Source organism: Nicotiana sylvestris, chromosome 8, assembly GCF_000393655.2.
Source record: "Nicotiana sylvestris chromosome 8, ASM39365v2, whole genome shotgun sequence".
NCBI lineage: Eukaryota > Viridiplantae > Streptophyta > Magnoliopsida > Solanales > Solanaceae > Nicotiana > Nicotiana sylvestris.
Genome location: NC_091064.1, coordinates 219,317,806 through 219,461,984, shown reverse-complemented (window position 1 = coordinate 219,461,984; position 144,179 = coordinate 219,317,806). Strand labels below are relative to the sequence as shown.

Sequence of the window (144,179 nt, the reverse complement as noted above, 5' to 3'; positions counted from 1 at the left end):
TTTAAAATTTATGCATACCCTAAATACAGGCGAATTCTTGGATATAATTTACAAGATTCATTTGATCTCCTTTCATGCCAAGCTTCATAAGGAGTTCTGTTCATAACAGCCCTTGTTGGTGACAGATTCAGCAAGTAAACAGATGTTGCCACAGCTTCTGCAGAACTCATTTGTGAGTCCTTTTGCTTGTAGCATACTTCTTGTCATTTCTACAATGGTACGGTTCTTTCGCTCAGCGACATCATTCTGCTCTGGAGTATAAGGAGTTGTTAACTCCCTATAGATGCCATTTTCTTCACAAAATAAATTAAATTCATTGGACATGAACTCTCCTCCTCTATATGTGCGAAGAACTTTAATACTGTAGCTACTTTGATTCTCCACCAAAGCCTTAAATTTTTGAAACTTCTCAAATGTTTCTAACTTGTTTTTCAGAAAGTACACCCAACTCATGCGACTATAATCGTCAGTAAAGAACAAGAAATAACGACTCGCACCTAAAGACTTAATTTGCATAGGGCCACATAAGTCAGCACGTATTAATTCTAAGCATTTAGAAGCTCTCCATGATTTTCCGATGGGAAAAGATTTCCTGGTTTGTTTTCCATAAATACATCCTTCACATAAATCAAGAAAGCCAATTTTTGGTAGTCCAAGAACCATACTTTTATCACTTAGCAGTTTCAGACCTTTGATATTGAGATGCCCATACCTCAAATGCCATAGCTTTGAGTCGTTCTCCACACTTGCTGCGAGAGCAAAATTTTTCCATGTTAGAAATATCCAACGGAAACATCTTGTTCGGAGTCATGTTGATATAAACCTTTTTGCCTGACATTTTATTTGTAATAACACAAGCACCATCATCAAATAAAAGAGAATATTCACTAGTCATTAGTTGTCCAACGCTCAACAAATTGTATCCTAAATCAGGTACAAATTTAACATTATCCAACTTTTTTACTTTGCCATGGCTAGCGTCAACTTCTATTGTGCCTTTTCCCTCAACTTGCATCTCCCCTTTGTTGCCAAGCTGCACCTTTATCTTTTTTGTCTCGTCAAGCTCATTGAACAAGGATTTGGTACTAGTCATGTGATTCGAACAACCGCTGTCCACAAACCATAAGTCGTTTGGCCTATGGTCGGTATCAATACAAGCCATAAAAAGATAATTGTCTTCCTCATTTTCTGTTACTGCAAAATTCATTTTCTGGTCTTTATACCAACAATCAGCCTTTATATGCCCGTATCGCTTGCAATGATGACATTGAATGCCATTCTTTGTGTTACCTTGTTTATTGGACTGCCTGTACCCATCATTCCTTCCTCTGCCTCTTCCATAACCGTGACCACGACCTCGACCACCGCGAAATCCTCCTCTTCCTCGACCTCTGCTTGTTAGACAATCATTTTCTCCATATTTGGTGGTTGTGTCTTTTACTTGGAATGCCTTATCTTCATTCTTCTCTATCGATCGATGGATTCTCACCTCATGAGCTTGAAGAGATCTCATCAATTCATCAACAGAAAGAACTAATAGATCTTTTGCTTCCTCTATGGCAGCAACAACATGATCAAATTTTGATGTCAAACTTCTCAAAATTTTAGCAACGATTGTTTCGTTTGAAATCTGCTCACCATAGGAACGCATTTGACCGACTATTGCTAATTCAGGACAAAAAATCAGCAACTGATTCACCATTCTTCATCATCAAGGTTTCAAAGTTACGCCTTAGTGATTGCAACTTCACTGCCATGACCTTTGAATCACCTTGAATTTTTTTTTGTAAGATTGACCATGCCTCTTTCGATGTGGTTGCTGCTGCAATCCATGAGAAAATAGTCTCATGGACTGCTTGTTGAAGAATAAACAACACCTTGGCATCTTTCTTCTTGATTTCTTTCAGATTCTCCTCCTCTTTTTCGTTGGGTTCAAATATTTCTATGAACCCATACTCCACCAAGTCCCATAGCTCCTACGATTTGAGCAATGTCTTCACCTTGATGCTCCATGTTGCTCCCAAATGCACACGCAAGTATACGTGGTCGACAAGTAATATAGGATTGTAAATCCAGATATCGTACCCACAAGGACTTGTGATTAACTATCAACTAAATTAAACCCAACAATTAATCTATTCAAGCAAATCCTAAAGTATGAATATTTTACTAAAATTAATCGAAAGTAACAAATTAAGAGATCAAAGAAAACAACGACAAGCTTAACGACGAATTCAATGTGGGTGAATATTCTAGAGTTATGGGTTAGCTAACAATCCCATTGAGTTTTCCACTTAAATCATCTACTTAATTTATCTGGTTTATTGGTTGACAGGGTTAATATTGCTCGTAGACTTCTCTCGAAGTACAACTCGCTTATTCAAGCTAACCTAACGCCTATATTCCTATGGAATTAGAATTAACAAGAACGCATTAATAATTCCTGTATAGTAACCAAGCAAGGCGATTAGGTATATTCCTATCCTAACTGCAAATCCGCCCTCCCTAAGAGTTAAGATCTTGCTCTACCCAATCTTATATGCAATCTAGAATTCCCTCTCCCGAGTTCAATCCTAGATTCGTAGATAGTATTCAATTGGTGATCAAGAAATTAAATAATTAAGCGCAAGATTGAATAAATAAACCAATATGATAAAATAATAGGAACAATCTAAGCTTCAAACTACAACGTTCATGTAACACCCAAAACTCTAGAACTAATAAACTATGAAATTAAAGGAAGAGAAGAGAAGAAAAATTGGGAAGCCTCCTCCAAGCGTGGTTTGTCTTCCTCCACGTCTAAAGTGTGTCCCTAGGTCTAAGATCTGTCAAAAGTCTGTTAGATATCTTCAAAGTAACGTTTTTCCATGTATATATACCAAGTAGGGTCGGGCCCAAACGAAAACACCTTCTCCTGCACGAAATAGGACTCTGGCTCTATAAATTTTGTACAACCGCGTCGCACCATGCGGCACGCTAATGGAAATTATCAGCAGCCTCAACTTTTCGCATCAGGCAGCATTTTACACTGCTACGTCGCACCCTGCGGCGTCCCATGTGGCGCGGCAGTGTAATTTTCTCAGAGTGAACTTATTTCGTCCTCTTTTAACATCCGGACTTGGTACACGACCTCCGAACACGATCCCGGCTTAATGTATTGGGCTTTTACTCATACTTCAAAGCTCCAAATCACTTGAATTCATTTCATAATGCCTACATAGATCAGAAGCACTCCTACAAAGCATAAAACACATATTTAATGCAAAACACTAGCGATTAAAGCTCAAACTCAATTAAAGTACAGTAAATTAGAGTGTAATAAGCGACTAAAATACGCAGTTATAGCCTATCATCACTCCACCACACATATTTCTCACCATTAAAAATGGGTATAAGTGGTTGAGTAGAAGAAAATCTAGCTAGTGCTGCCATTGTTATATAGTTTTTTTTTCTTTTAAAAGCCAAAGTAACTTTGTACCTCTGTTTCTCTAGTGTTTCCCTGAAAGACCCAAAAAAGAAAAAAAAATATCACTCAATACCCAATGAACCCAAGTTGTTCGCTCAAATGCCCACAATACCACAATGACTCTGATACCAAATTTGTTGGGCAAAGAGTAGAAAATTAGCAGAAACAGAGAAGAAAGGAACTTAAAGTTGTCAACTTTGTTTTTAATATTGTTTGACTTGAATAGATAACAACATATGCCCACATATATATAGGCTGAAAGAAACAAAACAGACCTAATATCTGGGACATGTAACCTACTACTGTACTTTATTAGCAAAGCTAACTTGATTTGAGTAAATAAAGGAAACTACTTAACAGAAACCAAAAGACTAGTTCAACCAAACTATCCATTCCCAATTTACTACACAGTAAAGTTTTGAATCACTCTTCAATATAAATTTCATAGGCGGTCATTCAATTTTGTGTTCATTACCTAAAAGTCATTTTTCTTTCTTTTGTTATGTAAAAGTCATTCAACTTTGTGTTTGAATCACTCTTCAACATAAATTTCATAGGCGGTCATTCAACTTTGTGTTCATTACCCAAAAGTCACTTTTCTTTTTTTTGTTACCCAAAACTCATTTAACTTTGTGTTCATTACCCAAAAGCTTGTGTGGAAGAACTCTCGCTCAACGGATCAAAGGTACGCCGTGGATAACAGGCTGATGACTCCCATATAGTTCCCGTCGAAGGGTAAATGATTCATTTAAAACAGATCTGATACCAAGTGAATGAAGAGAAATGGCTCTATTCTCGTGTAGTCTTTATGGATCTGGAACACAAGCTTTACCAACCAATCTGATGAGCCATTCCCATCCCAAGCGGTGCCCCAAAGAATCTCTTTCTAGTAGTTCTATAGCACAATTAGAAAATTCTATAAGAGGTTTTGTTTCTGGCGGCAATATATTTGGTCCCGCTTATGGGGTCAAATCAAAACGTTAAGATTTTAGGACCCCTAATTCTAACATCAATCTTGGAGAAAGGTAAAAACTAACAAATATTGAGGTCTTTTGCAATCATTAATGTGTAATTAGTTTGTTCTCTTGATATTTAACTCCCATCGCATTCTGCCTGGAAGGTGACAGTGGAATTAGGTGCTTCTTAGATTTTGTTTTATTTGTTATTAATGGTAATATTCATCGTTGTTATCCAAAATACAAGAAAAGTGATTGATATTTTAAAATTTATGCATACCCTAAATACATGCGAATTCTTGGATATAATTTACAAGATTCATTGATCTACATGATATAAAATTGTATGTTCTAATCTTATCTATTACAGAAACCAAGGTAGTTAGTTATTATCCAATTAGAGAAGAAATAGTGTATATTTGAACCATTACATACTACTACAAATTAAAATAAAATACCAAATATCCTTTACGGGATGAAAATCCTTTCTACAACACATATAGTAGTACACGCATATATACATTGACAATATAATTTTTTAATATTATCAGTGTAACTTAATATGTTATAACAGATGCTTTAAAAAATATCATAGTAGATTGCCAATTTATTTTCTAGTTAAACGAAAAATTATTTTTTCAGTGGCCTGATAGGATAAGAATTCTTTCACAAGTGTTTAGAAGTTAAATAGAATTCGAATAGATAATATGAAGTCTTTTTGAATTAGATTTAGTTTTATCCGATCACACATCAACATTAATCACTCCTATAAATATATGAGATCCTTCTTCGTTCTCTTAATTAATTCGCCTTTATACTACTCAGAAAAAACCATGACAAAAATAGCCACATTCTTTATTTTGCTTTTCTCTTTTGCAACTTTGTGTCATTCTTTTCCTCTATCAACAAGCTCTAGATGGATAATAGATGACGAAACTGGCCAAAGAGTGAAATTAGTATGTGGAAATTGGGCTGCCCATTTACAAACTATGTTACCTGAAGGCCTTGATCAGCAGCCCGTTAGCCACATTGCTAGGCATATATCGTTAATGGGCTTTAATTGTGTCCGTTTAACATGGGCTACTTATATGTTTACTCGTCATTCAAATCTTACTGTGGCCCAATCTTTTATTAATAATGGGCTTAATGATGCTATGTCTGGATTGGGTCAGAATAATCCACAACTTTTGGGTCTCACTGTTGTTGAGGCCCAAAAGGCTGTGATTGAAGAATTGGGCCGACATGGTGTTATGTCTGTGCTTGATAATCAAGTTGGTGAGCCCATGTGGTGTTGTGGGAGTGATGATGGAAATGGTTTTTGGGGAGATAAGTATTTTGAGCCTAAAGAATGGTTAAAAGGCTTGGATATTGTTGCTAGGACATACAAGGATATTCCATTGGTATGTATAACTCATATTTTTTTTTTCATATTCATTATTATTCGGGATCTTTACACAAATAGCTGGTCATATTCATTGTTTACTTTTTCTAGCCATATACATAAATTATACATTGATTATACACAAGTATACACATATAATACATAATTAGGCGCATATATATAGCCGTCCATATTCATTATTTACTTTTTCTAGCTACATTGATTATACATTGATTATACACAACTATACACATATAATACATAAATTATGCATATCTTATACCTCCACTGGCTATTTTTGGTTTAAGCAATTGGGTAGGCAGCTATTTGGGTTAATTTTTCTTATTATTTTAAAAACTTTAAAATAAATTACGCAAGAAATAAAAAATACAAAGAATTGAAGGCATATCCTAGAAATAAACTATTGTTCAATTTGTTTGCTGTGCTCCTTTATAGAAACTATTATTTGCATTATTCCTTAAAACTGTTATTGATTTTTATTTAATATTTTCATATAGGTTATTGGCATCAGTCTACGTAACGAGCTACGTGGTCCTCTACAAAACCAAAGTGTATGGTACGAGTATGTTCAAAAGGGTGCAAAAACAATTCATAGGGCTAACCCTAATCTTCTATTAATTATCTCAGGATTAGATTATGATCTTGATTTTACCTTCTTAAAGGAAAAGCCCTTGAACTTAAACATGAGAAATAAGATTGTATTTGAGACTCATAGGTATTCATTTACTGAGGGACAATCAAATTGGTATTTAACTCAACCATTAAACAAAGTTTGTGATACTATTAAAGAAGAAATTATGAATAAATCAGGGTTTTTAATTAAGGGAAAAAATGCAGCTCCTTTATTTGTTAGTGAATTTGGTATTGACCAAAGGGGAACGAACCAGGCCGACAATTTGTTTTTGGGCTGTTTTCTTTCATTTTTAGCAGAATTGGATTTGGATTGGGCCGTTTGGGCTTTACAAGGTAATTATTATACAAGAGAAGGTCAACAAGGAATGGAGGAAATGTATGGAATGTTCAATTCTACATGGAAAACTCTTAGAAATCCTGAATATCATGCAAAGTTACAACTTATTCAACAAACACTCCAAGGTAAAATTATTCTATCTTTTTCTTTTTTCCATCCCGGTGGTTATTGTTGTGTTCACACTTCTCTTTCACTTTTCATAGTGCCGAGCTTTTCTTACGTGCTATTGTTATGTTTTTCATCTATCTTCTGGTACTTTTGATTCTGTTATTATTTCTTTGCATTGATATAATGTCTTTTTCGTCTGCTTGAGCTGAGGGTATATAAGAAACAACCACTCTATCCCTTGGGGTAGGGGTAAGGTATGCGTTCACTCTGCTCTCCCTAGACCCCACTTGTGAGATTTTACTGGGTTGTTGTTGTTGTTCTTTTTTCCCCTCTTTTTGGTATGAGATAATTGTTTGGAATTGAATTCTATCAAGGTGTTTGCTAATAGATTTGGCGATTTATACTGTCAGTGTATTTTAACTTGTTGAAACATTTAATCTTGTCTTATTACATGGGATTTAACTTGTTTTTATTGATTTAACATGTTTATATTGGTGTGAGATAATTGCTTGAAATTGAAATCTAACAAGGCTGCAAATGGATTTGACAATAGTGTAATAAATTTTGTATTGTCACAGTTTTTTTAACTTGATATAACAGCTAATATGTCTTATTTTACGGAGTTTAACTTGTTTATACTAACTTATCTTCTATACAATTGATAGTTTATAGAATTTGTATACTACATACACTCATAATCTGAAGAAAATTATACTATTTGTTTATTTAATTTGTTATAGTAGGTAATCTGCCTTACTTTTTAGTATTTAACTTTTATATATTGTTAGTTAAAAAGAATTTTAATAGTATTAGTCAAAAAGATACATACAAGTAACCATCCATTAAAAATGAGATTAGTAACATAAAAAATAAGAAAAGCTGCATGCTACGACACGTTAAAGATAGATTCAATTTTAAAGTTTATTATTTGTTACTATTCTTATGCATGTGATCTGATAGCATAAAAATTCTTTTACATTTATAGAAGTTTATATATTTACTCGAGTGCATTGTTATTTTCATTATGTTAACTTATAGTATTTTTGAATGCTATAGATCCAAAATCAAAACAACCAATGTACCACTTATTATTCCATCCACAAAGTGGCAAATGCTTGCATGCTGCAGACAACAATGTAGTATATGCAAGTGATTGCATCGGAGCAAGCCGGTGGAGCTACGACGGCGACGACACGCCGATCCGATTGACCGGAACTTCTCTCTGTCTAACAACATCAAGAGAAGGTTTGCCTGTAGCTCTTTCAACAGATTGCAGTGAACAAAGTACATGGAAATTTGCTTCAAATTATCAACTTTCAAATCATGATGAAAATGGCAGCGAGTTGTGTTTGGATTTTGATACTTATTATTCTTCATCTAAAGTTTTGGTTAGGAAATGTATTGGCTTAGATGAGAAGAGTATTGATAATCCTCAAAATCAATGGTTCAAGTTTGTTTCAGCCAATGTTTAGTAGAGTTCTTAGTATTTTAATGTTTAACATATATTTTAGGTTTATTTTAGTTTATGTCTTTGTTTGACTCTTAATTTCAATTTTTTGTTTGGAATATTTTGGGTAAATTTTATATCTTTGAGTAGCCCCATTTGAAAACTATTGGTTGCTGAAAAAATTAACTACTGACATTCCTTATTTCTATTCAACATGTTAATTAATATATTGTTGCGTTTTTATTTTTCATCGAATAGAAATAAATGGGAGAAAATGGATTTACGTTAGCATAGTTTGATACATTATCAAAGAGTAATTCAGAACCTTTGAATATACTAATATTTTTCTTTTTTTTTTCTTTCTTTTGCTGTATCATCATATTTTCTTAATATGCATTTTAAACATGGCCTGCTAGCCGCAGTCCTTTGAATATGTAAAAGATTTACAAAGCAAGAAAAGGAGAAAAAGAAGACAGATAATGATGGAATAATTTGGCAAAAAGCAAGTACCTTGAGGTTTTCCTCGTCATTTTCTTCATGTGGAGCTCTTAAAACTTTTCAAAGTCTCCCCCCCCCCCCCAAACCCCCATAAAATTCTTGTTTTTTGGGTTAGTTGTGTATTATTTTTTTTCAATTTCATCAATACCACATAATATCATAATTAAAGAAAAAATAATACCATAGCTGCTCTCAAAAAAACAATCGAATATATATTATGGACTAAAAGTGATATTTGCCCGTAATTAAATGAATGTCAAATGGTCGTAGAAGTCCTCTCCTTGTTTTCAGGTCAAGATCGCTTATCACTAGTGAAGTTTGTGGTTATAAAACTAAATTTAAAGTAAGTTTTGTGTCAACAGCTTCTTGTTAAAGTAAATATTATACTAATATGAAATACAGAATCTTTGATTATACAAAAGAAGGAATTAAGGACCCCATCATAGATCTTTACAGAATGAGACAACAAATAAAGCTACTTTAATACCTAAATGGTGTCTTATCCATAATCAACCATTAAGCAGCAGAACAAACGATAGTATAACTTTTCAAAGAAACATAATGCTCATTTAAGTGATATTATCAGTTTTTATTTTGTAACATCTTTAGAAAGACATTTAAAAATGTTAATTATAAGAATATTCGTCTAATTAGACTCAAACTTTGGCAAGTGTGATGTTTAAGACCTTTTTGACTATGCTTTTGCACAAAGACTCCCAAAGCTCTGTCCTCATTAGTTGCAAAGTGTTATATTAGTTAGTGTTTTGATAGAAGTATTTGATAAGGGGTTGCTTTGTCCCTTATTGGAAAAAGAAAGAAAGAAAGAAAGAATGTTTAAAAGCACTTCTTTGACTTATTGTATGCGGCGAAATCAGGGGATCTAATTTCTTGCTATCAAGTCACTTCAGAAGAATGTCTCGAGACCCCAAGGACGCGGAGTTGCGGCCGAGTTCCCTCTCTCGGGGCTCGTCGAGGCCCGACTCAAAGAAGACGAAGATCGAGGCTAGAGCAAATTGGGGAATTCCCAAGGCACACGGCTAAGTCTCACAGAGCAGGCCTACCCAGAGCCTGTATCGAGGCGACGCGTCTAGCCGTCCCATCTCCATGCTTTTACAACTAATGTACGGATTCCCCTCCTATATAAAGGTAATCCTCACTACTTTGTAAAGGGTTGCTGTTGCTCCAACCATTCTACACAAGAGCAATAACAATTCTCTCTCTCTTTTCTCTCTAAGTTACTCGCTCGAGGCGACTCTTTCTATTTATTGCTTCCATACTTGTTCTTCTTTTATTGCTTGATATTGGACATAAAGAACCTTGCTAATTATATCCAAATTGTTATTCCCTTACGGATTATCCCCGATAGCTCGAGCTCAAGCCCAGGCATCGAGCTCAAGCCCAGGCATCGACCTCGAGGCCTTTCATCGATCAGTCCGAGGCCCGGGTAGCAAGCCCCTCAGTTTGATTACTGCCCCGTTTTAGCTTGTATTTCATCGATTAAACTTCATATATCTGGCATCCACTGCTCTAACAACTGGCATAAAATAGATCACGTATTTTTAGAGTCCCATTTACAAATTTAATTGTTATTACCATTTTTACGGTAAACGGTTTGGCGCCCACAGTAGGGCTAAAAATAATAGTGATTATTTTCTTGCTGGTTTCATTACACAACGCAAGTTATCTTTCACGCTTTTCTTGCCCAAGTTTTTTTGATTTCAGGACAAAATGTTCGGCTCAGCAAACAGAGTCGAGAACGACAACCTCGAAAACCACGGGGAAAACGGTGTGGTTGTTCCAGTTGTCGGTGCGCCACTGCAGAATCCCGATAACGTGCCCGGACCGATTTCAGCGGACGCGAATTCGCAGGACACACAACAGGTCGACGAAACCTCACACACCGACAAGAGCATGCGGCATGACGACCATTAGGAAGCCCAAAAAATCCCAGTCCGAGAAGAACATGAAGTTAGTCTTCATATTATTTTTGAAATGTTGCAGGCACAATAGTTGGCTATCACTCAGTTGCAAAACCAACCGAAGACTCCCAGCATAGTAGCACCGGAAACAGTCCCCCCAGCCGAATAGGTACTGTGAGCACGTGATTTTTGTTTTACGCGACAATCACTCCAAAAGAAACAAAAATAATAGCAATCGGTCTTGCTGTACAATTTTTGGATTTTTACGTGGTATGTTGTTAATTATTTATGATTTTTGCCCATTTTATTTTTATTAAAAACAAAATACAAAAAATGTGTCGTGTGTAGTTGAACCGTAATTGGTTTTAAAAGGAAAATCGTAAAAAATATGCGTCTTTTATTCTATTTTTTGTTGTCATTAAGTGATTTTATTTTAATTAAATGTCAATGTGAGTGATAATTGTTGTTTTGAGTATTAATTAATATTGGTATGATTTTATTAGGAATTTTATTTTTTAAGTTGTAAGAAGGAAAATATTGGATTTGGGCCATAATTTCAAATGAAATCAGGCCCAAACTCATACAAATGACCCACTCCAACCAGGCTTTCTGCGAGATGCCCCAAACGACGCCGTATAGGCGTCATCCTTTTGAGCCGTTGATTGATTCAGGGGAACGGCCCAGATTAGACCAATCCTTTACCCAAACGACGTCGTATAAGGCCGTCTAATCTCAGTCATTCAAGCCGGGCTGATCTAACAGCCCTCGTTCCATCTCCTTTACCCGTTATCAGTCCCGACCCAATGAAACCCAGCCTAATCCACCCCAGTATGAAAGCAAACGACATCGTTTCACTTAAACCTCCAGATCCAGGCCGTTGATCTCGATTGATCTAACGGCTGAGATCAGGCCATCCACCCCATATATAAGCTTTCCACCCGTACCCCACCCCCTATCCAAATACCCCTCCTTCGTCCTCATCCCTTCCAACATACCCAACCCCGGAACCCTAGAGCCGCCCCCCTTTCCCCTCACCAAAAACCCGGCGGCATGGACGCCGGTGACCCCCACCTTAACACCCTAGGACCACCTTGACACCCTGAACATAGATCTGCAAACCATTGATCTCGAACCTTCCCCCATCGTTTCGAATCTTCATTTGAAGATTCGAGCAGAACCTCGACTTACACCGATGTACCCCAGCTTCACACCAGACAGTCCCCGAACCTCCCTCGTGACCAAACCATGCTTGGTTTGGTCCGAATCTAACCATGGAAACCCAAATCCCAAATCTACCATCTATGAACCCTAGAAACCCCAAGCCTGGTCTGTGTCCGTTTGAGCTAAAGTGATTAGGGTCTAATGGACCTTAATCGAAGTGTTCTCAGCTGAGAACACTTCGATTAAAGTCCGTTCAACCCTAAGAAGGGTCTGTTCAAACACGAGCTGATTTTTCTGATTTTTTCTTTCAAAGATTTTAAGGTAAGTTTGTTTTCTTTTCTTTATTTCAGTTCGTGTGTTTGTTAAAGGTCTGTTCGTATGGCCAAACGTCTTGTTTAATTTGTGTTTTGAATTTTACCAACTGTTTTTACACACCTTGCCTGGACCTCTGTATTTGGTCAAATGTTTCCTCATTCACCGATAATGTGCGTGTATGTAAACTGCATAATCGACTGAATTGAAATTGTTTGAGTAATCAATCCCCAAGTTAATCTCTGTTTTGACAGTGCAATGTGAACCCTTGGTGCAATACTGTTTGATTCCAATCCTTGGCTTTGATTGTATATGTTGTAATTAGTATAGTCGATTCGATACGTGTCGTCAAATAGTTCAGCTGTTTGAATGATAACAATTTGATCTGTTTCACTACTGAAGTCCTACTTAAATCAAATTAGGAATTGAGTATAACTACTAATAGTTGTTGTATTTGAATCAGAAATTTAAGGGTCTGGTCTGTAACTGCAGTCTGAATTGGAGGGCATGTGCACTTGTGCACAACATGTGCATAAAGGCCTTTGTTAAGATTAAAATAGTTTGACAGCATATGCTATCAGATTATATTCTGCTGCCCATATCCTGCTTTAGTTTAGAAATAATAAACCTCACTTAAAAGGTAAGTCTGCCAGGGGAATATCATGGGAGTTTGTTTATATTTAAATAGTAAGTGGAAACTGAAAGAGGACAGACCACATGTGAGGGGTTTCTGGTTGTTTAACAAGCTGTGAATAGCTTGAATTTAGGATATAAAAAGGGAGAAGAACTTCTATTAGGAAGGGGACTGGATTTTTGAGCAACTCAGAGAGATTTTGGAGACTGAAAATTGACACTGGATTTTAAAAGGAGAGGAAAACATCTTTGAGGAAAAACAGAGAGGCATATACAGACACATATACAAGAGAGAAAAACATACAAAAAAAATCAGAAACTGTTTCTTCCTACTGTTTGTTTGGTCCTCGGTTTGTTCCACCTGTTCAATCAATTCTGTTTTCTTTCAAGTATCAGCTAAGTTTATTGGTTGGTTTGCATTGGTTGTTTCTCCTGGATTTGGTCTGTCTTGGAGCTTTGTTTCTACTGCATTGTTTGCTGCTGTCATTTTGCCATTTTTCCATCGGCTATAGTTGTATCTCGCACTGGGATTTGTCCTTGTTTGTTACCTGCTGTTACTGCTGCTGTTTGGTATTGCTCCTATTGCTACTGACTTCCCTGCTTCTTCTATTACATTCAACATCCAGGTACACATTCGAACTCCGCATTGATGTAACAATGAAAGCATGAAATAAAAGATACGCGGGAGTTTAATTGTTCGTTGTTGCATTTACAGTTTGATAAACATTATTAGATTTGTGTAACCTGTTTAGTTTGCAACTTATTGAAGAATACATAGGTTAGCCTGTACTTAATTGAAGTTTAGTGTGTTTAAAATTGTGATTTCAGTTATCTAGTTGGTTGTATGATAAAGAATGTGTGAGTGGTTGGCATACGGATAATTAGATTTCCTTCAGCTATATTTTGTATATATAGGGCAGAACGTTTTAAACCCTGCAGAATACAATGTAGCTTTAATCTTTTAAGTTCTAACTTTATCAGATCTCGTTAGGCAGTTTACATGACCACGTTCGAACCCTATTAGTAGTAGTTTCCGATAGTCAACTCTATTGACTTAGCTTAAATAAGTTAGTTTAAATTCAGATTTGAAGAACGTTTTAACGTAGGTTTTGGCAGTTTTATTAATCTTGTATATTAATATCCTCTAGTAAATTAAAAGGCATGTTCATCCATGAAATAAGGCACGGAACAATTCACGTCTCATAAACAACTAATCAGATAATCAAATAAGAGTCCGAAGCTAGTCAAGCATGTAATTTAATTAGCGTGTACTTTTCCTTCTTTCATTTTTCTCAAAGATAAACAATAAATGTAGTCGCCATTAGGTTTATCCTTTCATAAAATGAGACGAGCCTCGCCAAACAAAAAATGTAAATTGCGGGGCCCTCAATAATTAACCATAATAAATACTTAAAATTCGGGATGGACTGTTTAGTGAATTTCACTGCCTTCCCCAAAGATAATAACACGTTAGACTCTTTAGGCACGACTCAATTGAAATTACATTCTTAATTTCGGGTGCGCATTTATGTGACCCAAAATTCAAATCTCAACGGAGTCGAAATGTATTAATAACCACGGGTGCATTGATTGTGACGTGGTTCGAGATGCATTTTCACAACGTTGCAATTCTATAAAAATAAACGATAATAACAAAGCGATTTAAACTTAATAAAAGCACGTAAGTTGTAACATGTATTTAAATCAGATATTTAGCCATTGTAACAATTTAAGCGACCGTGCTAGAACCACGGGATTCGAGGGTGCCTAACACCTTCCCTCGGGTCAACATAATTCCTTACTTAGAATTTCTGGTTCGTAGACTTCATTTGGAAAAGTCGAAAATTTCCTCGATTTGGGATTCGAGATAGACCGATGACTTGGGACAACAAAAGCCAAACCTTTCCCAAGTGGCGACTCTGAATTAAATAAATAATCCCATTTCGAATATTGTCACTTAAATTGGAAAAACTCCCCTCGCGCACTTAACCCTTCGGGGCGGGGCGCGCAAAAAGGAGGTGTGACAGCTCTGGCGACTCTGTTGGGGAGATACCCAGAACCATTGGTTCAGGGTTCAAGAATTCGAGCTTAGAATAATTGTTATATTTGGCTTTATTATCTGATCTTTATTACATGTTTTTGCATAACGTGCTAAATGTTGTCTTTTACCGCTTTGATATTATCTGAACTGTATATAAACTGTGCCGAAACCCTTCTTTTCTTACCTCCGGGGAGAAGCTCGCTGGTCGAGACTCCCTATTCTGTTAGTGTCGATACCTGAAATAAGAAAGAGGTCGGACAAGTTACAAAGCCGGACGATCTCGCGGGTCCCCGGTACGTAGCCCCCTCTTCGACTCGAGTTGTCCGCTCGGGTACATAGTCTAGAACAAATACCCAGATTATAAACCTAGTATAACGAAACTTCATGCCGGATCCCTAGTAGGAACGCTTATTTGCATCATGTTGCATTTGACTTAGGGGGCTCAACACAGGGGTTGGGTCCGTCTAGGACAGACAACCTGAAATGAAAAGACCATCCTGCTGCATCCTATTTGTTTTGCGCATTTATTTGCTTCAGTTCCGCATGCTGACCGGTTTCTAAAAAGGAAAAAATAGCAGCGTAGGGAGATAATTACTTATTTTTGAAAAAATAAAACCAATGTCCAAGTGGTGTCAAAACCTCGCCGGAATTTTTCTAAAAAAAAAAAAGAATAAAAACGAAATTTGTCTTCTAGTTTGATTTATTAAAAAAAACACATAAAATTTTTCTTTTTAATCACTTTCAAAATCAGAAAAGGGTATTTATTTAAAAGTAAGAAGAAAAAAAAATGGAAAATTCATAATTCAAAAAAAATGTTGTTTCTTTCGTAGTACCTCTTTTATAAATTCAGACTAATAGTCCAAATATTTCCTTAAAAAAAATAAAAAAAATAAAAATAAAAAAATATTTTCTTTATATATATATATATATATATATATATTCTTTAGTCTTTATCTCTTTTCAAAAGAAAATAAAATAAAAAAAATCATATTCTTGCTTTCTGGGTTTAATTGATTTTCTCTATTCACGATGTACCGAACTACGCCGGTTTGATTCTCACCGGATGTGAGATACGTAAGCAACCCCCATCGGGTTCAACCCCGCTTTTGCTAAGATAGCCAAAACCAAAAAAAAATGATGTGTCAAAATAAGTCGGGTGGTGCTGTTTTATCATAAATAGCCGAATGTTCCCAAAGGGACGCCGGAAGGCTGACTTTGCATAAACAGCCACCTTTTAGGTCATGTTTAGGATTTTGTCCAATTGACCCACACAGCCTTAAAATCTTCACCCCCGAAGTGCTGAAAGGCCGTGTTCGAAAACTTGATCCTCCTTGTAAAAAATTTTGAGTCAAGTTATTCTGTTAAAATCACCTTAATAAATGTGCAGGATGAGCACGATGCAAAATGAACATTTTTCAATAATGACCAAAATCCCTGTCAAGTTACGGCTATGGTGGAATGATTTAGGTGCTGAGGGGCAAGACGAGGTCAAGAAATATCTGAAAGGTCTCACGGGTTTACTGGAAATCCTGCCTCGAGGGGATATCATAAGAGCTTTGGTCACCTACTGGGACCCGGCGCACAATGTTTTCCACTTCTCCGATTTTGAACTCACCCCGACTCTGGAAGAAATGGCAGGGTACATCTGAAATGCTGAACTTCCATTAAAGCAAAAATACCTGGTCGCCCCAAGGGTCGTCACGGTGCATCGGTTCTTAGATTCACTAAAGATACCCAGGACGGTCCACAACCCGGATCTGGCTGCCGGTTTTTGTACTCCATGCTTCATATATGACAGGTACGGTCATGAATGAGGATTCAACAATCCGATCAACAAACTGTGTAGCAAAGGTATTCGTCAGAAGTGGGACAAGCACAGACGGGTAGCTTTCATGATGATGTTTTTGGGCCTTCTGATATTTCCGAGGAAAGACGGGAATATTGATCTGAAAATATCTGGGGTAGTCAGTACTTTGCTCACTCAAAACAATAGCGCTCTCGCGCCTATGATAGTATCTGATATCTTTCGAGCTCTCACAGCCTTCAAAGCCGGGGGGAATTTCTTCGAAGGTTGTAACTTGCTGCTACAAATGTGGATGACTGAACATCTTTGCCATCGTTCCGAGCTCTTGAGCCATGGTTCCTCGGAGAAAACTTGCATAGAAGAATTTTACATGAGAACCAAAGAGATCAGTCTGCCTAAAGGAGTTATGGCATGGACCTCATTCCTTTAAGCTCTTACTGCCAGTCAAATACGGTGGACACTGGGATGGTTGCCTGTTGACGAAGTCATATATATACCAGCAACTAGAACTCATTTCTTACTAATGGGGCCTAAGAGCATTCAACCTTACGCGCCCTGCCGAGTTTTGAGACAGCTCGGAAGATGCCAGACAGTACCGCATGAGGAAGATCTTAGCGCTCAAACAATTGAGATAAGTCCTGACGGACAGTTTCCAGAAGCGAAAATTCGCCAAATCTGGAGTGAGTGTCAATATTTGAAATCAGATACTTGCGTGCGGGATCAAGCCAAAGGTGAGACGGCGCCAGGTTACCTTGCATGGTATAGAAGGGAACTTGAGCATGAAAGGCCGGCTAAGAGACCCCACATCCTGAATTTCGCCGAATCGTCGCGAAGGCAGTGGGGTTGGTTAGCAAAAGAAAGAGGCTATTGCGCCGAAATCAGCAGGTTAAAGCAACAAGTGGAAGGCCTGAAATATGAGCACAATGTGCAAGTTGCTACCGATCTGGGAGAGCGGAACAGGTTGATTCAGGAAAACGAATGCTCAGAGACCAGATCAAACAGATAAGGATGGATGCGGATAAACAGCCAAGGCGTCGATCAGACGAGGAGTTGATAAAAAGGCTAAAAAGTGAAGTCAGGGAATGGCAAGAGGGTTTAGAGGAATCTAAAAACGTCATAGCAGAGCTCAGGGCACAGTGGGTTACAAGAGCAGATAAGCATCGCCGATACTTGAATCAATTGAAAGGCGACCACGAGAAAACTGTTGCTAAAATGAAGAGAGAGATGGCTACACTTGAAATCAAAGCAGCTAATCAGGCCAAGGATTTCCAAATTAAGAGCAGATACTGTTACGACATGTTAAGCCAGATGAAACTAGAAGTGCGGCGACTAAAGAATCAGCATATACAGGATTCTCAGATATTCAAGACGTGCAGTGATCAGATAAGATGCCTACTCATAGAGAAGAAACAAACCAGAGATAGGATCAGGGCCATTGCACATGCCATCATCAGACGGTGTTTACGGTGTGAGAACATGACCAGCATTACCGTTCTCTCAGCAGTGATGGGTTATGTCAAGCAGACCATGCACGAGTTGGAGCAACTTGAAAGGGATCTCACCCCTAGGACCGCGGCGAGGCCGAATGATGCCCCGCGGCCACCAATGTTCAAAACCATAATGTACTCATAAGTCAAGCATCTTGTGCCTGTTTTTTTTTTCCATCAGTTTGTTTTAGTCTATTTGAGTCTAGGTTTATTTTCAAAGTTTGCTTTTTCTTTTGCAAAATGTAGTTTGTAATAGACCATTTCAACAATAAAAAGGTTTCTTCTTTACGCTCATTTGTGTTTTTGAACTACGTAATGATCTGATTCACGTGGCATCGTGATACGTAGGCAATCCTCATCAGATCCGGTCGCATTTTTACCGCAAAATAAGAACATAAAAAAAGAAAGAAAGAAGAAAGTGATAAAAAGGGAGAAGCCTAAAAAGAATGCCGGAATGACGCATGCTTTCGTCGCAAACATATAGGAATCCACTTAACTGTATAGGTGCATCATGCCCAACGTGAGATCGCCTATCAGCATTAGGGTTTTAAACCCTAAACTGAACTTTTCCTGTAGTCAGCATTAGGGTTTTAAACCCTAAACTGAACTCTTTTCCATTCAGTCAGCATTAGGGTTTTAAACCCTAAATTGAACTTTTCCATTCAGTCAGCATTAGGGTTTTAAACCCTAAACTGAACTTTTCCATTTAGTCAGCATTAGGGTTTTAAACCCTAAACTGAACTCTTTTCCATTTAGTCAGCATTAGGGTTTTAAACCCTAAACTGAACTTTTCCATTTAGTCAGCATTAGGGTTTTAAACCCTAAACTAAACTCTTTTCCATTCAGTCAGCATTAGGGTTTTAAACCCTAAACTGAACTTTTTCCTTTAGTCAGCATTAGGGTTTTAAACCCTAAACTGAACTTTTTCCTGTAGTCAGAGTCAGCATTAGGGTTTTAAACCCTAAACTGAACTTTTCCATTTAGTCAGCATTAGGGTTTTAAACCCTAAACTGAACTCTTTTCCATTTAGTCAGCATTAGGGTTTTAAACCCTAAACTGAACTCTTTTCCATTCAGTCAGCATTAGGGTTTTAAACCCTAAACTGAACTTTTTCCTGTAGTCAGAGTCAACATTAGGGTTTTAAACCCTAAACTGAACTTTTCCATTTAGTCAGGATTAGGGTTTTAAACCCTAAACTAAACTTTTCCATTTAGTCAGCATTAGAGTTTTAAACCCTAAACTGAACTCTTTTCCATTTAGTCAACATTAAGGTTTTAAACCCTAAACTGAAATCTTTCCTGTAGTCAGCATTAGGGTTTTAAACCCTAAACTGAACTTTTTTCCATTCAGTCAGCATTAGGGTTTTAAACCCTAAACTGAACTTTTTCCTGTAGTCAGAGTCAGCATTAGGGTTTTAAACCCTAAACTGAACTTTTCCATTTAGTCAGCATTAGGGTTTTAAACCCTAAACTGAACTCTTTTCCATTCAGTCAGCATTAGGGTTTTAAACCCTAAACTGAACTCTTTCCTTTAGTCAGCATTAGGGTTTTAAACCCTAAACTGAACTTTCCCTTTAGTCAGCATTAGAGTTTTAAACCCTAAACTGAACTCTTTCCTTTAGTCAGCATTAGGGTTTTAAACCCTAAACTGAACTTTCCCTTTAGTCAGCATTAGGGTTTTAAACCCTAAACTGAACTTTTTCCCATTCAGTCAGTATTAGGGTTTTAAACCCTAAACTGAACTTTTTCCATTCAGTCAACATTAGGGTTTTAAACCCTAAACTGAACTTTCCCTTTAGTCAGCATTAGGGTTTTAAACCCTAAACTGAACTCTTTCCTTTAATCAACATTAGGATTTTAAATCCTAAACTGAACTTTCCCTTTAGTCAGCATTAAGGTTTTAAACCCTAAACTGAACTTTTTCCATTCAGTCAGCATTAGGGTTTTAAACCCTAAACTGAACTCTTTCCTTTAGTCAGCATTAGGGTTTTAAACCCTAAACTGAACTTTTTCCATTCAGTCAGCATTAGGGTTTTAAACCCTAAACTGAACTCTTTCCAGCCAGTCAGTATTAGGGTTTTAAACCCTAAACTGAACTTTCCCTTTAGTCAGCATTAGGGTTTTAAACCCTAAACTGAACTCTTTCCAGCCAGTCAGTATTAGGGTTTTAAACCCTAAACTGAACTTTCCCTTTAGTCAGCATTAGGGTTTTAAACCCTAAACTGAACTCTTTCCTTTAGTCAGCATTAGGGTTTTAAACCCTAAACTGAACTCTTTCCTTCAGTCAGCATTAGGGTTTTAAACCCTAAACTGAACTTTTCCATTCAGTCAGCATTAGGGTTTTAAACCCTAAACTGAACTCTTTCCTTTAGTCAGCATTAGGGTTTTAAACCCTAAACTGAACTTTTTCCATTCAGTCAGCATTAGGGTTTTAAACCCTAAACTGAACTCTTTCCTTTAGTCAGCATTAGGGTTTTAAACCCTAAACTGAACTTTTTCCATTTAGTCAGCATTAGGGTTTTAAACCCTAAACTGAACTTTTTCCATTCAGTCAGCATTAGGGTTTTAAACCCTAAACTGAACTTTTCCATTTAGTCAGCATTAGGGTTTTAAACCCTAAACTGAACTTTTCTAGTTAGTCAGCATTAGGGTTTTAAACCCTAAACTGAACTTTTTCCAGTCGGTCAGTATTAGGGTTTTAAACCCAAAACTGAACTTTTCCATTCAGTCAGTATTAGGGCCCCAACCCTAAACTGAACTTTTCCCCAGTTAGTCAGTATTAGGGTTTCAACTCTAAACTGAACTTCTCCCCAGCTAGTCAGTATTAGGGCTCCAACCCTGAACTGAGCATTTTTACCTTATGGCAATATTAGGGATCCAATCCCGAAGTTGCATTTTGTGGTCCAATCCCTTCATCAACTTTGTAAACTTCCCGACAACTAACTCACAAAATTTTCCTAGTAGAACTGGGGAAGAAAATTTCGTTCGTTTGTTTTTCCCCGCAGGTCTGACCTCGAGACACATGGATGGAGACGACCCACAAGATGAGTCTCAACTCAGAATAAAAGAAGAAAAAGACAAAAAGAAGATGTGCCGAGATATTCGGAAAGGCGAAGGGCGGATCGTTCAAAGGTTTGATCAAGGTCCCGAATTCTACCAACCCCGTCTTACTCAGTGTCGCAGAAATAAATAGGCGCCTACAACTTGCAAGCATCAAGATTCAGATCGGAGTCTACAAGCAGAATCAGCTAAGACCCAAGATCAAGTCGCCAAAGGATTATAGATAGGAATCTTGTAACTAGCGGTTGACATGCATACGTAGTTAGTACAGTTTCAATTTTCCTTTGTTTGTAATAAGGGAGTCGGTAAGCAGCAACAGCAGCGGCAACAGCAGTAACGGCAAGAATTGCAGTCCCATGGTAGTCCCAGCTACCAAAGCTTCCCGAACTACATTGACCTGATTCCTGTTTAGCCCAGGATATGTAGGAAATCTTTGAAGCAAAGATTCGGTCAGATCTTTCAAAACATGCTTCACACGGAGTAGTCCAATAGGCAAAAATCGCTCATATCCGCTCACTTTATCTTTGCACGAAAACTCTTCGTGTTTCCGAACAAAGAGGGGCAACTGTGAGCACGTGATTTTTGTTTTACGTGAATCACTCCAAAAGAAACAAAAATAATAGCAATCGGTCTTGCTGTACAATTTTTGGATTTTTACGTGGTATGTTGTTAATTATTTATGATTTTTGCCCATTTTATTTTTATTAAAAACAAAATACAAAAAATGTTTCGTGTGTAGTTGAACCGTAATTGGTTTTAAAAGGAAAATCGTAAAGAATATGCGTCTTTTATTCTATTTTTTGTTGTCATTAAGTGATTTTATTTTAATTAAATGTCAATGTGAGTGATAATTGTTGTTTTGAGTATTAATTAATATTGGTATGATTTTATTAGGAATTTTATTTTTTAAGTTGTAAGAAGGAAAACATTGGATTTGGGCCATAATTTCAAATGAAATCAGGCCCAAACTCATACAAATGACCCAGTCCAACCAGGCTTTCTGCGAGATGCCCCAAACGACGCCGTATAGGCGTCATCCTTTTGAGTCGTTGATTGATTCAGGGGAACGGCCCAGATCAGACCAATCCTTTACCCAAACAACGCCGTATAAGGCCGTCTAATCTCAGCTGTTCAAGCCGGGCTGATCTAACAGCCCTTGTTCCATCTCCTTTACCCGTTATCAGACCCGACCCAATGAAACCCAGCCTAATCCACCCCAGTATGAAAGCAAACGACATCGTTTCACTTAAACTTCCAGATCCAGGCTGTTGATCTCGATTGATCTAACGGCTGAGATCAGGCCATCCACCCCATATATAAGCTTTCCACCCGTACCCCACCCCATATCCAAATACCCCTTCTTCGTCCTCATCCTTTCCAACAGACCCAACCGCGGAACCCTAGAGCCGCCCCCCTTTCCCCTCACCAAAGACCCGGCGGCATGGACGCCGGTGACCCCCACCTTAACACCCTAGGACCACCTTGACATCCTGAACATAGATCTGCAAACCATTGATCTCGAACCTTCCCCCATCGTCTCGAATCTTCATTTGAAGATTCGAGCAGAACCTCGACTTACACCGATGTACCCCAGCTTCACACCAGACAGTCCCCGAACCTCCCTCGTGACCAAACCATGCTTGGTTTGGTCCGAATCTAACCATGGAAACCCAAATCCCAAATCTACCATCTATGAACCCTAGAAACCCCAAGCCTGGTCTGTGTCCGTTTGAGCTAAAGTGATTAGGGTCTAATGGACCTTAATCGAAGTGTTCTCAGCTGAGAACACTTCGATTAAAGTCCGTTCAACCCTAAGAAGGGTCTGTTCAAACACGAGCTGATTTTTCTGATTTTTTCTTTCAAAGATTTTAAGGTAAGTTTGTTTTCTTTTCTTTATTTCAGTTCGTGTGTTTGTTAAAGGTCTGTTCGTATGACCAAATGTCTTGTTTAATTTGTGTTTTGAATTTTACCAACTGTTTTTGCACACCTTGCCTGGACCTCTGTATTTGGTCAAATGTTTCCTCATTCACCGATAATGTGTATGTATGTAAACTGTATAATCGACTGAATTGAAATTGTTTGAGTAATCAATCCCCAAGTTAATCTCTGTTTTGACAGTGCAATCTGAACCCTTGGTGCAATACTGTTTGATTCCAATCCTTGGCTTTGATTGTATATGTTGTAATTAGTATAGTCGATTCGATATGTGTCGTCAAATAGTTCAGCTGTTTGAATGATAACAATTTGATCTGTTTCACTGCTGAAGTCCTACTTAAATCAAATTAGGAATTGAGTATAACTACTAATAGTTGTTGTATTTGAATCAGAAATTTAAGGGTCTGGTCTGTAACTGCAGTCTGAATTGGAGGGCATGTGCACTTGTGCACAACATGTGCATAAAGGCCTTTGTTAAGATTAAAATAGTTTGACAGCATATGCTGTCAGATTATATTCTGCTGCCCATATCCTGCTTTAGTTTAGAAATAATAAACCTCACTTAAAAGGTAAGTCTGCCAGGGGAATATCATGGGAGTTTGTTTATATTTAAATAGTAAGTGGAAACTGAAAGAGGACAGACCACATGTGAGGGGTTTCTGGTTGTTTAACAAGCTGTGAATAGCTTGAATTTAGGATATAAAAAGGGAGAAGAACTTCCATTAGGAAGGGGACTGGATTTTTGAGCAACTCAGAGAGATTTTGGAGACTGAAAATTGACACTGGATTTTAAAAGGAGTGGAAAACATCTTTGAGGAAAAACAGAGAGGCATATACAGACACATATACAAGAGAGAAAAACATACAAAAAAAATCAGAAACTGTTTCTTCCTACTGTTTGTTTGGTCCTCGGTTTGTTCCACCTGTTCAATCAATTCTGTTTTCTTTCAAGTATCAGCTAAGTTTATTGGTTGGTTTGCATTGGTTGTTTCTCCTGGATTTGGTCTGTCTTGGAGCTTTGTTTCTACTGCATTGTTTGCTGCTGTCATTTTGCCATTTTTCCATCGGCTATAGTTGTATCTCGCACTGGGATTTGTCCTTGTTTGTTACCTGCTGTTACTGCTGCTGTTTGGTATTGCTCCTATTGCTACTGACTTCCCTGCTTCTTCTATTACATTCAACATCCAGGTACACATTCGAACTCCGCATTGATGTAACAATGAAAGCATGAAATAAAAGATACGCGGGAGTTTAATTGTTCGTTGTTGCATTTACAGTTTGATAAACATTATTAGATTTGTGTAACCTGTTTAGTTTGCAACTTATTGAAGAATACATAGGTTAGCCTGTACTTAATTGAAGTTTAGTGTGTTTAAAATTGTGATTTCAGTTATCTAGTTGGTTGTATGATAAAGAATGTGTGAGTGGTTGGCATACGGATAATTAGATTTCCTTCAGCTATATTTTGTATATATAGGGCAGAACGTTTTAAACCCTGCAGAATACAATGTAGCTTTAATCTTTTAAGTTCTAACTTTATCAGATCTCGTTAGGCAGTTTACATGACCACGTTCGAACCCTATTAGTAGTAGTTTCCGATAGTCAACTCTATTGACTTAGCTTAAATAAGTTAGTTTAAATTCAGATTTGAAGAACGTTTTAACGTAGGTTTTGGCAGTTTTATTAATCTTGTATATTAATATCCTCTAGTAAATTAAAAGGCATGTTCATCCATGAAATAAGGCACGGAACAATTCACGTCTCATAAACAACTAATCAGATAATCAAATAAGAGTCCGAAGCTAGTCAAGCATGTAATTTAATTAGCGTGTACTTTTCCTTCTTTCATTTTTCTCAAAGATAAACAATAAATGTAGTCGCCATTAGGTTTATCCTTTCATAAAATGAGACGAGCCTCGCCAAACAAAAAATGTAAATTGCGGGGCCCTCAATAATTAACCATAATAAATACTTAAAATTCGGGATGGACTGTTTAGTGAATTTCACTGCCTTCCCCAAAGATAATAACACGTTAGACTCTTTAGGCACGACTCAATTGAAATTACATTCTTAATTTCGGGTGCGCATTTATGTGACCCAAAATTCAAATCTCAACGGAGTCGAAATGTATTAATAACCACGGGTGCATTGATTGTGACGTGGTTCGAGATGCATTTTCACAACGTTGCAATTCTATAAAAATAAACGATAATAACAAAGCGATTTAAACTTAATAAAAGCACGTAAGTTGTAACATGTATTTAAATCAGATATTTAGCCATTGTAACAATTTAAGCGACCGTGCTAGAACCACGGGATTCGAGGGTGCCTAACACCTTCCCTCGGGTCAACAGAATTCCTTACTTAGAATTTCTGGTTCGCAGACTTCATTTGGAAAAGTCGAAAATTTCCTCGATTTGGGATTCGAGATAAACCGGTGACTTGGGACACCAAAAGCCAAACCTTTCCCAAGTGGCGACTCTAAATTAAATAAATAATCTCATTTTGAATATTATCACTTAAATTGGAAAAACTCCCCTCGCGCACTTAACCCTTCGGGGCGGGGCGCGCAAAAAGGAGGTGTGACAGGTACCAGGGAGATTGAGCAATAACTGATCGATAACCGATCCTGCCATAGTAAAAATGCTTGAGGATCTCACCAAAAGAATCGAATCGGGCGAGAAATTGATAGTAGCAAACGACAAGAAGGTCGAGACCTATAACACTAGGGTTGACTAGATACCGGGTGCACCTTCGGTCCTCAAAGGCGTGGATTCGAAGAAGTTCATACAAAGGCCGTTCCCCGAGGAAGCGGCCCCGAAACCCATTCCAAAGAAGTCCATAATGATAGAACTTCCAAAGTACAACGGGACCTCATATCACAACGAACACATCACTGCCTATACGTGTGCTGTGAAAGATAATAACATAAAAGACGATGAGATCGAGTTCGTCTTATTGAAGAGGTTCGGAGAAACGCTCTCGAAGGGGGCCATGATGTGGTATCATAGCCTAGCTCCCAACCCCATAAACTCACTTACCATACTGGCGGATTCCTTCATAAATGCACACACCGGTGCCATTGAAGCAACGACGAGAAAACCCGACGCATCCAAGATTAAGCAAAGGGAGAATGAAATGCTGCAAGAATTCGCATCTCGTTCCCAGATGGAACGAACGGAACTATCCCTGGTCTTAGATGACTGGGCGGTGCAGGGCTTCACTCAAAGCCTAAACGAGCAATGCCCGGTGGTTTCAAGGCAGTTGAAATAGAACTTGATCGGGTATCCAGCCAAGACCTGGCCGGACACCCACATCCAACGCCAGTCGCAAATTAGGGTCATGGATGACCAGCCAGGAGCCCCCTCGGGCTTAGTATACCCAAGCAGGCTCCTGTAAAAGAAATCGATGCCAAACAAAGAAAGATACCGCCCATACGCTGCGGATATGAGGAATGCCCCGAGGCGCAACCTACCTCGCAACGATCGGAGAATGGATCGAGGAAAATATCCTCGAGGAATCATTAACATAACCAGATTCGACGGGGACACGAGGCCAACAAGGGCGCCTCGCCCATCACGATACAATTTCAACATCGTTGTATCAGACATCGTGTTCACTGTTAGCGAAACCATGGACGCCAAATGGCCCAAGACTATTCAGTCGAATCCCTCTCATAGGTATTACAACTTGGTGTGTGAACTATATAATACGCATGGCCACGGTGCCAAAGATGGCCACCAGCTCCGAAGTAAAATAGACAAGCTACTCAATAAAAATCACCATCGAGAATTGTCGAGAAATCGGGCTCAAGTTCAATTCCGAGTAAGGAAGGCGGCCAAGAAGAATGAAGTAAATGGGCCGCGACATATTACCATGATAGTAGAGGAGCAACGACAGTCTCCAGGAACTCATAAAGAGGAGGGTAAAAATACCTGTCACCGGAGAAAAGCAGATCTGAGGATATATTTCCGAGGACGCCCTCACATTCAGCAAAGAGGACACCGAGACCTTGTCTCAACCTCACACTGACACACTGGTAACCTTCTTCCTCATTCGATCCATTTCAAATAAAACATATGCTTATGAATTCAGGTGGCTCGATCAATATTGTCAGGCCGAAGATGATAGGGCAGCTTGGACCGCCGGACCAAATCACGCCCGCCTCTCAAATCTTTGGCAGATTCCATGCGGCGATTGAGACGACGAGAAGAAAGACCATTCTCTTAGTCAGCACGGCTGGCGTAAACTGGAACGCCAAGTTCCATATCATCAAAGGAGGCGCAAGGCATGATTATTCAGACGACCACGGACGGACTGCGTGAAGGCAATGTCGTCCCCTCTTCGCCAAAGGATGAAATCCCCCGCAAGGGACGGTATAAAACCGTCGGCAGGGAGCGATACGCGGCAAGGGGAGTGTTCGCGACACATAACGTAGCGCCGACACCAATATCTCCACTCTCAAAAGAGTCAAAGGGTAATTAAACTATGTCTTCGGCCAAGCCCGATTAAACATAGCAAAAGGTTGTACAGAGTCCTCGATCCAAAATAGCAGGAACATATCGGGCCTCGGGACATCGCCTGCGCACCCTGCGATAAGGTAAGACCACCTCCCTCCTTTGTTATTTTACACTAACCCGTATGCAGACACCTGACCAGGGCGTTCGGAAGTGTTAACCCTACCTGAAGATCCCAAAGCCTTAATAGCACTCGTCGCACTCTTCCCCCTTGGCCGAGCTTTCGTCACGAAAAGGGTCTCGCCGGCAAGGTTCTTAATGGTGTGACCCGCCGCCTAAGGAGGATCCGACAAAGCTTGTAGGGCTTCTTTTGCAATCAACCCCGAACGATGAAAGGCACCCCCCTTTAAGACGTCGTCCGCTCAGAAGGACCGGGGAACGACAGACCTTCCAATAGGAAATAATCTACCCGGCAAAATGGTCAAAAGAGTCGTGCCCGTGCAGGCCGAGATCACGGCAATGAAACAACATGTATTTTCGCCAAACAATCAAAGAATATCTTTCGCCAAAAGCATCTCGTACTCCAAAAGAAAATTTAGCATGCTCACGGCAAGGATCCCTCCATCGAGTACGTCCCAAAATACTCGGAGACTTAGCGTCAACAATTTGGCACCCACACGACCTCAGGGTCAGACTCCATGCTTATAAGCCCCACTAAGGCAATTTCGTGCTCACGAGTAACGGGCTTCGAACTTAAGCAAACTCGATGACGCGGATATTGTCATCAATCGCCATTCACTGAAAAACTCGAGGCCATAAGACCCCGAGCGGGCAAACTCGGTCTAGCCAGATCTATTTTACATAACAACAAAAAATTGTAAGACCTTCACATGTGTGAAAAAACTGTAAGACCTCAACAGGCATGAAAATTTCGTAAGACCTTACTACAGGCATAAAACTCAATCCCGAAGTTTAGGCTATATGTCGCATTTGTAAGTCTCCCGAAAGAGCATACCCTCGATGTAGACGCCTAAACTACTGCACTCGGGATAAAAAATGGCTCCGGCCGAACATATATGACTACGGTCAAGACGGCTGCACCGGCCAAATTAACACGACTCGGGGATGCCCGACCGTCGAAAACAAAATCATAGGACATTACATCGAATCTACTTTGAAAAGAACCAGTTAAAACATGCTACCCTCAATAGGCAAATAAGCTTCGACCATGTCAGCTCCGAATCACAAGGCTTCGAGCTACTCAGCCTACGAGCTAAACCTTCCGAGGTGCTCGAACATCGCCGCTAATAACTTGAAGTCGAGGTTCTCCCTGAACCGACGACGGATCAGGCAAAATCATTTCAAAAGGTCCTTAATGAGAGGAAAACAAAGCCTACATATGCCCACGGGCAAAAGCGTAAGAGCCATTGTCGCTAGCCAAATGAGCCTCAAGCCTACACACTAAAAGGTCGTAACGACCAAAAGCGTAAGAGCCATTGTCGCCAGCTTAAAATTTGAAAACTTGAGGATTAAAATGAGCTCGAGTCGTAACCTGATTCAGAGACCGGATCCAAATAGTTAACTATACATGCCTAAGGGCATAGCGTAAGAGCCATCGTCGCCAGCTTCACAAGCCTCAGGGCCACATACATAAGAGGTCGCTTCGACCCAAGGCGTAAGACCATTGTCACCTGCCCTAAAAAAACTTGAGGGCCAATTAAGCTCGAGTCGCAACCCGACTCGGAGACTAAACCCAAAATAGTTAAAGTAAAAATTCCCAAGGGCAAGGTGTAAGAGCCATTGTCGATCTCCCATGCAGATGCAAAAGCTTGAGGGTCGAATAGGCTCGAGTTAAAACCCGACTCGTAGACTAAACCCAAATCAGTTGAACAAAGCATAAGAGCTCTAACGCTAGCTTGCGCTAAAGACCGCATCAACCAAGTGTGTAAAAGCCTCCGGGCCTGCCTGATGAGCTTCAGAACCGTATTATTAATCTAAGTATTCTCTCCAACTCCGAAACCAGCCCTCCTGGTCAAAAGCAAAGCAGAAAGGGATACATAAGAGATAAAGCTTCAGGTTTTCTTTTATTTACATACGCAAAAAGGTGTGTTCTCCATCTACAAACATGCTCTATGAGTATCACATAAAAAATGGCAAAGTCTACGCTCTACTTCAGAAGGCTACGACCTACCAGCCTCATCTTCACGCTCCGTGGAGTCGACAAGAAGTGACCGAGCATCACGATCATCTACCCTCGCTCAAGCTAGCTCTTTTAGGAGAACAAAACCCCTGGCGTCGACCTCTTCACGTACCTCTCTTCGGGATCTATAACAAACATATTCCTCGATCCTCTTTTCACGATCGAGGGCCCTCTTCAACTCGGCTTGGGCATCAGTAGCATCCTTCAAATGAATCGCCGTCTCCTAATCAGCCCTAGTCCGACTCAATGCTGCTTCAGCCCGAGCATCAACAATTTCAGCCTTGACCTTCGAAAGTTCAGACTCGAGCTTCGCGATTATATTTGCTTGAATTGAAGCATTGTCATGAGCCAAGCGGAGTTGGGCCTCGAAGGTGGGAACTTTAGCTAAGGCATCCTTCTCCTCTGAAGCTTGATCGTGCACCTGAGCTTTTAGTTTGCCACAGTCATTCCTAACTCAGTCGGCTCCACCCCTAAGGTGCTCCAGAGCCTCCGCCTTTCTCTGCAACTGAGATAGGCAAAAAGATTAACCTTAAAGGTTAAAAAGCGAAACACGTACTACGAGAGGTTACCTGCTTCATCAAATATCTCTCGGAATTCGAGCTCCGATACTCCTCACATCGCCAGTGCATCAACTCAACCTTCTTATCCTCGTAGAGGAGCCTGAGGGACCTACCCTCATCTAGAGATTTCCAAAGCCTAACCCCATGATAGAGCAGCTCAGACCTGAGCCTATGAAAGGCCTGCAGAAGAAAAACTTGATAAGGAAGGGAAGACACGAGATGTGGAAGGACTATACCGAAACTCACCGCAAAGTGAAGCCGGCGGACTTCCTCGAAGGCCGAGCACTCTACTGTTGGTCCATCCCCCTCAGCCCTGGAAGAACCAACCTCGGTCGAAGCATGATCACTCGGAGGAACCACCGTTCCGGAACCGAAGACTTCAGGAACAGCAGGCTCGAGCGATGTTTTCTCCTCGAAGACATGGACCCGTTTGGGCCCGCTAAAAGCTTCATCGCACTGCGAGCGGACATCCTGTTTATCACCATCGTCCCTTGGCTCGAAATTCGACAACTCCTCCCTCTCTCCAAAGGAGCACAGCCTCTCCCCTGGGGACCTTCCGATACCTACGGCGGCAAGACCAATACAAAAGAAAGAGGAAAGGGTAATCTCAAACATACGATCACCAAGGTAAAAGCAGCGGACGCACATACCTTGGTATTTCGCTTCCTATCTGCCCCGGGACACAGCTCGCCACCTACGCTCGTCGCAAGTCGAATGGGTTGCCAACCTCTGGACCCAGCCGGGCAAATCGGGAACTTCGCCCGGCGCCCACGAAATTGCTGTAAAAAGGAGGAAACACAATTACTAAACTGGTTTTCGCTATAAACAAATCTTAGAAAGCACGAGACACTCCACTCACGTGTATAATTCCATTCCTCAGGAAATGGCATGAGTTCCATGGGGATAATGTTAGTCGTCCGGACCCAAACGAATTGACTGACCCACTCTCGATCCCCATCTTCCTCATTATCAACAACAAAGGGCGTGGACGAATGGCACCGCAAGGTTAGCAGGCCTCGATGATGAAAGGGCCGGTACAACCTGACAATGTGACTGAGCTTGAATTCAAGCCCAACCTTCTCTGCAAAGAATCTCATCATCAGCACTACTCGCCAAAACGACGGATATATCTGTGCCAAAGTAACCCAATACTTCAGGCAGAAATCAAGCACGACCCTATTAAGCGGGCCTAGTGCGAAAGGTTATAAGTATACGTTCAGGAATCCATCAGCGGGGTCCGTAATACCCTCTGTAACCACGTGATTTTTGCCCTATGAGAGAATTTCTCCCAAAAAATCCAAAATAAAACAATTTTCCTTTGTGTGCAATTTTAGAATTTTTGTGGCATTTTTGATAATTATTTGTATTTCTGTCTGTACGTGTTTATTGGTTAAATTAATAAAAAATTACAAAAATATGTCGCAATTGCATTTAGTATTTATTTAAGTTTGTTTTACAAAATCATAAAAATAATGTACGTTGCATTTTTAGCATTTAACGTCTAAATTGTGTGATTTTTATAGTTAATTGCTATTTAAATGTGCGATAATTGTTATTTGGACAGATTTTTGAAGTTATAACAGATTTTGAATCAGGGCAGTAACAGTAGTTTTAGGGGTAATACGAGAATTAACCAATTGCAGATTATTTAATTATGGTGGGGGACAAGACGTAATGATAAAAGCAAAAAGGAAAAGGTGGATAATGATGTTTTCTTTTCAAAAAGAGGGAACAAGGGGGCCCACTTTGACTACTTTTCAAAAAGAAGGAACATGGGGGCCCACTTTGACTACTTTTCAAAAAGAGGGAACACGGGGGCCCACGTTGACTACTTTTACTAAAGTAAAAATGTGGGTAATAATAAAAGTTAAAGGGGAAAGAAGTAAAAGGGGGTCTTGCTTTTTTATATAAGGGGGGATGAGGGGATTGAATTTGGGGGGAGGAGACTTGGAAGAATTTTTAGGGATAATTTTTAGAAGGAGATTATTAGGAGGATTATTTTCTAGAGAGATTTTTTGGGGAGAACATTTTGAGAGAGAAAGACATTCTGAAAATCTGAAGAGAGTGTGATAGAGTTTTAAAAAGAGAAAACAAAATTAAAGTGAGAAACAAGTTTAGTTTCGGGTTTTAATACACGCGTGGTTTGTTGCTGTTTAGTTTGTTTATATATTTTTGGGTTTGTTCTATCGAGCTTGCTTGATTTTCTTCAAAGTTTTCTGGGTCTTGAATCTGGTTCGGATTGCTGCTGTGGGGTTGCTGTTGCGTTGCTGTGTTATTACTGCTGCTGACTCCTCCTTCTTTTCTTCTTGTACTGCTATTTCCAGGTACACATTTGTACACTCTCGGCCCGAAGCGAAGAATGAAATATTAATCAGGCTTTGTTCCTGTTGAATTCCTTTTGTTTAGATTTGTGTTTGAATAGAATTTTCCTTTCTTTGTATAAAATGTAGTTGACTGATTAATGAGTAATGGGGTTGCACATGTATAACTTCTTCATCTAACAATGCTAGTTTAAATTAATCAAAGAGTAATTAATTTATTTTGATATTATTGTATGTCTATCTCATGTTCTAGTGTTAGTAAATGATAGAATATGGAATAAAAGCAATCCTTCTTGGTACAAACCCGATTGAAAATTTCCATTTGCATTAACCGTAAACTAATAACTAATAAGTTACGTTCTTTTAGCATGTAATTAATCGGGAGATTTTCTCTAATTTTAGAGACGAACTTAATAGAAAAATGTAGTCACTGTAGGTTTATCCTTTAAAATAAAAATGAGACGAGCCTCGCCAAATGAAACGCATAGATTGCGGGGCCCTCACAAAAATGTATGTGTTAATTACTTAAAACTCGGGACAGGCCGCTTAGCGAACTCCACGGCCTTACCCAAAAAATAATAATACGCTAATCGCTTTAGGCGCGTATTTTAATAAATCTTACATTCTTAAACTCGGGTTCACATTTATGTGACCCAAATCCAAATCTCAGCGGAGTCGAAATGTGTCTCTAATCACGGGTACATTGATTGTGACGTGGTTCGAGATGCGTGTCCATGACGTTGCAAATTCCTTTTAAAATAAGAATGAGACGAGCCTCGCCGAATAAAAATACAAAATTGCGGGGCCCTCAGTAAATATTTGCTTTTAAATTTCTTAGACTTCGGGATGGACCATTTAGCAAAATTCTACGGCCCTACCCAAAGTAAATGATACGCTAGTCACTTTAGGCGTGCCTTTAATAATTTGATTTTTCTTAAATTCGGGTGCACATTTATGTGACCCAAATCCAAATCTCAACAGAGTTAAAATATGCCAACAACCACGGGTGCATTGATGTGACGTGGTTCGAGATGTGTTTCCACGATGTTGCAATTCTTGATAAAAATAATAATAATGACAAAAGCGGTTAAAAGTTAAAATTCGCACATAGGTTCAATATGTATTAAATCAGATAATCAAGCCGAATATGACAGTTGAGCGACCGTGCTAGAACCACGGAACTCGGGAATGCCTAACACCTTCTCCCGGGTTAACAGAATTCCTTATCCAGATTTCTGGTACGCAGACTGTAATATGGAGTCATTCTTTTCCTCGATTCGGGATTAAAATTGGTGACTTGGGACACCCTAAATCTCCCAAGTGGCGACTCTGAAATAAACAAACAAATCCCATTTCGATTGTCCTTTAATTGGAAAAAACTCCTTGTACCCTCGCGGGGGCGGAAAAAGGAGGTGTGACAGCTCTGGCGACTCTGCTGGGGATATTAACCTAGAACCACTGGTTCAGGGTTAGAAATTCGAGCTTAGATAAATTGTTATATTTTGCTTTATCTGATTTTTACATGTTTGAGCCTAATGTGCTAAATGCTGCTTTTACCGTTTTGATATTATTTGACTGTATATATAAACTGTGTCGAACCCTTCTCTCTTCACCTCCGGGGATGTGCTTACTGGTTGAGACTCCCTATTTTGTTAGTGTCATACCCTGAAATAAAAAGAGGCTCGGACAAGTTACGAAGCCGGATGGCCTTTTGGTTCCCGGTAAGTTGCCCCCTCCTCGACTTGAGTTGTCCGCTCGGGTACACAGTCTAGAACACCGACTCAGATTTTGAACATAGAATAACATGACTTCATGTCGGATCCCTAGTAGGAACGATTATTTGCATCATGTTGCATTTGGCTTAGGGGACTCAACACAGGGGTTGGGTCCGTCTAGGACTAGCAACCTGAAGTGAAAAAGACCATCTTGATGCATCTTATGTGATACATGTTGCATTCCTTCAAGGGTAAAAGGGTCATTTGGTGGACCAATGATAATTGAGAGTGAATGAAAAGGAAAAAAGAAAAAAGAGAGGGTGAAGTGCGAAGATAAAGCAAATAGGGCCCGGTTATGTTTTGTTACATTTTTATTTTAAAAAAAATGAATTCAAAAAAAAAAAACTTTGCACTTTTTATCATTTTTGAAAAATCAAAAAAAAAAGGGAAAAAGAAAATCCAAAAGATTTTACATGTTTTATCACCTTTTAAGAAAAAGCAAAAGAAAAAAAAAGATATGTTTTCTCTAAATTAGTTATTTTTTATTCTCACCCGTATCCAATCTGCCCGAACTACGCGGGTTTGATTCTCACCGGATGTGAGATACGTAGGCAACCCTCATCGGGTCCAACCCCACATTTTTGCTAAAATAGCCAAAAATCAATAAATAAATAGAAACGTGTCAAAGTTTTAAACTTTGCCATAAATAAGTCGGGTGGTGTCCAACCCACCTTTTTGCTAAAATAGCCAAAAATATATGTCAAATTTTAAATCTGGCATAAAGAAGTCGGGTGACGCTGTTTTGTCAAAACATAACCGAATGTTCCCGAAAGGGACGCCGGAAGGCTGACCTTGCATAAACAGCCACTTTTGGGTCATGTTTAAGATTTGGTCCAGTTGACCCACACAACCTTAAAAATCTTCGTCCCCGAGGCGTTGAAAGGCCGTGTTTGCAATATTGAGTTTTCTAATTTGAAAAACGATAAAAAGAGTCATAAATAAGTCAGGTGATGCTGTTTTGTCATAAATAGCCGAATGTTCCCGAAAGGGACGCCGGAGGGCTGACTTTGCATAAACAACCACCTTTGGGTCTTGTTTAGTATTTTTTGTCCAGTTGACCCACACAGCCTTAAAAATCTTCGCCCCCGAGGCACTGAAGGGCCATGTTTGCAACACCAGGTTTTCAATGTAATTTGAAAAAAAAAGAGTCAGTGGTTAGGTGAATACCGTTTGGATTTTTGTCACAATAAGTCAAGCCAGCTTCGGCCGCGTCTTAAACCGTTCTTGCCGAAATAGCCTTAGAGTATCTTTCAGTTGTCGAAAGGCTATTTTCGTAAAAGAATGGACAAGTTTGTAAAGTGTCATAAAATAATCCTCTCCGGCCTCAAAATTCATGTGAAATTTGGAAGGGGCCACGTTTGCAAAAATAACCGTTCAGTTGCATTCGTCAAACGGAGAAAGGAAGCTGGCCATTTGTTTTGGAGTTTGTAAATCTTTTGATTAAGATATGTGGGTTGTTTGATTTTTCAGTTTGTAGGTCATCTTCAAACCTTTGAAATCCAGTTTGGTTTTAATATGAAAAAATGTTTAGTATTGTTTATCTTTTATTGGTCCGAACTACGCAAGGTCTGATTCATGCGGGGTCATGATACGTAGGCAATCTCCATAAGATTCGACCACAACAAAAAAATGAAAAAGAGAAAAATGAAAAAAAGAGAAAAATGAAAAAAAGAGAAAAAAACAAAATCGAAAAAAAAAAGAAAAAAAAAGGAAAGATGTTGTTAGTAATGGGGACCGACTGAGTCCATTTTAACCTGGTTCGTTTTGAATCACAAAGAAAGAAGGTGGTTGGTTTGTGGTAAGCTGGACAATGACACCCAGAATATCGCACAGAATCCTTTACCTGCACATCATGATGCACACTTTGCGGGGATGAGGCCTGACGACAGAAGCACTCGAATCCTATTGGGAACTTGTTGACGGAGGTTGATGATATTGAAGCTGGTAATAGTCTTGGCAGAATTGATGCGAAGCTCAGTGGCTAAGATGCCAGTTTTGATAAAGTGGGAGGACGCTATGTTCCTTGGTTAGCAAGAGAGAAGCTTGTGGTGGCTTATTTTGTTGTCATTTCTATTGACCGGATTATTCTTAGGGTTGTAGTCCGGATATTGTCTTGTATCAAACTTTCTTTTCTTTCCATTTGTCAAAGCGGTTTGTTTAAGTTCTGTCCAGTTTGTTTTAGGATTTTATTCTGGTTTGTTTTGTTTGTCTTGTTATTCAAACCATTCCACCGGTAGTCTAAAGCAAATCCGGTCTTTTATTATTTTCAGTCATCTTTTGTTTAGTCTGTTTATCATTTTTGTTCAATGCCGATTCTAGTGGCATGACATGCGCACACAGTTCGGGCCTAATCTTACAAATTAATCATAAAACCCTGGAGAGGTGATCAGAACATTTAAAGAAAACAAGGACGGTTTGAGATTATTCAGAGCTCGAGTCATATGGAACTGGGGCAAGCAAAACATAAAGAAAACCGTTAAAAGCAAGATTCACCTTTCATGATAATGAGAGTTAGAGTGTCGCCCAACGGTGCGTTAGAAGTGACGAATGAACAAACAGATGTTGAATATAATTGTCAAGTCCAGCACCATGAGAAGAGACTACAAATTTAAATTGTGTTGTTTGCACTTGGCATGTTTTGAAGACTGGAATGACGAAGGTATTTTGTTCTTCTATCTAAACACTTTATCCTTCGTTACCCCTTTTGAGCCTTATTGTTTTTCTTTCGTACCCCTCGTTCGGAATTAGTAGCAACGAATAGAAAACGCAAGCGCGACAAGTAAACAAAAGAAAAGAAAAAAAGAGAAGAAAGAAAAGAAAAAAGATAACAAAAAAAAAAGTCCGAAGAAAAAGAGGAATTGGGAACTACGTTTGACCTGATTCCTCAAACAGGATACGTAGGCGCTTCACGGCTCGGTCATAGTTTTGAAAATGAAAAAAAATCAATCAATTAAGATATCCCAAGCAAGAAACTGGGGCAGAGGTTGCGTTTGTTGTAAATAAATCTAGTTTCGAAGGTTGTAATTAATAACCCAAAATCGATGCATTTTTGAGCCTTTAATACCCTTTCTTTCTAGCCCTATCCAAAAACCCATATTACGGTCCAAAGAAAGACCTTCTGATCAGTCTTCAAAAGATGCCAAGTCAGACAAATAAAGAGTCTTACCAGCGAACATAACATTCTGTTCCACAGCAGAAAGGACTCTAATCTCCAACAGAAAGAGTCATACCGGCAACACTCCAAATCCCCAGCTGGAAAGTGATACAAATGAGAGAGTCTTATCGGTGAAAACCTTCACAGGCACCATAAGGCGATGAAAGCTGAGAGAAAAACCAAAAATAAGAGAGACTTGATAGTGAAAACCCTTCGGGCACTACAAGTCGAATAGGATTGAGAATCAGATGGGGAATTGCCAATTGAAGATCTTGAAAGACGATTGACAACGGAGGATAGGCCACATGTGCATGTCATGACCATTAGAGTCGTTATCTGCGTTTGATAGGTTTTTATTTATAGTTTCTTTTGTTAAAGAGTCATCTTTTCCTTTGTCTTTTTATTCTGTTCCCTTTTATCTTTTTTCCTTTCATAGAAAAATCCCCAATAGAGTCTGTTTGGTCAGAACAAGTGAGAATTGACTTCAAAATATGCCATCAGCTTTCCAATTATACAAAATGAGATCTGACTAGTACATCCAAATGGTATAGTCAGCAAGGAACAAGCGCGAGGCCAGTGTCAAAAATATATATCCCCAGCAAAAGGCCCGTGAACAAAGCAAGGAAAGCAGTGAGCAGGATTTGGGAAATTCATACTAGACTAAAAGGTCGGGGAAATGCCAGTTTCCGAGCTATGCCACAAAAGAGGAGGGATATCCCCAGCAGGAAGGGATTATCCCCAACAAATAATACCATCCCCAACAAGTTGTTGAACGCAGAGCAAGGAAGGAGAAAGGGAAAAGCCATCCCAGTAGGAGTATCACAACCAACCACTATGTTTTAAACTAACAAATTTTGTTTGATTTGAAACAGGTAAAGGAAATGGCGTTGATGCCAGAAATGCATGCACAAGGGATATTATCAAACTGGGGCAGAAAATTTTCCTTCCATTTAGAAAATTTTCTGGAAGTCAGGTACCCATTCGGATAAAAATAAAGATAACGCCAGTCTCGAAGGAAGTGGTCTTTGAATCAGTGTTACCCCCAACATAATAAGTTTCAATGGAGGAAGTTGTTTCCCCAGCAAAGGGATGAAACTTGAGCTCAGAAAAAGCAAGAGGCCAGCATCATTCCCAACAGCCTTCCGAAGAGTGAAGTGCTAATTCTGAAGGAATCAAAATCCCCCAGCAGTGTTATCCTCCACAGCGTTATCCCCACCTGATAACATTTTACCCCCCTAACAGGTAAGTAAATAATTCCCCAACCGTGTTATCCCAACAGTTTCGAGGAGTCCAACACAAGTTTGGTGAAAATCAGTATCCTCAGCGGTTCCTTTCGGGGAAAGGTAAAACGAGTCTTAAGGGAGTTAGAAGCTATGCAAAAAAAAAAAAGAAGGGGGAAGCAGTTTGCAGAGGAATGAAACATCCCACTCAAAAGGAAGTAGTTCTGGAAGGAGTAAGATAACATATTTACTCAACAGAGTTATCTTCATCAGTGTTATCCCCAGCGAATCATCAAGATGTAGAAGCATCTTCGACCTATTTTCGACCAAGTTTCAAGAGGGTCATAATGGGGAAGGAAGAAAAGGAAAATTCATCCCCAGCAAAATAATTCCCAGCAAGTTTTCGAGGTAAGACATTTTCAAGTTTTAAAGATATGTTGGGTTCATCCGCCCTCGAATAGGATATTTTAGGTTCATCCGCCCTCGAATAGGATATGTCGGGTTCATCCGCCCTCAAATAGGATATGTCGGGTTCATCCGCCCTCAAATAGGATATGTTGGGTTCATCCGCCCTCGAATAGGATATGTCGGGTTCATCCGCCCTCGAATAGGATATGTCGGGTTCATCCGCCCTCGAATAGGATATGTCGGGTTCATCCGCCCTCGAATAGGATATGTCGGGTTCATCCGCCCTCGAATAGGATATGTCGGGTTCATCCGCCCTCGAATAGGATATGTCGGGTTCATCCGCCCTCGAATAGGATATGTCGGGTTCATCCGCCCTCGAATAGGATACGTCGGGTTCATCCGCCCTCGAATAGGATACGTCGGGTTCATCCGCCCTCAAATAGGATACGTCGGGTTCATCCGCCCTCAAATAGGATATGTCGGGTTCATCCGCCCTCGAACAGGATACGTTGGGTTCATCCGCCCTGGAATAGGATATGTCGGGTTCATCCGCCCTCGAATAGGATATGTCGAGTTCATCCGCCCTTGAATAGGATAGCTCGGGTTCATCCGCCCTCAAACAAGATAGGTCGGGTTCATCCGCCCTCGAATAGGATATGTCGGGTTCATCCGCCCTCGAATAGGATATGTCGGGTTCATCCACCCTCCAATAGGATATGTCGGGTTCATCCGCCCTCGAATAGGATATGTCGGGTTCATCCTCCCTCGAATAGGATATGTCGGGTTCATCTTCCCTCGAATAGGATATGTAGGGTTCATCCGCCCTCGAATAGGATATGTCGGGTTCATCCGCCCTCGAATAGGATATGTCGTGTTCATCCGCCCTCGAATAGGATATGTCGTATTCATCCGCCCTCGAATAGGATATGTCGGGTTCATCCTCCCTCGAATAGGATATGTCGGGTTCATCAGCCCTCGAATAGGATATGTCCGGTTCATCCTCCCTCGAATAGGATATGTCGGGTTCATCCGCCCTCGAATAGGATATGTTGGGTTCATCCGCCCTCGAATAGGATATTTCGGGTTCATCCGCCCTCGAATAGGATACGTTGGGTTCATCCGCCCTCGAATAGGATATGTTGGGTTCATCCGCCATCGAATAGGATATGTCGGGTTCATTCGCCCTCGAATAGGATATGTCGGGTTCATCCGCCCTCGAATAGGATATGTAGGGTTCATCCGCCCTCGAATAGGATATGTCGAGTTCATCCGCCCTCGAATAGGATATGTCGGGTTCATCCGCCCTCGAATAGGATACGTTGGGTTCATCCGCCCTCGAATAGGATATGTAGGGTTCATCCGCCCTCGAATAGGATACGTTGGGTTCATCCGCCCTCGAATAGGATATGTAGGGTTCATCCGCCCTCGAATAGGATATGTCGGGTTCATCCGCCCTCGAATAGGATATGTAGGGTTCATCCGCCCTCGAATAGGATATGTCGGGTTCATCCGCCCTCGAATAGGATATGTCGGGTTCATCCGCCCTCGAATAGGATATGTCGGGTTCATCCGCCCTCGAATAGGATATGCCGGGTTCATCCGCCCTCGAATAGGATATGTCGGGTTCATCCGCCCTCGAATAGGATATATCGGGTTCATCCACCCTCGAATAGGATATTTCGGGTTCATCCGCCCTCGAATAGGATACGTTGGGTTCATCTGCCCTCGAATAGGATATGTAGGGTTCATCCGCTCTCGAATAGGATATGTTGGGTTCATCCGCCCTCGAATAGGATATGTAGGGTTCATCCGCCCTCGAATAGGATATGTCGGGTTCATCCGCCCTCGAATAGGATATGTCGGGTTCATCCGCCCTCGAATAGGATATGTCGGGTTCATCCGCCCTTGAATAGGATATGCCGGGTTCATCCGCCCTCGAATAGGATATGTCGGGTTCATCCGCCCTCGAATAGGATATGTCGGGTTCATCCACCCTCGAATAGGATATTTCGGGTTCATCCGCCCTCGAATAGGATACGTTGGGTTCATCCGCCCTCGAATAGGATATGTTGGATTCATCCGCCCTCAAATATGATATGTTGGGTTCATCCGCCCTCAAATAAGATTTTATTTTTCAAAGTTATGGTTGAAGACAGGCGCCCACCTGTATAACGAGAGGAATACTTTTTTGTTTTTCATTTCTGTTCTAGGTCGCCCACCAGTATAATGCGGGAATACATTTCTGTTCTAGGTCGCCCACCAGTATAATGCAGGAATACATTTCTGTTTTTTCATTTCATGTCCTCGGTCGCCCACCAGTACAATGCGGGCATACCTTTCAGTTTTTCATTTCCTGTTCTAGGCGCCCACCAGTATAATGCAGGAATACATTTCTGTCTTTTCATTTCTAGGTCGCCCACCAGTATAATATGGGAATACATTTCTGTCTTTTCATTTCTAGGTCGCCCACCAGTATAATGCGGGAATACATTTCTATCTTTGCATTTCATGTCCTCGGTCGCCCACCAGTATAATGCGGGCATACCTTTCAATTTTTTATTTCCTGTTCTAGGCGCCCACCAGTATAATGCGGGAATACATTTCTGACTTTTCATTTCATGTCCTCGGTCGCCCACCAGTAAAATGCGGGCATACCTTTCAGTTTTTCATTTCCTGTTCTAGGCGCCCACTAGTATAATGCGGGAATACATTTCTGTCTTTTCATTTCATGTCCTCGGTCGCCCACCAGTATAATGCGGGCATACCTTTCAATTTTTCATTTCCTGTTCTAGGCGCCCACCAGTATAATGCGGGAATACATTTCTGACTTTTCATTTCATGTCCTCGGTCGCCCACCAGTAAAATGCGGGCATACCTTTCAGTTTTTCATTTCCTGTTCTAGGCGCCCACCAGTATAATGCGGGAATACATTTCTGTCTTTTCATTTCATGTCCTCGGTCGCCCACCAGTATAATGCGGGCATACCTTTCAGTTTTTCATTTCCTGTTCTAGGCGCCCACCAGTATAATGCGGGAATACATTTCTGTCTTTTCATTTCACGTCCTCGGTCGCCCACCAGTATAATGCGGGCATACCTTTCAGTTTTTCATTTCCTGTTCTAGGCGCCCACCAGTATAATGCGGGAATACATTTCTATCTTTTTCATTTCATGTCCTCGGTCGCCCACCAGTATAATGCGGGCATACATTTAAGTTTTTCATTTCCATGTCCTAGGCGCCCACCAGTATAATGCGGGAATACATTTCTGTCTTTTCATTTCATGTCCTCGGTCGCCCACCAGTATAATGTGGGCATACATTTTTGTTTTCATTTCATCGGTCGCCCACCAGTATAATGCGGGCATACATTTCAGTTTTTCATTTCCATGTCCTAGGCTCCCACCAGTATAATGCAGGCATACCTTTTAGTTTTTCATTTCATGTCCTAGGCGCCCACCAGTATAATGCGGGCATACATTTCATATTTTTCACTCAGGCACCCACCTCTATAACGAGAGGAATACTTTTCAGTCTTATATTGCAGATCTTGAAATCAGCAACCCACCCCAGGCAGAAGGTAACAGCAGGAATCCCCAGCAGGACACAATAAAAATCCCCAGCACCGGGAAGCAGAAGGTTGCAACAAGAGGTCCCAGCACAAACTCAAGTGCATGTGTCAAAAGGAAGAAAAGACGCATTTTGAAAGAAGTGGCATGTGAACATTAAATCATGCCCAGCATAACAAATCTGATGAAGAGAGTTGTATCCCTAGGGGAACAGCCGAAAAGCTTAATGAAGAAAGCCATGTCCCCAGCGGACCGAACAAAATGATGAAAACTGGTATTCAGAAAAGCAAAAGGCCAGAAGTCTCGGAAGAAAAGCACCGAAAGAAATGCAAGCGGACAAGAAAGCAAGGCAACAAGAACAAGTTGCAGTCTAGCCTAGCTTCTTGTTTTCTTTTAAGCACGGTGTAACAAGGAGATCGGTAAGCAGTGGTAATAGCATGCAACAGCAGTAACATTGCAGTCCCATGGTAGTCACAGCTACCAAAACTTCCCGAACTACATTAACCTGATTCCCCTTTAGCCAGGGATATGTAGGAAACCTTTGAAGCAAAGGTTCGGTTAAATCTTTTTCAAAAAATGCTTTACACGGAGTACTCGGATGGGCAAAAATCGCTCACTTTATCTTTGCACGAAAACCCTTCGTGTCTTCGGGCAAAGAGGGCAGCTGTAAGCACGTGATTTTTGCCCTATGAGAGAATTTCTCCCAAAAAATCCAAAATAAAACAATTTTCCTTTGTGTGCAATTTTAGAATTTTTGTGGCATTTTTTATAATTATTTGTATTTCTGTCTGTATGTGTTTATTGGTTAAATTAATAAAAAATTACAAAAATATGTCGCATTTGCATTTAGTATTTATTTAAGTTTGTTTTACAAAATCATAAAAATAATGTACGTTGCATTTTTAGCATTTAACGTCTAAATTGTGTGATTTTTATAGTTAGTTGCTATTTAAATGTGCGATAATTGTCATTTGGACAGATTTTTGAAGTTATAACAGATTTTGAATCAGGGCAGTAACAGTAGTTTTAGGGGTAATACGAGAATTAACCAATTGTAGATTATTTAATTATGGTGGGGGACAAGACGTAATGATAAAAGCAAAAAGGAAAAGGTGGATAATGATGTCTTCTTTTCAAAAAGAGGGAACAAGGGGCCCACTTTGACTACTTTTCAAAAAGAAGGAACATGGGGGCCCACTTTGACTACTTTTCAAAAAGAGGGAACACGGGGGCCCACGTTGACTACTTTTACTAAAGTAAAAGTGTGGGTAATAATAAAAGTTAAAGGGGAAAGAGGTAAAAGGGGGTCTTGCTTTGTATATAAGGGGGGATGAGGGGATTGAATTTGGGGGGAGGAGATATGGAAGAATTTTTAGGGAGAATTTTTAGAAGGAGATTATTTGGAGGATTATTTTCTAGAGAGATTTTTTGGGGAGAACATTTTGAGAGAGAAAGATATTCTGAAAATCTGAAGAGAGTGTGATAGAGTTTTAAAAAGAGAAAACAAAAACAAAGTGAGAAACAAGTTTAGTTTCGGGTTTTAATACACGCGTGATTTGTTGCTGTTTAGTTTGTTTATATACTTTTGGGTTTGTTCTATCGAGCCTGCTTGATTTTCTTCAAAGTTTTCTGGGTCTTAAATCTGGTTTGGATTGTTGTTGTGGGGTTGCTGTTGCGTTGTTGTGTTATTCCTGCTGCTGACTCCTCCTTTTCTTCTTGTACTGCTATTTCCAGGTACACATTTGTACACTCTCGGCTCGAAGCGAAGAATGAAATATTAATCAGGCTTTGTTCCTGTTGAATTCCTTTTGTTTAGATTTGTGTTTGAATAGAATTTTCCTTTCTTTGTATAAAATGTAGTTGACTGATTAATGAGTAATGGGGTTGCACATGTATAACTTCTTCATCTAACAATGCTAGTTTAAATTAATCAAAGAGTAATTAATTTATTTTGATATTATTGTATGTCTATCTCATGTTCTAGTGTTAGTAAATGATAGAATATGGAATAAAAGCAATCCTTCTTGGTACAAACCCGATTGAAAATTTCCATTTGCATTAACCGTAAACTAATAACTAATAAGTTACGTTCTTTTAGCATGTAATTAATCGGGATATTTTCTCTGATTTTAGAGACGAACTTAATAGAAAAATGTAGTCACTGTAGGTTTATCCTTTAAAATAAAAATGAGACTAGCCTCGCCAAATGAAACGCATAGATTGTGGGGCCCTCACAAAAATGTATGTGTTAATTACTTAAAACTCGGGACAGGCCGCTTAGCGAACTCCACGGCCTTACCCAAAAAATAATAATACGCTAATCGCTTTAGGCGCGCATTTTAATAAATCTTACCTTCTTAAACTCGGGTGCACATTTATGTGACCCAAATCCAAATCTCAGCGGAGTCGAAATGTGTCTCTAATCACGGGTACATTGATTGTGACGTGGTTCGAGATGCGTGTCCATGACGTTGCAAATTCCTTTTAAAATAAGAATGAGACGAGCCTCGCCGAATAAAAATACAAAATTGCGGGGCCCTCAGTAAATATTTGCTTTTAAATTTCTTAGACTTCGGGATGGACCATTTAGCAAAATTCCACGGCCCTACCCAAAGTAAATGATACGCTAGTCACTTTAGGCGTGCCTTTAATAATTTGATTTTTCTTAAACTCGGGTGCACATTTATGTGACCCAAATCCAAATCTCAACAGAGTTGAAATATGCCAACAACCACGGGTGCATTGATGTGACATGGTTCGAGATGTGTTTCCACGATGTTGCAATTCTTGATAAAAATAATAATAATGACAAAAGCGGTTAAAAGTTAAAATTCGCACATAGGTTCAATATGTATTAAATCAGATAATCAAGCCGAATATGACAGTTGAGCGACCGTGCTAGAACCACGGAACTCGGGAATGCCTAACACCTTCTCCCGGGTTAACAGAATTCCTTATCCAGATTTCTGGTACGCAGACTGTAATATGGAGTCATTCTTTTCCTCGATTCAAGATTAAAATTGGTGACTTGGGACACCCTAAATCTCCCAAGTGGCGACTCTGAAATAAACAAACAAATCCCATTTCGATTGTCCTTTAATTGGAAAAAACTCCTTGTACCCTCGCGGGGGCGGAAAAAGGAGGTGTGACACCCTCATCCGGGGAAAGCGCCTGCAACGCTACCCCCTCACCCCATCCACATTCTCTCCTCACTATCTCCAGATGTTCCTCTCTTACCGAAAACATAGTCTTTAGAGTAAACTCCCGTGGATCCTAAGCACTAGGAGTGGAACTCTCCCCTCCCTGCCGGGCAGGCCCTAAAGTAGCGGTCATGACTATGGTAGAATTGGCAAACTTAAGCACGGACCTACACCAACACTTTTGTGCTTAAGGTGACGAAGGACTCGATGCCAAGGCGGAAGGATAGCTATCTAAAATAATGGGATCTTCCAAAGAAGCAAGAGTCACCCCATGTATATATGGGAAACAACAATGATTCGCCTACCCAGGATAAGACCCGAGAGCCCAACGGCCTAGGTACGGATCCCGAGGTGGTACCCGACCTCGAAGTTTTCCCTCAAGAAGAAAATAAGCACCTCGAGCCCCGTCCATGAGGGCTCGACCTCAGGAAGTCGCCTAAGTATGAATAGCCCATCTTCAGAAGCATGCCTACAACACCTTAAAAGGTTATCTACGTCAAGCTCAAAGTAAAAGCTTCAAGTACCCGAAGTTGACTTTCACTTTGGTGCTCTATCTCCATGAGGCTCGAGGACCTCGATGATCCAAGTTTACCGGACCGCTTCATGCTTGATCCCGGGAACAATGATGAGCTCGAAAAGGAGCCATTTCTGTCGACCAAAGGCTGGAAAAAATATTGGCAATCGTCAACAGAGGCATACATTGAAAATCTCCGCAAACGCACAAGAGTATACAAGAACATGGCAAAAATCAAAAGCAGAGGTAAAGAAGATGTCTTCATTTTTCATAAATATTGGCTTACAATGACCCTCGGGGGGTCCTTACATACAATTACAAAAGCCCAGAAGGGGTCCTTACGCAGAAACAAAGAAACAAAGGGGTATACACCTGTAGTGAAAACCTAAGAACCTAGTCCATCCTCGAAGGTCCATCTCCAGTATCAGCATCCTCGAGCGTCGCCTCCTCAAGCTCGCATCCTCGAAGGCAATTCCTTCGACCACCATCTCCTCTAGGTTCCCAGCTCAATCCCGCAAGAAATCCTCACCGAGGGAAAAGATGAAGAGGAGGAAAAGGAGGGGATGCAGAGGAGGTAGAGAAAAGAGTCATAGCCCTCCGAAACCAAAGGTTGAAGATTCGGTGGGCCCCAGCCTCAACGACCGGTGGTGCCATTTTATCCCTCGGGAAAGAAAAAACCCAAGGGATGAAGTGCCACACCAGGACAGGGTAAGAGAGTGAGCAGCGGTGCATAGTCCGAATGACTTTCTAAAAAAGGGGAGAATTGGTTCCCCATATGTCGTCATCTCAAGCCAATAGGGATAGCGGTAACACTAAGACATAGTCGTGCTCAGCAAAGAGGAGCTCAGGCAAAGGGCCACGACACAGCCTATCGGAATGAAGCCAAATGACCTTGAGGTCGTAGAATCCAAACATGGTGATCAACAATAGAAGAAGATGGTAAGGAGAAAAGGGTGAATGAGCTGATGAAGGCACTTGGATAGAAAAACAACGCCAGAATGCCCCCGTTCATAGGAGATAACGACGCGGTCATCGAGGCCTTTGGAAGACTGACCCGCGGACGCAATTACTACATTCTTGAAGAACCGAATCGACGACGGTACTTTTACCTTGGAGAACGGGAACCGACAGTGCATTGAATGATGTCGAAAACCCAAGTTCATGGGATGTCCCGGTTATCGCAAAAACTCGTGCCATAAGTTGTGTCATCGGTATGACGTCATCACGAGAAGCCCGAGTAGTCGGGTGTCAGAATCGTTTCCTATCGCTTCGTTCTGAGAAATGCGGAGACTATCTGTATGCGGCAAAATCAGAGGTCCTAATTTTTTGCTATCAAGTCACTTCAGAAGAATGTCTCGAGATCCCGAGAAATGCAAAGTTGCGACCGAGTTCCCACCCTCGGGGCTCGTCGAGGCCCGACTCAAAGAAGACAAAGATTGAGGCTAGAGAAAAATGGAGAATTCCCAAGGCACAAGGCTAAGTCTGACAGAGCCGGCCTACCCAGAGCCTGTATCGAGGCGTCGCGTCTAGCCGTACCATCTCCATACTTTTACAACTAATGTACGTTGTAGTATAACAGGATTTCCCTCCTATATAAAGGGAATCCTCACCACTTTGTAAAAGGTTGTTATTGTTCCAACCATTCTACATAAGATCAATAACAACTTTCTCTCTCTTTTCTCTCTAACTTACTCGCTCGAGACGACTCTTTCCTTTTATTGCTTTCATACTTGTTCTTCTTTTATTGCTTAATATTGGCCATAAAGAGCCTTGTTAATTATATCCTAAATGTTATTACCTTCCCGGTTATCCCCGATATCTCATGCTCGAGCCCAGGCATCGACCTCGAGGCTTTTCATCGATCAGTCTGAGGCCCGGATAGCAAGCCCCTCGGTTTGATTACTGCCCCATTTTAGCTTGTATTTCGTCGACTAAACTTCACATATCTAGCATCCACTACTCTAACAACTGGCATAAAAATAGATCATGTATTTTTAGAGTCCCATTACAAATTTAATTGTTATTACCATTTTCATGGTAAACATTTATATAGTTTGAATATTTTGAGGGTGTTTTGGAGGGAAATTGGAATTTGACTATATTATTAATAGTCAAGATTGGGCACTTGGGCTTTGGGCTTTGGGCCAATTAAGTAGCCCGAATTAATATTTTAGTCACCCATTATTTAATTAATTAAAAACGTTTTTGCCTTTTAATTTCAAAAAATATTTTTAACATTTTTCTTTTAAATTCAAAAGAAGGTGACTATTGGTTTTAAAAGGTGCATGTTATGAAGAGCTGAGTTAACAGACTCCTAGAGGAATTATAAATACCTATATCATCTCCAAAACGATATCATCTGAAACTTTCATCTCTTTCTCTTCTACTTATTTTCTACAACTCACAACTATTCTGTTCTTGTGGGAAATTTGAGTTAATTGCTGAAACTCAAATTTCAAAGGCTTTGTAGAATCCTGAAGGAATTCTGGCATAATCCCTGCAGCAACAAAATTGGGAGGCTTAAATTCCTTAAGGACAGTGACTACACTCTCAAGGCCTAATTTATTTCGTCCCTATATTCTGTTATTTCTCTAACACAAAGTCTGCCTTACCCATTCCTACACAAAGATCTTCTTTTCAAAAAGTTAAACTCTCTACCATAATGGAGAATTCAAATTTAAGAAAGTTTAATTAACTCATTAAAACATACTCTCTTAAAAAATTATATTTTCGACTGCCTAAACTTGAAAAAGAATAAAATACTATGACTCCAGCATTAACTTTTCTTACATAGTCTATATGCGATTGGGGGAATCAATGAGAATGACTTAGTGGTTAGCGTCTTCTGTTAAATACATAATGAACTAGATGAAGCGTGATTTCTTCAATACATTAAGCTTTTAGATAAGATGATTACATATGTTAACATAATAGTCGACTAGGAAGTTATGTTACTTTTTTTTTCATTTTTTTTAGAGAAAAAAAGGGAGTAAAGAATGTATATATCAATTTTGGAGATATAAGAAATGAGCAGAGCTCGAGATGAGCTCCAATGGTAGAGATGGAGACTTTGAGAGAAGCCCCAATCTAGGGGCATATGTGAGAATCGATGAAATGAACTTTGGAAATGGAAGTCTCAATTGTATTAACTTTGTAATATTGTACATATACAGTTGCAACTACTGACAAACTAATGGAACTAACCGGCTCATTTCTAACAGACTAACTGAATGGTATTGTTGAATTTGGCAAAGTCCCACATCGGTGGGTTAGCCATTTGGTTGGGAAATTTTTCCTATAAAAGAAGGTCTAATGTTTAGGATTTAAACACACCTCTCATTTGCCTTCTCATCTGTTTAAGGCATTTGTATCTTCTTTTTAGTATTATTTCACTTGTATTTTTGGAGTGGAATAAAATATTGGTTGTGTCCGAGGAGTAGGCAAAATTAGCCGAACCTCGTAAATTCTGGTGTTCCCTTTATTATTGCTTTATTGTCTTATTTATTATTTGGTGGCTGTCATAATTTTTGGTATAGTAGTTGTGACTTATTCACACTATATACATTTGGCTTCCGCAACAATTGGTATCAGAGCCAAGGTACTATCTAAGTATGCTCTGTGGTTGCAGCATAGTCTGATCTTCCACATCAGAAAAGATTTATCTTGGTAACTGAGTCAAGGTTCTGTCTTAGTATGCTCTGTGGTTGCAGCTTAGTCTGATCTTCCACACCAGAAAGGAAATAATCTTGATTTGTGTCGTCAGCTATTAAATAATATTTGTGTCAAAGATGGGAGACAATAAACAAGAAGAATCTACATCAAGTGTCAACAATACGTCATCATTGGCATCTTCGCTTATGACAAGAATTGTGTCAAATGCGAAATTTGCGGTAGAAATATTTGACGGGTCCGGACATTTTGGGATGTGGCAAGGCGAGGTTCTAGATGTCCTTTTTCAACAAGGGCTAGATCTGGCCATTGAAGAAAAGAAACCAGATGTTATTGGAGAAGAAGATTGGAGAATTATCAACCGTGTTGCTTGCGGTACCATTCGATCCTACCTTGCTAGAGAGCAGAAATATCCATACACAAAGGAAACTTCTGCAAGTAAATTATGGAAAGCACTGGAGGATAAATTTTTGAAGAAAAACAGTCAAAATAAATTGTACATGAAGAAGAGACTGTTTCACTTCACCTATGTTCCTGGTACCACGATGAATGAACATATCACCAGTTTCAATAAGTTGGTTACAGATTTGCAAAATATGGATACAACTTATGATGATGGTGACTTGGCCTTGATGTTGTTGGCGTCACTTCCTGATGAGTACGAGCACCTTGAAACTACTCTACTCCATGGAAATGACGAAGTTTCTCTCAGAGAAGTTTGTTCGGCTTTGTACAGCTATGAACAAAGAAAGCGAGAAAAACAGAAGGGCGGAGAAGGAGAAGCACTATTTGTGAGGGGTCGTCCTCAAAGTCAAATGAGGACAAAGAAGGGAAGATCCAAGTCAAGATCCAGACCCAGCAAAGATGAATGTGCCTTTTGTCGAGAAAAAGGGCACTGGAAGAAAGACTGTCCGAAGCTGAAGAATAAGGCCAAACATAACAATGGAAAGGCCATTATGGATTCAAATGTAGCTGATTGTGATGATTCAGACTTCTCATTAGTTACAACAGAGTCATTAACATCATCAGACATATGGTTGATGGACTCGGCTTGTAGCCATCATATGTGTCCCAACAGGGACTGGTTTGTGGAATTTCAAGAAGGAGAATATGGAGTCATCCACACAGCGGATAACAGCCCTCTTACCTCATATGGCATTGGTTCAATACGATTAAGGAACCATGATGGAATGATCAGAACATTAACAGATGTTCGATATGTACCGGATTTGAAGAAGAATCTCATCTCTGTGGGAGCCCTGGAATCAAAAGGGTTTAAAATCATTGCAGAAAATGGAGTGATGAGAGTATGTTCCGGTGCACTAGTGGTAATGAAGGCTAATCGGAAGAATAATAATATGTACCGCTATTGTGGCAGTACAGTTATTGGGACAGCGACAGTGACATCCAGTGACGACAAAGAGGCAGAAGCAACCAAGCTATGGCACATGCGCTTGGGACATGCTGGAGGAAAATCCTTGAAAACTCTATCAGATCAAGGATTGTTAAAAGGAGTCAAGGCTTGCAACTTGGAGTTTTGTGAGCATTGTGTCAAAGGGAAACAGACAAGGGTTAAATTTGGTACAGCGATCCATAATACTAAAGGCATTTTGGATTATGTACACTCTGATGTTTGGGGTCCTTCCAAAACACCTTCATTGGGTGGGAAGCACTATTTTGTAACCTTTGTTGATGATTTTTCTCGAAGAGTGTGGGTGTATACAATGAAAAACAAAGATGAAGTGCTGAGAATTTTTCTCAAATGGAAGACGATGGTGGAGAATCAAACAGGCAGGAGGATCAAGTGTATTCGCACAGACAATGGAGGTGAATACAAAAATGATCATTTCAGTAAGGTCTGTGAAAATGATGGCATCGTCCGACACTTCACTGTTAGACATACACCACAACAGAATGGAGTGGCAGAACGTATAAACCGGACCTTGCTGGAGAAGGTACGGTGTATGTTGTCCAATGCTGGCTTGGGCAAAGAATTTTGGGCTGAGGCAATTACATATGCATGCCACCTCATTAATCGTCTACCATCTGCTGCTATTGATGGCAAGACACCATTTGAAAAATGGTATGGAAAACCTGCTGTAGATTATAACTCTTTGCACGTGTTTGGCTCAACTGCATATTATCATGTGACGGAGTCAAAATTGGATCCAAGGGCAAAGAAGGCTATTTTTATGGGAATTACTTCTGGAGTCAAAGGATATCGCTTATGGTGTCCTATGACAAAGAAAGTAATATTCAGCAGGGATGTTACCTTTGATGAATCTGCTATGGTAAATAAGGTAACAGAAGATACCAAACAAAATAAAGGTGCTTCTAAGCAGGTGGAGTTTGAGGGAAAATTTATTTTTCCTACACAAGAAGCAGAGGAGGAAACAAATGAAGATTACCCTCTGGAAGGAGAGCCAGTAGAGGAGATTCCAACTCAGGAACCTCAACAACAACTTGAATCAATAGCAACCAGCAGGCCAAAAAGAACAATAACGAAACTTGTTCGTCTCATAGAGACGGTTGCTTGTGCAACCTCAATTGTAGCTGATGATGTTCCTACTACTTATAAAGACGCTGTCCAAAGTTCAGAAGAAGATAAGTGGAGGATTGCCATGAATGATGAAATACAGTCCCTTCATCAGAATCATACATGGAGATTGGCCAATCTCCCGAAGGGAAAGAAAGCAATTGGGTGCAAATGGGTATTTGCAAAGAAGGAAGGATTTCCTAACCAAGTAGATGTTCGCTACAAAGCAAGATTGGTGGCCAAAGGATATGCTCAAAAGGAGGGAATTGATTACAATGAAGTGTTTTCTCCAGTTGTAAAACATTCCTCCATTAGAATTATGTTGGCTTTGGTAGCACAATTGGATTTGGAACTAGTTCAAATGGAAACTTAGAGGAGGAAATCTATATGACTCAGCCAGAAGGATTCAAAGTTGCTGGAAAAGAAAATATGGTGTGCAAACTTGAAAAATCATTGTACAGATTGAAACAATCTTCTAGACAATGGTACAAGCGATTTGACGAGTTTATGTTGCGGCAAGGGTACAAGAGAAGCAAATACGATCATTGTGTGTATTTGCGCAAGCTTAAAGATGGTTCCTTTGTATATCTTCTCCTATATGTTGATGATATGTTGATAGCTTCCAAGAATTCGGAAGAAATTGATAAGTTGAAGATTCAACTGAAGAAGGAGTTCGAGATGAAGGATTTGGGTGAGGCAAAGAAAATTCTTGGCATGGAGATAATTAGAGATAGACGTTCAAAGAAACTCTGTTTATCTCAAAAGGAATATTTGAAGAGAGTACTTCAACGTTTTGGCATAGATGACAAGACTAAGCCAGTTAGTACTCCACTTGCTTCCCATTTTAAGCTAAGTACTACTATGTCGCCAATGGATGAAGTTGAACGAGAGTATATGTCAAAGGTACCATACGCAAATGTTGTTGGTAGCTTGATGTATGCAATGGTCTGTACGAGACCTGACATTTCACAAGCTGTTGGAGTTATTAGCAGATATATGCATAATCCAGGAAAGGAGCATTGGCAAGCTGTGAAGTGGATTCTACGGTATATTCATAATACTGTAGATGTTGGGTTAGTTTTTGAGCAGGAAGATAATCAGTCTGTAATTGGATATTGTGACTCAGATTTTGCGGGTGATCTGGACAAACGAAGATCAACTACTGGTTATGTGTTTACTTTTGCAAAGGCACCAGTTAGTTGGAAGTCTACTTTGCAGTCAACAGTTGCTTTGTCTACAACAGAGGCAGAGTATATGGCTATTACAGAGGCTGTGAAGGAGGCAATTTGGCTTCAAGGATTGCTAAAGGAGCTTGGTGTTGAACAAAAAGGTATCACAATTTTTTGTGATAGTCAAAGTGCTATTCAATTAGCGAAGAACCAAGTTTATCATGCAAGGACGAAGCACATTGATGTTCGGTATCATTTTGTACGAGAAATCATAGAAGAAGGTGGAGTCACGATGAAGAAAATTCATACTACAGAGAATCCTGCTGATATGCTGACAAAAGTGGTGACTGCGGTCAAGTTTCAACATTGTTTGGATTTGATCAACATTGTTGAACACTGAAGATTGAAGATGAAGACACAACCAAAATTTGTTATTGAGAGAAGATTGAAGATGTGGAATTTTGCCAAGGTGGAGATTTGTTGAATTTGGCAAAGTCCCACATCGGTGGGTTAGCCATTTGGTTGGGAAATTTTTCCTATAAAAGAAGGCCTAATGTTTAGGATTTAAACACACCTCTCATTTTCCTTCTCATCTGTTTAAGGCATTTGTATCTTCGTTTTTAGTATTATTTCACTTGTATTTTTGGAGTGGAATAAAATATTGGTTGTGTCCGAGGAGTAGGCAAAATTAGCCGAACCTCGTAAATTCTGGTGTTCCCTTTATTATTACTTTATTGTCTTATTTATTATTTGGTGGCTATCATAATTTTTTGGTATACTAGTTGTGACTTATTCACACTATATACATTTGGCTTCCGCAACAGGTATAACTAACTAAGCTATAAGTACAATCTCTTGATTTAAATAATGTAATACATCTCAATACCACTCCCCCCACCCCACTTTGGAAGTGAGGGTATCACTGTTAACCTACCAAGAGTGCTGGAATGCTTAATGCCTATGAGAGCTTTAGTGAGGATATCTGCAAGCTGTTGAGTGGTCCCAATATGATGTAAACAAATGAGGCACTCTTGAAGTTTATTTCTAACAAAGTGACAATCGACTTCAATGTTTTTTGTTCTTTCGTGGAACACTGAGTTCTTTGCTATATGAAGTGATGATTGCCTATCACAAAACACTGCAATAAAACTGGAGAATGGGATTGTTAACTCCTTAAGTAACCTTTGCAACCTTACTAACTCCCTAACCACTTTCCTTATGGATCTATATTTTTCTTCTATTGATGACAAGGAAATGATTTCCTACTTTTTTGACTTCCAACTGATGGGTTGTTACGTAGCAAGACAATATAGCCAATGATTGACTTTCTAGAATCCGGGCAGGATGCCTAGTCAGAGTCACAGTATGCCTTCATCATGTAGTCATCATCTTTGTAAAAAAACTTCTCAGGCTAGGATCAGTCTTTAAGTATCTTAACAAGTGAAGGCTTCCTTTAAGTGTGGCTCCCTTGGGTATTGCATGAACTAGATTAGATGCTGGACACCAAATGCTATATCTAATCTTGTGTTGACGAGAAAAATTCAATTTCCAACTAATTTTCTGTAGCAGCTGGAGTCTGATAAAGGTGCTCCTTCTTTTGCTTTGAGTTTCACATTTAGATCAAGAGGTGAAGACAATGGGGGTAAAACTGAGACAGTCATACTTTTTCAGCAAATCAATGACAAACTTTCTCTAGGAAACTATGACTCTATCATTCTTATAAAGGATTTCCAATCCAAGGAAGTAGTGTAATCTTCCTATATCCTTAATCTTGAAACTGTTATGTAGGAACCTCTTCAAAAGGTCTATTTCTTTTAAATCTGTTCCAATGAGAATCACATCATCAACATACATTGCTACATATACCAACGATGTCCCATTTTTCTTAGAGAACAATGGATAATCATGCATAGAGTGCTCACAACCTCTAAAGAAAAGTGTCTCTGTTAACTTGGCATACCATTATCTATTGGCTTGTTTTAGTCCATATAGGGACTTGTTTAGTTTACAAGTCCTGGTTCTGACACTATTAGTCCAGGTGGGGTCTCCATAAACACTTCCTTATTCAAATCTCCATGGAGGAAAGTATTGTTGATATCCAATTAAAATATGTCCCACCCTCTTTTCCGCTCTACTACTATAAGTCCTCTCACAGTGGTCATCTTTACCACTAGTGAGAATATTTCTATGTAGTCTATTCTTTTACCACCAAACGAGCTTTAAAATACTTTCACCAGCTTTATGTTTTACCTTGTATACCCACTTACAACCAGTGTCTTTCTTCCCTGTTGGTAATGGGACCAAGTCCCAGGTGTTATTAGCATGTAAAGCCTCAAATTCCTATGTCATGGCTGCTTGCCAAGAAGGATTAATAGCAGCTTCTTCATATGAAGAAAGTTCACTATCGTGATAGACACCTTGCATCAAATACTAACTGTCATGGATTAAAGTTTCAGCAAAAACAAATTGATATTTGGAAAGTAATGCATTCAGAGATGGTATACAACTATTGGAACGCAGTTTGGGTACAACATGAATGTAGTCATTTAGAAATGCATGTGTTTTAATTTCTCTTTGTGTTCTTCTAAGTGTAGGGGTGTTGTGAGTTTGAGGTGAGTGGTCATTGAAATCTGGTAGTGAATGGTTATTGGATGTAGATGCTGAAGGTGATGCTGGAGGTGAACTTGTTATTGGACTACCATTAGGTGACATACGTGAGGTAGTTACAGATGACATCTCATTGTTCATGGGACCTGCACCGCCTAGATTGTTTTCGTTATTGACTTGGGTGTTATTATTAACATCATTGACAAAATCAATAAAGGAAACACATTTTAGTATAGAAGAAAAAAAAATATCTAGAGTAATTAAAAAGGGGAATACATTCTCGTGAAATGATACATCTCTTGAAACATGTATTTTCTTAGCAATAAGACTCAACACCTTATACCCTTTGGTCCCAAAGGGATAGCCTATAAAGACATGTTGGGTAGCTCTAGGTTCAAATTTGTACCCATGCACAAGCATACAAAACTTTTCATTTGGGAATAAACTGATTTTATTTTGTGTAGGAGTTCAAAAGGGAACTTGTTCTTGAGATATATGGTAGGCAATCTATTTATAATGTAGGTTACTGTCAATACACACTCCCCCCCCCCACAATATCTCATTGGCAATTTGATTGAAAAAGGATTGCCCTGGCTGTTTCAAGCAAATATTTATATTTTTTCTACCACACTGTTCTGTTTTGGTGTATAGGCGAAAGATATTTGATGAATAATGTCTTTTGACTGGAAAAATGAGCTTGCTTCTATGTTGGTGAACTCCAGGCCATTGTCTGATCTTGTGGTCTTTGTGGTAGTTTTAAACTAATTTTCTATCATTAGAATGAAGGCTTTGACACTTTTAATTGCATTGCTTTTGCAGGTTAGAAGATGAGTTCATGTGGTTCTACTAATGTCGTCAGCCATTATAATGAAATATTTATTGTATCATGGGTGGCAACATGATAAGTCCCCCAAAGGTCAACATGCAGTTACTCAAAGATACTGCTTGAGGTGCTAGTTCTCTGGGGAAAGGATGTTCTAGTTTGTCTGGACATTAGACAAATTGAGCAGATAGAGAAGGTGACGGGTATGGGTGTTATTCCTTTCATTTTCACAAAGGGCACATGCCCAAGTCTATTGTTCCACAAGAGATCATTTCGATGAGATGTACAAGAATCCAAAAAAACACAATCTTTGATTTTATTCATAGATGGAACATTCATGATGGGATAGTAACTAGAAGAATAAGCATACACGAATGCAATTTTATTCAAGAGTGAGCTATTTACAAATGGATAGCAAATATTATGCATATCACATGGATGAGCATACAAGTAAGGAATAAAATTGACTATTGTAGAAGAAGAATTGATACTCTTTTGTTTTAGACATTGAGAGCACAGGAAGTAAAGCCCATCTTTGATTCTACCAATCTCCAACGGGCTCTTCAGTGAAGGGGCCTGCAATATACAAGCATTATAAATGAAGAATGCAATACCTCGAAGGTTTAGAGTCAACAGATGAATAGAAATGAGGTTATACTTGAAAGAAGGGACGCGAAGAATTTTGTGCAACACAATCCTAGGTGCAAGCCTCACAATTCCAATCTTTGTTACCTTAACTTTGTATCAATTTGGTAGTATGAATAATAGGGGATAGGGCAAAACAATGATATCACACATTGAGGATCTATTAAAGATCATATGAAATCTAATATTCATGTATAAATCTTAGATTTAAAGCATCTCCAAGACAGCTTACCAAAGTCAATGGAAAAAGTACAAACCGCAATACCTGCAAAGTTTGCATCTCCAATGTTCAGGTTTGTGTTGTTGGGATTCTCTCCCCCACTGTTAGTCTGGAATTGTTGCAGCAGGTTCATGAGTTATCCATATTACTCTTTGGTGAAATTCATTCCCTGATTCTCATCATAATATTTACCTTCATCTCTTTTGGCAGTCATCATGTCAGTTGAAGGACCATGAACATTTGACATTGTTCTCTTCCCTTTGTTGAACCTAAAACCTTGATTTGGTCCTTGAAAATTTGGGTTGGTCCCTTAAAACTTATGATTGGGGTTCTGAAAAGATTGGTTTGAGTTTTGGAAGGTCTAAAAAGACCGGTTTGAGTTTTGGAAATTCTGAGGATACTATGGAGCTTATAGCTTTTATCTTTGGCATGTCCTGGCTTTTTGCAATACTCACATACTGGACGATAGCTATTATTAGGAGGGTAATTGTTGCCTAGGTTATCATTGGTTCTAAAACTAGTCTGTCTTGAGGTATTAAAATTCAATGAGGCAGACTCAAATATTAGTTGATTATTAGGTTTGATTTCCCTTTGTTTCTCATCTTGGATCAGTAGGAAAAAGGCTTGGGGCAATGATGGCAAGGGCTTCATCATGAGGATGCTTCCCCTCACAACAATGTATACTTCATTCAGTCCCATAAGAAACTGAATAAGTCGTCTGTCCTGTTCTGCCTTATACATATTCTATTTAGCTCCACATGTGCACTGGCAACTGCACTAAGTTTTTGCACTTAAGGTACTGAATTCTTCCCACAATTTCTTTATTTTGGTGTAGTAACTAGTGATGTCTAGTGCACCTTGTGACAAGTCATTTATTTCTTTTTGGATTTGGTACAACTTTGCACCATTCGTCTGATCATAACGATCCTCTAGCTCTCTCCTCAACTCAACAGAATCATTTACATATTCCACACCATTAGCAATCTCCTTTCCCAAGGAGTTTAAAATCCATGAGGTGACCATGTCATCGTACCTCTCCCATAATCTATATTTTGGAGACTCAGGATCTGGCTTCTTACAATCTATATTAATAAACCCTAGTTTGTTTTGGACAGACAATGCACAAAGTACACTTCGTCTCCAGGACCTGTATCCAATTTCATTAAAAGTAACTAGTACCAATATCGTGACAGGATTGTCCGATGGACGCATATAGAAGGGACTACTTGAGTCAATGACGGACTCTTTGCTCTAGTCCAGAGTAGTTTGTTAAGTTTCTTTATCAGTAGCCATGAGAGTAGCTTAATCAACAGGATTTGAGGAAAAATGAGTTAGAGAACAAAAATCGACTTACGATTAACCATAATTTTGCAAAATGAAAACAACTTCCAATTGCAGGTGCAAATCGAGCAATTGACGATCTACTCGAACTCTGTATGTGTAAAACTACTAGATCGAATCAGCCTCGCTCTAATACCATATCAATTTTGAAGACGTAAGAAATGAGCAGAGCTCGAGATGAGTTCTAATGGTAGAGATAGAGACTTTGAGAAGGAGCCCCAATCTGGGAGTATGTGTGAGAATAGAAGAAATGAACTTTGGAAATGAAAGTCTCAATTGTATTAGCTCGGTAATGTTGTATATATACAACTACTAACTAACAAACCAATGGAACTAACCGATCATTTCTAACAGAATGGTACAACTGACTAAGCTATAAGTACAACCTCTCAGTTTAAATAATATAATACATCTCATTCGTCTATCTGAATGACAATTGCCGTAAAACTAATAGGGCAAGACAAGGTTAACAAACCCAGGATAATATTTTCACCTTCTATATGAGACAGATAATCTCAAGATTTTGGTATAAACTTTATTACAGTTTAACTAATACGCACAACCAAACGCTGAACATAAATTTAATTTCAAATTATATACTGAAAATCTAGAATAATCTCTTAATCATGGTAACCAAACGACCCCTTAAAATTTAAATTCGTAATATTGTGATTCAAATGGTGACATTTGAAAAAACTGAACTGGTTAGAGAAAAACATTTCTGGTCAATAAATGATGAATGAAGACCTTTGATCATCAAATAGGAAAGGTAGTTGGAGCTTTGATCAATACCTCAATCAATTCAAAGACACACTATGGTAGGTCCTTTGAAAGTGGTAGTAAATTAAGATGTGCCAAAACTATACGAAATAAATCGCCTGAACGACGTACGTGAGCATTCACAATGACATTCATGACTCTAGCAACGTAAATTTTACTTTTAACACTTTTAAGTAAACTACTAAATTGAACTAGGTATTTTGGGAACTAGGGTTGTACAAACCGAATCGAAAAACTCTACCACACCGAAAAGTCAAACCAAACGGATTAAAAACCGACTAGATTTAGTTTGATTTGATTTGGTATATTTTGGACAAAAAAATCCGAACCAAACTGACATATAAATATATAATTTTATACATATTTTTAAGATTTTTCTTTAAAAACGTCCAAAAATATTTGGGATTCTCTTACGGGATATAATATTTAATAAAATATGAAGTGCACCATATTTATTAACCTTAAATAATAGGTAGTATGATCACTTTCTTATCGAGTGTTACTGAAATGCATCAATCTCTTTGTTCTTCCATATTCATATGTCAAGATCTATTAAATTCTTACATCTTTTTTCGAATTTGAAGTGGTTATTATTATTTAGGTATCATATTGATTTTTATGTTTAATTACTAAATTCGGTTAACGTTAAAAGTGTACATCAACGAAAAACAATTGTCAGGCGACTAAAAAAATAACTATCATGTGTTACTAAGTAAATTCCCCCATAAGAATATTTAATATTTTTAAATTTGTACTAAAATATTATTTCAATTTTGCTTTGTTAAATTTTTTATAAGTAAATATATGTTAAGTAACAAAAACCCCGAAAAACCCACCAAAATCGAACCAATCCATACCGATATAGTTGGTTTGATTTGGTGTTGATAAAAATCGAACCAACCCGGTCCATGTACACCTCTAGAACTATATCAAAAGATCAAAAATGACTCTCAATTAGTATGGGATTATCACAACTAAGTCAGATTAAAGGCGATACTTTATTTGTTTAGGTTAAAATTGCTTCGATTTATCTCAAAGTGTGTAATTTCTTCCCTAATGTGAACTAAAACGTAACGAATTAAAGACTCCATTTTTTCGGCTATTGATTGATATTCTAGCAACCTCTATTATAGCCGAGGTTTTGTACATTTCTAGCAAATCTTAAAATTCTATTGGGTCGGATCCACCCGTAAGAGGTACTAGATGACCCACGATTCATTACTTATTTCTCCACATTAAGTTCCAGAGCTAGTCTATATTAACACCACCATAGTGGTTTAACATGTGACTTTTCAAGATAATAGAACATTTAAGGACCCGTTTGGTTATAGATTTTCTCAAATTTTACCCAACTTTTTTTTTGTTTGCAAATACATATTTGTTCAAAAAATTTATTCATGTTTTGAAAAATTTCCAAATCCCAAAACCCAATTCCAAAAATAGCTCAAGACTTGGTTTTGGCCCAAAATTTTATTATTATATTTTTTAAAAATTTAAAATTGCCCGAAACTTTTGTATTTTATTAAAGAGCCCACCATTTATTATTTTGTAACAATGCTGCTTCATATTCTCGATCATCTAATAATGTATTATGTAGTTCATTACAAAAATGATAATTTTGTACCAAATTTATTTATGTTCAGGAATATAGTTTGTGATAATGATAATGAATGTTATTGATGAAGGTATTGTTAGGTATTTATGATAGTTTTTAGAACTTGTAGGTATAAGTCATGTCTCATATTTTTTCAGAAAAAAAAAAGTGAAACATGTTTTGAAAACTTATGTCCAAGCATATTTTCAACTTCAAACCAAATTTCACCCAAATCAAATTTTTCAAAATAAATTTGAGAATTTACGGCCAAACACTAGCTAAAATTTGAGGGAGTTCTCTGCATCGATAAGATTTTAGGTTGTGGTTAAAGGGACGGGATTCATCAACTTCGCGAGAATTTCCGACAATTAGTGATACAAGTCATGGTTGTTGCAGATCCACCTCCGCACAAGGAGGTACTAATAAATCTCCTAAGCTAGTTTTTTTAGAGTTAAATACTAGCGGAAAAGAAACAACTCAAGGATGTACAATTATTAAAGTAAATAGGAATAATTTTAAAAAAAGGATGAATAATTATCTCCTTTTCTTTTTATATTATCGTCTATGACAATGTAGATAAAGATAAATTCATGAAAAAAGTACCTAAAGTATAGTAATTTAAATAGTGATTCTGGGTTTCATTCACGAACAGACCCCACATTTTCTTTGCAGTAATGAGACAAAAGTTCATCAGTTCAACTCCACGGATTGAACTTTACACTTTTGAGAATTGGAACAGAGTAAATATTAAGCTAGTCGTTTGATCATAGATTCTTAATTTTTTTTTGAAAAATTTAATTTTGGTGAAGTTTGATTTGAAGATAAAAATATGTTTCGATATCATTTTTCAAAACATATTTCACTTTTGTTTTGAAAAAACATCAAACATGAATTATACCCACAAATAGGGGTATACAAACCGAACCGAAAAGTCAAACCAAACCGATTAAAAAACCTGATTAGATTTGGTTTGATTTGATTTGGTAATGAGTAAAAAAACTCGAACCAAACCGATATATGATTTTTATATATACTTTTAAGATTTTATATAGACTTTTCTTTAAAAATATCTAGAAATATTTGGGATTATTGCAGGATATAATATTTAATAGTATATGAAATGCTCCATATTTGGGGTTGTATGATTACTTTCTCATCAAGTGTTAATGAAATGCATCAATCTATTTGTTCTTCCATATTCATATCATATGTTAAGATCTATCAAATTCTTATATCTTTTTCGAATGTGAAGTGATTGTTATTATTTAGGTATCATATTGATTTTGATGTTTAATTACTAAACTCGGTTCACCTTGAAAGTGTACAAGAACGAAATATGTTATACGACTAAGAAAATTACTATTACGTGTTGCTAAGAAAATTCTCCCATAACAATATTTTAATAGATAATATGTTTGTTAATTTTTTATAGTTTTACTAAATATATAATTACTTATCAAAAATTTGACAAAGCAAGATTGAAATAATATTTAAGTAACAAAAAACCAGAAAAACCCGACAAAACCGAACCAATTCAAACCGATATAATTGGTTTGGTTTGGTTTTGATAAAAATCCAACCAATTCAATCCATGTATATCCCTACCCACAATTACTAAAAACAATCACAAATACTCAACAATACCTTCATCAATAGCATTGATTATATTATCACAAACCATAATCTTGAACATAAATAAATTTGGTACAAAATTATTATTTTTATAATGAACTACATAATATACTATTAGATGACCGAGAAGATAAAGCAGCATTGTTGCAAAATAATAAATGATGAGCTCCTTTATAAAATACAAAAAGGTTCGGGACCATTTTTAAAAAGATAATAGTAATATTTTGGGCTTAAGCTGGTTTTGGGAATTTTTTAAAATATGAATAAAATTTATGAACAGATATATATTTACCAAAAAAACCCAAATAAATTTTGACAAAATTTATGGCCTAACGGTGCTTAGCATTTGTAACTGAAGGTCAAAAACTTTATCTTCAAGTGACTTTTGTTGGGAATGCAAGTGGGTAAAAACAGTAACAAAAACGAAATGAAATAAATGTTGAGTTGGTAACTATAGTAAAAGGTCCCCCACCTGGTACTTCCGTGCATGTCTGCCACGTGACTTTTCTTACCCAAAATTATGTTAAAAAAGAAGAGTATATGGATGTTGCAGTAACTCCTTCTCACCCCCCCCCCCCCAATCATTCACTGTGGCAGAACTAATGTGTTCCCCCCTTCTGCCTTTCACTCTCATTTTACCCCTATTCCTACACTAGCATAGGTGAATTAGAATTTTTTTTGGTGTATCCTGTACGGTTAATTCAGATTCTTGCTTCGTAAGTTAGGAGGCGTGAACGGCTGGTCTTGACGGATGTGAGAAAAAGTGGAGAGCGGCCAAAGAAATATTGAGGGGAGGCGATCAGGCGGGACTTTGTCCGACTTTAGATTTCTGAGGACATGACCCTTGATAAAAAGTTGTGGAGGACGAGCATTAAGATTGTAGGCTAGGAAGTAGGAGACTAATGTGTGTTTGTCTTAGGTTGCTAGTGGCTTTGATTGTGTCCATATTACTTCTTTAGGACTGCCGGTTAGGCCGTAGGAGACTAGTCCGATAATGTAGTGTCTTAGGGTGTTAGTTACTTTTGTTGTATCTATATTACTCTGTTGTATCTATAGTATTGTACTATTGTTACTGCTTATTATTACTTTATTTTCTTGTTATTATGTTGCTGATGTTATCTCTCTTTCTTTCTTGCTTACACTGATATTACTGTGCCACTGTTTCTTTTCATCTTTTTTAACCGAGGGTTTATCGGAAACAGTCTCCCTACTTCTTCGGAGTAGGGATAAGGTCTGCATACACACTACCCTCCCCAGACTTCACTTATGAGGTTTCACTGAATTGTTGTTGCTTCGTAAGTTTTGTTACAGATAATTTTTTTTTCTATGGGATATGTTGTAACCTAAAAATATTTTCGAACCGAAACCTCTTATCAAAAGGTGATATGATGTAGCGTAGAAATCTTTTCCAGCTTACACTTCTATTTGTAAAGTCTCCTCGTAATTGATTATACATGCTGCTAATAGAATATGTTTCAACCATCAACATCTCTTCTTCTCCTGCAAGTACTCGACAAAAATATGGAGTAAGGTACTAACATGGCTGGGAATAACAAGACAAGTGTATAGATGTAACTGGGAAGGGAGCTAAAGCAGAATTGTACGAGTTGAGCATGGCTGGTGTAATATATAATGTATGGATTGAAAAGAACTGCAGAATTTTTCAACAAATAAAGAAAGGAAGTGGGGATATCACAAGGCAGATTATACGTGAAGTCCATTGTCGAGGAAGTATACATAGCAGATTGAAGAAAGAGCATAGAAATTTTTACCCATAGCTTAGTTGAAAATAGGTGTTTAGAAATAATGTACTAAGTTTGGGGCATATGTCCAAACTTAGGGTTTGCTTCTGATTATACATATAAATATTTGCAAGTGGTAATAAAAAGTTTCTTAATTACCAAAAAAAAAAATGGTTTCATTAGAATCCAATAAATTTACCTCAAAACTTAATTATATATGTTGAAAAACACACCAAAAAACATATGTAATTGATTTTGAACCTATAAAATCAATAAGTTTGAAATCATAGCGTACTTTCTCTTTGGAAGTAAGGTTAATTAAAGGTGAACAGACGCTTTATTATCGATTTTTTTGGTTTATAGAAGTCGATTCCAAAACGTTTAATTAAGGATGGAAGAATTTTATTGGTGGAGTCTAACTACTTTTGAAATTCTGTTGCAACAATGAATGTGTATATTAATATAATAATATATGTTTTTTTCTTATATTTTAACTTATCCATATTGTGACATAAGACGAATTTGATGTGCCTAAGTTACAACTATCAATGTGTGTATCTTTATCAAGTAATTTTTTTTAATAGTTTATAAGTGTGAAATTTAAAAAATCTACCGAAATATTTTATAGAAATATCCTTAAACTATTCGAAATAGCTCAAAAATATCCTCCGTTTGTTTTTTGTGCCAAAAATATCTCTGCCGTCTATATTTTGGCCCAAAAATATCCCTCAACCGTTAGTGTTGACATTAAAACTGACATGGCAGTCCAACTGAGTTAGAATTGCTTACATGGTCGTCTACCTAAGCAATCCATATGTGAAAATTATTTTTTTCAGATATTTTTAATAAAATATAAAATCAACATTTATTCTGAAAAAAGTAAAAAAAAATAGAAAAAAATATTTATTTCAGAATTTTTTAATTAAAATATAAAATCAACACTTATTCCGAAAAAGTAAAAAAAATTACGAAAAAATTATTCTTGATTGGGATTTATGATTTGATTAAAAAACTTCATTGTTCTCTTTTGTGAATTTATGATTATAGATATCGAGAATTCATATAACCGACCCCAACTTGTTTAGGATTAAGAAACCGACGTCTTTCTTGTTGTACAAATAAAGTTTAATTTTTTTTCTTGTAAACATTGTGTGTTAATTTTTTTTTTGGAGCTAAAGAATGGGGTTGAAATTATACAGGGATAATGTTCCAAGACATAACTACACTATTACTGGATCCAAAAGCATTCAAAGACATAACTCCGAAATTCATAAAAGAGAACAATAGAGTTTTTTTAATCAAATCATAAACCCCAATCAAGAATAATTTTTTCGTAAATTTTTACTTTTTTTGGAAGATGTGTTGATTTTGTATTTTAATTAAAAAAATTCTGAAATAAATATCTTTTTCGAAATTTTTGACTTTTTTCAGAATAAATGTTGATTTTATATTTTATTAAAAAATTCTCGAAAAATAAAATTTTCGAAAAAATAATTTTCACATATGGATTGCTTAGGTGGACGATCATGTAAGCAATTCTAACAGAGTTGGACTGCCATGTCAGTTTTAATGTCAAAACTAACGGTTGAGGGACATTTTTGGGCCAAAACATAGACGTCGGGGATATTTTTGGCACCAAAAATAAACGGAGGATATTTTTAAGTTATTTCGAATAGTTCAAGGATATTTTGGACCTTTTCTGTTCGTTTAATGCAATAGGGCTGACACAAATGCTACACTTCTTCGCATGATATACAGTACTCCATCCATTTCAATTTAGATGAGGTAGTTTGACTCGGTACAAAATTTAAGAAAAAAAAAGTTTTTAAAAGTTGTGGTATTAAAAGCTTAAAGGTTAAAAGTTTTGTGGGGTCATGACATTTGTATGGTTATAAAAGTTTTTCATTAACGATAAAATGAATAAAATAAAGAGTTTAAAGTTAAATTATTTCTAAATTTAGAAATACGTCATTTATTTTGCAACAGACCAAAAGAAAAATACATCATCTAATTTGAAATAGGGGGAATATATGCCTGACACCACAACTACTATAAAGTAACGCATTCTTCTCCGTTTCGCCTTGTCCTCTTCCTTGTTTCATATTTTACGTATTACAAAGATTATTTAAATTGTCAAGTTATTTAAAAATAACTGCAGATAATTATTACAATGTATTACAACAAGTTAAACTTTATTAATTGTGTGAAAACCCTCACATTGTAACTTTTCTCCTTCCAAATACTTGAGCTTTTTCTCTTATTTCACGTCGTTTTTTAATATTAAAAAAACAGATGAAGGAGTTATTACAATTGCGATAAACATCCCGTAATAACTTTAAAAGAGTTTTAGGAGCTGATTTGCAAAAAAAAGGCTAAACAAATTCGTCAATAAAAATAGTTTTAGAAAGAGTAGAGACAAGAGTAAGTTTCAATTTAGGACCCGTTGGGATAGATTTCCAAATATTTTTTGAAAAAGTTGAATTGGGTGAAGTTTGATGCGAAATTGGAAACGTGTTTGGACATAAATTTTGGGATAAGTTTTGACATGTTAAATTTTTTTTTTTTTTTTTCCAGCTAAAAACTTTCAAATGGTCATGATTTGGCCAAAAAGAGATCTTAAGCTGTGGAGTATTTGGGATTTGAAGTTTTGATTTTTAAAATATCGCAATAATTAAATTAATTCTATAAACAAACACGTATTTGATTATTTATTTTTTATTTTTTTTAAAAAAACTTCCAAAACATATGGCTAAACCCTACTTAATATTTTGAGATTTATAAGTTTATAGGTAGAAGATTCAATTTTCAAAACCTTAGGGGAGGAAGAGGTTTCCTCTACAACTGCAAGCCATTGGACCCATTTTCTATTTTACCCCTAACCTCATACTCTTTCCTACCACTATTAACTCTTGTGACCCATTTTCATTCTTTTGTCAAAAATGTAGTTTTGGTCCCATATTTATCTATTAATCCACAGTTGACCTTTTAATATGCTGGACTTTAAATTTTGGTTCAATGATAAACGGGACTATTTGATCATCAAGTCCGTTGAACTTGGATAGGAGTACCAAACGGGCGGGGCGAGGCGGATATGGCTCAGGTCGAAAATGGAATGAAAAACAGATATATTATCTGACCCGACCCATATTTAATACGAATAAAAAATGGGTTAATCGACAGATAATATGAGTAATCATATTTTCCACGACTTCTTGCATATGATCATTTTTGGAAGAATTCTTAGTCTCCCTAACTTAAGGAACCCCCAATTTGAGGCTTTACAAATGTAAAAGTTAGATCCATTGATTATCCATTTTCTAAATGGATGATATGGTTCTTATCCATAATTGATCCGTTTTTAAATAGCTCATTATTCAATCCATTTTTAATGAATAATATATGTGATTAACTGTTTTCTTTTAACCATTTTGCCACCCCTATACTCGGAGAAAAGCCTACTCAAAATAAGATGAGAAAGAGGTTAGTGTGATATCTTTTTGGTAACAGATCAAAATATGTTCGAGTCCAACAAATTAAGATTACATTATATAAATAATATCTCATATAAATTTTATAGATATTTTTTCATTTAGTGTTCGGTATATGCTTTAGGACCGATTAATTAGAATTTGTATAAAAAAAATGTCATAGTAAGGATAAAATGCTCCCTAGTTGAACGGGTAAATGTTAATGAGAGAAGGTATAGTCAAAGTGTGTTAGAAAAAGTCAAAAAGGTAAGAAAATAGTGAAATTTAAAAGGTAAAAACAATGGAAAATGTAAAAAATAAATATACAGCAGTATAAAGAGGTAAAAAAACAGAAAAGCTTTTACCTATCCAAAGTTCTGCTACTGTTCTTACTCTGTATACACACCATACTATCCTCTTCCCCCTCATAAACACACTCTTTTTTCCATCACTTTATTAGTACCTTTTCTTCATACTATAATATAATAGAACCTGTTGTTATACTATACTGGCTTTACCAAGTATGGAAGCTTTCAGTTTACTCAAGTACTGGCGTGGTGGTGGCGCCACCGGTGTTTTCTCCACCGATTCCGCCGGTGCTAATCCTCGCACCACCGGTTCTACAACCATCGTCACCGCCGTCAGTTCTAACTCGTCAGACTCTGATTCCGACGACGAAGGAGACGACGGACCGTTTTTTGACCTTGAGTTCACTTCGGTTCCTGAAGATGAAGCCGAAGAAGAAGTGAAAGTTGAAAATGAAAGGTGTAAAATTAGTTCAGAGTTGGATGAGTCGTCGGAAAATGAGATTAATGAAGGAGAACTGAAATTCACGCTTTCCACGTCGTCCGGTTCGAGTATTGACGACGGTACGGATCCGAACGTAGCACTCTCACCGTCTGATGATCTTTTCTTCAAAGGTAGTTTGGTACCAATTGAGCCGTCGTCGCTGTTGCTAACCGCCTCGGAAACAAATTCGAAATTTACTTCCTCACTGTTAAAGTCAGCAACTAAATTCAGAGTGTTAATGCTGAAGCTGAAGAAGCCAAAATTTACAGCGCCAAGTAAAATTGAAAAATCTGAAGGTGATGGTGACGGATTTGTCTCAGCTACTACTCCAAAGCTACGGCGGAAGAGAGTATCAGACAGTGAAAAAGAGGAGCCTCCTAATCTAACACAGAATAAGTTTTTCACTGTAAAGTTTAAGGTTGAAGAAGTTCCTATTAAGTCGTTGTTTACTAGAGATAACAGCTCAAAAGACAAAGTTAACAGCGGCAAAACAGAGAAGCGAAATCCAGAAGAAGCTTGTTCAACTAATAATGCAGCAAATTCCGCTTCAGATGAGAAGAAATTTACTACAGATGTAATGCAAAAGTACTTGAAAAAAGTGAAGCCTCTATATATTCGCGTCTCGAAACGTTACGGCGAGAAGCTTAAGTTCTCAGGACAGTTAAGTTTACCCGGAAATGCTGCAACAAATAAGGCCGGTCGTTCGCCGCCTCCTTCAGCGGAGGCGAAGGCGGACATGGTGACGGACACGGCACCGGCGGCGGAGAAGAACCAAAAGCATGGGAATATCCCGTCGGGGCTGCGAATAGTCCGGAAACATTTGGGGAAAAGCAGATCGGCGTCGTCGGCGGTTGTTGCGGCGGCGCCGGTTGCATCAAACCGGCGAGACGACTCACTATTGCAGCAACAAGATGCTATTCAAGGTGCCATTTTACATTGCAAGAGGTCCTTCAATTCATCTAGAGGTAAGTTTATCTAACGTTTCAGAAATTTAACTTATAAATATAAAAATTACTCTACAATGGAGTAATATTTTCTCAACACATTTTCCTTTTTTTTTTCTTTGAATTTATTTTAGATTCAGAGTCATCCATTTTATCACGTTCAGCAAGTGATGCATCACACGAAAAATCAACGAGCTTGACTACAGATTCATCTACATTAGAGGAGGCCAAAGCGGTGAGAAATTAGGAATTCGTTAATTGAAATCATTAAAATTAAGATAATTATGTTTACAATCATTAATTATTAGTACTAAGTTTTAGTTTGGGTAGGTTATGGCTATTTTCAAGGGCTTTTCCTCGATTACTGAGATTTCAACGGTCGTGGTAAAACAATGAGTGAAATGAGTGGTCAATTATCAGTTTTTACTCGTGCTTTGCTCTTTGTAAATAATTAATTACAGCACTTTAATATTATATAATTATACTACTACTCGTTTTAGTTAGTAGAAGTAGCTTGTAAATTGTAATCTGCAAGAAGCTTGTAAATTGTACTACTACTACTGCTCTGTTTGCTTTTCATGCATTTCTAGTTTATGTTTCTGTGTCCTACAAAAATATATGGGTTCAAAGTACAAGACAAGAAACTACATAAATTATTATAAACCATAGATTTTATAACTAAAAGTATTTTTAAACAAAAAACCTTACAATATTGTAAATGGAGGGAGTAATTATTACAACTAGAGTGGTTAAAATTTTAGTAACTTCTCAAGGTTCCATGTACTAATACTTGTTGTCGGGTATGGGCCGGAGCTGACCTTTGAGTTACGGGTCAGCCCACTAATAATATTCTCCGTTTTGGGCTTAGTTTCGCATGGTTTTAAAGGGGCATTTGTATCTATACTCGTTTTTTGTGTCATATTTTAACTTGTGCCCACTTTGCAAAAAAAATTGTAAGCGTACCCGCTTTTTCGCATAACTTCAGTATACGGGGCTGGAGCAGCAAAGACAATCACGCAAAATTTCAGCATTTTAGTAGCCGGGCCTGAAGTTCTGCTCTAGAGCTGAAGTTTTGTTTTTTAACTGGCGAAGTTTTTGTTTTTGTAACTGGTGAACTTCAGCTCTAGAGCTGAAGTTTTTGTTTTTGTAACTGGCGAACTTCAGCTCTAGAGCTGAAGTTTTTGTTTTTGTAACTGGCGAACTTCAGTTCTAGAGCTGAAGTTTTTGTTTGTAACTGGCGAAGTTCAGCTCTAGAGCTGAAGTTTTTGTTTTGTAACTGGCGAACTTCAGCTCTAGAGCTGAAGCACCATAATTAACAGTAATTTTTTAAGAAAAATAGTGTACATCTTCTCAGCTCAAATACGAATAAACATACAAAAATTTCAAAATTTTACAGCTCATCCTACTGATAACTTAAACTTTTTCCTAAGACTAATTTGCTGTAAATTTGGAGTAGAAGTACAACTGCCGAACTGTTCAATTAAAAAAATTGACCTTATAACTAAAGTAGCGTTGCTTCTGGAGAAATGAGGTTGAAATTATTTAAAAAGTGGGTACAAGTTAAAAGTTTTAAACAAATTGGGTATAAGTTAAATGTGGGCGACCAAATAGGATGCCCCGTGTAAGTTTTACGTTTTAAACCGCGTCACTAAGGTTTAAGATCTATTTACTTATATATCCAGCATTTCTCCCGTAATTTATCGATGTGAAATTCGCCTAGGGTATCACACCCTCCTCCCCCCTTAAGGACTCAACGTCCTCGCTGAGGTTTGACCAACCACCGTTCAAGGTTGTACGCGGAGTGACTGTGATACCATATGTAACAGTCTAACTCACTAGTGATATTGTCCGCTTTGGGCTTTGACCCGCATGATTTTAGAATGCGTTACTAGGATCTAAGACATGTTTACTTATATACCCTCTATTTCTCTTGTGTTTTATCGAAGATACCAGAACCTAAATAATGTGTGTTTGGACTCAAAACACACAAACAAGTATATTTAAAAAAAACGACATTTCTATATATAGCGTGCAACAACAACACGCTATATATTAACGGTAACGTCTGCCGTTAAGTATAGTGTGTTGTTGTTACACGCTATATGTATAGCGCACAAACAGAAAACGATATCCTCTGATTTTGGCCCCACCAATAAGTGAATTGACAATCACAATTATTTCAATATATAGTGTGTGTTTAGAAAACGCTATATATACAAAATTTTCTACCTCCCGGACTAGCCATTTCCTATATAAAGTGGTCAGAGTATTTGGAAAAATCGTTCACATACAATTCTAATTCTCTTCAATATTTTCTTATTGTTAAACTCTGAAGCATTTTTCGCAATGTCTGAAGAGCGTAGAAGAAGAGTTTCATTATATTGGGGGGGTGGGGTTGTGACGGAGAATAACTCTGTGAGGTATAGTTTATCTCCACAGGGTCATGTTAAATTACCACTTACACTAGAGTGCGATAAATTGATATCGTTGTTATGTAAAAAAATGGGAAAGAGAAAACGTTAAATGATACTTAAAGTAACTGAAAGATATCCGTATTCCATCACCCTGCAAGGGGCTGCTTTTTACTCGGAGTTAAACATCTACGATGATGAAACTTTGAGGGATTTTCTGAGGACTCCGGATGAATACCGGGAATATCTTGTAATAAATATGTTAGATATGTACGTCAAGGTCGAAGATGTTCCAAACAATGAGGTGGCCGGACATGTTCCGGATAACCCCCAGTCATCGGCTGGCTATTCTGGAGGAGTTTTTGCCGGACATGTTCCTGATGAAAGAGTTTTCCTTGATTTAAACTTATCCCCGCCTGCTTTACGTAATTCACAAGACGAGTGGTAAGCTTCAATTTTCCTTTGTGGTACGATGTACAATTTTATTGTATTCAATTTGTATTACCGCTCATATATTTAACAGAGGGTACAGGCCGGATATGAGTTTTATAAATAATGAACCCGAGCATAGTTTTGGTGTGTTGGATCAAAGTGGTCCATCCGGGAGCTATCACCTACATGAAAATGTCCATCATGGAATTTCATCACATTACGACTTGTAAGTGAAGTGATACGGTTATATGAAAAGTATTTTGTAAATTTAGCATCTTATTAATTTGTTGATTGTGCAGTGAAAACGAGCAAGTTGAAGCAAATGTACTCACTCAACTGCCCGAAGACGACGTATTAAATCGGGATCTGGCAGATGCACAGAGTGAGGAAGAGAACAGTGATTACGACAACAATGCTGATGAATCTGGAGACGATACACCCTTTCATCGTGAGGATGGTGATGAGGAGGATAAGAAGGAAGGACCTGATTTGACGAGAGAGTATGTTGCACCCCCCTAGACGAAGAGTGCATGAGTCCCAAGTTTCGTTTCATTCAAGGGAGGTTCCTTACCTTGATAACTTGCCAAACATGCCGGATGTGGAAGCTCTAACAAGGGATTTTGATGAAATTCAGACAGTAATGTGGGATGAGTCTAGACCAACGGTGCTGGCAAAAGGCATGCTTTTTCCTGATAAAACGCGCCTAAGCAGGGCTTGTAAAATGCACAACGTAAAAGAGTGTCGTGAGATAACGGTATGAGAGTCAAGTCTGGTTGTATACAAGGTTGTTTGTCATAGGTGGTTTTGGCCATGTAATTGGATGTTGCGTGCGATGAAGAAGAAGACAAGTCTGTGGAAAGTGGGTAAATACATTCTCACCCACACATGCGAAATGGACACATTCAACGGGAATCATTTCAACTTGGATATTGACTTGATTTCTCTTGTTCTTATTCCATATATCGAAGCAGCCATAAGGTATAAAATCAAAGAGTGCATTATAGCAGTCCACCAGGAACATAGCCATACAATTACTAAAAGAAAGGCATATCTCGGGCGAAAAAAGCGTTTGAAATATTCTATGTTAACTGGGATAAGTCATTTGCAGATCTCCCTAGGTACATGGCTGCACTGCAGCAGTTTAACCCCGAGACGGTTGTTGAATGGAAGCTTGAGCGTATTCCAGGTAAACCAGAATATATGTTCAATTAATTTTTCTGGGCGTTTAAACTAGCAGTTGATGGTTTTTCGCATTGCCGGCCCTTAATATCCATAGACGACACTCATGTCTATGGAAAGTACGATATCAAACTGTTGATAGTCGTGGCAGTAGATGCTAATGGACAGATATTTCCTCTAGCTTTTGCTATTTGTGTCAATGAAAACCAAGAGACGTGGACGCTGTTTTTGAACCACTTGAAAGAGCACGTTGTGAAACAGCGTTTCGGTATGTATCTAATATCCGATCGACACGGTGGTATCTTAAGTTTTGTGTAGAACTTACCTGCATGGCAAGAACCTTATGCCTATCATCGTTACTGTGTTAGGCACTTTAAAGCTAATTTTCAGAAGGCATATCCCAACAAGGATCTCTATGATTTGATATGGATGGCAGCAACAGACCACCAACAGCATAAATTCTGGATGCACATGGAATATATTAAGCAAGAAGACGAGCCAGCCTATCGTTGGTTAATGCGACATGACCCTAAAAAGTGGACGTTGCATTCGGATGGTGGCAGACGATGGGTAACTCTGACTATAAATGTGTCAGAGTCTTTCAACGGGTTATTAAAGTCTGCAAGAGGATTGGCTGTCACAGCCATGGTGCGGTTGTCGTTCAAGCAGATGGCGGAGAGGTTTGTTGAAAGGTCTGCAGCTGCAACATCATTGATGGAAAAAGGTGTTGAATTTATGCTAGTGCCTATGAAAAGATTTGAGAAATATAGACGACGAGCGCATTGACATTCATTTTTGCAGTATGATAACGAAAGAAATGTTTTTGAAGTTCGCACCGCTATCCATCAAAATCGAGGTAATAATGTACATACTGTAAATGAATCTACAAGGTTATGCTCTTGTGGAAAATCGTCCATCTACCACATGTATTGGACAGTTGCAGCCAGTGGGTGCTGAGCATTATTGGCCACCTGAACCATTTAAAATGGTGTGTAACAAGTCCTATTTGCGTTGAATACAGGTGAAGAAGAGAACGCGTATACAGAACCAAATGGATGTTAGTGAAACCGTATATGCGCGCAGATGTGGTATATGCTCGCAAACAGGACACGCCCGTAGAAAATGTCCTTTGGGTGGCAACAGAATCAAGCTTGGGATGGGTGTTCTTCTAGTATACCTAACTATCCATGAGTTGATGTTGTAATAATTAGTTGTTATGCCTATGTTGCAAGATTTATGAAATAAAATTATGCTTGTTAATTATGATTTGTATTTTTCCATTTTACCTATTTAAATAATAATTTAATTTAAAATTGTCTTGTCAACATCATAATATACAGTTGACAAGACATAAAGTTGTCTGAAATAAAGTTGACGAGACATAAAGTTGTCTGAAATAAAGTTGACGAGACATAAAGTTGTCTGAAATAAAGTTGACAAGATATAAAGTTGTCAATATCATGATATTTAACACGCAAAATATAGCGCTATTACATAGTACGTTATGTATTTAGCGCCGTTGAACACTACGTTATGTGTGTGTTGTCTTGCCTATAAATAACGAGCACATTATAGTTATTTTGTGTGCTCAAAATTTACTAAAAGCAAAAACTTCATTAAAAGTAAGGTTTTTTTTTTACTAAAAGCAAATATTTCCCAAATGGCTCAACCTCTTCGTCCACCAAAGTGCAATTGTGAAAAGCATGCTTGATGCAAAACTGTTGGGACGGTGGTGAGGTTGGACGCCGCTACTGGCACTGTATGAATCAGTTTTACAAGGTCCCCGACGAACCTATTTGTGATTTTGAGGAATGGATTGATGAACCATGTTATCAGGATTGTTACAGAGAACAACTGCAATTTCTTCATAATATGTGTTTAAGACAACGGGAAGTATAAAAAGAAAGCGATAGAATTATTGCAGACTTGAGGGCGAAACTGAAGGAGGTGAGAGAAGAAAAATGGAAAACACAATGAAATTGTGATGCACAAAAGGAGCGTAAAGAAAAATATAAACGGGAACTTGCGGAGGTGAAGGCGAAACTAAAAGAGGTAGAAGAAGAAAAAGAACAACTGGAAGAACGATTTAAGTGGTTGGAGCGGAGAATAAATGGCAACCAGGGCTAAATATTGGCATGTATGTGTTTAGTGTAATTTTCATATTTCATGTATTTTTATTATGTTGGCCTGCTATGTTTGTGTTTGTGCTAGTATTTGTGCTATGTGTTTAGTAATGAGTGTAGACACGTGATTTTTGACCCTCCCCGAGAATTTTCATATTTTTAGCGTGAATATTTGAAATTGGGTCTAATATAGCTATTTGGACTACTTTACTTTATTTCATTGCAAAAAGAAAAATTACAAAAAATATATATATAAATTTTTAGTTTATGTATTTCTCATAAACTTGAAAAATACAAAAAATAGTACCTTATCTTGCACTTTACATAATTTCGAAAATTACCAAAAAATATAGTTCTATTAATGTTTTGTAGTCATTTTAATTTTGAAAAAATACAAAAAAATATTACTTTATATTTTATCTTTATATAAAAACGAAAATTACAAAAAAAAATAGTTTTATTAATATTTTGTAGCTATTTTAACCTTGAAAAAATATTTTTTAAAAAAAGATATAGTTTTGTTTTAAATATTAGTCTTATTTTTGGTAGTTATTTTGCTTACATAGGATTAGTTAAGCAACGTCGTGTTCTTATTCTCGGATCCGGGCAAAAGAATAATATTCGGGTTCAAACTACCCGGTTTTAGGTCTAATTTTCGGACCTAGCCCATAATAATCCGAGTCCACCACACATGGGGGACACGCGTGGGGAACATGGACGGAACACCGTACACGGGGAACCCCACCGCGCATGGGGGACACAAACCTTGGACCCCTACACGCGTGGGGCCCATTTTTCTTGGCAAAAGGCTAATACACGGACAAGCTATAAGGACCAAAAACAGATTTTGAAAGGGTGGACTGGAGAGAGGTTTTGAAGAGAGTGGACTCTGTCCACTGTTCATCTTCTTCAAAAAGAAGAAGGAACAAAACCCTAAACCGGTGGCACCCCCCCCCAACGCCGGAACCACCACCAAACGACCACACTCCTCCTCCTCCTATCTCCATCACCTCGTCGCCATAACCAGCCCCAACTCCATCGTCTTCCTCGACCCTACTGTCCAAAACCACCCTCGCACCCCCCAGCAACTCACCAAAAACCACCAGCCCGGACTCCCTCCATTGTCGTCACTGCCCCCTACTCCCTCACGTCCAAAACGCCACCACCAAGCGTCCGTCAACCACCAGCTTCCCCCCTCGTCGTCACTGTCCCCTAGCCTCACGTCCGAACACCACCACAAACAACGCCCAGCTCCTGCTGCGTCGTCATTGCCCAAACGACCCATCCAGCGACGCCAGTCCGTCAACTTCCTCCACAGTGTCCAGCCTCCGTCAAGCAGCGACTGCTGCTGCTTTTCCGGGCGTCGCGCTGCCCGTCGACCCACTGCCACCAACCAGCAGTCTTTTTTTTAGGTCCAAACGATCCCTTCTGCTCCATCTCCTCGTATCAGTCGGACGCGTCGAAAGATAACCAGCAACAGCCAACATCTCGGGTCGTTAGCACTTTTGGGCCGAGCTTTCAGTTTCCTTTGAGGTCGATTTTGTTCGTCGAGGTCCGGTGCGTCGAGGTTGTTCGTTGAGGTCGATGTTGAGGGCTGATACATGGCTCCATCCATTTCTGTTTTGTTCAGGTTAGTAAACCTCAAGTATTAGATAAGGAAACGTTACGTTAAATGTTCGAAGATGCAATATAGAAATTGGTATGATAATTTTCTGCTTATGTTTCACCGTATGCATTTTGGTTCATCTTTGTGTTATGTTATTCTTGTTTACTTGATGTCATTTGATTTAGTTGTATTAGGAGTTCTAGGACACATGTTGACGCTGATTCGTTCGTCCCTTCATTTTCTTAGTTTATTTGGACAAAATTAGTATTAATACATGTTGTTACTATGCCCGAAACACTCATTCGCTTAACTTCTTTTATTAAACTTTCGACAAGTTATGAGATTTTAGTTGTAAAATGGCTGTAGGGTTTGGTATTGTTAAAGGTATTAAAAATGGCATCCTTTAAAAATGGAATTGAGATGAGCCTCGCCAAATAAAAATACAATTCGCGGGGCCCTCATAGATATGTATATTAAAAAATACGTAGACTTCGGAATGTGTCGTTTAGCGAGTTTCACGGCCTTCCCAAAATAAATGATACGTTAGTCGCGTTAGGCGCGCCTTTAACTAAACTACTTTCTTAAACTCGGGTGCACATTTATGTGACCCAAATCCAAATCTCAGCGGAGTTGAAATGTGTCTCTAAATCGCGGGTACATTGATTGTGACGTGGTTCGAGATGCATGTCCACGACGTTGCAAATTCCTTTAAAAAATAAGAATGAGATGAGCCTCGCCGAATAAAAAAATACAAATTGCGGGGCCCTCAGTAAATACTTGTTTTAAAATTACTTAGAATTCAAGAGGGCCGTTTAGCGAATTTCATGGCCTTCCCAGAATAATAACGCGATAGTCTCTTTAGGCGCGTGTTTAATAATGTTATCTCCCTAAACTTGGGTGCACATTTATGTGATCCAAATCCAAATCTCAACCGAGTCGAGATATGTCAACAACCACGGGTGCATCGATGTAACGTGGTTCAAGATATGTTTTCACGACGTTGCAATTCTTGTAAAATAATAATAACGACAAAAGCAGTTAAAAGGTTAAAATTTGCACATAAGTTCATATTTGTATAAAATCAGATAATCAAGCCAAATATAACAGTTGAGCGACCGTGCTAGAACCACGGAACTCGGGAATGCCTAACACCTTCTCTCGGGTTAACAAAATTCCTTATCCGGATTTCTGGAGCGCAGACTGTAACATGGAGTCATTCTTTTCCTCGATTCGGGATTAAAACTGGTGACTTGGGACATTCTAAATCTCCCAAGTGGCGACTCTGAAATAAAAACATAAATCCCCTTTCGATTGTCCTTTAATTGGAAAAACTCCCTTGTACCCTCTCGGGTGCGGAAAAAGGAGATGTGACAATGAACTTTTTTTTCCAGTCATTGTAGTGGAATTTTACTTCTTTACGACTTGTGTTTTTATTGCCGTACGAAACTAGCTACTTAACAGAGAAATCAAAACGTAATTCATATATTATATAAAAGTTGTTTTAAATGTACATATAATGCCAAATAAAAATGAATAAAATCAGTGTGTCCCACATCAAGTGTGCCTCAACGCAGCCGCTGGCTTGAGGCGCATCGCATCCCTCCTGGGGACACTATCAAGATCGTCATCATCAAATCGCCGCCTTATAGCCGGATGCACCGCTGCATGATCATCAGTGGTGCTGACAGGATCAGTAGAAGAGGCCGTTAGTCCAGTAGTAACCTACATAAGAGTCAAAAACTCAGAATAGCAAAGTATATAATTCGTCAGAACAATTTGAATTGTCGTACCACTATTTCCTCAGTATTTTAGGCCCAGTAGCGCCAAATTTACATGAATATTTATGTGTGTCAAATTCAATTTTTTGATAATTTTGTGTGTGTTTGTTTTATAATTCTAAATTTTTAATTATTAAATTATACAAAGTATATGTAACAATTTGGGTCCAGGCTCGATATTTTAGGTCCAGTAGCACCAAATTTTCATGAATAAATATGTGTGTCAATTTTAATTTTTTAGTAATTTTGTGTGTGTTTATTTTATAATTTAAATTCTAATTTTTTTAGAGATTTAATTGTACAAAATATATGTAACAATTGGGTTCCAAACTCGATATTTAAGGCCCAGTAGCACCAAACTATCGTGAATATTTTTGTATGTCAAATTTAATTTTTCGATTATTTTGTGTGTGTTTGTTTTATAATTTAAATTCTAAATTTGTACAAAGTATATATTTTCATCTATCATTCTAAAATTACTTAAACTACAAGGATTCTACGCTAAAATACTATACAATTTACTACGCTAAAAGTTTCTATATTTTACTACGATAATAAATAAACTAAATATAAACAACATATATATTTTAATCACATAACATTAAAAAAAAATAGCTACAACAATACTAGTTTAGCAAATAAAAACACATAATGACATAAAAATACTAATATCTAAATACTTATATTAACATAAAAAATTCAATCTAAATTTTACACTAATATCTAAGTCCGGATAAATATAACTTACTAGTTTTGCAAATACAACACAAAAGGACATGGAAACACATTCAATAGGCAGTGATATACATTATTATACACGTTTGGACATAAAATAAATCGAAATACCTCGATGTTGTGTGTGTAATGCGTGAAAATTTGAAGACGAAGGAGATAAACCACGAATCCAGAATGTTCTACTACGATGGAGGACCTACGTTCCTGACCTTTTGTGTGACGGGAGGGGACCACAATTCTTTTTTTAGATTGTCGAGCAGTTGGGGGTGGGGGAGCAGAAGGAAAAGGGAGGGTTTGTAAAGAAATGGGGGAGGGTTCTGTCGAGGAAGAAGATGAGTTCAAATTAAACGTTATATATAGCGTATGATTTGAAAACGCTATATATAGCGTTTAATTTGAACACGTTATATGAGAAGTCAAATCGTCTGACACATATAGTGTGTAACAAACGGCAGACGTTACCGTTAATATATAGTGTGTTGTTGTTGCACGCTATATATAGAAATATCGTTTTTTTAATACACTTATTTATGTGTTTTGAGTCCAAACACACATTATTTAGGTTCCGGTCTCTTTTATCGAAGTTCCCCTAACGTGTAACGCTCAATTATTTAAATGTGTAAAATTTCGAAGGCTATAAATTCTAACCTTGCCTCTAGTTGGGTAAATCTTTGTCTAGCTGAGAAAGTCACAAAAAATGTAGGATTACATGTAGGGAGTTTGCCAATAATTTGGAATCGAGTAGTAACTTTTGGACTTATAAAGTGTCTTTAGCGGTCAACAAACAGGGTAAAGTGGAGGCAAAGATATCCTAGAAAAATTTTGTTTTCTATTCTTTTCATCATGTTTTTTTGCCTTTTCCTTTTTTGGGGGTTTCTCTTTTAATATTCAATCTAAAATAGAAGAAAAGACAGGTGGGCCGTTCTTCTTTTTCTTAACAAGCACAAGCATAGGATTATATCCCATTGATAGGTAAGTGAAGTTTGTGTATTGTCTATTCATGTCAATATCGTAAGTCGTGAAGTTTATGGACGTTGATTTTGATGCTTACAAAATTGATAGAATACTTGTGAGATTCAATTTGTCTCCTATTGGGAGAATTCGGGGCTACAAAAGTGCTGCCACAACGCCACGCCCATTTATTTAGGATAGCTTTTTCCTTTGACCATTGTCTTTGATGCTTTCTCTAAGCTCTATTTAGTCCCACAAATTTATAATGGATATAGGGTCCTTTACAAATGAGAAAAGGAAAAAAAAAGTGAAATTCCTCTCCTCAAATGGTTAAAAATACAATGATTATTTAAGTCTAATTTATCCAGCATTTTAAAACTATATGTAGCATTATAGTTTGTTTGGCCAAATTTTTTTTTTTGGGTAAAAGCATTTTTTTATCTAAAAATATTTCTTTAAATTTTAAGGGGTTTGGCCGAACTTTTGAAAAAAAAACGAAGTGCTTTTAAATAGACGCAGAAGTTATGTTTGAGAAGTATAAAAAAGTAGTTTCTCCTAAAAAATACTGAAAATTGCACTTCAAAACACCTTTTAAAAGTTTGTTCAAATATTAATTACTTTAAAAAGTATTTTTTAAATTAATTAGTCAAATACAAATTGTTTTTCATCAAAGTATCTTTCAAAAATCACTTTTCAGAATAAGTTGATTTTGGAAGTTTGGCCCAAAAGACTATTAGTAACATGGGGTGTAAAGTTTTCATATAATCGTGTTATAAAGATTAAACCTCAGAAACAATCAGAATAATGTGTTAGGACGAGGATTTTTTAATGGAAATCTATATGTGGAAGCTTAATTTTAAATTATTTACTAAATTTCAAATATAAAATAAAATTCCATGCATGCCGTTGGTAGGGATAAGGTGTTGGAAGTAATCTAGTCGTTGTCCTTGAGACTAGAGTTTCAACTTCTATCACTTTTGCCTAAAAAAATTGCAATGTCAAATGTCACAAAAAAAGAATTTCCTTTTACTTAACTTTCTATTTTATTAATATATTTTTTTTCACGACCCTAGTTATTCAGTTCTGAATGTTACAATATGAAATTACTTTCTCCAATATTTTGACAGACCATGCAATAAAGAAAGACGAAGTACCAGGTCTGAAGTTGGTGTCTTTCAAAGAGTAAAATGTGACAAAAGTCACAGTTTTAGGTAGCGGTGAAGCAAAGTTGTTACAAGGAAGGATCCAAAAGATGGTATAGGTCATGATTATTACTTATCACAAACTAAATCTTTTATTTGTTTTCCTTGAAATAGTTTAATGTTTTATTAGTCTTTATTATATGAAAATTTAAATAAAACAAGCACAAGAATCCATATTGTATTGGAAAAAAACTGAATTTATATTAAAATGATGTGGCATGACACGTGGATTAGTTGAATGGTCAAAGAACAACAATTGACTAAGAGGCACGGTGAAAACAGCCACGAAAAGAAGAATTTAAATAAACACGAGACGACGTATAGATACGAGTCTCGTACCAATTTAAATTATTTACAGCCAACGGATTAGAAGGCATTGAAAGCAAGGATCAGATGACAGAAAGGAGTCCAAATTCATTATTAAATGTCTGATACGTTATAAAGTTGGTATTTAATAGGAATGATTGTATAACGGCTTATTTAATGTCATTTATTGCTCATGATTATATCATTAAAGCTGAGGCTTTATTCCTTTACCTAGAATGATCTATAAAAGGAAGAAGTATCATCATTTGTAAGGACACGGAATACTATTGAGAATTCATTGAAATACTTATCTATTTACCTTCTACCATTGTTCTCAAAAGTATTTTATTTTTTGTCTCCTGATTATCAGTAACCCGAATTTCTCTTTTAGCTTTGACCAAGGACTCAGATTTTTGGTGAAACAAATTGGTTCCGTTACCGGGAATCTGATAATCTTTCCTTTTAAGCTATATCTTATCTATTATCGTCACCATGTCAAACAATAACGCCGACAACAACAGTAACAACACATTGGGAAACCATGAGAATCAAATACATCAAAATCAAGATATCGTGGTTCCCTCTCCTTTAAATTCACCACGTCAATCTCGTGAAGGCACTCCTGTTACTGAATCCCGTGCTGATCAACAAGAGCAATCTGAACATTTTGAAGGAGTTACAACTGAAGCTTTGCAAAAGCTAATCGATGCACAAGTCGGCAAAGCTCTTCAGGCACTTGTTAGTCGATTGCCTGCTGCGCCACCTACACCGACTCCTAATAATAATACATTGGAGAACCCCCGTTCTGGTCTTGATAATTCTGGAAACGGAGCAACCCCCAGTGAACCACAAGAAGGGGGACCAGGTAATTTAAATAATTCATATTTGCAAAATTTAGTACTAACCTTGCAGAAACAGCTGAAGGAACAAAATGAGCGAATAGAACAAATCCCTGGAGTTCCACCTGTAATAAAAGGAGTAGACATGGACAAATAGTCACAACAACCATGGAAGCCTAGTGCTGCTCCCCTTCCAATTCCGAAAAAATTCAAAATGCCTGACATCCCGAAATATGATGGTACTACAGACCCACGTGACTGCATTTACAACCGGCGTGAAAGGCAACGACTTGACCAAACAAGAAATTGAATCAGTATTGGTCAAGAAATTTGGAGAAACACTCACCAAGGGTGCATTAACCTGGTATTCTCTTTTATCTGAAAATTCTATTAATTCTTTTGCTGAGCTTGCAGATTCTTTTATTAAAGCACATTCGGGAGCACAAAAAGTTGAGAAAAGGATGGAAGATATTTTCAAAATCAAACAAGGGGATTCGGAGTTGCTTAGAAACTTCGTTGATAGATTCCAACGTGAAAGAATGACTCTACCTCGTGTGTGCCTGACAATTGGGCTGCTATAGCTTTTGCAAGTAATTTAAATGACAAAAGTTCTGAAGCCACGAGACGACTCAAAGAAAGTCTTCGAGAATTTCCTGCAACCACATGGAATGATGTTTACAACAGGTATAGCACGAAGCTGCGAATCGAAGAAGATACCGTACCTAAGCTCCATCATGAAGAAAGGGGCAGTACTCGAAGGTCAGATTCCGAAAAAAGATTAGGTAAAAACAGGTACGATCCATATATGGGACCTGCAGGAAAGGACCCACGGTCGAAGCAAGATAACCAGCAATACGATCAAAAGTCAAGGAACCGGGATTCTGGCTCTTCTTCAAAGTTCAGGAATGATCGGAATAGACAAGAATCACGTGATGATGACAGGAGTTTAAAGGCACGATTCAGTGGATATAATTTTAACGCCTCTACCTCCGAGCTCGTAGCTGTTTTAAGAAGCATGGGAGATAAGGTACGGTGGCCGAAAGAAATGCGATCAAATCCAAGTAGACGCAATCCGGATCATTGGTGCGAATTTCACAACGATCACGGGCACAAAACTTCAGAATGCAGATTCCTGCAAAGTGAAGTAGATCATTTATTGAAGCAAGGATACCTCACTGAGTTATTTAGTGAGAAAGGAAAACAAGCTTATATGAAAAACAGACAAGAACCACCACAACCTCCTTCACCCAAGAGGACAGTGAATGTCATAAGCGGGGGAGAAGATATTCATGGCATAACTTACACAGCTTCCAACAAGGTTTCTAAGGTAACGATTACACACGGGAAACGGGTGCGGCAGGTCCTTGACAATGAAAGCATTTCGTTCGATGACGCAGATAACGAAGGAGTGACAACTCCACATAATGATGCACTGGTAATATCTTTACTTGTATATGATACTAATGTAAAGTGAGTTTTGATTGATCCAGGAAGTTCTGTAAATATTATATTACTAAGGGTACTACGGGAAATGCAAGCTGAAGACAAAATGTTACCCAAGGCGCACACCTTGTTAGGCTTCGACAATTCAAGTGTAGTAACAAAAGGTGAGGTAATACTAACAACTTTTGCTATGGGTGTTGTGAAGGAAACTAAATTTCAGGTAGTTGATATGGAAATGGCCTACAATATGATCATGGGAAGGCCATGGATACACGATATGGATGTTGTCCCATCAACCCTGCATCAAGTTATCAAATTCCCATCACCATGGGGAATTTGTCAAATTCGTGGGGATCAGCAGATGGACAGAAATGTCAACGCTGTAACAAGTACGAGCGCCTTAAATAAAGCAAAATAGCAATTACAGGAAACAGTTGAAAGTAAAAAAGATCAAACTTCAACTGAACAAGAGAAAACAGATTTGGACTCAAGGCCTGACACAATTCAAGAACCTGAAGAGAATGAAAGCATCAAAACGACGATTGAAGAGCTTGATGCAGTGATGTTATTTGATCAACAGCCTGAACGGAAGGTTTATATCGGGGCTAATTTAAACACGAACATGCGAGGTATGATAATCGAATTTTTAAAAGCTAACTTAGATTGCTTTGCTTGGTCCCACGCTGATATGACAGGGATACCTCCAAATGTGATGACTCACAAACTCAACGAGGACCCTTCTTTCACACCAGTAAAGCAAAAGAAACGGAAACAAGGTGCTTTCAAGAACCAGGTGATTCAGGATGAAGTCCAAAAATTATTAAAAATCGGATCAATCCGTGAGGTAAAATATCCAACTTGGTTAGCTAATACGGTGGTTGTACCTAAGAAAAATGGTAAGTGGCGTGTTTGTGTAGATTATACTGATTTAAATAAAGCATGTCCAAAAGATTCCTTTCCCTTACCACATATAGATCAACTAATTGATGCGACCGCAGGTCATGAACTTTTAAGTTTTTTAGATGCATACTCAGGATATAATCAAATCAAAATGGATCCTGGTGATGAAGAAAAAACTTCTTTCATCACAGACAGGGGGACTTATTGTTATAAAGTAATGCCCTTTGGTCTCAAAAATGCTGGGGCAACCTATCAAAGGTTGGTCACCAAAATGTTCCAAGAACATTTAGGGAAAACAATGGAGGTATATATAGACGATATGCTCGTCAAAACCCAGCAATCTCATGATCATATTTCTCATCTATCTATTACTTTTGAAATTTTGCGAAAATTTAATATGAAACTCAACCCAGAAAAATGTGCATTTGGAGTTGCATCAGGTAAGTTTTTGGGTTTTCTTGTTTCTAACCGTGGTATTGAAGTGAATCCTTCTCAGATCAAAGCAATAGAAGAAATCCCGGATATCCTTACTAATAAAAAGGAAGTACAACGATTAACGGGAAGAATTGCAGCTTTGGGGAGATTTATTTCCAAATCCTCAGAAAGGTGTTTTAAGTTTTTCTCTGCACTTAAAAAGCAAGATCATTTTGAATGGAATGAAGATTGTCAGCAAGCCCTTAGAAATTTGAAAACTTATTTGTCAAAACCACCGTTGTTGGCAAAACCGAAGGTAGGGGAAAAACTTCTCATTTATCTGGCCGTATCTGAAGTCGCGGTAAGTGCTGTTTTAGTCCGCGAGGACCAAGGTAAACAATCTCCTATTTATTACGTAAGTAAGTCCTTATTGGAAGCTGAGACACGATACCCACAGCTAGAAAAATTAGCATTAGCTTTGGTCATGGCATCTAGAAAGTTAAGACCTTATTTTCAATGTCATCCCATTGTTGTAGTTACTGCTTTTCCGCTTCGAAATATTTTGCATAAACATGAACTTTCAGGAAGATTAGCAAAATGGGCTATAGAACTAAGTGAATATGAAGTTATTTATCAACCCAGGACCGCTATAAAGTCTCAAGTACTAGCTGATTTCGTGGCTGATTTTAGCCAGGGGATGCATTTAGAAGCAGAAAAAGAATTATTAGTTTTTAATGGTGCGAACCCGGGGACTTGGGTTTTATACACTGACGGTTCATCTAATGTAAAAGGGGCAGGCTTAGGAATAGTCCTCGTACCACCTGCGGGTGAGACCATTAGACAGGCTATAAAATGTCATTCTATAACTAACAATGAAGCAGAATATGAAGCTGTAATTGCAGGTTTAGAATTGGCACGAGAACTCGGCATAACACAGATTATAATCAAGAGTGATTCTCAACTCGTGGTTAATCAGATGCTGGGGACTTACACAGCCAGAGAGTCACGAATGCAAGAATACCTCGCAAAGGTACGGGAGTTAATAAAGCAATTCCAAACTTGGAAAGTAGTGCAAGTCCCAAGAGATGAGAATGTAGAGGCAGATGCTTTAGCAAACCTTGCATCCGCAGCAGACGTGGCAAACAATACAGATGCTTCAGTCATACATCTATTTCATTCCGTTCTTGAACCTGACAAAAACGAGGTAAATTTTAATCATCTAACATGGGATTGGAGAAATGAAATTGTTGCCTTTTTACAGCACGGAACCGTGCCTAATGACAAAGGAAAGGCTTACGCGCTTCGCAAAAAAGCTGCACGATATTGTTTATATCAAGGTAATCTTTATCGAAAGATGTTCGGCGGACCACTAGCAAGGTGTCTCGGCCCTTCTCAAACCGAATATGTCATGAGAGAAGTACATGAAGGACATTGTGGGAATCACGCAGGAGGACGGTCACTGGTAAGAACGTTAATTCGCACAGGATATTATTGGCCTAAGATGGAAGAAGAGGCAACCAGTTTCGTGTCCAAATGTGATAAATGTCAAAGGTACGGCAATAATATGCACAGAAGCAGGGGCATTTAAACAGGTACGAGAAAAAGAAGTTAAAGACTTCATATGGCGAAATATAATATGCCGCTTTGGAGTACCAAAGGAGATCGTATGTGACAATGGACCACAATTCATTGGAGCACAAGTTACAGAATTTCTTCGAAGTTGGCAGATCAAAAGAATAACATCTACGCCATATCATCCAGTGGGGAATGGACAAGCGGAATCAACTAACAAAGTTATTATCAATAACTTGAAAAAGAGGTTACAAGATTCAAAAGGTAATTGGCCTGAGGTGTTACCCGGAGTACTATGGGCTTATCGTACAACGACCAAAACAGGCACTGGAGAAACACCATTTTCGATGGTTTATGGTACGGAAGCCTTAATACCAGTTGAAATAGGTGAGCCAAGCACACGGTACGATCAGGCAACGGAGGAATCCAATAATGAAGAGATGTGGGTTAGCCTAGATTTACTTGAAGGAAAAAGAGAAGCTACTTTGATAAGGATGACAACACAAAAGCAAGTAATAGAACGATATTACAACAGGAAAGCACGCCTCAGATTTTTCAAAATTGGGGACTTCGTGCTTAAAAAGGTGTTCCAATCTACAAAAGCTGTTAACTCAGGAAAGCTAAGTCCAACATGGGAAGGACTATACAAAGTCCGTGGCATTGCGGGAAAAGGAGCATACCAGTTGGAAACAATGGATGGTAAAGTTTTACCCTCACATTGGAATCCTGTCCACTTAAAAAGATATTACTTTTAAGAAAGTACCTACGGTCAGGTATCATCATGTAAAAATTCTTCTCTTGGTTTATTAATATTTTACTAACGATTTTAGATGCTAGGCTAAATATCCTAACTCGTGCCAAATGATGAGTCACAACCTGCAAGGCAAAATGGAGTATGCTTAAATTCCTAGCCCAGGGTTACAATTAATCTGATGGAAATACACACAAGTTAGGCAGTCTTCATCTATAATCACACCGTCGAGTCCCGTATATCTTTCTGTTTCAGGAAAAGGGCCAAAGTAAAAGAAATAAACAAGTGCTCGAGGCTTCATACTTTACCGCTCAAACACTTGGGGGACTACATATTATACATAGATAGGTGCAAAGAAACAGATACGAGTATCGAATAAAAATCGGCCACAAAGAAGCAAGTGTTGAGAAGAAGTTACGAAGTCTTCAGCATTCATGAGAACAACAGAGTCATCTCTCAAACTCATAAACAAAGTCACCTCTCAAACCCTTCTTAACATGTAAAGATAGGGTCATGACTATGTACTGAAACAGGTTATAAAAAAAACCTTGTTTAGTTTATGTTATTTACAAATCTGTTACAAGAAAAACAGTTACGAGAAAAGTTGTAGATGTATTGTAATACATGTAACAGTCAAACACTTGTTAAAAGTTTATGAATGAAAACTTGCCAAAGTTGTTTCATACAAAACGTGTGTTTTCCTATTACTTTCATCGTATTTTAACACCATTATGAAGTTGAGACGTCTTCTTCATTAAGTGTCGATAAAATAAAAGGGCCCTCTTTTATAAGCCTCATGTCAATAAGTCATGGGAAGAATCATAAAGCATTTTCAAAGGATAAAAATGCTAAACTATTCTATAAGTCCTAAATAAGTAAAGAAAAGGCAAGAGTAGAACACATTGAAGTACTAATAAAACTTCTTGATATAATTAAAAAGACTAAGTAGAAACTTAGTCAATAAAAGTTTATACAAGTGCCCCATTATGATAACTGGGGACTTTCACCAAAAAATCCTTTAAAAAAACTAAGGGATAAAACCATCATTCAATTGAGGGGGTTGTCACGGAAGCTTCAACTTCCACAGACTGGGTTGTAGAAGTTTCACCCTCTGAAGCTGGAATAGCAACATTTTCAGGAACTTCAAGGGCAGGAGAAGGAGTATCAGTAGACTGTTGGCTTTTCTCGATGGTATCTATGACTTTGGCCAGTTCAGACTGCAAGTCAAAACCCTCTTGAGCAGCTTCCGTCAAAGCATCACGACGAGAATTCAGAAAAGCCCAACTCACTTCTATGTTAAAATTTTCCTCTAGAAGTCCATATTCCTTTTCCCACATAGCAAGATCGTTTTTTAAAATTTGATTTTCAGCTAAATGGGAATCAAGGGAAGCTTCAAGAGAAGCATGAGAACTCTTCAAGGCTTGAATCTCGTCAGAAGAAGTCTGTAAGTCAGCCTGAGCTTGAGTCAAGCTTTGCACTAACTCTCCTGCATATTCTTCCTTTTTAGCCAAAAGTGCCTTCAGCTCTCTAACTTCTTCACTAGCTCTGGATAATTGTTCTGACAAAGAGCATTCCAAAAGCTCTTTGTCTCTTTTCAATTGGCTTGAAGAGGCTTTGACTGTTGCCAGTTCAGAAGTTAAACCACGGTTTTGCTGCTCTAGGAGGTTTTTATCTTCTTGCAACTCTTCTATAGTCCCTTGAGCATTTTCGAACTGCTCCTTCCAGTTGGTTGCTTCAAGTTGGGCTCCCCTAGCTATTTCCTCAGCCTCGTGGACAGACTTTTCAGACTCACGAGCTTTTCTTTCCAGTAAGGAAATTCTTCTCATTAATTCCGTGCTAATAAGGTTAGCCTACAGAGGTAAGTCATGGAAATGAGAAATTGAAGATAATTTAAAAAAAAAAAAGAAAAAAAACTTGTTGGTAGAAATACCTTCAAAGTAGAATGAACTACGTCGTTCATCAAAGTTAAGCAGCTATGGCTCTCCATCTTCTTCTTCTCTATATCTCCAATTAGAGGTTCGAGCCAAACATCGGCTCTGCCGGTCTTCCTCAGGAGGCTATGATTGGCAGGAACCTCCAAAGTAACACTTCTCATTGTCATATTTCCGCTGCTAGAACTTGTCTCTGTATGATGAACAGAGGGAAGAGGAGCAGCGGAAGGAATGGAGGGAAAAGATGTAGAAACCAACACCGGAGCAGAAGCAGGTGCGGTTGAAGCAGCCAAGGGAACAGATATAGGAGCAGTAGAAATTGGCAAACAAACGGAAGTTGTTAAAGCTGGTAAAGAAACACTTACGGCTGGAAGAGGAATGAAGGAAATAGGAACAAATGAGTAAATATGAGCTTCATCAAAAACAGGTCCGAGCTCGCCACTCCCGAAACCACTGTCAAAAAGGTGCTGAATTGACTCATTATTATCTCTTGGTTCGGCATCCTCATCAGATTGAATCAAAACAGGCTCGGTGGCGGAGGTACGAGCAGGAGTGTTTTCAATTTCATTATCAATGATTATTCGTCTCCTGGCCCTTGGCCTGGTAATTAGGGAGGTACCCTCCTCTTCTTCTTCAGAACTTTCCTTTGTAGCTTTTCTTTTAGGCAGCAAGGCTCGAGCCTTATCTAAATCCAGAGCAGCATTCGCAGACATGCGAATGGCCATAGCTACTTCAACTGTCATTCCTCTAATGCCAAATCCTGATTAAAGAATGGATATACATGATTAAAGTTGAGGAAAAAGTGCTTAACATGTAAAACAAAATTTTTTTTAAAAAAAAGGGGGGATACCATGTGTTTTGACTTTCCAGCCATGTAAAGAAGAAATTGATTTCCAAGTTCTCTGCTCCCTAGTAGCAATCTTCAAAAGTGAGTCTACCCAACCACGAAAGTTGGGAATAGGTTCCACATCTCCCATGGTTGCTACAAAAAACCAAGAAGGGACGAGGTTAAAAACAACATTCTTTTGAAATTCTCAAAAGTAGGTACGGTAAATAAGAGGAAACTTACGTTCAAAATTCCACTTCTCAGGAAAGGGAATATTTGTTTCGCCAATCAAATCCACTGTACGGACAGCAACGTAACGGATATACCATCCACGATCTTTGTCATCCTCAGGGTTTACCAAAACTTTTTTGCTCCTTGCAGTTAAGGTGAAAACCCCATGGCGTATTAAGTTGGGATGGTATAGATGAATGAGATGAGAAAAGGTGAAATTGACATTGGCCTTGGATGATAAATATCTCAAACAAGCCACTGTTCTCCACACCAATGGACCAATTTGGGCCAAACAAATTGTAAAGAAACGACAAAAATCGAGAATAACTGGGTCAATCGGAGGATTAAAACCTAAAGTGAAGGGGTAAGTGTAAACAGAAGAATACCCATTTCTAAAAGAGGAAATTCTTTGATTTGGGGAAGGAATTGACATTCGGAGACTATCCTTCCAGTTACAATCTCTTCTTATGGTGGGGATTGTAAGCTCGGTTACTAATGTTGGGTAAGTATCGGCTCTTTCTAAATTTTTAATTTGTTTTTGAAGAGACGTTTTGTCACTTTCAAAAGACAAATCGCCGGGAACTATATCATCAACTGAGGGTTCTTGAGAAGTATCAAGAATTTCCCTACTTTTAGAAGAAGGGGCTTTTGGGACAAAACTCCTTGAAGAAGAACCAGAGGAGCCGCCTCGCGTAGATTCTAACCCTGTTCGAAGCCTACTTCCTCCGCTTCTTCTGTGTCTAACAGGGGCGTTGGGGAACTGATCTAGAATTGGAACTTTTTTACGGTTAGGGTTTGAAGAAGACATTGTTAAGAAGAAAGTATGTGCTGAAGATTTGTGAAGAAGACAAAGGAAGACAAAGTTATGTGTAAAATGGGAACCGTCAACTTTTTAAGTATAATGATGAAAAGCCTATAATAAAGGCAGCTATCACTTCGTAAATAGTGAGAATGAAGAAGTCTCGAAGAAGGGTATGAATAGCGGAATCAATTATAAAATGACACATGGACAGAACATTAAATGGAAAAGACTGCTGAGACGTTAGTACTGTCATGAGCATTAATTGTGGCAAAAGTTCTTTTTACATGAAGATCCACTTCCCAATTATTTAATTGATAAAAAAAATGGAAAGTGGGGGGACTATCTGTATTTGAAAAAAACTGAATTTATATTAAAAATGATGTGGCATGACACGTGGATTAGTTGAATGGTCAAAGAACAGCAATTGACTAAGAAGCACGGTGAAAACAGCCACGGGAAGAAGAATTTAAATAAGCACGAGACGACGTATAGATACGAGTCTCGTACCAATTTAAATTATTTACAGCCAACGGATTAGAAGGCATTGAAAGCAAGGATCAGATGACAGAAAGGAGTCCAAATTCATTATTAAATGTCTGATACGTTATAAAGTTGGTATTTAATAGGAATGATTGTATAACGGCTTATTTAATGTCATTTATTGCTCATGATTATATCATTAAAGCTGAGGCTTTATTCCTTTACCTAGAATGATCTATAAAAGGAAGAAGTATCATCATTTGTAAGGACACGGAATACTATTGAGAATTCATTGAAATACTTATCTATTTACCTTCTACCATTGTTCTCAAAAGTATTTTATTTTTTGTCTCCTGATTATCAGTAACCCGAATTTCTCTTTTAGCTTTGACCAAGGACTCAGATTTTTGGTGAAACACATATAAGTAGCCAAAGGCACAAAACTAACTTAGCCGTTTGAGAACAATATTGTTGCATCTGAAGGTTCATGTAGAATAAAAGGACTGAATTGATTTATCAATATTAAAGGATGGTTGATGAGTCATGACATAGCTATCTACTGCATGGTAACTTTTTAAATTTTAATTTTAATCTTCTTCTTTTCACTTTCTGTGACGAACGATCCATAAATCTTGGTTTTTTGTCACTTTCTATGGCAATCGATCCATAAATAGCGAGATAGAAAAAATATAAAAAAGGTAAAGAAGATAAAAGAAAAGTGGAATCTCAACACCGGTGGCGAATTCAGAATTTTAAAGTCATGGGTAATTAATTGTCAAAATTCCAAAAGAAGAAGAATTTTTTTTTAGTTATAAGCGTTCACTCAATCTATTTGTCTAAATAGTTTTGTGTCTATGCAGATTACTAAATACGATCAAAGTTAATGGGTGGTTAAATACCCACAAGTGTGTATGTAAATCCGCCAATGCTCAACACGAGTACCCAATACCTACTCGTGCTCAATATGAATAATCGAAACTTTATTAGGGTATTTATTATGGAATATTGGTATTCGATACATACCCATGCTCAGCATGAGTACTTGAAATTAACCTCAGATGCCCATACCCATTGAGCTTCTGAAATCGGGTATAACTTAATGGGGGTTCTGAAATCGGCTACCTGTGCACTTCCCTCTATTATAACTTTTAGCCCGCATCAGAAACTATTTATATATATGGTAGCCGAAAAAATGTATAAAATTTGTATAATTTTTATATACTCTATAACATACAGAATGTATATATATACAAAGAATATACAAATTGTATACATTTTTTTGGCTATTATTTTTACCACGGCTATATAGTGTTATTTTTACTTAGTCAGTAGTGCCTAGTTTTGAGTAAGAAGAGAACCACTCTACTTTGCAAGTGGGTTAACGAGTGGATTTATGTGCTAGTCCTAAGTAGAAGGCCCGTAGTTTCAATTTATTCTAGGCACATTTTTTCTTTAACTAGGGGATTATATCTCGAAAATGAATTTCTATTTTTGTTTTATTTGTTCTTGTTTCTATTGTCTCGTATAGATTAGGGTGTTTTGTGGCAAATCTCATATGTATGTGGCTAGTCTTCATTTTAAAAAAAATCAAAGTTCTAGCATAGAGATGGAGGAGTTAAGCTAGACTCCAACCTGCATACTCCAAAAATGACGATTACACGGAGGAAGGCATAAACCTTGGCCTCAATTACACTTATTGGTGGAATCCAATCTAGATTGCAGTTGATCACAGAAGAATTCTTTGAGAATATAATGGAGGACACCTCCTTACAAGTTGGATAGTTCATATCAACCAGAACTACATACAATCAAGTCATAAGCACTCTAAGCAATACAATATCAAGTGATATCATCAATTACAACAAAGTGATTTCTTCTGGACCTGAATCGAAAATTTGGTAATTATCTTGATCTAACTTCTTTAGACAAGAGGGGTTGCTCTGATGGTAAGCAACCCCCACTTCCAACCGAGAGGTTGTGAGTTCGAGTCTCCCCAAGAGCAAGGTGGGATGTTCTTGGAGGGAAGGATGCCGGGGGTCTATTTGGAAACAGTCTCTGTACCCTAGGGTAGGGGTAAGGTCTGCGTGCACACTACCCTCCCCAGACCCCACTAAGTGGGATTATACTGGGTTGTTGTTGTTGTTGTTGTTGTTGTTGTTGTTGTTGTTGTTGTTGTTGTTGTTGTATCTTGATCTAACTTCATTGAAGCTCTAACCTAGCTTTCTGGGCAACGAAACACCTTTATTGAAGATAGCGTAATTGTGTGAGTTTACTCCCAGGTTAGCAAGTTGATCTGCGACCGTGTTGCCTTCTCTAAATGTATGTGTAAACTTGAAATATCCAGTGCTTGTTACCTCCCAAATCTGCTCAATAATATGTTTGATTTGCCAAGAAGGTATCATCCTTCTATTAATCATGTCGACGGTTAAACCAGAATTACTACATAACTTAACACCATGCAATAATGCCTTGGCTTCTGCTAAATTATTACTACACGGGCCATAGAATTCTACAAAAGCTTTCATTATGTTGCCGTGGTGATTGATGATAGGCTATAATTGCGTATTTTAGTCACTTATTACGCTCTAATTTATTGTACTTTAATTGAGTTTGAGCTTTAATCGCTAGTGTTTTGCGCTCATGGTGTGTTTTATGCCTTGTAGGAGTAATTCCGAGCTATATAGATGTTATGGAATGAATTCTAGTGATTTGGAGCTTTGAAGTCTGAGTAAAAGCCCCAGGAATTAAGCCGGGATCGTGTTCGGGGGTCAAATTTGATAGTTAAGAACAAACGGAGACTCGAGTAGGTATATTGCGCACTGTCTAGTAAAATAGACATAGCTCTTTGCTCTGAACTCCATTTGGGCTATATAATATATGGTTGGAAAGCTAACTCAAAAGCTACAACTTTCATGTTTTATGTTTTTCCAAATTCCAAACGGAACAGGATGAAAAATGCGGTCGAAACCGCTACCGCGGACCGAGACGCGGACTGAGGCAGTGCACTGGGAAAATACCGTGCCCGGACCGCGAGCCTCCAGACCTGAAAAATTATCCTTTTTCGCGTAGGAGGAGGTATGATTGTTCGGGCCCGACCCTACTTGGTATATATACATGGAAAAATAGTATTTTAAGAGGTTGGACATACTTTTGACACAGATTCGACCTAAGGAGGCAGAGACACAATAGGAGCAAGGCGGAGAATTCTTCTACGAGTTTTTCCTTCCTCTTCCTATTTTTTCATTGTTGGATATGACTTTTAGTATTGTAGTTTTACATACTATTATGAATAGCTAATTTGTTATGGGAGAATTACATTCCTTGTCACTTGACCCAACAACCCATTAAAAAATGGCCCATGTTTAAAGCCCTTACCCAGTATAGCCTAGGTTGTACATAATTTGAAAATTAATCTTCACCGGTTAGCCCACCCCTTATTTCTTTGTTCCCCTTCTTTCTTCGTTCCCTTTTTTTTCGTTCTTCTTCTCCTTCCCACATCAGCCTTTGCACCACAAAATTTCTCTAGTATTGTTATTCTCCTTCAATTCTTTTCTGGATTTCAATGGTTAACTAAGGATTTGAAATAAAAGTCACCATTACAAGTGGTTCGAAGATTCGATTTCAGAAATTGAGTTTCCCAATTGTTAGTTATTTGGAATGGGTATTGTCTCAATTGATTGGAATCATCAAGATGAGTTCAAAACTTAAATTTCAAGTGATTTGGAGTAGATTTAGGCTGTATTTGAGTTCAATTTCAGAAATTGAGTTTTTAGATTTGTTAGTTGTTTGGAATGGGTGTTGTCTCAATTGATTGGAATCATCAAGATGAGTTAAAAACTTAAATTTCAAGTGATTTGGAGTAGCTTTAGGCTATATTTGAATTAAATTTCAGATGATACCCAAGGAAGAAGAAGAACATGCTGTGAAGCTCCACTAATTGTATAATAATGTATAAATAGTATATAATAGTGTATAAACACATCTTATACACTATTATATCCAAGGTTAATACATTATTTAAAGGTATTTGGTGAATTTCTCGCATCTTCTTCTTCTTCTTCTTCTTCTTCTTCTTCTTCTTCTTCTTCTTCTTCTTCTTCTTCTTCTTCTTCTCATTCTTCTTATATACCTATATACATAGTGTATCAAGAATATTTTCACTCTGTGATTATACATCTTTTATACAACTATATATATATATATATATATATATATATATATATATATATATATATACTGTACCTCTTTTTATAAAAGTATATAATATTGTATAAAAGTGTATAAGCATCGCTGATGAAATTTTTGTACGATTTTCACTTGCAATTCTTATATAAAACTAGTCCAAATCTCCAGCAAATAACTTCAAACTTTATGTACAACCTACTTAGACTATTTCTAATAAGTTCAAACAATATCTACTCCAAATTTCTCACAAAATCATAATCGAAATTTAACAAGATTAGCATTAAAGGAGATGAGATTTTAGGTTTCTCGCGTCTGTTTTTGCGTTTTGAAGTTGTGATAGGTATGTATAAACTTGAAGATATACAAAATTTTAAAAAAAAAAAAAAACAGAGAAGCATTGGTTATGGAAGAAGGCACGAATGAGTGTTGACTGAATGAGGAACTAATTTTTTTTTCAATTTTGTTTGCATATGATTCTTTTTCATTAATTAATTATGGGTGAAAAATGAGGAGAGAGCTACAATAGGGGTAGGTAGGAATGAATGAGGTTATTATAAATTATAATTAGAGGGAATGGAGAAAGAAAAGATCTTATTGATATTTGGCTACACATTTGCAAACTTGTAACTAGGCTAAAATAGTGCAAAGTCAATTTATGGAGTGTATTATTCTGTAATTTTGTCATTTGTTATCTAGGATTTTGATGGAACCTTTTCTAGGATAAATTCTTGTTATGTTTTTATATAACTAGTTTTAGTGTACGTGCATTGCACGTGCATGAAATATCAGTCAATTAAAACTTGTATACAAGAAAATTCATTATGTAAAATATCAAATGACATTAAAATAAGATTCTTAAAATAACTATCACTTTAATGACAAAAATAAACGCGATCACATAAGTGTAGTATGGATATTTTCTGAACTTGCAAAGATAATAAATAATTGAGTTAAGTTGCTTATATATTATTTATAATTATAGGTACTTTATTATATGAGATAATAACACGTTAGTATATTGTTGAATCTAACCTAATTTCTCTTTCATAGATGATGTTGTTGGTCCTAAAAAGTTAAATTATTTATTTAATGATATAACAAATATAATTACTCTATCGTCTAATCATTGACGCGTTTACTTTATAATAATGAGAATAAATTACCAAGAATATTTAATCAAAGATGTAGATATGTAATTTTTGACTCGCACACTTTTAAAGTTAGTTTTAATATTCTTATATTTTAAAATATCTACTTGAGTTATTATGCAATTTTAACCTATTTTATTTTTAATTTCAAATCATAAAATTAAAAAGAAAAAAGAAAAAAAAGAAAGAAGAAAAAAAAGTTTCAATTTATCTTATCATATATGTTTGCTTTTATTTTATTTATTTAAGTTCATTAGTATTTTTATAGTAGTACTATGCTAAGTTTGCCATGATTTTTATATTTTTATTTTTAGTATAATCCTCGAAAAATACAATATATATATATATATATATATATATATATATATATATAAATAATTTCATGTTTTACTTTATTTCTATTTAGTTTAGGTTATTAATATTTTATGGCCATATATTTATTTTACCATGATTTTCACTCTTATTTTTAATCTATATAAAACATGATATATTAAAAAATATATGGTTTCATATCATGTAGTTTATTTAATTAATTGGAATTAGTTTAGTTTTAATTTAAAAGTTTGAGTTTGTTATTTAATGGACTTTAAAAATTAAAGAAGTACAAATTTAAAGCTCCATTTCTACACAAAAGGAAGCCCAAAATCGGACAACCTAAACCAACCCAATACCCGACCGAATCCAACCCATGACCCGCCCATAACCTGTCTGACCCATCTCCCTTTTGTTTTAATCCTAGCCCTTCACCTATCTCCCATCCAATGACCAAGATTTATCCTCACCTTAATATAAAAACCTAATATTTCTAAACCCTACCCTAATGTAACACCACCCAGGGGGCGCCCCCCTTCATCCTGTCCCAACCGTGCTTCAGCCATAGTAAGACCACCAAAAAAACCTTGCTCACTCACGGTCCCCCCCTCTCCTTTCCTTCTTCCACATCATCAAGACCATAACGACCTCTGACCAGAAGATTTCATCCCTCTCACGCGCTCTTCGCTCACACGATCCGTTTGAGGCGAGAGAGGATGAATGGCGAGCGTAGGATTGAGTTCTAGCTCGATCTACTCCCTCCATTTGTCCCTTACTTGCTTCAACAAATGGATTTGGGAATTTTGAAGGGTTTTTCGGATTTTCTTGGAGAAGAAGAATAGAAGTTTCTAGGACTCCTGTAAATTGGGGTTATTTGGACGGAAAAGGGGGGATTTTTGGAAAAAGAAGAAGAAAAGAAAAGTACTAGGGTTTTATATTGGGTTTCCAGATTTTTCTTCGGATTTTTGGTTTTTTCTCATAAAAAAAAATCAGTTTCTTCTTCTGGATTCTTGATCGAAATGGAGTTGAGCTGAGGTTCGAGGTTCGATATTAGTCGCCAAGCTGAAGTTCCGTCCGAGCTCCTGTCCGATTCGGGTTCCCGTTGTAGCTGCGGTTTCGTGTTGCTCGTGTAATTGCTGAACCTTTGGATAAATTGAAATTCCAGTTTTCAGGTGCATTTCTCCCCTTAATGATTTTACTTCTTGGTATCCTTAAGTACGATAAGAGCTATAACGACTTAATCTCCATTGTGATAGATATTTGGTCATATTCTAGTATAGGTCGTGTTTGGAGTTGGTTTCTAGTTGCGATTTATGTTGAAAAGAGATATTTGTCGATCTGTGCTTGTTGTCCAATGCGATATCTTGTTGTTTGATATGTTCGAATATGAGTAATTGAAAATTAAAGCGTCTAGATTATATTCGAGTCTCCATATTAGATTCGTTCGTCTTTGGCTTATTGACCTATGTTCCATTCACTTCCGTTGGTTTGTAATCCCGTCCGGTTTTCATGTGTTTCAAGTGACAGCTTAATTCCTTGCTCATTATGTTGCTCTTTTTGCGTTCGAAATCGCAGAGTATTTCACGCTTTGCTCTTTCTGTTGATTAAGCGATTGATTGCATGGCTAAGTATAAAAACAAATCACTCATTGCTTTCGATCTTGTAAGCTCGTCTAGACTGTTAAGCTGCTAAAAACTACCCTGTTTCGCATTGTTTAGGCAGCAGAACTGCCTAGTTTCGAGGGTACATTCTTCATTGTATAGCACTGTTGGTTCGCATTAGTTCTGATTTGCTGAATTTGTTTGATTTTGCGATTGTTGATCAAACCGGAAAAACTGGTGCATTCATAAACAATTTCTCAAAAAAGCTTTCATTTGTCTCCCTCTATTCGAACTGACTTGCATCTAGCTTTATTTGAATGTGAAATTTCCAATTCAACGTTTCAAAATTGGCACTTCTGATGAGTTCCATAAAGTTACGTTAGGTTCAAAATGTGTTTGTTTCAATCATAGTCATTTGGTAGTTTGATCATTATTTTGAAAGATTCACTGTGTCATTGAGTTTTGATAGAGTCATTATATGCCAAGCCAATTTTCATGAGGATTATAGTCTAAAGTTTCTGCCAGTTTGCTTGCTTTTCAAAATTGACATGAGTCAGTTGAGATATAGAGGGCTCTTATCACATTTTGGGTCTGCTACTTTCTTTCATTTTCATTCTTATTTCATCAGGTGATTATATCCTACTCTCTTTCCGTGCATGTCAATTGTTTGCCATTACCTTTGTGTATGGATGAATTGAGTGAATTATTTGAAAAAAAAAAAACTGTTGGGCCGTGGGGGTTGGGAGAAAGGCTTGGCCCATTAGTTTTAATTTGCTTACTTATTTAGGACTTAGGCTTGGTCTACATACATGAAAATGATGAGTTAAAAGAACATGCCCCCGAGTTGAATTTCTTTTAGTTTTTCTTTTATCTACTTATTCTCGTTTTATTATTATCCGCTAGGAGCATGATTAAGCCGGCCACATTTGGACAGGCAAGCCTTAGGATTTTTATTGGTTTCGAGGCGAGAGGTCGTTCCCTTAGTTAAATTTATCCGGGGAATGCCTCGAAGGATTTGTATATATTTTATTCCGGGGTATGCCCCGAAGTATTTGTACTTGGAGATCGATAGCAGAATTCGTATTATTTTTATTTTTATTTTTATTTTCACTTTCATTTTCTTTTTATTAGGTGGGGACGACCTCGAGCCTCATGTGTGTTTATTTTTTTTATTTTTCTGTGATTTTACCTCAACTTGAATATTTTAAAATTCGATTAAGTCAAGTATGCAACCGTACTAGTTACGAGATGTGGGGAGAGCCTAACACCTTCTCCCCAAGTCAATTGAACCCACTGACCCGAATCTCTGGTGTGGACTTAATTTGGGGTCCAAAGTGTTTTAAAAGGAAAATTATTTTAAAAAAAAATGGTGACCTGGCACACCGAAGCAATGTCAGCTGGCGACTCTGAGTTATTTCCTTTTGAACACAATTTTGTCACTTTTTTTAATCAAAAACCCTTTTCAAGCGTTGCTCAATCTCTTTATTTATTTAAGAGGGTTAGCGAGGTTATTGAAGTTTGTTAAAAACGGGGTGTGACAGCTCTGGCGACTCTGCTGGGGAGCTGCAGGTTCGAGCTGATATTTGATCTTGTTGGCTTCTAGGATATTCAGTTGAGGTGTTTGTTTTCTTTATTTGCTTTGTTTATTTGCTTTGTTTGTCTTATTTCCTTGTTTCGTTGGTTATTTGTTTATCGCTTTTCTTAATGTGTTACTGTTTTATAAACTGTCATCATCTGCATAACCATGGGTATTCTTTCTGCAACAAGTCTCGGAGTACGCGTCGCGTGCACGAACTCTTTGTTGAGTCACCCTTAATTTAGGAGGGGGGCCGTCGGACGTATGGAGTGGGTGGAAAGCTTGAGCAGCCACCATCGACCATACGCTCCCCCGAATTGCCTTGTTAGTGAACCCCAAACTTAGGTCAGCCTTTAGGTCATTTTTATTTGCATCATGTCATTTAGACCTAACAGGGCTCGGTCCCAGGTACCGTGTCTCTTTGTAGGAAGCCTATCCAAATTTTGTCAAAATGGGCCAGTTGCCCAAAAAGACATTCAATCATCCCTATGTGATACATGTTGCATCTTTGAGGGTAAAAAGGTCATTTGGCGGACCGATGCTTGGGAAAGAAGGGTGAAAGACGAAGCAAGTAAGGTCCAGTTATATTTTTCTTTCACTATTTTTTTTTTAAAAAAATGAAAATAAAAAATCCAAAAAAGATTTTACATTTTCCCATTATTATTTTTCTTTCACTATTTTTTTTTTAAAATGAAAATAAAAAATCCAAAAAAGATTTTACATTTTCCCATTATTTTCCAAAAATTCAAAAAAAAAAAAAAGAAGAAAGATTTTACATTTTCCATCATTTTCCAAAAATTCAAAAAAAAAAAGAGAAAAGAAAATCCAAAAAGAGTTTACATTTTCCATCATTTCTCAAAAAGACAAAAAATATGGTTTTTCCAAATTAGTTGCATTTTTTTTTACAAAGGCTTTCTCCCATGACCAATCTTCCCGAACTACGCGAACCTGATTCTCGTCTTCTGGGGAGGGATACGTAGGCAACCCACATAGGGTCCGGTCTTCCTATTAGGTCCTAGGTTCTTGGCTTCCGGGGTCGTAGCCAAATCTTGCATGTATAGCCATTTTTGGCCACTTTGGCCGTTTTTGCAAAAATAGAAGTGTTTTCTCAAAGTAGTTTGTTATCTCTGGTCTTAGGATCTTGAGTCTACAATAAAGTGTCCTCTTAATTCTAAGGTTCATTCCTGTTAAATTTGCATGTCTAGCCACTTTTGGCCACATCGACCATTTTGCAAAATAGGGTTATTTTCGCAAGAGTGACTCAATTACCCATATCTTAAGATCTTGAGTTTATAACTCGGTGTCATATCGCTTTAAGGTCCATCCATGTCGTGTTTGCGTCCCTAGCCACATTTGACCACATCGGCCATTTTTGCATAAAGGGTCCATTTCCGCAAAATAATTTTTTAAGACCATGATTGTCGGGATATTAGAGTCATGTAAGCTTTAAATGGAGTATTTCTCAAGCATTAGGGGTCAACTTTGTCAAGTTTGCGCTAATAGCCACTTTCAGCCACTTAGGCCATTTTGCAAATATAGCCAAGTTGTGTCCTGCATTTGTCCATTAGGAAATGTGGTGGGGTCACGTAGTGTCCCGAGTTTCTAACCATGTTTGCTTCATTCAGGTATGGACGCGCTGATTCGATCCAAAGTGCTGATGGTAGTAAAGATTCCTAGGAAGTTGATCAAGTGGTGGAAAATATTTTCATCGTTAGAGCAGCATGAGTTAATGCAGAAATTGGGCACCCTAACTTCCCTTCTTGATATCACACCCCGCCCAGACCTAGTGGAGGCGATGCTGACTTATTGGGATCCGCAAAATTTCAGATTTGGAGAGTGTGAGATGACTCCTACCTTGGCGGAAATGTCTGGTCTCACTCGTTTAAGCTATATGGGCAAGGACATGATACTTCCCCGAGACCACTCTAGGACAAGATTCCTCAGCGACCTAGGCCTGAAAAGCATTTAAAATGTCTCGAGCAGTCCTGTATATCCTTGGATTATTTGTTTGCTAGATTTGGACCACAAGATAGTTTTGACGTCCTTTGGGACGAGTTCTGCACAACCAGGGCAAAGTGGCAAAGACGTCGCCTCGAAGCTTTCAGCCTTGCTTTGTTGGGATTATTGGGTTTTCCATTAGATGAGAGGCACATTAGCACCCGTCTGCAGTCAGTGGTAATGACACTATTTCATGAGAAGCAATGCAAAACCGTTACCGTTGTGCCGATGGTCTTAGCAGGGTTGTACCGAGCCCTGAGTGAGGTTAGGGGAGGTGTCAGATATTTTGAGGGGAGTAACCTTTTGCTACAGCTGTGGATGATAGAGCATTTGCACACTGCTTCCTTACTTTGTCCCATCGACCGTGCCTTGAGGGATCGGGTGGTATGCATCGAACGTAGGATGAAATATCCTAAGTTTGCATACCCAGTATGCATCACGGCTTGGATTGAGTTCCTCGGTTTGAGGACAAATGGGAATGTTTTGTGGGCTTACCTTTGGCTACCTTTGGATGATATCTTGGTAGGGTGCCTCATGCAGCCTTTCTTGATACTGATAGGACTCAAGTGTGTCAGACCGTACATTCCCGATAGGGTAATGTGGCAATTGGGCAGAAGACAAGAGGAGCCTCCAACTTTGAATCTTCGGAGGCACATCATAAATTTTAGCAAAAAAACGGCTGATAAAATCAAGTATGTGCAATACTGGAACAATGCAAAGAGGATTAAGAAAAATACATTAGTAGAGGACGTCGGCAGGCCCGAGTGTACTCAGGAGTACTTGATTTGGTTACAGTCCGTCCCGCCAGGGGTCAGCACCCCATTGCCAGCACAACTTAGGGTTCGGGCAGATGATTTTGAGGAGGCATCGGACCAAGATCCCTGGGATAAGCTTGAGTTGATAAAGTCTCAGTTAACGGGATTGGCAGCAAACGTGGAGCAGCATGGCCAGTATTTGTTTAGGGTCGGCCTTCAGGATGCGGGGGCACACGCTAGGGCCTTTATTCCCAGCATCGGTGTTTCTTTACGAGGCAAGTTACAGAGTTTGAGCATGACGGACAGCCTAGGATCGTCCCAGCTAGGACCGTCGCATTCAGGAGTAGCTTGAGGAATCATTCTATTTAGGTGTTTTGAGATTGTCGTATGATGTCTTTTATTTTCGTGTCTTTTCTAGAAGTACTGAGTCCTTTAGGTAGTGTCAGAGTCTGTCGTAGTGTAGTTGAGTCTGTCATGTCTTTCATTATCGTATTTCCCTTTGTATTTTAATATCGAAAAGTTTAAATGAAAAATCCCAAAAAGATTTTGTTTTCAGTTTATTTTCCACCACTTCTCCAGAACTACGTTTGGTCTGATTTATGAGGGACATGATACGTAGGCAACCTACATCGGGTTCGATCAAATCATTTTTGGTTCAAAATAAAAAGAGAAAGAAAAAGAAAAAAAATGATAAGAGGTGTTGGAAAAGAAAGAGAAAAAAGGATTGAAATGAGCAAATTGGGATGATGCCATATGACCCTGCGACCCTCAAAGCCATTTTAAAACCATTAATTATTGCTAGGTGCATTGCATGTAATGTGATATTACTATTTGATAAATGCTCTAACGCTAACATGATGGTTTTGTGTTGTTGTCCTCTATTATCTCTATTAAAGTTTCAGGAAGGTGGTTAGTTTATTGGCATCCTGGCAAGTCATCCATACAATACCCGGTCAAAGCGTCAAACAGTCATGGCTAGCAGGGAAACAGACACTGGAGTTGTAGACCCACCAAGGGAGATTGTTGAGTCAGAATCGGAACTACAATAGGAGGTCTGGAGGTTGAGGCATCAGATGGCAGAAATGTATCAAGCCTGGATTAAGGGACACCCTCCACCCACGTTCCCTACCAACTACACAGAAAATCCTGCTTCCATTCCACCACTCTCTCAATCCCAGATGCCCAATACCATTGATCTTTCCCCAAAACACGCACCTGGCTTTACCCCTTCCACAATTACCCCGGCACTTCAGCCGAAACTGTTCATGCTCTGCCAGCCAAAACAACCTCATACCTTGCTCCGGCATCTGCTCCTATTTTTGTACCCCCTCCACAAGCTACCCTCCACCGATCCTCTAGTGAGCCTGCATTCCCCGCTACAGATGCCCATTACTATGCACTGGAGCCCACCTTCAAAGTCCCAGATCCTTACTCTTACACTCCCCAATTTGAGCCTCATGTTGAAACTGACAAACCACCCAAGAACGCAGAGCAAGAAGAGATGTTTAGGAAGGTACAGAGTCTGGAGAAATTATTGAAAAATATGCAAGGGTTAGGAAACCAAGTGAGTGTGGCCTAGAAGGATTTGTGTCAGTTCCTCGATGTCCAAGTGCCTGCCGGGTTCAATATGCCCAAGTTTGACTTGTATGACGGACTTGGGGATCCTGTAGCTCATCTGAGAGGTTATTGCAGTAAAATGAGAGGCGCCGGGGGAAAAGTCGAATTGTTAATGGCATACTTCAGCCAAAGTCTGAGTGGGGCAGCTTTAGAATGGTACACCCGCCAGGACGCTAGTAGGTGGTACACCTGGGACGATATGGCTCAGGCCTTTGCCCGGCACTTTCAATACAATATAGACATTGTTCCAGACCGCCTATCTTTGACCAAGGTGGAGAAGAAACCCAGTGAAAGCTTTAGAGAATATGGGTTCCGATGGAGGGAGCAAGCTGCACGAGTCAATCCTCCGATGGAAGAAGACGAGATGGTTAAATACTTTCTTCAAGCCTTGGAGCCCACTTACTATGGCCACTTGATCTCAACTATTGGTAAGTCTTTCAATGATGTGGTAAAGATGGGAGAAATGGTAGAATAGGGGCTCAAGTCGAGTAAGATCATGAGCTATTCTGCTATAAAAGCAACCACCCAGGCAATCCAGAATGGTACCGGAAGTTTGCTAGGCAAGAAGAAGGAAGATGTCGCTATAGTTGTCTCCGGATCATGGCATGGCCAGAGGGGTTCATCTCATCAATACACCCATCCTCGACCCCGACCTCAAACCTACACCCAAGCTCCATATAATCCACCTCAACATTACTTTTCCCCACAAAACCCCCAATACTCAGCCGCGCCATCCTAATACTTTGTTCACCATGCACAGTCATATACTTAACCCCCTCCTTACCGGCAATGGCATGCTCCAGCCCCGCGGAATACCTATCCATCTCCACAAAATACCTATCCACCTCCACAACCCTACCAAAACCCTACTGGTTCAAACTTTCGACCAAGGCTGGAGTATAGAAGAGAGAGGCAGCAGGGAAAGCAAACTTTTACCCCGCTTGGAGAGACTTATGCTAGTTTGTTTCAAAGGTTAAATTAGTTGGACGTCTTGAGGCCGATTGAGCCAAAGATACCGAATCCCCCTTCAAAGAACCTCGACTATTCCATAAGATGTGCCTATTGTTCTGATGCTCCAGGGCATGACATAGAAAAGTGCTGGTATTTGAAATCGACAATCCAGGAGCTTATTGATACCAACCAAATTGTAGTCCAAAGCCCAGACGCCCAAAACCCTTTGCCAGCCCATGCAGAGACGCATATGATTGAAATAGTTCACAAGGACGGGGAGCCCAAGAAGTCTTCTAATACCGTCATGATGATTCAAGCCAGTGAAAGTAATTTGGTTAAAGCTCTCAACTCTACCAAAGCGAAGCCCTTGATAGTTGAAGGGGTGACAGAAAAGCCGAGCTCGAAGCCACCAGTGTTGGTCGTGAAAGGGCTATCAAAAGATATTGGGGCAAGTCCGGGAAGTTCAAAAGTGGTAGTGCCAGGGATTCCAAGTAAGCCTGTCATAGTTGTGAAAGGGGCTCCTATTACCCCTATCATCATTAAACCAGTAACCCAGCTGCTAGTGATGGATGCCAAGGCTGTTCCGTAGAACTATAAACAAGTGATAGTGACATACAAAGGAAAAGAAATAGAGGAATAAATTAATGAAACTGGAGGATTGACTCGTTCTGGGAGATGTTTCACCCCAGAAGAATTAAGGAAAGCCAAGCCATTCAAAGATAGCCAAATGCCAGTAAAGAAATCGGTCACCGAGGAAAAGGCTGAGGAGTTCCTGAAAAGGATGAAAGTACAGGATTATTCCATTGTGGAGAAGTTAAAGAAAACACCAGCTCAGATTTCTCTTTTGTCTTTGTTGATACATTCAGATGAACTTCGCAGGGTCTTGATGAAGATTTTGAATGAGGCACATGTTCCTGATAAGACCACAGCGAACCACTTGGAAAAGATAGCTGGCAGGATCTTCGAAGCAAATAGGATCACTTTCTCGGACGATGAACTTCCTATGGAGGGTACAGAACACAACCGAGCTCTTTATCTCACGGTGAAATGTGAAGATTCTGTTATCTCAAGGGTATTGGTTGATAATGGCTCTAGTGCGAATATTTGTCCCCTGTCTACTCTGCAAAAACTGAAGATTGGCACCGAAAGAATCCACTTGAACAGTGTGTGTGTCCGAGGCTTTGATGGAGGAGGTAAAGATTCTATTGGAGATATAACGCTCGAATTGTCAATAGGGCTTGTTGAGTTTACCATGGAATTCCAAGTGTTAGATGTGGCTGTCTCCTACAATCTGTTGTTGGGTAGGCCCTGGATACATGCTGCTAAGGCAGTCCCGTCTTCTCTACACCAAATGGTGAAGTTTGAATGGGACACGCAGGAAATAGTTGTGCACGGTGATAAGGACTTGTCAGCTTGTAATGACACAATTGTTCCGTTCATCGAAGCTGAAGATGATAAGGGACCTTGGGTCTATCAGACTTTCGAAACAATGTCCGTTGAGAAAATTCCTGAAGGAAAATGCATTCCGGGTCCTAAGCTATCCTCCGCGTCCGTCATGGTTGCAAATGAAATGTTGAAGAATGGTTTTGTGCCGGGCAAGGGTCTGGGCTCATCTCTGTAGGGTATTGTGCATCCAGTGCGCCCCAGTGGGAATCCTGGTATATTTGGTTTGGGATTCATGCTCACAGAGAAGGACGTGAATAGGGTTAAAAATCTGAAACAGAAGGTATGGTCGTTCCCCAAACCTGTCCCACACATCTCTAAGTTTTTTGTCAAGCCAGGGGCTGAAAAGCCTCCAACTTCCTCAATCCCAAAACCTGTGGTCGATGTTGATGAAGAGCTGATCAAGAGGTTCCAAAGTTTGTTCGAAGAAGTCAATATGGTAGAAGTTGGTGAAGGCTCTAGTAAAGCAAATGTGCAGCTCGTTGGCCCAAACGTGAAGCTTAGCAATTGGGAAGCTACTCCTCTCCCCACCAGGAAGGAGTTTTGGTAGTTTACTTTGTTTTCCTTTCTGTTATCTGGGTTATTCCAGGGTTGTAATCCAGAATTTTGGTTTTGCTTGTTTTGATGTTCAAACACTTCTATCCTTTTATTTTCAATGAAATGCAATTTTCCGTTTTCCGTTATTCTTAATAGTGTTTTATTTTGTTCTTTTTTCTTTTGTACAGTTCTTTTTATGATGGTTGCAGTGACATGACATGCATGAAGAGTTTTCAGCCGAGTCTTAAAAGCCAATCTAATTCTGAAAGAAACAGTCCAAGAAGTAGAATATAATGATGAAATAAAATATGATGAAGAAGCAGCATTTGAGGAAATCAGTAAATAGCTAAAATAATTTGAAGAAAAACCAAAGCCTAATTTGAGTGAAATCGAAGCAATCAATTTAGGGGACCAGGATGATGTTAGGGAAACCAAGATAAGCGTGCATTTAGAGCCGCAAGTTAAAGAGGCAATAATCAAAATATTATTTGCGTACAAAGATGTCTTTGCATGGTCATATGATGATATTCCGGGCCTGAGCACTGATCTGGTAGTTCATAAATTGCCAATTGATCCAGCATTCCCTCCTGTCAAGCAAAAGTTGCGAAAGTTCAAGACTGATATGAGTGTGAAGATCAAAGAAGAAATCACAAAGTAGCTTACTGCAAAGGTCATTCGGGTCACTTGATATCCTACTTGGTTAGCCAATGTTGTGCCAGTACCGAAGAAGGATGGTAAGACCAGGGTCTGTGTTGATTACCGTGATCTTAACAAAGCAAGCCCAAAGGATGATTTTCCATTGCCGAACATTCACATTCTGACCGATAATTGTGCCAAGCATGAGATTGGGTCTTTTGTGGACTGTTACGCGGGATATCACCAGATCTTGATGGATGAGGAAGATGCGGAAAAGACAACATTCATCACGCCATGGGGAACATACTATTATCAGGTAATGTCATTTGGTTTGAAGAATGCTGGGGCAACTTACATGAGGGCGATGACCACCATATTTCATGACATGATACACAGGGAGATTGAGGTTTATGTAGATGATGTGATCATAAAGTCAAAGAAGCAGTCTGACCATGCCCAAGACTTGAGGAAGTTTTTCCAAAGGCTCCGCAGGTACAACCTCAAGCTCAACCCAACGAAATATGCATTTGGTGTCCCGTCTGGGAAACTGCTAGGATTCGTGGTCAGTCGATGCGGTATTGAGTTAGACCCATCGAAGATCAAAGCCATTCAAGAGTTACCATCGCCAAACAACAAAACAGAGGTGATGAGTTTGCTTGGAAGGCTAAATTACATCAGCAGGTTCATTGCTCAGCTCACGACAACCTGTGAGCCCATCTTTAAGCTGCTGAAGTAGAATGTTGCGGTCAAGTGGACTGACGAATGTCAAGAAGCATTTGATAAGATTAAGAGGTACCTGTCGAATCCACCTGTGTTGGTCCTACCAGAGCCTGGAAAACCTTTAATTCTCTATTTGACAGTCTTGGATAATTCTTTTGGCTGTGTATTGGGTCAACATGACATCACGGGAAAGAAGGAGCAAGCAATCTATTGTCTCAGTAAGAAGTTCACTCCCTATGAGGTTAAGTACACTTTGCTTGAGAGGACATGTTGCGCCCTAACTTGGGTAGCACAAAATTTGAAGCATTATCTGTCGTCCTACACTACTTACCTCATTTCCCGCATGGATCCTCTAAAGTATATCTTTCAGAAGCCTATGCCCATGGGAAGACTGGCGAAGTGGCAGATTTTGCTTACAGAGTTTGACATTATCTATGTGACTCGGACCGCGATGAAGGCCCAAGCCTTGGCCGACCACTTGGCCGAGAATCTGATGGATGATGAATATGAGCCACTGAAGACTTATTTTCCTGATGAAGAGGTCATGTGTGTTGACGAGGTTGACCATGATGAAAAGGCAGGTTGGAAACTCTTCTTTGATGGAGCCGCTAACATGAAAGGGGTCGGAATAGGGGTTGTACTCATCTCTGAAATAGGGCAACACTACCCTGTAACAGCCCAGCTTCGATTTTATTGCACTAATAACATGGCTGAGTAAGAAGCATGCATTCTAGGTTTGAGGTTAGCTATAGACATGGGAGTCCAGGAAATACTGGTTCTGGGAAATTCAGATTTGTTGGTTCATCAGATTCAAGGAGAATGGGAGACTCGAGATTTGAAGCTCATACCATACCGACAGTGTCTGTATGATCTTTGTCAACGATTCAGGTCGGTTGAATTTAGACATATTCCTAGGATTCATAATGAGATTGCTGATGCCTTGGCTACTCTGGCGTTAATGTTACATCATCCGGACAAGGCTTATGTCGACCCCGTGCATATCCAAGTTCATGATCAACATGCTTATTGTAATATGGTGGAAGAAGAAATAGATAAAGAACCTTGGTTCCACGATGTCAAGGAATACATCAAGTCAGGGGTATATCCAGTACATGCTACAGGTGACCAAAAGAGAACCATTCGACGTCTGGCTAGTGGATTTTTCTTGAATGGAGGAATCTTGTACAAGAGGACTCCGGATTTAGGATTGCTGAGGTGCATAGATGCTAAGGAAGCTTCAACTATCATGGCCGAAGTGCATTCTGGAGTTTGCGGACCGCATATGAACGGGTATGTCTTGGCAAAGAAGATACTTCGAGCAGGTTATTATTGGCTCACCATAGAACGGGACTGTATCAGCTTTGTTCGCAAGTGTCATCAATGCCAGGTACATGGTGATTTGATTCATTCTCCCCCATCTGAGTTACACACAATGTCTGCACCTTGGCCCTTTATTGCTTGGGGCATGGATGTCATTGGACCAATTGAGTCGGCAACGTCAAACGGGCATAGGTTTATTCTGGTGGCCATTGATTACTTTACCAAGTGAGTCGAAGCTGTAACTTTCAAGTCCGTGACCAAGAAGGCGGTGGTGGATTTTGTTCATTCAAATATTATTTGTCGGTTCGGAATTCCCAAGGTGATCATCACAGACAATGTTGCTAATCTCAACTGTCATTTGATGAAAGAGGTATGCCAACAATCCAAGATCATGCATCGGAACTCCACTCTGTATCTCCCCAAGGCAAATGGAGCTGTTGAGGCTGCTAACAAGAACATAAAGAAGATACTTCGTAAGATGGTTCAAGGTTCTAGACAGTGGCATGAAAGGTTGCCTTTTGCCTTACTGGGTTATCGCACTACTGTTCGCACTTCAGTAGGTGCAACTCCTTATCTTCTGGTATATGGAACTGAGGCAGTTATACCTGCGGAAGTTGAGATTTCATCCCTTCGGATCGTTGCAGAAGCTGAAATTGATGATGATGAGTGGGTCAAAACTCGGCTAGAGCAGTTGAGTTTGATTGATGAGAAAAGGTTAGCTGCAGTATGTTATGGTCAATTGTATCAGAAGAGAATGACAAGAGTATACAACAAAAAGGTGCGTCCTCGGAAATTCGAAGTGGTCCAGATGGTATTGAAACACATCCTTCCTCATCAGGCTGAAGCTAAAGGCAAGTTTGAACCAAACTGGCAGTGGCCGTTCATAGTAACAAGAGTGTTGCCCAATGGTGCTTTGTATTTAACAGACATAGAAGGCAAATGTGTAGATATGACTATCAATTCTGATGCAATTAAGAGGTACTATGTATGATTTCTTTGCTTACCTTCAGTTGTATTTTGTACTTGGCATGTTCAAAGTTGAAATGACGAGGGCATTTCGTTCCTCTACCCAAACACTTTCATCCTTTGTTACTCCTTTTGAGCTTTATTTATTTTCTTTCATACCCCTCTTTTGGAATCAGTAACAGTATTAGAGAACGAAAAAAATGAATAAATGAATGAAAAATAAGAAGAATGAAAAAGAAAGAAAAGAAAAAAAAAGAAAGAAAAAGAAAGAAAGAAAGAAAAAAAAAAGAAAAGAAAAAAAGATAAAGAAAGAAAGAAGAAAAAGAAAGAAAAAAGAAAAGAAAAGAAAGAAAAAAGAAAAGAAAAGAAAAGCAACAAAAACAAACAACGTCCTTTTGAACTACGTTCGACCTGATTCCTTTTAAGGATACGTAGGCAGCCTTACGGTTCGGTCCCATCAAAATAAAAATAAAACTCCCATACCCAAAGAAACTGGGGCAGAAGTTTGGGTTTTGAAAAGATCTGATTCCAAAAGTTGTAATTTTAACCCCTTTTCATCTTAAATTGGTTTGAGCCTTCATGCTACCCTTTCTTTCTAAACCTTACTGCTACCCTTTCATAGTTTGAGCCTTCATGCTACCCTTTCTTTCTTAAATTAGTTTGAGCCTTCATGCTAGCCTTCAATCTTTGAGGATACTAAGTCAAGCGAGATAGAGGTATGATTTACATCATGGGTAACACTTTGTTCACGGGCGCAAGAGAGAAAATTAAAAATGAGAGAGTCTTATTGGTGAAAACCCTCACGGGCACCGTAAGGCGATGGTGAGCTGAGAGAAAATTTAAAATGAGAGAGTCTTATTGGTGAAAACCCTTGCGGGCACCATAAGGCGATGGTGAGTTGAGAGATGAACAAATGAGAGAGGCTTGTTGGTGAAAACCCTTTGGGACACTACAAGTTGAATGAGGCTCATGACTTTACAGAGAATTTGGATCGGTGAAAGCCCGGTTTGAAGTATGAAGACAAGACATGAACTGAAAATATGATTGGTTGGATGATTTAGGCTGATCGATCCGAAATTCATGTCATGATCATTGGAGCTGGCTGCTTCCCTCAGATAAGTGTTCTTTTCTCATTCTCCTTCATATAGTCATCTGTGCTCAAAATTTTCCTTTGTTCCTTTTTGTCAAAAATTATTTTATTTTGCTCTTTGAGTCTATCTTTATGGGTCTCTTTTGAGTCAGCCTTGTTGAACAAGCAGGAACGGATTTCAAAGCCTACTACCAGCTTCTAAATTGCACAAAGCGGAGTCCGGCCAGGTGCATCCCAATTGACTTGATTTAGAATAGGCACTATGGTGATAACTGAGGTTCAGACAATCAAGTGAATCTTGAATTTTGAGAAAATACAAGGATTCAATAACTATCAAAATGAAAACACAATGCAACAAGCGAGCGTGAGAGATTCAGGTCATGTAGAGGTTTTGTGGTCCAATTCCAATCAAAAGGTCAAACAACTCCTCGCTAGCCCGTGTCACACCTCCTTTTTCCGCGCCCGAGGGGGCGCAAGGGAGTTTTTCCAATTAAAGGACAATCGAGACGGGATTGGTTTATTTATTTCAGAGTCGCCACTTGGGAGATTTAGGGTGTCCCAAGTCACCAATTTTAATCCCGAATCGAGGAAAAGAATGACTCCATATTACAGTCTGCGTACCAGAAATCCGGATAAGGAATTCTGTTAACCCGGGAGAAGGTGTTAGGCATTCCCGAGTTCCGTGGTTCTAGCACGGTCGCTCAACTGTTATATTCGGCTTGATTATCTGATTTTATACAAGTGTGAACTTATGTGCAAAATTTAACTTTTAACCGCTTTTATCATTTACTGTTTTTATCAAGAATTGCAACGTTGTGAAAATGTATCTCGAACCGCGTTACAATCAATGTACCCGTGGTCGTCGACACACTTTGACTCCGTTGAGATTTAGATTTGGGTCACATCAATGTGCACCCAAGTTTAAGGAAATTAAATTATTAAAGGCGCGCCTAAAGCGACTAGCGTATTTATTTTGGGTAGGACCGTGAAATTTTACTAAACGGTCCATCCCGAAGTCTAAACAATTTTTAAAGCAAATATTTACTGAGGGCCCCGCAATTTGTATTTTATTTGGCGAGGCTCATCTCATTCTTATTTTTTTTAAAATGAAATTGCAACGTCATGGACACGCATCTCGAACCACGTCACAATCAATGTACCCGTGATTAGAAACACATTTCGACTCCGTTGAGAATTGGATTTGGGTCACATAAATGTGCACCCGAGTTTAAGAAGGTAAAATTTATTAAGGCGCGTCCTAAAGAGTCTAACGTATTGTTATTTTGGGAAGAGGCCGTGAAGGTTCATTAAACGGCCAAATCCAAAGTCTAGTCAATGGTTATGTATTTTATTGAGGGCCCCGGCGGTTTGTGATTTATTTGGCGAGGCTCGTCTCATTTTTATTTTAAAAGGATAAACCTATAGCGACTACATTTTCTATTAAGTTCGTCTCTAAAATAAAAGAAAAATCTCCTAATTATTTACATGCTGAAAAACGCAACTTATTAGTTATTAAGTTACGGCTTATGTGAACGGAAAATTGCGATCGCGTTTGTACAAGGAAAAACTGCTTTCATTTCACATTTTATTATTTGCTAGAACATGAGATAAATACACAATAATATCAAATCCGATTAACTATTCTTCAAATAATTTAAACTAGCATTATTAGATGAAGAAATCATACATATGCAGCCTCATTACTCATTAATTACTCGACTACATTTTTATACGAAGAGAGGAAAATTAATATTCAAACACAGATCCAAACAAAAGAATTCAACAGGAACAGGAGCCTGATTAATATTTCATTTTTCGCTTCAAGCCAAGAGTGTACAAATGTGTACCTGGAAACAGCAGTACAAGAACAAAGAAGTAGGAGTCAGCAACAGTAATAACGCAGCAACAGCAGGTTCCGCAACACCGCAAAACCAGTAACAACCAGTAGAATAACCCAGTGATAGATTGTAAACTCAGCAGTGAAAAAAGTACAATCGCAGTCAAAGCAGAAGAGAGAAAAGACACGAGATGCAGTAGCTTCGGATTTTTGAATAACACTCGAAGAAAAGCAAACAGAAATTATTCGAGTGAAGTTCAAATTGGATTTCTCTTTTACTCTCACAAACTCTCTCAAGTATCTCTTAATATTCAAGTTCTAAAAATTCTCTTCTTTTTTCTCTCCAAAAAAATCCTCTCAAGGTTCAAGTTCTCCTTTTTAAAAACCTCTCCCTTAATGTCAAGAATAGTCCTCTATATATAGCAAGACAAGTCTTCAATTCCCAACCCCAAAATTATTCCCCCAATGACATGCTTTGTCCCACTACATAATGTTTTCTTTATTTTAAACTTTGTCCCCCATGCCTACATTAAATAAATACCACATTCTCAACCCATTACCATATGTCCCCCATGCCTATATTAAAAAAGTACAAGATTCCTCCCCATTATGTTTTGTCTTGTCCCCCATTACATTAAACAAGTACATCAAAAAACCCCACCCCATTATATTTGTTCCCCATGCTTAACGTAAAGAATCAAAATAATGTTTAATTACCAAATTACCCCTCCGACCTTATTGCAATTACCATTCTACCCCCGAATGCAATGCAATTTACCAAATTACCCCTCTGCTCTAAACAATCAATTAATCATAACTCAACCAAAATATAGTCAAGATGACCAAATCTTCAACAATAATTTACATGAACATGATGAACAATACAAACTCCAAATTAATGGAAATAAATCAACCATATCGGGAACCAATCCTGGTTAATTTAGATCATCAATGGATGAACAAAGATACAACAATACCAACAACAATATGCATGATTCAAATTAAATCAACAAATCACAAACAAACATAAACTCACATTAAATCACTGGATTTAAACATGAACTTCAAACAAATACGAACACGAATTAAATCTATCTTTAAGCCACAAACATGACGGATTTTAACGATTCAAACAACATTAACATTTTCTGGAAAATACATAACACATGAAACAAATTGAAGAAACAATTAATTAAATTTCAATTTGAATCTAACAAACATTAAACTAACAAATATTCACTTAAACAACAATACAAACATGAAAAATAACTAATTAATCTTTCATTTGAAATCTGAAAAATTAATTTAACAAAACAACACATGAATCATGAACTAAAAATTAATTCAAACGATAAACAAAACAAACATTTGCCGATTTTAGATTCGAAAATATCAAAACAAAATGCGGACAAAATAAAACTCAAAAATCTACTAACCAGATCGAAACGACGAACAACGACCAAACAAACAACGAACTTGACGAGCCTCGACCAAAGCTCGAACCAACGACGACGAACACGAGCAGACGACCAAAGAAGATGGTCGTTTGGCATCGTTTAAAAACGAACCCAGTGGCAGCAGCAGCTTGGGGGAACTGGGAGATGGAGAAGGTCGACGCACTGGCATCCATGGCTGCCTGTGTCGATGAGGCAGCAACTGGGGTGCGTTCGGCAGAAGCAGTACTTGTCGAGCCATGGACGTTGAGGGTCATCCATGGACGTCGAGCTCGACTTTGAGCTTGACGTTGAATGACGACGATGCTTCCATGGACAGCAGCTGAAACTCCCAGAAATGTGAGCAACAATAGTCCATTGAGGAAGAAGACGGAGTGAAACAGCAGCAGCTCGGAGCAGACGACGCGATGGCAGCCATGGCCGCCCATGTAGACGAGGCAGAAGAAGCTGGACGAGGGAGCTGGAGAAACTACTCGACAGCAGTGTCGAAGGAAAATGGCAGAAGGTCGACGACGGGGAGCAGCCATGTCGGACTGTTTGTGGTCGTTCGGTTGAACGTGAAAACGCAACAACGTCGAGGAAGGGGGCAGTCGTCCATGGCGACTGGTTGTTGGTCATCGGGAAGCAGAAGAAGTGACAATGGCGGATTGCGGAGGGTACGCGAAGAAGATGATGGTGAGGCAGCCATGGGAGGTCTTCATTTGGGTGATGGAGAAGAAGACAACCAAGGGGAGGGGGCGGATGGTTTTCCTTAGTTTTTTAGGGTTTCTTGTTCTTTTTGTTTTTTTCTTTTGTTTTGTTTTTTTGAATGAAGAGGGGTGTTGGGTTAATGGGTTAATGGGGCGGACCGGGTCGACCCGTGTGGAGTGGACTGGGTCGTGGACAATTGTTTGGGCCTAGGGTTGAAAATTGAAGAAGTGGCCCAATCCGATTTTTATTTGTATTTTTGTTATCTTTTCTTCTTTTATTTTCTAAAACTAAATTATAAGAATACTTAAATTATTATTAAGAACTAAATTAAGTTATAAAAGCGCAAATTAACTACCAATAACAATTAACGCACAATTAAGTAATAATTAAGCATAAAATTGTTCATTTGGACATTAAATGCTAAAAATGCAAAAGATGCATATTTTTTGTAAATTTTTTTAATTTTGATAAAACTAATTTAATTACTAACAATTATAGAATTAAATCCTACATGCAAATGCGACATATTTTTGTATTTTTTATTAATTTAGCAAATAAACAAACACAGACAAATACAAATAATAATCCAAAAATGTCACAAAAATACTCAAAATTGCACACCAAGGAAAATCATTTTATTTTGCATTTTTTGGGAGTAATTCTCATGTAGGGCAAAAATCACGTGCTTACAGCTGCCCCTCTTTGCCCGAAGACACGAAGGGTTTTCGCGCAAAGATAAAGCGAGCGATTTTTGCCCGTCCGAGTACTCCGTGTGAAGCATTTTTTGAAAAAGATTTAACCGAACCTTTGCTTCAAAGGTTTCCTACATATCCCTGGCTAAAGGGGAATCAGGTTAATGTAGTTCGGGAAGTTTTGGTAGCTAGGACTACCGTGGCACTGCAATGTAACTGTTGTTGCATGCTGTTATCACTGCTTACCGATCTCCTTATTACACCGTGCTTAAAAATAAAACAAGAAGCTATGCTAGATTGAAATTTGTTTCTGTTGCCTTGATTTCTTATCGGCTTGTATTTCATCCGGTGCTTTTCTTCCTTGAATTTTGGAATGATACTGGCTATTTGCTTTTCTGAATACCAGTTTTCATCATTTTGCTCGGTCCGCTGGGGACATGGCTTTCAGACTTGTTATGCTGGGCATGATTTAATGTTCACCAGCTGCTTTTTCAAGACACCTCTTTCCTTCCTTTTGACTCATGCGCCTGAATTTGTGTTGGGATCTCTTGTTGCAACCTTCTGCTTCCCGGTGCTGGGGATTTTTATTATTTCCTGTAGGGTATTCCTGCTGTAACCCTCTGTTTTATTGTCTTCTGACTTGATCTTGAAATGTATGCCTCTGTTATATGGGCGGGCTCCCAACTTCAATACTTGAAAATTAATGCTGAAACTATTCCTCTGTTATCTGGGCGGGCTCCCAACTTCAACGCTTGAAATGTAAAGACTGAATGTATGCCTCTGTTATTATGGGTGAGCTCCCAACTTCAATGCTTGAAAGTAAAGACTGAATGTATGCCTCTGTTATCTGGGCGGGCTCCCAACTTCAACACTTGAAAGTAAAGACTGAAATGTATGCCTCTGTTATCTGGGCGGGCTCCCAACTTCAACACTTGAAAGTAAAAACTGAATGTATGCCTCTGTTATCTGGGCGGGCTCCCAACTTCAACACTTGAAAAGTAAAGACTGAATGTATTCCTCTGTTATTATGGGCGGGCTCCCAATTTCAACGCTTGAAATATAAAGACTGAATGTATTCCTCTGTTATCTGGGCGGGCTCCCAACTTCAACTCTGGAAATATAAAGACTGAATGTATTCCTCTGTTATTATGGGCGGGCTCCCAACTTCAACTCTTGAAAAGTAAAGACTGAATGTATTCCTCTGTTATTATGGGCGGGCTCCCAACTTCAACGCTTGAAAAGTAAAGACTTAATGTATTCCTCTGTTATTATGGGCGGGCTCCCAACTTCAACTCTAGAAATATAAAGACTGAAATGTATGCCTCTGTTATCTGGGCGGGCTCCCAACTTTAACTCTGGAAATATAAAGACTGAAATGTATGCCTCTGTTATCTGGGCGGGCTCCCAACTTCAACTCTGGAAATATAAAGACTGAAATGTATGCCTCTGTATCTAGGCGGGCTCCCAACTTCAACTCTGGAAATATAAAGACTGAAATGTATGCCTCTGTTATCTGGGCGGGCTCCCAACTTCAACTCTGGAAATATAAAGACTGAAATGTATGCCTCTGTTATCTGGGCGGGCTCCCAACTTCAACTCTGGAAATATAAAGACTGAAATGTATGCCTCTGTTATCTGGGCGGGCTCCCAACTTCAACTCTGGAAATATAAAGACTGAAATGTATGCCTCTGCTATCTGGGCGGGCTCCCAACTTCAACTCTGGAAATATAAAGACTGAAATGTATGCCTCTGTTATCTGGGCGGGCTTCCAACTTCAACTCTGGAAATATAAAGACTGAAATGTATGCCTCTGTTATCTGGGCGGGCTCCCAACTTCAACTCTGGAAATATAAAGACTGAAATGTATGCCTCTGTTATCTGGGCGGGCTCCCAACTTCAACTCTGGAAATATAAAGACTGAATGTATTCCTCTGTTATTATGGGCGGGCTCCCAATTTCAACAACAACTTAGGATTGGGTAAAACTAAACTTAAGAGGAAATGCGTCTCCTATGGGTAAAAATGGACTTAGGAAGTGCGTCTCCTACTGGTAAAACTAAACTTAGGAGGAAATGCCTCTCCTATGGTTAAAAACATAAACTTAGGAGGAAATGTGTCTCCTATTGGTAAAAGTAAACTTAGGAGGAAATGCATCTCCTATGGGTAAAACTTAGGAAGTGTGTTTCCTATTGGCAAAACTAGACCTAGGAAGTGTGCCTCCTATTGGTAAAGGCATGGAATGTATTCCCTTGTTATACAGGTGGGCGCCTGATGGTAAAGACATGAGATGTATTCCCTTGTTATACAGGTGGGTGCCTGAAATATGCAATGGACAGACAAAAAGTATTCCTCTCGTTATTCAAGTGGGCGCCTGTCTTTTTGAGAAAATTTTCGCGATGAGAAAATTTTCTGCCCCGGTTTGATGATCTTCTTTATAGCATGTTCTTCCGCCATCTGTGACATTTCTTTTCCCTGCTTCAAATCAAAGAAAGATTTTGTTAGTTTTAAAAGAAAAAAACATGGTTGCTTTCCGTTTTTTTTTTCCTTTTTTTTTTCTTTTTTTTTTCGGCGTTCCATTACACTATCAGAACTTGCTGGGGATTGGGATGAAGTTTCCCTCTCTTTTATTATTATCTTTTTATTCTTTTTTTTTATTATTTATTTATTTATTATTATTATTATTATTATTAGCTTCCTCCTTTGAAGTCTAACCGCTGAGGATACCGACTTTCCAACCTTGTGTTGGACCCCTCGCAACTGCTAGGGATAACACTGTTGAGGAATTATTTACTTACCTGTTGGGGTAAAATGTTATCAGCTGGGGGTACCTGACTTCCAGAAAATTTTCAAAATGGAAGGAAAATTTTCTGCCCCAGTTTGATAATATCCCTTGTGGCATGCGTTTCTGCCTCAATGCCATTTCCCTTACCTGTTTCAAATCAAACAAAATTGTTAGTTTAAAACATGGTGGTTGGTTGTGATACTCCTGCTGGGATGACTTTCCCTTTCTCTCTTCCTTGCTCTGTGCTCCACAACTTGTTGGGGATGATATTATGTGCTGGGGATAATCCCTTCCTGCTGGGGATATCCCTCTTCTTTCGTGGCATAGCTCGGAAACTGGCATTTCCCCGACCTTTTAGTCTAGCATGAATTTCCCCAAATCATGCACACTGCTTTCCTTGCTTTGTTCATGGGCCTTGGCCTTGAGGTTTATAACTTTTGGTAAAGGCGATGGTATCCCTCTTGACACTTGTCAATCTTTTTGTCAACTCCCTTTTGGGGATATCTTTTTGACACTGGCCTCGCGCTTGTTCCTTGACGACTATACCATTTGGGTGCACTAGTCAGATCTCATCTGGCATAATTGGAAAGCTGATGGCATATTTTGAAGTCAATTCACACTTGTTCTGACCATACAGACTCTATTGGGGATTTTTCTATGAAAGGAAAAAGATAAAAAAGGAACAGAATAAAAAGACCAAGGGAAAGACGACTCTTTAACAAAAGAAACTATAAATAAAACCTATCAAATGCAGATACCGACTCTAATGGCCATGACATGCGCATGTGGCCTATCCTTTACCGTCAATCATCTTTCAAGATCTTCAATTGGCGATTCCCCATCGGATTCTTAATCTTATTCGACTTGTAGTGTCCGAAGGGTTTTCGCTATCAAGTCTCTCTCATTTTTTGTTCTTCTCTCAGCTTTCATCGCCTTATGGTGCCTGTGAAGGTTTTCACCAATAAGACTCTCTCGTTTTATATCTCTCTCCAGCTGGGGATTTTGGAGTGTTTCTGGTATGACTCTTTCTGTTGGAGATTAGAGTCCTTTCTGCTGTGGAACAGAATGTTATGTTCGCCGGTAAGACTCTTCATTTGTCTGACTTGGCATCTTTTGAAGACTGATCAGAAGGTCTTTCTTTGGACCGTAATGTGGGTTTTGGATAGGGCTAGAAAGAAAGGGTATGAAAGGCTCAAAAGTGCATCGATTCTGGGTTATTAATTACAACTTTCGGAACCAGATTTATTTACAACGAACGCAACCTCTGCCCCAGTTTCTTGCTTGGGGATATCTTAATTGAATTTTTTATTTTTATTTTTCAAAACTATGACCGAGCCGTGAAGCGCCTACGTATCCTCTTTGAGGAATCAGGTCAAACGTAGTTCCCAATTCCTCTTTTTCATTTGACTTTCTTTTGTTTTTGTTTTTTTGTTATCATTTTTCTCTTCTTTTTTTCTTTTCTCATTTTCTTTTGTCGTTTTTTTTTCTTTTTTTTCTTTTTTTTCTTTCATTCTTCTTTTCCTATTTTGTTGTTTTCTTTTCTTTCTTTTCTCTTACCCGCCATGCTTGCGTATTTATTCGTTGCTACTAACTCCGAACGAGGGGTATGAAAGAAAATAAATAAGGCTCAAAAGGGGTAACGAAGGATAAAGTGTTTAGGTAGCAGAATAAAATGCCTTCGTCATTCCAGTCTTCAAAACATGCCAAGTGCAAACAACACAATTGAACAATAGATTTATAGTCTCTTCCGATGGTGCTGGACTTGACAATTATATTCAACATCTGTTTGTTCATTTGTCACTTCTAAAGCACCGTTGGGCGACACTCTCATTCTCATTATTATGAACGACCCTCATGCCAATTTAGGCGAATCTTTCTTTAACGGTTTTCTTTGTGTTTAACTTGCCCCAGTTCCACATGACTCGGGCTCCAAATAATCTCAAACCGTCCTTATTTTCTTTAAATGGTTTGATCGCCTTTCTGGGGTTTTATGATTAACTTTAAAGACTAGGCCCAAACTGTGTGCGCATGTCATGTCACTAGAATCGGTGCTGAATAAAAATGACATAATGACTAAACAGAAAGATGACTGGGAATAATCAAAAGATCGGATTTTGCCTTAGACCGGTGAAATGGTTTGAATAACAAAACAAACAAACAAACCAGAACAAAATCCTAAACAAACTGCTATGACCAAATAGAAAGATAAGAAGGTTTGACACAGGACAAAATCCGAATTACAAATCTAATAATCCGAACAAAAGAAATGACAACAAAATAAGCCACCAAATGCCTCTTTCTTGTTAACCAAGGAACGGAGCGTCCTCCCACTTTATCAAAACTGGCATCTTAGCCACTTGAGCTTCGCATCAATACTGCCAAGACTATTACCAGCTTTAATATCATCGTCCTCTGTCAGCAAATTCCCAATAGGATTTGAGTGCTTCCGTCATTAGGCCTGATCCCCGCAGAGTGTGCATCAGGAGGTGCAAGTAAAGGATTCTGGGTGTCATTGTCCGGCTTACCACAAACCAACCACCTTAACTTATTTGCAAAACAAACAGGTTAGAATGGACTCAGTCGGTCCTCATTATTGACAACATCTTTTCTTTTTTTTCTTTCTTTTTTTCATTCTTTTTTTCTTTTCGTTTTTTCATTTTTTTTTCATTTCTTTTTTTCATTCTTTTTTTCTCTTTTTTTTTCATTCCTTTTTTTTGTTGTGGTCGAATCTTATGGAGATTGCCTACGTATCATGACCCCGCATGAATCAGACCTTGCGTAGTTCGTGCCAATAAAAGATAAACAACACTAAACACACATTTTTTTTAAAACAAATTGGGTTTCAAGGATTTAAAGATTACCCACCAGCTTGAAAATTAAACAACCCGCATGTTCTAATCAAAAGATTGGTAGACTTAAAACAAAATTCCAGCTCCCTTTCTCTGTTCGAAAAATGCAACCAAATGGTTATTTTTTGCAAATGTGGCCCCTTCCAATTTTCACATGAATTTTGAGGCCGAGGAGGATTATTTTGACACTTTAAAACTTGTCCATTCTTTTACGAAAATAACCTTTCGACAACTGAAAGATACTCTAAGGCTATTTCGGCAAGAACAGTTTAAGACGCGGCCGAAGCTGGCTCGGCTTATTATGACAAAATTTTCAAATGGTACTCACCTGACCGTCGACTCTTTTTTTTCAAATTATAATAAAAACTTGGTGCTGCAAAACACGGCCCTTCAGCATCTCGGGGACGAAAATTTTTAAGGCTGTGTGGGTCAACTGGACAAAAAATCCTAAATATGACCCAAAAGGTGGCTGTTTATGCAAAGTCAGCCTTCCGGCGTCCCTCTGGGGAACATTCGGCTATTTATGACTCCTTTTATCATTTTTCAAATTAGAAAAGTCAATATTGCAAACACGGCCTTTCAACGCCTCGGGGACGAAGATTTTTAGGCTGTGTGGGTCCATATCTCAAAATGACCCAAAGGCGGCTGTTAATGCAAAGTCAGCCTTCCGGTGTCCCTTTCGGGAACATTCGGCTATGTCTTGATAAAACAGCGTCACCTGACTTCTTTATGACAAAATTAAAATTTGACACACATTTTTTTTTTATTATTATTTATTTGTTTTTGGCTTTTAGCAAAGGTGGGGTTGGACCCGATGAGGGTTGCCTACGTATCTCACATCCGGTGAGAATCAAACCCGCGTAGTTCGGTCACAAGAACTACTTTAAAAGAAGAAAGGAAACATTTTTTTTATTGATTTTCTTTTTTAAAAGAAACACTTCTAAGATATATTTTTTTTTAATTTTCATTTGCTCTTTTTTTCTTTATTCTAAAGAAGAAGAAAAAAATATTTTTTCGGAATTTTGCTTTTAATAAAAGAAATGCTTCTCAAAATATTTTTTTTTGGATTTTGAATTTTCTTTTCAATTTCAAAATATTTTCGGATTTGTTTTTTTTTTATTGATGTTATATTATTTTTTGAAAACAATTAGAAAGACTTCCTAGAGAAGCCGATAATGGAGAAAATACTTTTGGATTATTTTAATTTTGTCATTTTCATAAACAAATAAATAACACATATTTTTAAAACAAAACTCTTTTTTCATTTTTATGGCAAGACAAACAATTTTCTTTTCTATTAATGCTTTTTTTTTTAATAAAACAAACTAATAAGACATATATTTTTTATTTTATATTCTCAAAATTTCGGCAGAGTTTCGACACTACTTGGACATTTGTTTTTTTTTTCTTTCTAAAAATAAGTAGTTATATCTCTACACTGCCATTTCCTCATCTTTTCACGATTTTCTTATATGTGGAAAATGATGACAACATACGAAATTTTTTTTGAATTTTCATGCTTTGTTTTTATTTGTATTTTTATTTTTTTTATATTTATTATTTCTTTCAAAAATGTGGCATGGGAGACATAATGATTTCCAAGACTTCTTGGATTCCGCAAATGCTCCCCATGCGCTTTTCCCAACATATGAAGCGTGGGGGACATATGGGAATTCCAAGACTTCTTGGATTCCACAAATGTTCCCCATGTGCTTTCCCAAAAAGCAAGCGTGGGGGACATAGGGAATTCCAAGGCTTCTTGGATTCCACAAATGTTCCCCATGCTTTGATTAAAATAACACCATGCTGGAAATGACCAAATGACCCATTCGCCCTTGACTAAATACAACATGTAGCACATAGGATGCCGAAAGATGGTCTATTATTTTCAGGTTGCTTGTCCTAGACGGACCCAACCCCTATGTTGAGTCCCCTAAGTCAAATGCACATGATGCAAATAAACGTTCCTACTAGGGATCCGGCATGTGGCTTTGTTATACTAGGTTCAAAAACCTGGGTCGGTGTTCTAGACAGTGTACCCGAGCGGACAACTCGAGCTGAGGAAGGAGCTCCTTTCCGGGAACCAAAAGGCCAGCCGGCTTAGAAACTTTCCGAGCCTCTTTTATTCAGGGTATGACACTAACAGAATAGGGAGTCTCAACCAGTAAGCACATCCCCAGAGGTAAGAAGAGAAGGGTTTCGGCACAGTTTATATACAGTTCAAATAATATCAAAGCGGTAAAAGTAGCATTTTGCACATTTAGGCTAAAACAAATAATAATAAAATCAGATAATAAATAAAGCCAAATAATAACAATTATTCTAAGCTCGAATTCTTAACCCTGAACCAGTGGTTCTGGGTTTTTCTTCCCCAGCAGAGTCGCCAGAGCTGTCACACCTCCTTTTTCCGCGCCCGAGGGGGCGCAGGAGTTTTTTCCAATTAAAGGACAATCGAGACGGGATTGGTTTATTTATTTCAGAGTCGCCACTTGGGAGATTTAGGGTGTCCCAAGTCACCAATTTTAATCCCGAATCGAGGAAAAGAATGACTCCATATTACAGTCTGCGCACCAGAAATCCGGATAAGGAATTCTGTTAACCCGGGAGAAGGTGTTAGGCATTCCCGAGTTCCGTGGTTCTAGCACGGTCGCTCAACTGTTATATTCGGCTTGATTATCTGATTTTATACAAGTGTGAACTTATGTGCAAAATTTAACTTTTAACCGCTTTTATCATTTACTGTTTTTATCAAGAATTGCAACGTTGTGAAAATGTATCTCGAACCGCGTTACAATCAATGTACCCGTGGTCGTCGACACACTTTGACTCCGTTGAGATTTAGATTTGGGTCACATCAATGTGCACCCAAGTTTAAGGAAATTAAATTATTAAAGGCGCGCCTAAAGCGACTAGCGTATTTATTTTGGGTAGGACCGTGAAATTTTACTAAACGGTCCATCCCGAAGTCTAAACAATTTTTAAAGCAAATATTTACTGAGGGCCCCGCAATTTGTATTTTATTTGGCGAGGCTCATCTCATTCTTATTTTTTTAAAATGAAATTGCAACGTCATGGACACGCATCTCGAACCACGTCACAATCAATGTACCCGTGATTAGAAACACATTTCGACTCCGTTGAGAATTGGATTTGGGTCACATAAATGTGCACCCGAGTTTAAGAAGGTAAAATTTATTAAGGCGCGTCCTAAAGAGTCTAACGTATTGTTATTTTGGGAAGAGGCCGTGAAGGTTCATTAAACGGCCAAATCCAAAGTCTAGTCAATGGTTATGTATTTTATTGAGGGCCCCGGCGGTTTGTGATTTATTTGGCGAGGCTCGTCTCATTTTTATTTTAAAAGGATAAACCTATAGCGACTACATTTTCTATTAAGTTCGTCTCTAAAATAAAAGAAAAATCTCCTAATTATTTACATGCTGAAAAACGCAACTTATTAGTTATTAAGTTACGGCTTATGTGAACGGAAAATTGCGATCGCGTTTGTACAAGGAAAAACTGCTTTCATTTCACATTTTATTATTTGCTAGAACATGAGATAAATACAAAATAATATCAAATCCGATTAACTATTCTTCAAATAATTTAAACTAGCATTATTAGATGAAGAAATCATACATATGCAGCCTCATTACTCATTAATTACTCGACTACATTTTTATACGAAGAGAGGAAAATTAATATTCAAACACAGATCCAAACAAAAGAATTCAACAGGAACAGGAGCCTGATTAATATTTCATTTTTCGCTTCAAGCCAAGAGTGTACAAATGTGTACCTGGAAACAGCAGTACAAGAACAAAGAAGTAGGAGTCAGCAACAGTAATAACGCAGCAACAGCAGGTTCCGCAACACCGCAAAACCAGTAACAACCAGTAGAATAACCCAGTGATAGATTGTAAACTCAGCAGTGAAAAAAGTACAATCGCAGTCAAAGCAGAAGAGAGAAAAGACACGAGATGCAGTAGCTTCGGATTTTTGAATAACACTCGAAGAAAAGCAAACAGAAATTATTCGAGTGAAGTTCAAATTGGATTTCTCTTTTACTCTCACAAACTCTCTCAAGTATCTCTTAATATTCAAGTTCTAAAAATTCTCTTCTTTTTTCTCTCCAAAAAAATCCTCTCAAGGTTCAAGTTCTCCTTTTTAAAAACCTCTCCCTTAATGTCAAGAATAGTCCTCTATATATAGCAAGACAAGTCTTCAATTCCCAACCCCAAAATTATTCCCCCAATGGCATGCTTTGTCCCACTACATAATGTTTTCTTTATTTTAAACTTTGTCCCCCATGCCTACATTAAATAAATACCACATTCCCAACCCATTACCATATGTCCCCCATGCCTATATTAAAAAAGTACAAGATTCCTCCCCATTATGTTTTGTCTTGTCCCCCATTACATTAAACAAGTACATCAAAAAACCCCACCCCATTATATTTGTTCCCCATGCTTAACGTAAAGAATCAAAATAATGTTTAATTACCAAATTACCCCTCCGACCTTATTGCAATTACCATTCTACCCCCGAATGCAATGCAATTTACCAAATTACCCCTCTGCTCTAAACAATCAATTAATCATAACTCAACCAAAATATAGTCAAGATGACCAAATCTTCAACAATAATTTACATGAACATGATGAACAATACAAACTCCAAATTAATGGAAATAAATCAACCATATCGGGAACCAATCCTGGTTAATTTAGATCATCAATGGATGAACAAAGATACAACAATACCAACAACAATATGCATGATTCAAATTAAATCAACAAATCACAAACAAACATAAACTCACATTAAATCACTGGATTTAAACATGAACTTCAAACAAATACGAACACGAATTAAATCTATCTTTAAGCAACAAACATGACGGATTTTAACGATTCAAACAACATTAACATTTTCTGGAAAATACATAACACATGAAACAAATTGAAGAAACAATTAATTAAATTTCAATTTGAATCTAACAAACATTAAACTAACAAATATTCACTTAAACAACAATACAAACATGAAAAATAACTAATTAATCTTTCATTTGAAATCTGAAAAATTAATTTAACAAAACAACACATGAATCATGAACTAAAAATTAATTCAAACGATAAACAAAACAAACATTTGCCGATTTTAGATTCGAAAATATCAAAACAAAATGCGGACAAAATAAAACTCAAAAATCTACTAACCAGATCGAAACGACGAACAACGACCAAACAAACAACGAACTTGACGAGCCTCGACCAAAGCTCGAACCAACGACGACGAACACGAGCAGACGACCAAAGAAGATGGTCGTTTGGCATCGTTTAAAAACGAACCCAGTGGCAGCAGCAGCTCGGGGGAACTGGGAGATGGAGAAGGTCGACGCACTGGCATCCATGGCTGCCTGTGTCGATGAGGCAGTAGCTGGGGTGCGTTCGGCAGAAGCAGTACTTGTCGAGCCATGGACGTTGAGGGTCATCCATGGACGTCGAGCTCGACTTTGAGCTTGACATTGAATGACGACGATGCTTCCATGGACAGCAGCTGAAACTCCCAGAAATGTGAGCAACAATAGTCCATTGAGGAAGAAGACGGAGTGAAACAGCAGCAGCTCGGAGCAGACGACGCGATGGCAGCCATGGCCGCCCATGTAGACGAGGCAGAAGAAGCTGGACGAGGGAGCTGGAGAAACTACTCGACAGCAGTGTCGAAGGAAAATGGCAGAAGGTCGACGACGGGGAGCAGCCATGTCGGACTGTTTGTGGTCGTTCGGTTGAACGTGAAAACGCAACAACGTCGAGGAAGGGGGCAGTCGTCCATGGCGACTGGTTGTTGGTCATCGGGAAGCAGAAGAAGTAGTGACAATGGCGGATTGCGGAGGGTACGCGAAGAAGATGATGGTGAGGCAGCCATGGGAGGTCTTCATTTGGGTGATGGAGAAGAAGACAACCAAGGGGAGGGGGCGGATGGTTTTCCTTAGTTTTTTAGGGTTTCTTGTTCTTTTTGTTTTTTTCTTTTGTTTTGTTTTTTTGAATGAAGAGGGGTGTTGGGTTAATGGGTTAATGGGGCGGACCGGGTCGACCCGTGTGAAGTGGACTGGGTCGTGGACAATTGTTTGGGCCTGGGGTTGAAAATTGAAGAAGTGGCCCAATCCGATTTTTATTTGTATTTTTGTTATCTTTTCTTCTTTTATTTTCTAAAACTAAATTATAAGAATACTTAAATTATTATTAAGAACTAAATTAAGTTATAAAAGCGCAAATTAACTACCAATAACAATTAACGCACAATTAAGTAATAATTAAGCATAAAATTGTTCATTTGGACATTAAATGCTAAAAATGCAAAAGATGCATATTTTTTGTAAATTTTTTTAATTTTGATAAAACTAATTTAATTACTAACAATTATAGAATTAAATCCTACATGCAAATGCGACATATTTTTGTATTTTTTATTAATTTAGCAAATAAACAAACACAGACAAATACAAATAATAATCCAAAAATGTCACAAAAATACTCAAAATTGCACACCAAGGAAAATCATTTTATTTTGCATTTTTTGGGAGTAATTCTCATGTAGGGCAAAAATCACGTGCTTACAGCCCGAAGCAGCTAATTAGAATGAAGCATGGCAATGGCAGAAGCAGACGCTCAACAATGATGCCACAAACTGACCACCACGTTCTCAAACTAACAAGATTTTATTTGTCTGAAATAGGGGCAAGAGAATTTGTTAATCCACAGGGACTCTCCTACGAAGAAGGCGTGGTTCAGGGGCAAGAACTTCTGTTCAGAATCCTCCTAGAAGAGAGCATGGTTCAGGTAGGTTCATTTTCGGCTTTTCAGGACCCTCCTGGATAATAGGATTTAATTTAAAATTTTCAGGACCCTCCTGGATAATGAGATTTAGTTTTTAAATTTTCAGGACCCTCCTGGACAATGAGATTTAGTTTTTAAATTTCCAGGACCCTCATGGATAATGGGATTTAATTTAATAGTTTTCAGGACTCTCATGGATAATGAGATTTAATTTAATAGTTTCCCGGACCCTCCTGGATAATGGAATTTAATTTAATAGTTTTCAGGACCCTCCTGGATAATGAGATTTAATTTAATAGTTTTCAGGACCCTCCTGGATAATGAGATTTAATTTAATAGTTTTCAGGACCCTCCTGGATAATGGGATTTAATTTAATAGTTTTCAGGACCCTCATGGATAATGAGATTTAATTTAAAATTTTCAGGACCCTCCTGGATAATGGGATTTAGTTTTTAAATTTTCAGGACCCTCCTGGATAATGAGATTTAGTTTTTAAATTTTCATGACCCTCATGGATAATGAGATTTAGTTTTAAATTCACAGGACCCTCATGAGATTTAATTTTTAAAATTTCAGGACCCTCCTAGATAATGAGATTTAATTTTAAATTCTCAGAACCCTCCTGGATAATGAGATTTAGTTTTTAAATTTTCAGGACCCTCCTGGACAATGGGATTTAGTTTTAAATTCTCAGGACCCTCCTGGATAATGGGATTTAGCTTTCAAATTCTTAGAGCTCTATAGGTAACATGATCCGATTAACGCTCACAAGTATGCCCAGATCCCAAACTGGGGCAGAAAAATTTCTTTTGTTTTGTCTGTTTTGTTGCAATATCAGGCGCTCACCTGGATAACGAGGGAATACAGTTCAAGTTTTAGTAATCAGGCGCCCACCTGGATAACAAGGGAATACAATTCATGTTTTAGAAATCAGGCGCCCACCTGGATAACGAAGGAATACAATTCAAGTCTTGGAAATCAGACACCCACCCGGAGAATGAGGGAGCTCATTTTATACCAAAGTCAAGCAATTGGCAGGCGCCCACCTGGAGAACGAGAGAATTCATTTCAGAGCTACTTCAAGTCGCAAATTCAAGAAGCATCAGGAGCCTGCCTGAAGAACATGGTCCATTTTTCAGTTGCATATTGAAGATCAAATAGAGATTCAAGGAAGATCCAATACAAGAAGTAGATAGGATCTTGTATTTTTCTTTCACTTTGCTGTAATTGTTTTTATTTTTATTTTGATGTAATGGCAGGAATCGCGGAGTGGAACCTCAACGGCACTTCACTCGGCTCTCCACCTCGGTATACTCCATCACTCTTCGCACTTCTGAACTACACGTGACCTGATTCCTTTATAGCCAAGGATATGTAGACAGATAAGATACCAGGACTCGGTCACATTCTCTTTTGTTTTAGTTTTTGTCTCTCTAAATAAGGGTCGAGTCAAAAAAACATGTCTTGTCGTTCTTTGTCCGAAAACACTTTGTGTTTCCCGTCAAAGAGGGGCAGCTGTAGACATGTAATTTTTGACTCGCACCGTTTTAAAGTTAGTTTTAGTATTGTTATATTTTAAAATATCTACTTGAGGTATTATGCAATTTTAACCTATTTTATTTTTAATTTCAAATCATAAAATTAAAAAGAAAAAAGAAAAAAAAAGAAAAAAAAGTTTCAATTTATCTTATCATATATGTTTGCTTTTATTTTATTTATTTAAGTTCATTAGTATATTTATAGTAGTACTATGCTAAGTTTGCCATGGTTTTTATATTTTTATTTTAGTATAATCCTCGAAAAATACAATATATATAAATAATTTCATGTTTTACTTTATTTCTATTTAGTTTAAGTTATTAATATTTTTATGGCCATATATTTTATTTTACCATGTTTTTCACTCTTATTTTTAATATATATAAAACATGATATATTAAAAAATATATGGTTTCATATCATGTAGTTTATTTAATTAATTGGAATTAGTTTAGTTTTAATTTAAAAGTTTGAGTTTGTTATTTAATGTATTTTAAAAATTAAAGAAGTACAAATTTGAAGCCCCATTTCTACACAAAAGGAAGCCCAAAATCGGACAACCTACACCAACCCAATACCCGACCGGATCCAACCCATGACCCGCCCATAACCTGTCTGACCCATCTCCCTTTTGTTTTAATCCTAGCCCTTCACCTATCTCCCATCCAATGGCCAAGATTTATCCTCACCTTAATATAAAAACCTAATATTTCTAAACCCTACCCTAATGTAACACCACCCAGGCGGCGCCCCCTTCATCCTGTCCTAACCGTGCTTCAGCCATGGTAAGACCACCAAAAAAACCTTGCTCACTCACGGTCCCCCTCCTCTCCATTCCTTCTTCCACGTCATCAAGACCATAACGACCTCTGACAAGAAGATTCCATCCCTCTCACGCGCTCTTCGCTCACACGATCCGTTTGAGGCGAGAAAGGATGAATGGTGAGCGTAGGATTGAGTTCTAGCTCGATCTACTCTCTCCATTTGTCCCTTATCTTGCTTTAACAAATGGATTTGGGAATTTTGAAGTGTTTTTCGGATTTTCTTGAAGAAGAAGAATAGAAGTTTCTAGGACTCCTATAAATTGGGGTTATTTGGACGGAAAAGGGGGGATTTTTGGAAAAAGAAGAAGATAAGAAAAGTAATAGGGTTTTATATTGGGTTCCATATTTTTCTTCGGATTTTTGGTTTTTTCTCATAAAAAAAATCAGTTTCTTCTTCTGGATTCTTGATCGAAATGGAGTTGAGCTGAGGTTCGAGGTTCGATATTAGTTGCCAAGCTGAAGTTCCGTCCGAGCTCCTGTCCGATTCGGGTTCCCGTTGTAGTTGCGGTTTCGTTTTGCTCGTGTAATTTTTGAACCTTTGGAGAAATTGAAATTCCAGTTTTCAGGTGCATTTCTCACCCTAATGATTTTACTTCTTGGTATCCTTAAGTACGATAAGAGCTATAACGACTTAATCTCCATTGTGATAGATATTTGGTCATATTCTAGTATAGGTCGTGTTTGGAATTGGTTTCTAGTTGCGATTTATGTTGAAAAGAGATATTTGTCGATCTGTGCTTGTTGTCCAATGCGATATATTGTTGTTTGATATGTTCGAATATGAGTAATTGAAAAATAAAGCGTCTAGATTATATTCGAGTCTCCATATTAGATTCGTTCGTCTTTGGCTTATTGACCTATGTTCCATTCACTCCCGTTGGTTGTAATCCCGCCCGGTTTTCATGTGTTTCAAGTGACAGCTTAATTCCTTGCTCATTCTGTTGCTCTTTATGCGTTCGAAATCGCAGAATGTTTCACACTTTCCTCTTTCTATTGATTAAGCGATTGATTGCATGGCTAAGTATAAAAATAACTCACTCCTTGCTTTCGATCTTGTAAGCTCGTCTAGACTGTTAGGCTGCTAAAAACCTGCCTGTTTCGCATTGTTTAGGCAGCAGAACTGCCTAGTTTCGAGTGTACATTCTGCATTGTATAGCACTGTTGGTTCACATTAGTTCTGATTTGCTGAATTTGTTTGATTTTGCGATTGTTGATCACACCAGAAAAACTGGTGCATTTATAAACAATTTCTCAGAAAAGCTTTCATTTGTCTCCCTCTATTCGAACTGACTTGCATCTAGCTTTATTTGAATGTGAAATTTCCTGTTCAATGTTTCAAAATTGGCACTTCTGATGAGTTCCATAAAGTTACGTTAGGTTCAAAATGTGTTTGTTTCAATCATAGTCATTTGGTATTTTAATCATTATTTTGAAAGATTCACTGTGTCATTGAGTTTTGATAGAGTCATTATATGCCAAGCCAATTTTCATGAGGATTATAGTCTAAAGTTTCTGCCAGTTTGCTTGTTTTTCAAAATTAACATGAGTCAGTTGAGATATAGAGGGCTCTTATCACATTTTGGGTCTGGTACTTTCTTTCATTTTTATTCTTATTTTATCAGGTGATTATATCCTTCTCTCTTTCCGTGCATGTCAATTGTTTGCCATTACCTTTGTGTATGGATGAATTGAGTGAATTATTTGAAAAAAAAAACTGTTGGGTCGTGGGGGTTGGGAGAAAGGCTTGGCCCATTAGTGTTAATTTGCTTACTTATTTAGGACTTAGGCTTGGTCTAAATACATGAAAATGATGAGTTAAAAGAACATGTCCCCGAGTTGAATTTCTTTTAGTTTTTCTTTTATCTACTTATTCTCGTTTTATTATTATCCGCTAGGAGCATGTTTAGGCCGACCACATTTGGACAGGAAAGCCTTAGGATTTTTATTGGTTTCGAGGCGAGAGGTCGTTCCCTTAGTTAAATTTATCCGGGGAATGCCTCGAAGGATTTGTATATATTTTATTCCGGGGTATGCCCCGAAGTATTTGTACTTGGAGATCGATAGCAGAATTCATATTATTTTTATTTTTATTTTTATTTTCACTTTCATTTTCTTTTTATTAGGTGGGGACGACCTCAAGCCTCGTGTGTGTTTATTTTATTTTATTTTTCCGTGATTTTACCTTAACTTGAATATTTTAAAAGCCGATTAGATCAAGTATGCAACCGTACTAGTTACAGGACTTGGGGAGTGCCTAACACCTTTTCCCCGAGTCAATTGAACCCCCTTACCCAAATCTCTGGTGTGGACTTAATTTGGGGTCCAAAGTGTTTTAAAAGGAAAATCATTTTTAAAAAAAAAATGGTGACCTGGCACACCGAAGCAATGTCAGGTGGCGACTCTGAGTTATTTCCTTTTGAATACAATTTTGTCACTTTTTAATCAAAAATCCTTTTCAAGCGTTGCTCAATCTCTTTATTTATTTAAGAGGGTTAGCGAGGTTATTGAAGTTTGTTAAAAACGGGGTGTGACAAAAGAAACTATGCAAATATTTCTTAAGCTAATCAACAAGACCTATTTTTATAAGTTATAAAATTTAAGTTTGAATCAGTTTAAACAAAAGCATTGAATACTGAATTTACCTTTTATGTTTACACGATACAAATAAATTAAAAATCTCAAAAGTTTAATGAAGAAAGACAAAAACCTCTAATTTGAAGGAATTAAAAGAAATTTTAAAAACGGAGAAGGACTATGAATTCATATTAGATACCTATAGGGATTTATGTTAACAAATGCTAACAATATGGAAGGGTATGCCTATAAGATTCAATGACAATGCTTTTGTGTCTCTTAGTTACCCAAAAAAAAAAGGAATTATGAATAAAACATGTAAGAAATTTTAGTCATCTTACATTATATAATTAATGAGGGGCTTTATAAAAAGTAAAATTTTAATAAATTTAAAGTCCTAAATATTTGGAATATATACATATTCCTAAACCTAAAACGAGGTAAAATTACTTGAGAATTTTACCCCCAACAAATATTCCTAAACCTAAAGTGCACGAAAAGTTTACCTAAAATATTTATAAAGAATTAATGAATTTTTTACCTAACATTATTATAAAGAATTATTAAAAGAAATATTCCTAAATCTCAAACAAATTTTCAATTTCTTTTTATAATTTAGAACCCAAAAAAAACTCCTAAACCTAGAAAAGGAATTGAAAATGCTTAAAACTTTTACCTAGATTACCTAGTTTTTTTTATATAATTAATTGTTGAAGTTTATGACCAAAAAAGTACCCTCAAGACGTAAAAGTGCTTCAAAGTTTATGTAAACGATTTTTTTGAAACACTTCACAAAATATTTTGATTTTTCTTTTACAAATTATTATGTTACATAATTCAAATAAGGAAGATTTTGATACATAAAATCTAGTTGATATTGAATTCGTAAATATTAGGAAATCTTAAATAACTATTCATATTACCAATATTAGAGAAATAACCAAATGATTATTTTGCCTAGTTTGAGCTCTATTTTTAAAGGGTGAAAAAGGCGAACAACATTTCACTAAGAGCCTTCGTGCTTTTAATATAGTACAGATTGAGCCGTTGGATTTCTCTACTTGTTCAACTACGTGTTTATTGTTATTGATTGAATGGTCATCGATTGACCGTGCCTATTTATTATGTGTTGCTTGAGAAAGGATACATATTTAAATGGTTGTTGAACAACGTCACTCCTAACGTATGTGAAAAATCAATACAGCGGGTTTAAAGATAGGATTAGAAATAACAAAGCCTTGACGTGGTCATAATGAGCGGTTAGATAAAGCCAACTAGCGTAGTTCGAGAGAATATGTCTAGTAAATTGTTGTAGTTGCTTGAGAGAGAATTACGACACCTAAAGTGCTCATGATCAGTAGAGAATACTTAGGCGAATTATAGAAGACGTAGCGGGAAGGATTCCGACAATTGAGGAAATCATAACTCTAGACCTCCTAAATTTAATCTCCAACCCTAGTATCTTTAGTTGTTAATTTACTGCTTTAGCTTCTTAGTTATTTAGTTAGATATAAATCTCAATCTTTATAATTTAGAAAATTGTTCAGACTTGTCTTTTTAGTGATATTAAACAGATATATCTAATCCTTATTTCTCTGTGGGATTTGACTCCGGACTTTAGACCGGATTATATTTGTAGCGACCGCTTATTCTTTTTAGGACTAGAGATGAGCGTGATCAAATTTTGGCGCCGTTGTCGGGGAACTAACAGTGTAGTTGTAACTGTATATATTGCTAGAGTTCAAGTTTGAACTTTTTTTTTGTTTTTCTTTTTGTATTTTTTTTATAACTGTTGATTTGGGAAACGTGACATCTTAGAATTATGGGAATTTAGGTGTAGACAATTCTACTATTGATCTCCATACATATTATGAAGGAAACCACCCGTGGCAAAATTTTCAAAACGTTCCTGAGAGCGAGTTATGTGCACCAACTCAATCTTATTTGTGGAATGTGTGTGATATGTGTGGTGGTAAAAATGGTCACTTTTATGGTTGTACTTATATTTCTTATCTTCCCCCAACCCCTTACTATGATGGTTCTACCTTCTATTGTGAAGTTAACAGGAACAAAGAACCTGGGGATTCAGACCGGAAGGAGATCAAGGATATGTTAAAGTGCCTTCTAAAATAAAATAATGAAAAATAATTGCAGATAAAAAGGCAAGATGCAACTATTCGCAAGTTGGAGGCTCAATTGAGTCAAGTGGTTGGAGCTTTTAATGATCAACAAGCCAATATTGAGCCTCAGGTTGAGTTTGACGATAAGGTTCCAGCCCAAACAGTTCCAGTAGGACCAGCTCAGGTCCTAGAGGGGTTCATCGCCACCCCGCTACTTCGGGATGCTTTAGTCCGTCTATTGGGCCTTATGGAGAGTGTCGCTCAGGCAGGCTTGCTTCCTGTAGCACCAGCCGCCTCTCAGGCTGGAGGAGGAGCCTAGACTCCTGCTACTCGCACTCCGGAGCAGATGGCTCCCCAGTTTCAAACTCCAGCAGCTCAGCCAGTTGGGGTAGTTCAGCCTGGTGTTGTGGCACAGACCGGAGAGGGGCCAGCTATGTCTGTTGATGCCTTGTGGAGGTTGGACAGGTTCACCAAGCTCTTCACTACTACTTTTGGTGGTACTTCTTCTGAGGATCCCTAGGATTATTTGGACAACTATCATGAGGTTCTTCGGAACATGAGTATAGTGGAAACCAATGGGGTCGACTTTGCTGCTTTTCGTTTGTCTGGATCTGCCAAGACTTGGTGGAGAGATTATTGTTTGGCTAGACCAGCTGGGTCACCAACTTTGACTTGGGATCAGTTATATCAGCTATTTCTGGAGAAGTTTCTTCCTATCACTTAGAGGGAGAACTATCAGAGGCAGTTTGAGCGTCTCCAGCAGGGTTCTATGACTATTACTCAGTACGAGACCAAATTTATTGACTTGGCCCATCATGCTCTTCTTATACTTCTCACTGAGAGGGAGAGAGTGAGGAGGTTCATTGAGGGACTCATTCAGCCTATTCGATTGCAGATGGCTAAGGAGACGGGGAGCGAGATTTTTTTCAAGAGGCGGCAAATGTGGCCAGGAGAGTTGAGATGGTCCTATCGCAGGGGAGTGGTCGGGGGTCTGACAAGAGGCCTCGTCATTCGGGCAGGTTCAGTGATGCCTCATCTAGAGGTAGGGATTCTTTTGGTAGGGGTCATCCTTCCAGGCCGTTTCATTCAGCGCTTCAGGCTTCTCACGGTGCTCCAGGTGGTCGTGGTTCTCATATATAGTATTCTGATCAGCTGCCCTACAATGCACCGCCAGCTCCTATTAATGCACCACCGCTCCAGAGTTTTTAAAGTGGTTATTCAGGTCGTCAGGGTCAGCAGTCTTAGCAGTCGAGGGCTTGTTATACTTGTGGAGATACGAGGCATATTGCTAGATATTGTCCTCGAGCACCGAGCAACTCTCAACATTAGGGTTCCCGTGCTATGGTTCAGGCACCGAGTGTTCCACCGCCCGCTCAGCCAGCTAGAGGTAGAGGTAGAGGTGCTAGAGGTGGAGGTAGAGGTATTAGAGGTGGATGTCAGGCCGCTAGAGGTGGAGGTCAGCCAGCAGGAGGCCATCCCATGTCACACCTCCTTTTTTACCACCCCCGGAAGGGAAAGGGTATAAAGGAGTTTTTTCCAATTTAAGTAACAATCGAAACGGGATTATTTTATTGAGAAATCAGAGTCGTCACTTGGGATAATTTATGGTGTCCCAAGTCACCGGTTTAAAATCTCGAATCGAAGAAGTTAACTCTTATTTACGGTCTGCGAACACAGAAATCCGTGTAAGGAATTCTGTTAACCCGGGAGAAGGTGTTAGGCATTCCCGAGTTCCGTGGTTCTAGCACGGTCGCTTTGATCATACTTGGCTTGTTAAAATTGTTTGATTACTGATTTTAAAATCTATGTGCATTTGCCTCTTTTAATTAAGAAATTATCTTGAAACAGGTCACGCGCACGTGTACCCATTTATTTGGCGTGTCAAAAATCATATCACTCGAACGTGTCCATAATTAGTAACGCTTTATTATTATTAAGAAAGTTTGGCTAAAGTTGCGCGAACGTATACCTCGATTTATTTATTATTTGTTTTTAGAAAAATCATAATTATGTTACGCGAACATATACATAATCACGATAATAGACTAAGTCGCGCCTAAAGCAAGCTATGAATGTTCAAGTTATTTCCTAAATTTTGAGATTATTGGGAAAGCCATAGATATGAAATTTATTGTAATCAGCTCTTTAAATTATTGGTAAAATACGATGAATTATTTACAACTTAACAGGCTGACTACTCAAAATAATATTAATTAATCTTCACTAAATATTGACAATACTAAAACACGCTACAATGTGAAAAAATATTTTTAAAAAATTATTAATAAAGAGGATTAAGGCAACATAATTCACACCCAAGCAATTGTAACAAACAAAAGAGTATGACAAATGGTTTCCATCCTTCCCATTGCATATAAAGGAATAAACCACTATTTTGATGATAGTAAAGTCTATACGAAGACGATTTTTCTTATTCTTAGGTAATGTGAACATGAATAATGTGATATCAGTTCTATTATTGTCAATAAGGTTAATAGTAAGTTTCACTAAAGAAAGACTTTGCAATAAATAAAAAATGGCATCTTTATTACTATATAAAATTTCTAAAATTTTCATTAGCGGAATAGCCGCGTCAACTTCGTTGGACTATCTTTGGAATCCAACGAAATTAAAAGTATAAATTCTTACAATTACGACTTGCTACTCTGCTTTTCTCAACCAAATTTATAAGCTATATTTGAACCAATTTTATGAGTTTATGTAAACCACTGAAACTTATGTTTGAAAGTTTTACCAAACAAAAGCCATAAAAATTGTTTGAAAGTTTTACCAAACAAAAGCCATAAAAATTGTCAACTAGGCAGCGACCAAACAAAATCTTATAAACATATAAGCTAATAAAACTTGAAGAAAAGAAGATGATAAGAATGAACCTCAAAGCAACAAACTTACTTCAATATCGTTAAGGCAAATCTTTCTATTGAATTTGAGCCAAAGTTATAACCAACTCGGAAATTAGACAACTCTTGATCGGAACATTTTCCAACGACCTCAGAACCACCTCTCCGGCAGCCTTGAAGCTCGTCGGAAAACTCGAACTAAACCAAAACGATGAGGCTGAGCTCCGGCTGATTTTGAGGTTATTTTCGGCTATTTTTGAGTTGGTTTTGCTTTTCTTTTTTCACTTGGATTTTGCTGAGCTTTGGGGCTGAGTTTCAATGGAGTTTAGCGAGTCTTTGGGTAAAGAAAGGATGATGCTTCATCTGGGTTTTTCGAGCTTCAAGATGCGGAGGAGCATGAGTTTTGGGGCTGAGTTTCGGCTGTATTTCTTTTTGGGAATTGGGGGTGCCGCTCTCCTTTCTTTTTGTTTTAGAATTCAAAGGGCTGCTGTCTTTTGTTCTTTCAAAAAGAGAAATCAGAGATCCCTCCTCAAATCAAGGGACATGGCTGCCGGTTTAATTTTTCAAAGAAAGAGAGGATGGAGAATGTATAATGTCCATTAAATTAAAAGAAAAATAGATGACTAGGATTAAATCTTGCACTTAAGTAGTCTAATGAGTTGGGAAGAATAAGCTAAGGGTAATTGGGTTGGATCATGTCTTTTGGGTTTGAACTTAGGCTAAAAAAAGACCAAATAATACAATGTATCTATAAAAATGTAAAAATCACTCTAAATTAAAATAAACTAATATAAAACTAAATACTACGAGTGGAACTAATTCTTTTTTGTATTTTCAAATGTTATAATACTATAAATATAAATATACTAGTTGACTTTAACCTAAAGATGAAAAATATTTTTTTTGTAATTTTTTATTTTTTTATGATAAAAATAAAGTAAAAGAGTCAACACTATTTAGAATAGTGATACTAAACCTAAATTAAATATTTACGCTAAAATGTGTAAAATCTTGGGGAGAGTCAAAAATTACATGTCTATATCGCAGAGATCTTCAACGTAACTTCAGGCAAATTCCTTGGGTTCTTGGTGTCACAAAGACGCATCGAGGTCAACTCCGACCAAATCAAGGACATTGAGGGAATATCCGAAGTGTTAACCAGCAAGAAACATGTGCAAAAATTGACGGGTGCAAAGAGGCATCTGTGTCGGTGGATTTGAATGCCCAAGATTTTCTTTGTTGACCCCAAGTCCTTCATCGCAAACGATTCTCAACTGCTTATTAAGGACTGCAATTCTGGATTGATTCTTGCCAACAATAAGCACGTCATCCACATAAAGCAAAAAAATAATAAAATCATCATCAGAGAACTTTTGGAAGAATACACAGTGGTCTGAAGAGGTTTTCTTGTACCCTTGGTCTTCTCTGACAAATTCAAACTTCAAATACCATTGCCTTGGAGCTTGTTTCAATCCAACATGCTCTTTTTCAATTTGCAGAGATAATTTTCTTTTTTCCTAGTTACAAAACCCTCAAGTTGCTCCATATAAATCTCCTCATCTAAATCACCATGAAGAAAAGCAATCTTGATATCCATATGCTCAACCTCTAAAGCTAGACTTGTGGCTAAGCCTAAAACCACACGAATAAAAGACATCTTCATAACAGGGGAGAAAATTTCATCAAAGTCAACTCTCTTCTTCTGGCCAAAACCTTTAACAATTAACCTCGCCTTGTATCAAGGCGCAGAGGTATGGTTATCTTACTTTATTCTGAATATCCATTTGTTAGATAAAGCTCTCTTACCTTTTGGCAATTTCACTAACTCATATGTGCTATTCTCATGGAGTGACTACATCTCATCTTCCATGGCTTCAATCCACTGATCTTTCTGAGTATCTTGCATGGCTTCATCATAATTCTCAAATTCTCCCATGTCAGTCAAAAGTACATACTCATCAGGAGGATAGCGCATGGATTTTTGCTTCTCCCTTGTAGATCTTCTAAGAGAGGTTTCAGGAGCATTCGAAGTAGTTACATGTGCAAGAATTGGTTGTTGATCAACCACAAGTTCATCAACTGGAGAATCCATAACATCTACACCATGATGATCATTTTGATCTTGATCACTATCTCCATCATTGTCTTGGGTTCCTTCATGTGCAATAGGTGCCTTAGCAATTGAAACTGGATCACTATCAACTAAGCTCTCATTACTTTGAGAATCTATCTTCTCAGCTTTGTCAATATCTTTAATAGTTTGGTCTTCAAAGAATATTGCATCACAACTTCTAATAAGTTTATTGTCAACTGGATCATAAAAACGATACCCAAACTCATCTTGACCATAACCGATAAAGATGCACTGCTTAGTTTTGACATCCAGTTTCGATCTCTCATCTTTAGAAAAATGCACACAAGCTTTACACCCAAAAAATCTCAGGTGATCATAAGAAACATCTATGGCAAACCAAACTCTCTTTGGGATATCACCATCCAAAGAAACAGTAGGAGACAAATTGATAACATAGGCCACAGTGTTACATGCTTCCGCCTAAAATGTATTTGAAAGTTTAGCCTCTGAAAATAAGCATCTAACACTCTCAACTAGAGTTCTATTCATCCTCTCTGCCAAACCATTCAATTGAGGTGATTGGGCGGAGTTTTCTGATGACGAATTCCTTGTTCCTTGCAATAGTTATCAAAGGGACCACAATAGTCACCACCATTGTCAGTGAGCATACATTTTAATTTCTTCTCCGTCTGTCTCTCAGCTAAAGGCCTGAAATTCCTTAATCACGCCAAGTGCTTGATCTT

At 38.1% G+C, this 144,179-nt stretch overlaps 6 protein-coding genes across 6 annotated transcripts; 4 read left to right on the top strand and 2 right to left on the bottom strand.

Moving 5' to 3' along the window:
• Positions 1-5,245: 5,245 nt before the first annotated feature.
• On the top strand, positions 5,246-8,402 carry LOC104224082 (glycosyl hydrolase 5 family protein-like). The gene is made up of 3 exons (XM_009775648.2): positions 5,246-5,822; positions 6,322-6,919; positions 7,959-8,402. The coding sequence occupies exons 1-3, from the start codon at positions 5,256-5,258 to the stop codon at positions 8,372-8,374; spliced, it is 1,581 nt and encodes a 526-aa protein (XP_009773950.1). The 5' UTR covers positions 5,246-5,255; the 3' UTR covers positions 8,375-8,402.
• Positions 8,403-59,018: 50,616 nt separating this feature from the next.
• Positions 59,019-59,453, bottom strand: LOC138876382 (uncharacterized). The gene has a single exon (XM_070155295.1). It carries the CDS (start codon positions 59,451-59,453, stop codon positions 59,019-59,021), a length of 435 nt encoding a protein of 144 aa, XP_070011396.1.
• A 9,725-nt stretch (positions 59,454-69,178) lies between these two features.
• Positions 69,179-71,109, top strand: LOC104222533 (probable membrane-associated kinase regulator 2). The gene is made up of 2 exons (XM_009773769.1): positions 69,179-70,551; positions 70,665-71,109. The coding sequence occupies exons 1-2, from the start codon at positions 69,321-69,323 to the stop codon at positions 70,775-70,777; spliced, it is 1,344 nt and encodes a 447-aa protein (XP_009772071.1). The 5' UTR covers positions 69,179-69,320; the 3' UTR covers positions 70,778-71,109.
• An 8,726-nt stretch (positions 71,110-79,835) lies between these two features.
• Positions 79,836-92,647, bottom strand: LOC138876381 (uncharacterized). The gene is made up of 6 exons (XM_070155294.1): positions 92,173-92,647; positions 91,954-92,085; positions 91,202-91,863; positions 90,798-91,022; positions 90,240-90,389; positions 79,836-80,003 (listed from the first exon to the last, which is right to left on the bottom strand). The coding sequence occupies exons 1-6, from the start codon at positions 92,591-92,593 to the stop codon at positions 79,836-79,838; spliced, it is 1,758 nt and encodes a 585-aa protein (XP_070011395.1). The 5' UTR covers positions 92,594-92,647.
• Positions 92,648-106,644: 13,997 nt separating this feature from the next.
• Positions 106,645-108,174, top strand: LOC138876380 (uncharacterized). The gene is made up of 2 exons (XM_070155293.1): positions 106,645-107,062; positions 107,714-108,174. Exons 1-2 carry the CDS (start codon positions 106,645-106,647, stop codon positions 108,172-108,174), a joined length of 879 nt encoding a protein of 292 aa, XP_070011394.1.
• Positions 108,175-111,414: 3,240 nt separating this feature from the next.
• On the top strand, positions 111,415-113,232 carry LOC138876379 (uncharacterized). The gene is made up of 2 exons (XM_070155291.1): positions 111,415-111,502; positions 112,886-113,232. The coding sequence occupies exons 1-2, from the start codon at positions 111,415-111,417 to the stop codon at positions 113,230-113,232; spliced, it is 435 nt and encodes a 144-aa protein (XP_070011392.1).
• The last annotated feature ends 30,947 nt before the right edge of the window (positions 113,233-144,179 follow it).

Bases quoted from the DNA above. Each gene is read 5' to 3' on its own strand.
- LOC104224082 (XM_009775648.2), top strand. From the start codon at position 5,256: ATGACAAAAATAGCCACATTCTTTATTTTGCTTTTCTCTTTTGCAACT. The intron at 5,823-6,321 runs GTATGTATAACT...ATTTTCATATAG, and splicing joins CATACAAGGATATTCCATTG to GTTATTGGCATCAGTCTACG. The intron at 6,920-7,958 runs GTAAAATTATTC...TGAATGCTATAG, and splicing joins TATTCAACAAACACTCCAAG to ATCCAAAATCAAAACAACCA.
- LOC138876382 (XM_070155295.1), bottom strand. From the start codon at position 59,453: ATGCGTCCATCGGACAATCCTGTCACGATATTGGTACTAGTTACTTTT.
- LOC104222533 (XM_009773769.1), top strand. From the start codon at position 69,321: ATGGAAGCTTTCAGTTTACTCAAGTACTGGCGTGGTGGTGGCGCCACC. The intron at 70,552-70,664 runs GTAAGTTTATCT...AATTTATTTTAG, and splicing joins GTCCTTCAATTCATCTAGAG to ATTCAGAGTCATCCATTTTA.
- LOC138876381 (XM_070155294.1), bottom strand. From the start codon at position 92,593: ATGTCAATTCCTTCCCCAAATCAAAGAATTTCCTCTTTTAGAAATGGG. The intron at 90,390-90,797 runs GCAACAGTCAAA...TTTGACTTGCAG, and splicing joins GTGGTTTAACTTCTGAACTG to TCTGAACTGGCCAAAGTCAT. The intron at 80,004-90,239 runs GTGACAACCCCC...ACTCTTATGTAG, and splicing joins CTGTGGAAGTTGAAGCTTCC to GTTACTACTGGACTAACGGC.
- LOC138876380 (XM_070155293.1), top strand. From the start codon at position 106,645: ATGCCCAAGTTTGACTTGTATGACGGACTTGGGGATCCTGTAGCTCAT. The intron at 107,063-107,713 runs GTAAGTCTTTCA...CTGATGCTCCAG, and splicing joins CCACTTGATCTCAACTATTG to GGCATGACATAGAAAAGTGC.
- LOC138876379 (XM_070155291.1), top strand. From the start codon at position 111,415: ATGGATGATGAATATGAGCCACTGAAGACTTATTTTCCTGATGAAGAG. The intron at 111,503-112,885 runs GTTGGAAACTCT...GGATCGTTGCAG, and splicing joins TGACCATGATGAAAAGGCAG to AAGCTGAAATTGATGATGAT.